Source organism: Xyrauchen texanus, chromosome 23 (assembly GCF_025860055.1).
Source record: "Xyrauchen texanus isolate HMW12.3.18 chromosome 23, RBS_HiC_50CHRs, whole genome shotgun sequence".
Classification (NCBI taxonomy): domain Eukaryota; kingdom Metazoa; phylum Chordata; class Actinopteri; order Cypriniformes; family Catostomidae; genus Xyrauchen; species Xyrauchen texanus.
In genome coordinates, this window is record NC_068298.1 from 9950170 (window position 1) to 10073801 (window position 123632).

At 36.8% G+C, this 123632-nt stretch overlaps 8 protein-coding genes across 24 annotated transcripts; 3 read left to right on the top strand and 5 right to left on the bottom strand.

The window, feature by feature from the left end:
- Nucleotides 1-1443: 1443 nt before the first annotated feature.
- LOC127663533 (syntaxin-3-like) lies at nt 1444-24061 on the bottom strand. 10 transcript variants are annotated; one of them, XM_052088885.1, is made up of 11 exons: nt 23675-24061; nt 14956-15030; nt 14753-14852; nt 14042-14116; nt 13796-13866; nt 13604-13712; nt 12639-12712; nt 10708-10842; nt 9435-9545; nt 8270-8366; nt 6958-7106 (listed from the first exon to the last, which is right to left on the bottom strand). In XM_052088885.1, the coding sequence occupies exons 1-10, from the start codon at nt 23702-23704 to the stop codon at nt 8280-8282; spliced, it is 867 nt and encodes a 288-aa protein (XP_051944845.1). In that variant the 5' UTR covers nt 23705-24061; the 3' UTR covers nt 6958-7106; nt 8270-8279. The 10 variants fall into 10 exon arrangements, 6 of the variants coding, with proteins under 6 accessions (XP_051944849.1, XP_051944846.1, XP_051944845.1 ...); XR_007967267.1 differs by lacking the exon at nt 8270-8366 and adding an exon at nt 10444-10543 and having other exon boundaries at nt 7069-7106; XR_007967266.1 differs by lacking the exon at nt 6958-7106 and adding an exon at nt 10444-10543.
- A 6551-nt stretch (nt 24062-30612) lies between these two features.
- On the bottom strand, nt 30613-35689 carry LOC127617033 (GTP-binding nuclear protein Ran). Of its 2 annotated transcripts, none has more exons than XM_052088897.1 (7): nt 35504-35655; nt 34790-34852; nt 31983-32067; nt 31718-31843; nt 31416-31603; nt 31093-31263; nt 30613-30977 (listed from the first exon to the last, which is right to left on the bottom strand). In XM_052088897.1, exons 2-7 carry the CDS (start codon nt 34820-34822, stop codon nt 30933-30935), a joined length of 648 nt encoding a protein of 215 aa, XP_051944857.1. In that variant the 5' UTR covers nt 34823-34852; nt 35504-35655; the 3' UTR covers nt 30613-30932. The 2 variants fall into 2 exon arrangements, with proteins under 2 accessions (XP_051944857.1, XP_051944856.1); XM_052088896.1 differs by having other exon boundaries at nt 30614-30977; nt 35613-35689.
- Nucleotides 35690-37066: 1377 nt separating this feature from the next.
- On the top strand, nt 37067-48862 carry LOC127663389 (uncharacterized). The gene is made up of 10 exons (XM_052154953.1): nt 37067-37106; nt 37434-37546; nt 40249-40345; nt 40552-40659; nt 40755-40861; nt 41052-41166; nt 41927-41992; nt 42298-42487; nt 44972-45132; nt 45216-48862. Exons 2-10 carry the CDS (start codon nt 37434-37436, stop codon nt 48849-48851), a joined length of 4593 nt encoding a protein of 1530 aa, XP_052010913.1. The 5' UTR covers nt 37067-37106; the 3' UTR covers nt 48852-48862.
- A 209-nt stretch (nt 48863-49071) lies between these two features.
- LOC127663392 (cell cycle checkpoint control protein RAD9A-like) lies at nt 49072-53110 on the bottom strand. 7 transcript variants are annotated; one of them, XM_052154962.1, is made up of 5 exons: nt 52832-53110; nt 52514-52576; nt 49608-51614; nt 49316-49526; nt 49072-49223 (listed from the first exon to the last, which is right to left on the bottom strand). In XM_052154962.1, exons 3-5 carry the CDS (start codon nt 49727-49729, stop codon nt 49116-49118), a joined length of 441 nt encoding a protein of 146 aa, XP_052010922.1. In that variant the 5' UTR covers nt 49730-51614; nt 52514-52576; nt 52832-53110; the 3' UTR covers nt 49072-49115. The 7 variants fall into 7 exon arrangements, with proteins under 7 accessions (XP_052010922.1, XP_052010920.1, XP_052010923.1 ...); XM_052154960.1 differs by having other exon boundaries at nt 52688-53110; XM_052154963.1 differs by lacking the exon at nt 52514-52576.
- Nucleotides 53111-54335: 1225 nt separating this feature from the next.
- Nucleotides 54336-63487, top strand: LOC127663391 (uncharacterized). The gene is made up of 5 exons (XM_052154955.1): nt 54336-55441; nt 57596-57732; nt 57984-58536; nt 59857-60093; nt 61863-63487. Exons 1-5 carry the CDS (start codon nt 54641-54643, stop codon nt 62049-62051), a joined length of 1917 nt encoding a protein of 638 aa, XP_052010915.1. The 5' UTR covers nt 54336-54640; the 3' UTR covers nt 62052-63487.
- On the bottom strand, nt 63347-70137 carry LOC127663269 (P2X purinoceptor 3-like). Its single transcript, XM_052154782.1, has 12 exons — nt 70004-70137; nt 69253-69388; nt 69095-69166; nt 68928-68997; nt 68759-68849; nt 66897-66974; nt 66578-66719; nt 64085-64221; nt 63905-64002; nt 63763-63824; nt 63554-63631; nt 63347-63430 (listed from the first exon to the last, which is right to left on the bottom strand). Exons 1-12 carry the CDS (start codon nt 70135-70137, stop codon nt 63347-63349), a joined length of 1182 nt encoding a protein of 393 aa, XP_052010742.1.
- A 5740-nt stretch (nt 70138-75877) lies between these two features.
- On the bottom strand, nt 75878-89153 carry LOC127663390 (FACT complex subunit SSRP1-like). The gene is made up of 18 exons (XM_052154954.1): nt 89024-89153; nt 88572-88627; nt 87890-88075; nt 86969-87074; nt 85480-85673; nt 85223-85323; nt 83577-83706; nt 83122-83225; nt 82865-82993; nt 80676-80897; nt 80447-80519; nt 79999-80128; nt 79836-79881; nt 78834-78969; nt 77612-77779; nt 76819-76913; nt 76572-76731; nt 75878-76323 (listed from the first exon to the last, which is right to left on the bottom strand). The coding sequence occupies exons 2-18, from the start codon at nt 88623-88625 to the stop codon at nt 76243-76245; spliced, it is 2115 nt and encodes a 704-aa protein (XP_052010914.1). The 5' UTR covers nt 88626-88627; nt 89024-89153; the 3' UTR covers nt 75878-76242.
- Nucleotides 89154-91081: 1928 nt separating this feature from the next.
- LOC127617240 (uncharacterized) lies at nt 91082-104927 on the top strand. Its single transcript, XM_052089179.1, has 3 exons — nt 91082-91399; nt 100603-100763; nt 101957-104927. The coding sequence occupies exons 1-3, from the start codon at nt 91384-91386 to the stop codon at nt 102950-102952; spliced, it is 1173 nt and encodes a 390-aa protein (XP_051945139.1). The 5' UTR covers nt 91082-91383; the 3' UTR covers nt 102953-104927.
- Nucleotides 104928-123632: the final 18705 nt, after the last annotated feature.

Consider the following 123632-nt stretch of genomic DNA (forward strand, 5'->3'; position numbering starts at 1 on the left):
AAAAAACCATGGGTGTTCACTGCTGTTTTTAATAATTGTCCAGAATTTGAGATCCTTGTTTGAGAAATAAACACCATTACTGTGAGTGCTGATGTGCAGTTGTGGTTGTGCGATAGGTGGTGCTGGTCTTCAGATTCAGGCATAGAAGAGCGTCTGTGTAGGGGTCTGTCTGGTTAAAGGAGCACTCAGTAATTCTAATCCAATACACTTTTTGGCAGATTCTGCAAATATCTCCTCACAGGCTGCTAGCTGTCCGTTCTGTGGGTGGGCTGAAAAAAAAATCTAATATTTGTACACAACGCTGGCTCTATAAATGGGACAAAAACAAAGTAGAACAGACCGATCCATGCAACACTACTCCAGCCAATCAGCAACAGGGGGCAGTTCTTGCATGTGCACAGGATGGGGGGGTGGGGGCAGAGCGAGAGGGAAATTCATTAGAAGAGCGATGGCAAATCTGGCTGATGCAAACTTCAAGGAGGAAAAATAGCTGAGAAAGAGACCAAGAGGTAAAAGGTCAGATGAATATAAACTAAAAAAGAAGGATTATGATAAGTCGAGGGTTAGGGGAAAATTATGTACTGTATTCTAGAGTGAAACAATAATAGAAAAATGTATATTTGCTATATATATATATATCCATGAAGATTTTACACAATCTCTTGAATTTTCTAGCTGTGGCAGGCAAAAATGTACAATTTCCTAATATTTCCATGATTTCCATTTGCGAACCCTAAATGTTTAAAAGAATAATTCACCCAAAAAAAATGAAAATTCTCTCATCATTTACTCACCCTCATGCCATCCCAGATGTGTATGACTTTTTTCTTATGCAGGACACAAAGATTTTTAGAAAAATATCTCAGCACTGTTGGTCCATGCATTGCAAGTCAACAGGGTCCAAAACTTTGAAGCTCAAAAAGTACATAAAGGCATCACAAAAGTAATCCATATAACGACTCCAGTGGTTAAATCCATGTAATCAGAAGCTATATGATAAGTGTGGTTGAGAAACAGATAAATATTTAAGTCCTTTTTTCTATGAAACTCCACTTTCAAACAGCCCTCTTAAGTGCGCTTCTCTCCTAAGCATTCTTCTTTGTGCATATCGCCACCTACTGGACAGGGAGGAGAATTTATAGTAAACAAGGAGTTAGAACCTTAATATTGATCTGTTTCTCACCCACACCTATCATATCGCTTCTGAAGACATGGATTTAACCACTGGAGTCGTATGGATTACTTTTATGCTGCCTTTACATCCTTGTTTGTGCTTCAAAGTTTTGGACTAGACATCTGGGATGGCATGAGGGTGAGTATATAATGAGAGAATTTTCATTTTGGGTGAATTATCCCTTTAATATCATGATTAAAAAAAACTTTAAAAAAAAAAAAAAAAGCTACATGTAAATACTACATACTGTATTTCACTTGAATGCTTACCATTAAGAAAAGAAGCTGTAAAGGTAAGAAAAGGCAACAATCCCCAGAATTACACAGCAAAGCATGATCATCATTTTCTTCTACAGAGAGAAAGAGGGAATAATGGAGAGAGTGGTGATATAAATATCAAGAAAGAGCAGGAAATAGTTAGAGACTGCACATGGGGAAAAGACAGAAATACAGTACATACAAGTATATGTAAATGTTAGTGGGCCAACCATTTCTATTATTTTATTATCACTTGTGATTAATTTCTCATGCAGCACATCTAAGGCAATCATGCATAACTCCTTCAAACTGACAAAAGAGGGAAAGAGGAATAAAACAAAGCAAAAGTCTGGGTTTAAGGGCTGTGTGTGTGTGTGTGTTTCTGTGTTTAAGACAAAGAGGACTCACTTACCATCGGTACCGCACATGGTCAAGAATTCAGATTCTACATGTTTGGCTGTCGTAACGTTTGTCATTGACTAAAAATGCAAACCTAACAAGAAGTTCTACTGTTAGTTGTTCCTCACAACATAATTCAGATTTACAAGTAGAGAAACGTACAGATTCCAAGACTGCTGAAATTATCTCAGTGTGACAATATTTTTAACTCACACCGTGCAGGTATCGGACAGTTTCAGACCAAACAAGTTATAAGTGCTTATGTAAGAATTGTCAACACCTGGGCCTACTGTCTTAAACTACCCTCACATTAAACAGTTTCTTTGTGTACAGGGTAAATAATGAAATGTCATCCAGAAAAGATGGCAAAAGCAAAATGCCAGAGTTAAAGATTCAGCCCTTCGTCATTTCCAAAACACCCATTCATGATTCTCAGAAAACAGTGTCATTTGTGTGATGAGTGTCTACATGACTTAGTATATGATTAACAGGATAATGAAAAGTTCAGTATCCAATCAAAATTACTATATTATTACAGTGTCCTTCAAATGATTTGCTGTTCACTCTGTTTAGTGTCTAAAGCAAATAAACTTTAAAAAAACATCTTGCAATGTGCATTTCCCCTTTCATCAACATTTTATTTAAATGATTTATATAGTATAAAAAATCTAATTCTAACATAATTTGGCTTTTATTGCAATTTAAATATATATAGTGGTGGCCAAAAATATTGGCACCCTTGGTAAATATGAGAAAAGAAGGATGTGAAAAATATACCCTTATTGTTTATCCTTTTGTTCTTTCATTCAAAATATTCACAAAAATCTATTCTTAAATAGATATCAAACAATACCAAACACAACACAAGTTTTATCACAAAACAAATATTTTTTGTCAAATATACAGGTGAAACTCGAAAAATTAGAATATCGTGCAAAAGTTCATTAATTTCAGTAATTCAACTTAAAAGGTGAAACTAATATATTATATAGACTCATTACAAGCAAAGTAAGATATTTCAAGCCTTTATTTGATATAATTTTGATGATTATGGCTTACAGCTTATGAAAACCCCAAATTCAGAATCTCAGAAAATTAGAATATTGTGAAAAGGTTCAGTATTGTAGGCTCAAAGTGTCACACTCTAATCAGCTAAACACCTGCAAAGGGTTCCTGAGCCTTTAAATGGTCTCTCAGTCTGGTTCAGTTGAATTCACAATCATGGGGAAGACTGCTGACCTGACAGTTGTGCAGAAAACCATCATTGACACCCTCCACAAGGAGGGAAAGCCTCAAAAGGTAATTGCAAAAGAAGTTGGATGTTCTCAAAGTGCTGTATCAAAGCACATTAATAGAAAGTTAAGTGGAAGGGAAAAGTGTGGAAGAAAAAGGTGCACAAGCAGCAGGGATGACCGTAGCCTGGAGAGGATTGTCAGGAAAAGGCCATTCAAATGTGTGGGGAGCTTCACAAGGAGTGGACTGAGGCTGTAGTTACTGCATCAAGAGCCACCACACACAGACGGGTCCTGGACATGGGCTTCAAATGTCAAATGTCTTACCTGGGCTAAAGAAAAAAAGAACTGGTCTGTTGCTCAGTGGTCCAAAGTCCTCTTTTCTGATGAGAGCAAATTTTGCATCTCATTTGGAAACCAAGGTCCCAGAGTCTGGAGGAAGGATGGAGAGGCACACAATCCAAGATGCTTGAAGTCCAGTGTGAAGTTTCCACAGTCTGTGTTGGTTTGGGGAGCCATGTCATCGGCTGGTGTTGGTCCACTGTGCTTTATTAAGTCCAGAGTCAACGCAGCCGTCTGCGGGACATTTTAGAGCACTTCATGCTTCCTTCAGCAGACAAGCTTTATGGAGATGCTGACTTCATTTTCCAGCAGGACTTGGCACCTGCCCACACTGCCAAAAGTACCAAAACCTGGTTCAATGACCATGGTATTACTGTGCTTGATTGGCCAGCAAACTCGCCTGACCTGAACCCCATAGAGAATCTATGGGGCATTGCTAAGAGAAAGATGAGAGACATGAGACCAAACAATGCAGAAGAGCTGAAGGCCGCTATTGAAGCATCTTGGTCTTCCATAACACCTCAGCAGTGCCACAGGCTGATAGCATCCATGCCACGCCGCATTGAGGCAGTAATTAATGCAAAAGGGGCCCAAACCAAGTACTGAGTACATATGCATGATTATACTTTTCAGAGGGCCGACATTTCTGTATTTAAAATCCTTTTTTTTTTTATTGATTTCATGTAATATTCTAATTTTCTGAGATTCTGAATTTGGGGTTTTCATAAGCTGTAAGCCATAATCATAAAAATTATATCAAATAAAGGCTTGAAATATCTTACTTTGCTTGTAATGAGTCTATATAATATATTAGTTTCACCTTTTAAGTTGAATTACTGAAATTAATGAACTTTTGCACGATATTCTAATTTTTCGAGTTTCACCTGTATGTGTAGGACAATTATTGACCCTTTTATTCAATACTGTTTGCAACCTCCCTTTGCCAAGATAACTGCTCTGAGTCTTCTCCTATAATGACTAATGAGGTTGGCGATCCTTCAAATTCAGAGGTCCATGCTGATGGACTCTCCTCTTCAGTTCACCTCGCAGGTTTTCTATTGGGTTCTGGTCAGGGAACTGGGATGGCCATGGTAGAACCTTCATTTTAGGACAGTTAACAATTTTTGTGTTGATTTTGATGTGTGTCTTGGATCATTGTCCTGCTGGAATATCCAACCACAGCCCATTTTAAGCTTTCTGGAAGAGGCAAAAGAAAATTTTTTTTTATCTGTTGGTGTTTGATACAGACCATGATGCCATGTATCCAAACAATATGTCCAGGACCTCTGGCATAAAAACAGCCCCACAACATTAAAGATCCACCAACATATTTAACCATGGGCATGAGGTACTTTTCCATATGGCTACCTCTCTTTGTGGCTAACTCATCTCTGGTGTTTATTGCCAAAAAGCTATATTTTTGTTTTGTCGGACCATAGAACCTGGTCCCATTTGAAGTTCCAGAAGTGTCTGGCTAACTGAAGATTATTGAGTTTGTTGTTGAATGAGAGCCCTAACAAATAACTTGTTGTGAAGTAGGAGATGTCTGACTGTAGTTTTGGAGACCTTCTGACCCCAAGACCCAACTAATTCCTTCAATTCTCCAGCTGTGAACCTTGGATAATTTTTGGCTACTCAAACCATCCTCCTCCCCGTGCGTGGAAACAATATAGACACGTCCTCTTTCAGGCTGATTCGTAACATTGCCAGATGATTGGCACTTCTTAATTATTGCCATGATTGTGGAAATGGGTATTTTCAATGCTTTAGCTATATTCTTATAGCCACATCACATTTTGTGAAGCTCAACATCCTTTCGCCGCACATCATAACTTTATTGTTTGGTTTTACCCATTGTGATGAATGACTAAGAGAATTTGGCCTGTGTGTTACCTTATATTTATTCCCATGTGAAACAGGAAGTCGTGGCTGAACAATTTCATGTTCCTTGTCACCTAGGTGCACTAAAATTTTTAAATATGAATGGGAATATACTTCAGATATATTTTACTCATAATAATTTCTAGGGGTGGCAATTATTGTGGCAAATGTGTTTTGGAGAAAAATATTTAATTATGAGATTTTTACAGCCTTCTTTGCTCATATTTACCAAGGGTGCCAATATTTTTGCCCACAAATGTAAAATGTGTATTTTAGTTGAAAATCCTTTATGTATTTTATGAGAAACTGCAAAATTTGTTTTCATACCTTCATGTTTTTCCCTGTTATGCTTTGACATTTTCCCTTTTTGGTTTGATCTTTATGACATCATATTTAAAGGAGTGACACATTATTTGTTTGACCACATAGTGTTAAGTTTCTCTTACAGTCTTTATCAGTATTTGATTCCAATTTGATTTACACTTAGGCTCATCAAGCTTAATAGGTTCATGTTTTGCAAGAGGTGGGTCATGAGTCGTTCCTGTATATTTTTTCAAATATGTGCAATATGTGTTTTATTGCAAGGCATGCTGATACTGAGCGATACTGCGAAAATTTTGTCAGTTAGCAAATTCAAAATATAAGCATGCTATTATGGGGTTGAAATAATGTTGTATTTTAGGGGTAGTAACGACAAATAACTGTTGGTATTCGCAAGGCTGGAACCACATATTTAGTATTAGGGGTAATGGCTAAAAATGGCCTTTGAAAAACTTTACTGTGTGACAAGGAGGGTGTGGCCGGGCGTCCATCGTTACTGCCTAGCCATGCCCTCCTCCTTGTCACATACTGTAAATTAACAACCAATCTGAATATGTGCCGGATGAGTCCCCCTATGGTGGTACCCAATGTCTACGATGATTACGACCCCAATAAAAAAGAAATGGTCATTCTAAAAACAAAACAAAAAAATATTTTAGCACAAATGGCACCATAGCTAAGAATAGCGATCCATCCATCCATCCATTCATCCATCCATCTCCCTTATATTTAAAACATACTTACAAAATATAAAATTGTATTTATTAATTTGCTTCAATCTGGTTTTCACATACAGTGCTTAATCACATTAAAAAAACCTAAATCCATCATTACTCTGAAATCAGTCTCAAGTCTTCCATTCTGGATGACCCATCAATGCTTAGTTTACTCCATTCGGTTCATTTCACAGGGTCTCAGAATCATCAGTATCTCTGAGCTCTTTTGATCAAAAACTGTTCAGTATAGCTCAACTTGTAGATGTTGCCATGTGTCTTAAGAACCTACTGTACATTACAAAAAACAAACAAAAACAATAAAACGCTAAGGCATGAAATATTTCCCTTTGCAAATCTTCAGTTGTAAAAAAATACATTTAATCCCTTATTCTGTGCTCATTCATGTGTCTGTTTATTTAAAATGTTCCCTTCAAACGCCCTTTCTGGCATGTAGTACAAGTTCCTTAAATATTCCCGTAACATCCTTAGAAAAAAACAGTAGCCGTTTCCTTAACCATCACTAAGGTTCCAATAGAGCGGTTTCCCATTGGTTTATGCTTATGAGGGGAGGAGCCACAGTGGATGGGCTGGAGCATTTGTCGTCTTCTTGATTCCAAGGAAAAAGAGGGAGGATGCCAAAGACAGAGGAAGATGAGTTTGTGTGTAGTCACAGAGGAGATGGAGTGCTGATGGAGAGGTTATTATCTTATATAACCTGTGTGATGATGATAATGATGATGATGACGAGTACAATGACACCAATCACACCCAGTATTATCGTCTTCTGCAAGAGGCAAAACAGAACAAGGGTTTAAAGAAAATCTCCCTTAGGAAAGAAAAATCCATCATCATCCACTCACCGCCATGTTGTTCCAAACCTGTATGGTTTGTTTTCTTCACATTTTCAGTGAATAAGACTTAAATTGTGGACACAAAGCTATCTAATGGCTTCGGAAGACTTAGCATGTAGCATATGAGTAGCATGAATTATAATGGAATTTTTATGGGTCCTTTTTGTCCTATTGTGGATCTTGACAGCCACAAGCCCTTGTTTACTTTCAATGGCAAAGTAGCCTGTAAATATCAAAATAATTAGCTAAATATCTTCTTTTGTGTTCCATGAAAGAAAACAAATCATACAGGTTTGGAGCGAGTGTTAATTATTTAGAATTTTAATTTGTGGGTGAATTATTCTTGTAAAGGGGTCATGACATGAGAAGTTAAATTTTCCTTGATCTGTTGACATATTAGAGGACTTTGTACTACAAAAATGTATTTCAAGTTTCAGAACTCAAAACTTCCTCTTCACTGCAAAATGAGCATTTGTTGAAACCAAGCTGCCAAAATGCCTTGTTCTCTACTTCCTACACATTGTGATGTCACACTGTGGTAGACATTTGCATCTGACCACCTCCACAACAACACACATCAAGGCCTATTTTACCTTATCACCTCCGTATCACCCCCCAGATTTGTTAAGCGGTGATATGGCAATGAGAGAGCAGGTCAGTCAAGAGCAGAGAGCCAATCACAACAGTGGGCGTTTACTATCAAGACTTAAAGGAGCAGTAGCACCAAAACTGAATGTTTCTGACAAGAGGGTCAGAATGAGGGTGGGAAATGATCATGTTTTACCAATCAATACATGACTGTTTTTTAAATAATAAAAAAGGCATGTCATGACCCCTTTAACCCAAGCCCTTTACCATTAGAACAAACAGAGAAACAGAGCCCGACAGAACTATTTAAGCCTGAAAGAAAGCAGAGAACATATAAATGAAAGCTACAACTGAACCACTAGATAAAAATAACAAAACGGAAATCCCAAATCCCAACCAAAACCAGGTTTTGCATCCGAGAAGATATACCGGAGAGCTAAACCAAAAGCCCTGCATAATAAACACTCAGTTCCCGAACCATGCACACTTTCTTCTGAAATGTACTCACCAGAGACTCCTTAAGTTTTTAGACCTACAGATAAACCCACTATCAAAGCAATAATAGCCAAAATCACCAAAACCACAGACACTATAATAATTGTTTTCTGTGAAGAAACACACATAAACACAGTTGTTAGTATCTACTATACATCATCTACATTTCACTGACAAATATATAACCTACTCAGAGAGAAAAACAAAAGACACAAGCCTAGTGCAAGAAAATATTTTTCATGTAAAATCTCCATCTTTCAAAACTATACATGACATTGCATTTCTGGAATAGATTTACTTGTTCTAGAAAAGTAGTGCTGAATATTTGAAAAGATAGAAAGAAAGAAAGAAAGAAAGAAAGAAAGAAAGAAAGAAAGAAAGAAAGAAAGAAAGAAATACAACACTATCATCAAAATTATGTTCATCAGGCGTTCATAAAAGTTATCAAGAAATGAGATTTCCAACCCAGGTCACTTCTGACTTGGATGGATTTGGCATTTGAAATTGACTGGATAAATATTATTTGATATTGTTTTTATTTTGGGAAGCTCGGGCCTAATGGTTAGAGCACATGCTTTGACACAGTGTCAGGGTGCTCATGTGGCTACAGTGGTTTGAATCCAACTCGCACCATTACCCATTCCATCATTTCCTGTACTTTTTCTACTATATGTATCATTACAAGAGGCAAAAGGCCAAATATGAATAAAACAATCTTGTGAGACAATATTATGGAGGCTGGCTGTCGAAAACTCAAAAATATCAGGGATTAGTAATAATGACTATGTTTGTTTGAGTGTAAGCATGCCACTGTGTGATGTCATCAGGTTTGGACAGTAAAGGGAGAGGCTGTAGGAATGGGTTGGGGCATAGGGGTGTGGCCTAACATTTATCATGAACTCACACGCCGGGCTTCTTGTTGATATTTAGCTGCCTTTTTAGTGTCAGCTACCGCCCGCTCCACAAAACCCACAGATTGGTCCATGTTGCTCTCAATCCTCTCAATTATACCACCCTAAAAATGGGTTTTTGGGTGAAGTATGATAGAATAGAGAGAGAAAGAGAGTGAAAGAAGAGAGAGAGAGAGAGAGGCAGGTAGGAGAGGGGAAAAAAGAAACAGCAGAAGCCAGAGACAGTGTTATTATGATATCAGATTGAATGACTTGAGAGGTCCATACCTTCCGGGCTTTGCTCTGATACCTGACTGCTTTCGTGGTTTCAGTCTTAGCTGCTTCAATGTGATCAACTGCTTTGCCCACATTCACCTCAATGTTATCAACCATGTTCCCCTGAAACAAACAAACATGCAAGTCCTAGATGAGTAAAAGCCTTTTAAACTCAAACAATGAAAATGCAGAAATATAAATCTCTACAAAATAAATTTACATGTACACCCAAGCACATCGTCTACACACACATATACACAGAATTCAGATGCTCTATAGAACAGAGCATCGCTTAAAAAGGAGTTTAAAATAGAAATACAACAATCTTACCTCTCAGTTTTTCCCCATAGCAAGCAGTTTTTGAGCAAAATAATGGTGGATTGGTCAATAATGTATAGTGTAATCATTCAGGTGGAATTATTTATCAGGTCATGTGATCATTTTAGCTCTGTTCAGAAACCTAAAGAGCTGCCACGCTGTCGTCTACTTAGGGAGCTATCCTAACTGAACTAGAACCTCATGAGACTTATTTGAATGCTCTTCGTGGGATGCAGCTACATGAGTCTCCATATGGGAAGTGCACCAGAGACTCAATGTGGGCTAACAGTTCCAAAGGTATCTGATGTTAGCATGTTGCTAAGCTAACAAACTAATACTTTAAAACAAGATAGCCCTCTTATTATATGATTACAATTATCCTTTTGCTAGACCCTGCCAACCATCTTAAATGAAAATGACTACTGAATTAAAGTCAATTTTGCTGCATAGTTTTGTTTGGAACAACCACGCTTTGGGAGCATACTTAAAACGTTGCCTAATGATGTTTAAAACATAGCATAGGTAAGCAGCTCACTAGGTTTTGAAACAGAGTTATTACATTTTATTTCTTCTAGATAAAATTTGAAATGGAGTGGGAGTAGTTGGTGACCAAATAATGCAAATTAATGGAAAAAAATGAGGCAGAGAGGGAGATGAAAAGGTCAGAGAGGGAAAACTATCTGGTACATTACAGAGCACTCACATATGAAAACCAGGGCCTGATAGGAAGCCACTCCGACAACTTGCACATGGTTTAGGAACCAAGGGCCAATAGAATGAGTTTGAACAAAGAGGAAAGGTGGCTATGGGCCAAAGATAAAAGAGAGGCAGAGAAAGAGAAGAAAAGACAGAAAGACAATGAAGGGGAAAAGTTAGAAAACACCGACAGCATGAAAGCATTGCTGGAACTTTAAAGGATGGAGTAAATATTGACAAACAGATGAGTGTGATGGAAGGTGGAGTGTACCTGGCTCTCCACCAGCATGGCGATGTCCACAAACATGTCATGCAGTTCCTTTATGCTGCTCTCCAGACGGACAATGTCTTTGTGACGCGCTTCAATCTCACTCAACGCTTGTTTAGAGATCCCTGAATCCACAATCTACAACAAAAAACTACATGTTTATGATAACTACCAATATGCAGGATGGTTCTTTCATATTCAGTATTGATTTGGGGACATCAACACACTGATGTGTATTGCTCCAATAAGGTATGACAGATATGTTCATAAGTTTCTGGTGTGGCGTCCAAGTCAGATCTCAAATCTCTTTTGCAAACAGTTTTCTACTTAGATGCATGTTAGTTTTACAAGCCTTGTTTCAGAACAATTAAATAAATCTACTCTACAGGGGTCATCATCTCACAGTCTTTTTTTGTCAAAACAATTCATGCTGAAATGTGCTGCACAAAATGCTGAGGTTGGACTAAAAAGATCAAGCGGCAGCTTTGTTTCCATAAATGGCCCTTTATGGACGAAGAAGGATGTTTTCAGTTCTGAAACCTACTGTACATTATGTTTACATGGCACATTGAGCACTTTTATTTCATTAAAAAAGGAAGTATATTTTTTTAATGATTTCCTTGTTTATATATCATATTCTGTGGATTTCCTTGTTGTATATCAGGTATTTGAATCGAAACCTGATTCAACAAAAAACACTTTTTTAGGTAGGTAAAGATAGGTTGGCAAAGGTAAAGACACTATGCAAAGTGTCATTTACTGGGGGCACTCATTATAAAGACAATTAGGTAACACCTTCCAAAATGGTTATATTCATTAATATTAGTTAACTATATTATTTAACATGAACTATCAATAAGAAGTACTTTTAAAACACTTCATAAATCTTAATTAACATTAATTTACATTAAAGGTTGTATATGTTAACATAGTTCATGTATTATAAACTAACAATGAACAATAGAATATTTAGTAATGAACATAAACCAAGATTAATTGTGTAAAAATATTGTGCATTGTTAGTTCATGATACCTAATAGATTTACTAATGTTTACAAATTGAACCTAATTCTAACATGTCACCGAAATTATGATGGTTTTGCTTTTGATTGGCCATAGATGTCATGATGTATCCTGTACTTGTCCGGTCATGAATATCTTTATTAAAACTGCTTTGGAGTTCATTCTCAAAGGAAAGTGTATCAACAGACATATGAACAGTGTAGCTATATACTGAGAAAGTATTTCTCCCTGGAAATCTACTGCCTTCTCGAAACTCAATGACGTCTCCAGTCTGAATGTCAAGTCAAATATTAAGTGAACCTTAGACTTACACTCACCGGCCACTTTATTTGGAACTCTATGGTCTTAATAAAGTGCCCGACATGGTCTTCTGCTGGTCTAACCAATGATCCGCATCAAGGTTCGATATGTTGTGCATTCTGAGATGCTTTTCAACTACAAATGTACTGAGTGGTTATCTGAGTTACTGTAGCCTTTCTGTCATCTCAAACCAGTCTGACCGTTCTCCATTGACCTCTCTCATCAACAAGGCATTGCCATCCGCAGAACTGCTGCTCACAGGATGTTTTTTGTTTTTGGCACCATTCAGAGTAAACTCAAAAGAAAGATCAGCAGTTACAGAAATACTCCAACCAGCCTGTCTGGACCAACAATCATGCCATGCCAAGTCATGCCAAATTCTGATGGTTGATGTGAACATTAACTGGAGCTCCTGACCTGTATCTGCATGACTTTATGGATTGCACTGCTGCCACATGACTGGCTGATTAAATAATCACATGAATAAGTAGGTGTACAGGTGTTCCTAATAAAGTGCTCGGTGAGTGTAAGTTTCTATGTATGGCTTAGGATACTGTGGCAACACACACACACACACACACACACACACACCACACAGACAGACACATTACCCCTGCTGTGAAAACGGCAGTGTTCCCCCCCTCCAGCATCTCCTCAAGCTCTTCATCAGTTGTGGTTTTACCAGCTAGAGAGAGAAGCAGAAAAAAACTGAGTCAAATACAGAAAAGGGGAATAGTACAGCGACTGTTTAACACACTTCAACCACAAGCCTGAGAAAGAAACGTGTTACTCTGCACACTGTGGGAGGCTGGCACATTGTGTTGCATGAATTAAGTGAATTAAGAGAAATTAATAAAGAATGTCTTTTAAATTTCAATTCAATTCATGAATTGAGATAGTAAAAATGATGCTGAATCGCACTTTGAATTTATATTTAAGGAACTAGAAATTTCAAAGAAATTAATATATAGGTTTAACCACTGCAAGAGTCGTTTCTAATAATACACACTACAGTACAGTGTATTTCAAGAAACATATATTAATAATAATAATTATCAATATATGACATTTATTTATATGTTTTCATAATTTATACATTATTTAATAAATTATTAATATGTACTTACATATAATATTTTCTTATATTTCATAAAATAATAATAAATAATGTAATACCATTTGATATTTATTTATTTTTTTTCAAATTTCAGAATTGAAATTTATAGAAAAGACTATGGTAAAAGAACATATTTCCCAGAACGCTCTATCTTACCTAAAAATCGTCAAAATTGAGCTAATCAACTTCTACATACAGTATCAGGAAGTGAATAAAGATAATTAGTCAAGAATGAATGACGTACTTCTGCTTTGTCATTTATCCACAACAAACGGTTGTGTTAGACTAATAAAATTCCTCTGTTGTGACAGTGTTGAATAAATATAATTCATCTTCCTGTCATTCCAATTTCAATTCCATTTCATCCTGTAGGGTGAGGCCAATTGAATTCAAATTCCAGCTTATGAATTTCAATGCCAGAAGTGAGTGTGCTGGTGTGTATATTTATCAGACACTCACTGATCTCTAATTGTCTCTGAATGCGACCTTTGCTCTTCTCTCTGAAGTCCACCTGAGCTTCATTGTATTTGGTCATCACATCAACAAACCTCCTTGAAAGAACAGAATGCTGGCGGGGAAAACATGAGGTCAGAGTTAATAGAGCTTATAAGTGTGTGTGCGTGTAAGTGACCAGCTTGGATGTTGACTCACCTGTGATTTGCGTATTCTCATGTCAGCTGATACTCTTTCCATTTCTACAGTCTCAAGATTTCTTTCAATGGCTACAAGTACACAATGTAAACATTGCTTTAATAAAGGTGGATATAGCAGATACGTAAATCACACCATTTTGGGACAGCAGTATTTGAACAGCAATAAACACTTCTTTGTGTCCTATTTTACTGACATACATTCAGAAAACCACAAAAGCAGCTAAGTATGAGAAAGGAAACTTACTCTTCAGTTTGTTACGAGCACTGTTGGCCATTTTCTTGATTTCATTAGTTAGTGCCTCCAAATCATCCTGTGTTTCTGTTAATGGAGAAGAAAACAGAAGCTGAGAAAATGTATAACAGTGAATAAAGGAAGAAGAGATTGTGTACACTGTTTTGTATGTTAAAGTCAACATGAAATGGCATTCACAACCCATTTCAATATAACTCTTTTTTCAACTGTACATCTTTGCCATTGCAGACTCTAGGCACGATCATGATTTCAAGCTTGATTACACTTCCTAGTACTATTACAAGTCCTAGATTGCTTTAGGAATCAAGCTTAAAATCATGACCTCCAAAGAAACTGCTTATGTCAAGATTTATAGGGAATTCTTTTTTTACATTTTGGACCGTTCTCAATCAAAATCAATTGGATCGCTTCAGAAGACATGGATTAAACCACTTGAGTCTTATGGATTACCTTTCTGCTGCCTAAAATGAACATTCTGGTTTCAATACATGTTAAGCTCAATCTGCAGCACTTGTGGCATATTTTTGATTGTGGCAATACTCTCAGCATGTCAACTCAGCATGTCCGTTACTCAGCCCATACTCTGGTATTAGAGTTAGACCAGTCAGTGAAAATTAATTAAAATGGGTTACACTATGTGCAATATGCCCACAATTAGTGTAAAGTTGCATGTGTGTGTGTGTGTATGTGTGTGTGTCTTACTCTGGTCTGATGTTGGGGCAGACAGAATAACTGAGTAAAGTTTCTTTACTTCAGCCACATTCTCATCAATCTTATCAAGGCTGTTCCTAATGTCTTCAATCTGAAACAAAGAAACAAAGTCACTGAACATGCACAAACACCAAAATGACACATTCATTCAGATGTATTGACACAAACACATTGTAATATATTATAGGGCGTGCCTGGGTGAAGAACTCGTCCATGAAAGCAGGGTTGTCCACAGCAATTTCGACATCTTCATCATCGTGATCGAGTGTCTGCAAGACACAATGAAAAATGTGCTGTATATCAGAAATTGATTTGTAGACCAGATGTAAGTAGAGGAACCCTGAAGAGCAACAAACAGGGGCTGTGACGTTATTAATGTGATGTAGTATATTGACTACTTCATTTTGAATGAAAAATTTTATAATAAGGTTGTAAAGACATTTAAAACCTTGTGATTACGCAATGTCATGGTAAATCTCTAAAACAGTTTGAATTAAACGGTAAGTTCCGGTTTTTGTTTTTGTAACTGATACATTGACTGGTTACAGAGCTGCGAATTACTGTCTTCCTCTTCCAGCTACAGAACTGGCTGGCCTCTGCTGACAAGGCAGAATGTAAGCTGCCCTGAAAAGGTTGTAAATACTGGTGTATTTACAGACTGTCAAATTAGGTTTGTCTTATAAAGCATGTATGGTCCTATTAAGTGGATCTATCCGAGGTGTTTAATTGGAAATGTTACAAATGCCAACCTGGCTTGCACAGCATGAATAGTGGCAAGCACACATAGAGGTTTGCCCTGTGATGTTTTATAAGGTGCATGTGATGACCAGTGGCCTGTTTCCACTTTCAGTAATAGTTTTACGGTTAAATGATGGATAATTGACGCACTAGCACTCAAACACATAAACACTCTATCATAAAGCATAGCTTTGCGCGTGACAGCTTTATAACTCAAATTTGAGATGGGAGATACAACGGTTGAAGTCAAGGATTTCACTAGAGTCATCAGACTTGCGGTTATGTCACACTCACTCTCACACACACACACTGCACTGCACTGGAGTGCCAGATACACACAAACACAAAACCACTAACATACAGGTCCTTCTCAAAAAATTAGCATATTGTGATAAAGTTAATTATTTTCCATAATGTAATGATAAAAATTAAACTTTCATATATTTTAGATTCATTGCACACCAACTGAAATATTTCAGGTCTTTTATTGTTTTAATACTGATGATTTTGGCATACAGCTCATGAAAACCCAAAATTCCTATCTCAAAAAATTAGCATACTTCATCCGACCAATAAAAGAAGTGTTTTTAATACAAAAAAAGTCAACCTTCAAATAATTATGTTCAGTTATGCACTCAATACTTGGTCGGGAATCCTTTTGCAGAAATGACTGCTTCAATGCGGCGTGGGATGGAGGCAATCAGCCTGTGGCACTGCTGAGGTGTTATGGAGGCCCAGGATGCTTCGATAGCGGCCTTAAGCGCATCCAGAATGTTGGGTCTTGCGTCTCTCAACTTTCTCTTCACAATATCCCACAGATTCTCTATGGGGTTCAGGTCAGGAGAGTTGGCAGGCCAATTGAGCACAGTAATACCATGGTCAGTAAACCATTTACCAGTGGTTTTGGCATTGTGAGCAGGTGCCAGGTCAAGCTGAAAAATGAAATCTTCATCTCCATAAAGCTTTTCAGCAGATGGAAGCATGAAGTGCTCCAAAATCTCCTGATAGCTAGCTGCATTGACCCTGCCCTTGATAAAACACAGTGGACCAACACCAGCAGCTGACATGGCACCCCAGACCATCACTGACTGTGGGTACTTGACACTGGACTTCAGGCATTTTGGCATTTCCTTCTCCCCAGTCTTCCTCCAGACTCTGGCACCTTGATTTCCCAATGACATGCAAAATTTGCTTTCATCCGAAAAAATTACTTTGGACCACTGAGCAACAGTCCAGTGCTGCTTCTCTGTAGCCCAGGTCAGGCGCTTCTGCCGCTGTTTCTGGTGCCTGTGCACAGTGGCTCTGGATGTTTCTACTCCAGACTCAGTCCACTGCTTCCGCAGGTCCCCTAAGGTCTGGAATCGGTCCTTCTCCACAATCTTCCTCAGGGTCCGGTCACCTCTTCTCGTTGTGCAGCGTTTTTTGACACACTTTTTCCTTCCCATAGACTTCCCACTGAGGTGCCTTGATACAGCACTCTGGGAACAGCCTATTTGTTCAGAAATTTCTTTCTGTGTCTTACCCTCTTGCTTGAGGGTGTCAATGATGGCCTTCTGGACAGCAGTCAGGTCGGCAGTCTTACCCATGAGTGCGGTTTTGAGTAATGAAACAGGCTGGGAGTTTTTAAAAGCCTCAGGAATCTTTTGCAGGTGTTTAGAGTTAATTAGTTGATTCAGATGATTAGGTTAATAGCTCGTTTAGAGACCCTTTTCATGATATGCTAATTTTTTGAGATAGGAATTTTGGGTTTTCATGAGCTGTATGCCAAAATCATCAGTATTAAAACAATAAAAGAAATATACTGAAGAAATATAAAGAAATATTCATTGCACACCAATACTGAAATATTTCAGTTGGTGTGCAATGAATCTAAAATATATGAAAGTTTAATTTGTATCAATACATTATGGAAAATAATGAACTTTATCACAATATGCTAATTTTTTGAGAAGGACCTGTACATAAACACACTTTTATCACTGTGAAACTCTATATAAAGGCTGAGGGCAAAGCATTTTCTGTCATTCAGCATTTCTAAGGAATCAAACTACACATTAAACCCTGTGAATATTTTTTTACCATGGTAACCATAGTTTCTGCCACAATGCCATATTTACTACAGTTAAATGTGTCATGTTTAATGTATTTGTTTTGATGACAGTTTTACTGTAGTAACAACAAGAACTTTTTTAAATTTCTGAAGAAAATGTAAGTGGTGCTTGGCCATGCATAAGTTAACTTCGCAATGCTAGGGTGTTGTTGGTGGTTGCAAGGGCATTTCTATGCAGTGCTACTGTTCTGAGTGGTTGTATGCATACTGTAGATATACACACATAGAAGCCTAATTTGGCTGGTTTGGATACATCAACCGTGGTGCCATCTTGGAACAGTCAACAAGGAGAGCTGTTTAAATGCAAATGAATGGAGAAGGCTGCTGCATAAACTGCTTTTGTGAGGGAAAAAGTTCATCATGTAATGAATTGACTGACTTGATGCTAATATTCAGTATGTTTGCCATGATATGTTTATTTTTAGAGGACTTTATTTGCAGTTTGCTAGTAATGATGGTATTTTGGTGGAATGTATTGCCATTGGCTATCATGGTAAATGTTTGAAAGGGACAGTCAGCTAAGGAAGATAACATGAATTGAGGCAGCATAGAGTAATCAAGCAAATTTTCTTTGAATGACAAAGGTTGAACTGTTCCTGGCAAAATGTAATATTACCCATCCAGCTAACAAAGAGTTCTGCTCTCTTTTCAAGTTTATTTGAAGACTTAACAATGTGTTGCCAACTCAACAGGTTTTTTGTGAATGTCAAAGGCACTCACACACATATGCAGTGCACTGTAAAAGCTGTGAGCTGAGGTTAGGAGATAAGCCTACAAGAGACTTCCAGCTAAGTTAGGAAACATGAGTTCGAGAGAGAGAGAGAGAGAGAGAGAGAGAGTGTGAGTGTGTTTGTGTGTGTGTGTGTTTCTCTCACACTGAGCATAAATCTAGTGAATCCATGTTAATGGATAGACCATTCGTGAGCTCAGAGGTTGTAAATCAATGGTTTCTACTTCTTTTGAAGCCATACGTCTAAATTATTTCAACCTTATTATATAAAAAGCGTGTTTAATAGCAGAATATTATGCACAGTGAATGACAGAATCTAGTCAGTCTCCCTACCCTCTCAAAGTACTTATATGTTTGTATATAACTGAATATTTGGCAATACAATTTTGATATATTATTCCATACTTCCATATCATAACTTCAAATAAATAGTTTCATATTTTTCCATAACTGTGAATTACAATGCTTCATGGTAAAGCATTGAGTATGCAGTGTTGTACCTTTAAAAAGGATTTTAAAAAAAGAAAATAATAGAATACACACAATATAAACATTCATATCAAAACAGTATTAATAATAAAAAAAGATACAAAAGTAAAATTAATAATTTCAATCATTTTCTGAAGTAGCATGCTTTAAGGTTGGTTTTAAAAATACTAATAGTCGGTGCTGCCTCTCTAAAATCAAAAGGTAGCAAGTTCTGCAATTTTGGAGCATAAGAACAAACAAATCCTGTCCCACATAGATCGAAAACAAGTCTGTGGGACAGCTGAGAGACAGGATTTGGAGAAGCAGAGATCTTGTTTTGTGGAACAAAGAATAAAAAGGCTCAGACAGATAATGAACTGGAAAATGAATGGGGAAAATACTTAAGGAACCAAGAACCAAGACTGTAAAATCATTGTTCAATATCATGTGCTTCATCTCGTGTACATTTCAATTAAAAGTGCACAGGTCATGGAGAGCAAAGTGCGTGTTGTCTTAAACCAATGACAACATTGCATGTACATTCATCAAAATTCATTAGACAATAAACACTCATTAAATACCTTAAGACGTCACATGCATGCCTCTACTCTTATTACATGATACACAACAAGGATAACAATCAACCAACTGCTATTTGTTTGTTTACTTACAAAAAACCTGCTTTCAGATGCATACTTGTGTTCCTAAAATATGTAAGTTGTTAGAACGTCAGAATAGTAAGTAAGCCAAAAGTACATTTTTGGTTGTTTTTCAGCATTATATAATTGAAAAATAATATTTTTTACAATGTTGAAAGTTACAGCTCTTAGATATCTACACTGTTTTTCAATGTATAGCTAAATTGAAATGTCTTTTGATTGAATAAGTAAGAGCCATAATGGATGACAAATGTGTTTTAAATGGTGAAAAAAGGTCCTGAAAATCAATTACAATTAATTTTGACACTAGTGATGGTAGTACATTGTTAAAGGGATAGTTCACCCACAACTGAAAATTCTCTCATCATTTACACACCCTCATGCCATCCCATATGTGTATGACTTTCTTTCTTCAGCAGAACACAAACAAAGATTTTTAGAAGAATATCTCAGCTCTGTAGGTCCTCACAATATAGGTGAATGGTGATCAGACCTTTGTAGCTCCAAAAATCACATTAAATAAACAGATGTAATCCATATGACTCTTTAAATCCATGTCTTCTGAAGTGATATAATAGGTGTGGGTAAGAAACAGATACAAATGTAAGTCCCTTTTTTACTCTAAATCTCCATTTTCACTTTTACATCTGCAAGTCACATGTGGTGCCTGTTTAATTTCACTTTCCCACATGAAAGTTAAAGTTAAAGTGAGATTTAGGGTAAAAAAGGGACTTAAATATTATTTTGTTTTTCACACACACACCTATTACATAGATATAGTTATGGATTTAAGCACTATGGTCTTATGGATTACTTTTATGTTTCCGTTGTGTGATTTTTGGAGCAACAAAGGTCTAATCACCATTAACTTACATTCTATGGACCTACAGAGCTGAGATACTTTTGTAAAGTCTCTTTGTGTTCTGCTGAAGAAGAAAGTCACACACATCTGGGATGGCATAAAGGTGAGTAAATGATGAGAGAACTACTAAGAAAACTTTGATGTTGTTACCATAATCATAGTAACTGGAATGGTTATCATGGTTCATATTTGTAACAGGAGTTCCCAGAAAGAGTAAAAAAAAAATGTTTTTCAATTGTCACACTCACACAGAGTTCCTTCTCAGCTGTTCCATGTCCCACAGTTCCTTTAGCGCTCCAAGAAGAGCACTGTGTGTGTGTGTGTGTTTGTGCTTACACTATAATATTCTATATACACAGAAAAAGTGTAGAACAGCAGCCACACCAAGTTAAACAACACAGAGGATACAGAGAGAGAGATATAAATAACTCATTTATTTGAGGGACTCAAACAGAAATGTATTTCTCTTAAAAGGATTTCATACACTGAATTGGGTCACATGCAGATATGTTCCAAGCAACTATTATTAGTGTTTGTAGAGGCAGGCATCACTTTTCCTATTGCTTACACTAAGGGTTTTGGATTTGAACAAAGTCCTCACCCTAAGTATTTAACTTCATTGTATAACTCATCCATTTGTGCTGCGGACATAAAAATTAGATTTTTCAACTAGCACACAAATAAATAGCTGAAAAAGTTCCATAGGCTTACATTAAAGGCAGGACTGAACCATATAGGGACCAGAACATCATAAACTGGGGTTTCCATCTACATATCTTTTTGTGCAATTGGGAATATCGCATAAAAACTGCTGAATGGAAACACCAAGATGCAAATACAATTTCCAAAATGCGCATAAAAAAATATGAGGATTACAAGAAGTACATAAAAATAATGTGACTAAATAATTTATTTAGAACTGGACAAGCCGGGGGACCAATAATTGCATCTGAAATGTTGCTCTGGTCATCCTGAAATAATGGGTATCCTGAAAAGCCAAAGCCAGCAAAGAGTTCACAACTCGAATGGAAACATAGCTGCAGAGTCTTGGGGTGGGCTCTTTTGACTTGGACCAGCAAGCAACCCCCAAGCAACCACCCCAGAACATCATAGCAACCACCTAGCAATACCCTAACGATCACCCAGAACACCCCAACATTGTGGTGACCCAGGAAGCTTTGTACAGGAAAGCATTTTTCACAATTTCTTCAGAAAATTAAAAAAATCTAGTCTTATTTCTGTTACTCTAAATTAACGAAGATTAAAGGGGCACGCAGAGGACACAGAAACCGAGCTAGCAACAGCGATTTTTTTGTATGCAAAACAGCACGGAAACACGACTCTGACAAATGTAAATAAGGTTCAGTCATGAACACACACGCTCCCAAGTTCCTCTTACCAACCCATAGTTGCCTGCCAGGGTGCCTCAGGTGACAGTGTCAACAAAGGAAATATTTGACTGGGACAGTCATCACCACAGCAACAAATACTCACCACTGACCCTGCCCATATGAGCTGACACCCTTGAAAACATACCTGAATAAACTGTCGGAGACTTAAAATGGCACACCCGTTATCTCATCCGTCACCCACTAACCTTAAAGTACTGTGGCAGTCCCATGATACAGTGGGGTTATCTGATGATAATTTTATAGTCTTTTGATATATACTCATGAACCATTGTATTTACTTGGTACTACAAGGTACTTCAAAGAATACCATGGTAGTGCCATTGTACATGTCCAAAACACATGGTAGTGGTACTTTTTTGGTACTCTTAAGTTACAAAATTAATGGCATACTCAAGTCTACTTTGATCTGTTTTCTTAATAAGCTTTTGTATTTGAAGAATACCATGTTACTTCCATGGAACATGTCCAAAAATCATGGTCATACCCTGGTGCTTTTTGTTCGTGTAGCTAGAGAATGAATGGCAAAGTCCACTTTGATCTGTTATGAAGTTACTATTAACATTAAAGTACCATGGTGTGTTTTACAGTGTAGTTACAGCATGACTAGCAAAATCTACCAGTACTTTAAAGGAATATTTCAGGTTCAATACAAGTTAAGCTTAATCGAGCGCATTTGATGCATAATGTTGATTTTCATAAAAAAAAGTACATTTCAATTAGTCTCTCCTTTTCTTCAAAAAAGCAAAAGTCTTGTATACAGTGAGACACTTACAATGGAAGTAAATGGGGCAAGTCTTTGGAGGATTTAAAGGCAGAAATGTGAGGCTCATAATTTTATAAAAGCACTATTTTGAGCTGTAAAATTGTTTAAATCACTGTTTACCAGGATTACAGGGTTTACGGTGTTATGACATCACTGCAACAAACTTGTAAAATTGGATATAAATTCACACAGAAATGCTTAGCAAGTGATTTTATCACACTAAAATCATGTTAACACAGATATTGTTTACGTCTTGTGGCTATTCTTTTGAAACAGTATGTAGGCCATTTATGGATTGGCCCCATTCACATCCACTGTAAGTGCCTCAATGTAACCTAGATTTGTGTTTTGTTTAGTTTTTTAATTGAAATGACTTTTTTGTGGTAATCAACATTATGCCACAAATGCTATCGATTGAGCTTAACTTTTATTGAACCCCGAATATTTCTGTAATCTATCTTATCAATATTAATTTGTATTCCAAGGTACTTCAGAGAATACTCTGGTAATACCATTGTACATTTCCAAGAAAAAAAGCATAGTGGTACCATGGTAGTTTTTTGATAGTGTATCAATAGGAAAATCTAGCAAATTTGGTCTCCTTCAGTCTACATTTGAGTCGTCAGCATACACAGTATGTTGTCACATGATGTGAGATATAGATCAACATCCTCCTCATCCTCTCACCCCCATCCCCCAACTGTCTAGGGGCTTGTGGCCCTAGTCAGGTGACCACATCAGCTGTGCACTCCCCTCTTCACTCCTCAAGAGGTGATACCATATCTAATATAACACTGTTGGATATTCATTATCAGACTCTTGCTATTTTAACTTTACCAGTAGACTATTATTATTCACATTGGGTATAACTCTAATAGTTGTGAGCAGAAGTGTTAGGTGTAAAAGTTACAAGTGTGTTTTTGTTAGATAAACTCTATTACGTGCTGTCATTCCCATACACCTCGACTTCACTCTGGGTTGAATACACGCTCATTCAAGATCGAACGCGTCTTGCGTTAAAAAAAAAGAAATAAAATAGAGCTTGACTCAGCGCGACGAACAGAACGGAACGCAGGAGGCGTCTAAAACGACGAGGAACAATCGAAAAACACATTCTGTGTGAACGGCCCCTTAAGCGTTTACAAAACAAGAAATATAACCCCACACTTACCGCCTTTAGTTGTTCCAATCGGTCCTTCATCTTAAAATATGTTTGATGACACTATCTAACAATAAAATAAATTATAATATGAAGAAAAAAAAACTCGTTGAATTATGGATTGTTCTGTAAAAGTATCAAGCCCGGCTGGGCAGCGGATCCCACAGTCGTGGGGTCTGAATGTGCTCTCACAAACTTTAAGATCCACGATTTCCTGCTCGAACGAGACCTGTTATTCCCCGAATGGTCCATGCAATATGGCTGCCAGTAGTTTTTTTTCTCTCCCCTAAATCTATCCGCTCAGAGGATTAAAACTACAGTTGTGTTTATTCTGTTTAATCTGTCTTCCTCTCTCTCTTCTCGTTATAATCGGTCTGAAAAGTGCTGTTCCCACACGCGTGCGTACTCTCTCTCTCTCTCTCTCTCTCTCTCTGAGCTACCCACCGTCACGCCCTAGGTGTGTGACTGGCACATAATTTATTCGTTTGAACTTAATAATAACTTTTTTTTAAAGTTACCTGTTGAACTTGCATTGTAACAATCACCTAAGTAATCTGGGTTGGGGAGTAACGGGATAAATGTAACGGCATTACGTATTTAAAATACTAAATATAAGTAACTGTGTTCCACTAGTTACAATTTAAATCATTGGTAATTAGAATACAGTCAAAAAGTATTTTGATTACTGAAGAGATTACTTTGCATTTTATTGTCATTTGTTTCATTTAATATTTAGGAAAAATACATATAAATAATGTGATCCAAAGTGCATTTGATCAGCGGTGAAACACTTTCTTATGATGATTCATACGAGCAGACAGAGAAGTAAGTTTGAAGTAAGTTTAGAGCAGAAGAAATAGAAATAAACCTTGTGTAAATTGTCAGCTTTATGCTAAGTTAAAATGCTATTTCTAGCCATTTTACATGCACATGTTACCAGGCACGATCATATTTTTTTATCAAGAAAATTCACGATGAAAAAATCTACCAGTGCTGAAGAAGTAATCCAAAGTATTTAGAATACGACTTTGAGTAATCTAACAGAATACATTATAAATGACATTTTACAGCATGTATTCTGTAATCTGTAGTGGAATATTTTTTAAAAGTAACCCTCCCAACCCTGTAAATAATATATATATATATATATATATATATATATATATATATATATATATATATCAGTACTGTGCAAAAGTTTTAGGCACTTGTGAAAAATGTTGCATAGTGAGGATGTCTTCAAAAATAATGACATAAATAGTTTACATTTCTCACTTAATGTCATATAAAGTGCCAGTAAACATAAAAAAAAAATCAATATTTGGTTTGACCACCTTTGCCTTTAAAATAGCACCAATTCTCCTAGGTCAAGGTCAAGGTCAATTTATTTATATAGCACATTTAAGAACACTAATGTATACCAAAGTGCTGTATGCAAATGAAACAATACCAGGGCACAGAGGAATAAAAGACTAATTTGAAAAATAACGCAAAACAAGAAATTACCCATATAGTCTACAATAAACATTCATGTAAAAGCCAAGGAATACAGATACGTCTTCAGGCGTGATATAAAAACAGGAATGGAGGGGTCAGACCTAACGTCCAGAGGTTTTGCAAAAGGATGAACATTTGAAGACAGTGTGTCTAGGCTCCTAGTAATATCAGAGACAGCACCAGGAAAACCAAACACAACAACCTCAGTTTTGCTCTCATTTAATTGGAGAAAGTTTTTTGAACTCCAGCATTTAATGTCCTCAAAGCATTTTATAAGCACAGAGCAAGAGTAATCAGAACTAAGAGGAATATATAGCTGAGTATCATCGGCATAGCAATGATATGAAATATTATATTTCTTCATGATAGAACCCAAAGGGAGCATATACAGAGAAAATAGAATGGGTCCCAAGAGGGACCCCTGGGGTACCCCACAAGTTAACAATGCAGAAGAAGAGGACGAATTTTCAATCGTATCCCTCACAGTCCTGAGAGGTATGATGTAAACCAATCTAAAGCAGTGTCCAACCTCATCCCTTAAACGTTTAAGAAGGATAGCGTGGTCAACCGAATCGAATGCTGCACTGAGATCAAGTAACATTAGAACTGCAGATTTACCGGAATCCAGAGTGAGCAACAAATCGTTTGACACCTTGAGAAGTGTAGACTCAGTGCTATGTTGCGATCTAAAACCTGATTGAAATGTATCTAAAATATTGTTACCTGAGACAAATAGGGAAAGCTGATTAATGACAATTTTCTCCAAGATTTTTGATAAAAAAAGGCAGTTTAGATATGGGTCTGAAATTTTTAAGATCAGTCATATTTAAATTAGGCTTCTTGAGAAATGGCCTGATCACTGCCTGCTTAAGGCATAACGGAACACAGCCACTGTTCAATGAGCTATTGAAAATGGCCAATACACTATAGTCAATAGTATCCAGCACTTCTCTAAAGAGCCGGGTGGGAATAACATCAACCGAAGAGGTGGTCGCCTTAATCTGTTGCACTATATCCATAAGATCTGTGAGGGATATTGGTTCGAACTGATCAAACAGAGCAGAGCAGGTGACTTGTTCAGAGAGATCAAAACTACCAATGGTCATACTAGGTACACCTGGATACAGTTTTTCTTGGTGTTGGCAGATAGGATGTTCCAAGCTTACTGGAGAATTTGTCACAGTTCTTCTATCTATTTAGGCTGTTTAAATTGCTTCTGTTTCTTCATGTAATTTCAGACTGACACATTGTTCAGTGGGGGCAATCCCATCTCAGAGCACTCTATTCTAATATTTTTTATTTGCAAAAGTGATGTTTGGGAGTCTAACATTTATATTTCCTATTGACACACTAAAGCTAAAGATATAAATAACCATCTTAAGACAAATGCTTTTGTGAAACATATTATGTGACTAAGACTTTTGCACAGTACTGTATGTATATACATATTATGAGAGCATTTTCATTTTTGGGTGAAATAACCCTTCCAGAATTAAAGATAAAATAAACCTACCAATAAAAGTTGGTTGTTTTGTTTTTAACATTATTGTCTGAATAATAGGCTATTATCAATATTAATATTAGTACACACAGCTTAGAGGAAACATTGCTAGTAACTATTTATTAGATATTTTTGTACTTACTATTGTTACTGTCAACAAATAGCTAATTTGCCAATAATCCTATGGTGCTCTGTGGTTCAGATATCACCTGCTTCTGATTGCTGTTGTTAATGATTTCTTTTCCAGTTGTAATAGTACCTGTGCAATATATGTTAGTGATTGTATTCTTTAGACACTACCAATCAAATGAAGTCTTTTGGATAAAAACCTGTGCTTTTGTAACTCACACAGATCAATGAATATAGCCCACTTCACCACACATGAAGCACGAGAGCTGATATTCATTAACCCTCACTCCTCTATGAACACTAAGCAGATAAGGAAGCAGCGTAATGATACAACAGGTCTGTGTGCAAGTCGAGAGAGAGAGAGAGAGAGAGAGAGAGGAGAGAGAGAGAGAGAGAGAATTGTCCTTGAGACGAGTTATGATTCTTATCGCCAGTTAAGTCGCGCGAAATGTGACGGGTCTAAAACAAAAACGACACACAAGATTGAACTCCAGCGCGAGAAAAACTGAGCAAAATGTTTTAAGAGAATGACACTGGGGTTTGTGTAACACTGACCGAAGCACTTCCTCTATGGCAAGCCGATTTAACTTTTATTCATTTCCAGGATATGAATTCTTAATATCAACAATTCAATTTTCACTAGTTAAAATGATAGTTATTGATATCAGGAATTCGATATCTACTAGTAACAATGGAAATTTTTGATATCAGAAATTAAATTTCCACAAGTAGCTAATTCTTGATATCAACAATTACATTTTTACTAGTTAAATGCTTATTCTAGATATCAAGAATTGTATTTCAACTAGTAAAAACTATAATTCTTGATATCTGTAATTGTATTTTCACTAGTGAAATGTCACCATAGGCTGCCATTCAAAATCAATTGTTGATATCAAGAATTGATTTCTTACTAGTTATAATTCGAATACACATATCAGCTTTGTATTTATATCATTTTTGATATCAATAATTACATTGTTACTAGTAAAAATGTGAATTCTTGATATCAAGAATTACGTGGTTACTAGTAAAAATTTATATTCTAGATATCAACAATTGAATTGCTACTAGTAAAAATTTTAATTTTTGATATCTGAAAATGGATTTCTGATATCAATATAATTTCAGATATCTAAAATGGCTTTCTTACTAGTAACAATCACATTCATGATATCAGAAAGGAACATTGTCACTAGTGAAAATGGAATTATTGAGATCAAAAATGAACATTGTTACTAGTAGCAGTTCAATTGTTGATATCAAGAATAGACATTTCAACTAGTGACAATTGAATTCTTGATATCAAAAATAAAGGTTTTTACTAGTAAGAATTGTATTTCTGATATGTGAAATTGGAATTTCAACAAGTAAGAAATCAATTCTTGATATCAACAATTGATTTTGAATGGCAGCCTATGGTGACATTTCACTAGTGAAAATACAATTACAGATATCAAGAATTATAGTTTTTACTAGTTGAAATACAATTCTTGATATCTAGAATGAGCATTTAACTAGTAAAAATGTAATTGTTGATATCAAGAATTAGCATTGTTACTAGTGGAAATTTAATTTCTGATATCAAAAACTGCCATTGATACTAGTAGATATCGAATTCCTGATATCAACAATTATCATTTTAACTAGTGAAAACTGAATTATTGATATCAAGAATTCATATGCTGGAAATGAATAAAAGTTAAAACGGCTTGCCATACTTCCTCCCATAGTAATGTAATATGAGATAAATGACTATGCTCTGCCCTCTGGCGACTGCAATTCAGTGCAAGTCAGAGGGAATTGCTTTTTGTCTGAAATGGTGAGAAAATGTCAGTTATCAAATTACTAAATATCTATCTACAGTTGAAGTCTGGAGTCTTACGTTTACATAAACCTTAGCCAAATACATTTAAACTCAGTTTTTCACAAGTCCTCACATTTAATCGTAGAAAATATTCCCTGTTTTAGGTCATTTAGGTTCTCTACTTTATTTTAAGAATGTGAAATGTCAGAATTATAGTAGAGAGAATTATTTATTTCAGATTTTATATCTTTCACTACATTCTCAGTGGGTCAGAAGTGCACCAGATGCTGCCACCCCATGCTTCATGGTTGGGATGGTGTTCTTCAGCTTGCAATCCTCACCCTTTTTCCTTCAATCATAAAGATGGTCATTATGGCCAAACAGTTAAATTTGTTTCATCAGACCAGAGGAAATTTCTCTTAAAGATATTTGTCCCCATGTGCACTTGCAAACTGTATTCTGGCTTTTTAATGGTGGGTTTTGAGCAGTGGCTTCTTCCTTGCTGAACAGCCTTTCAGGTTATATCGATATACGACTCATTTTACTGTGGATATAGATACTTGTTTACATGTTTCCTCCAGCATCTTCACAACGTCCTTTGCTGTTGTTCTGGGAATGATTTGCACTTTTCACACCAAACTACATTCATCTCAAGGAGAGAGAATGCATCTCCTTCCTGAGCAGTATAATGGCTGCATTGTCCCATGGTGTTTATACTTGTTATTGTTTGTACAGATGAACGTGGTACCTTCAGGTGTTTGGAAATTGCTCCCAAGGATGAATCAGACTTGTGGAGGACAACAAACTTTTTTCTGAGGTCATGGCTGATTTCTTTGGTTTCCCCATGACGTCAATCAAAGAAGCACTGAGTTTGAAGGTAGGCCTTAAAATACATCCACAGTTACACCTCCAATTCAGTACACATCCTATCAGAAAGTAATTGTCTTATGGCTTGACATAATGTTCTGGAAATTTCCAAGCTGCTTAAAGGCACAGTTAACTTAGTGTATGTAATCTTCTGACCCACTGAAATTGTGATATAAAAAGTGAAACAATCGGTCTAAACATTTGTTGGAAAAATTAATGGTGTCATACACAAAGTAGATGTCCTAAACAACTTGAAAAAACTATTGTTTGCTAATATTAAATATGTGGAGTGGTTAAGTAAGTTTTAATGACCTACACCTAAGTGTATGTAAACTTCTGACTTCAACTGCTGTGTGTATATATATATATAGAATATCGTTAATTTAATAATAATTCTATCACCCTCATGCCATCCCAGATGTGTATGACTTTCATCTGCTAAACACAATTTGTAGAAGAATATTTCATATTTCTAATAATTCTCACCCCTACCTGCACACATGGATTTAACTACTGGAGCCATGTGGATTACTTTTATGCTCCCATTGTGCATTTCTGAGCTTCAAAATGTTGGCACCCATTCACTTGCATTGTATAGACCTAGAGAGCCAAAATATTCTTCTACAAATCTTAATTTGTGTTCTAAAGTCAGATACGTCTAGGAAGCCAAGAGGTTGAGCAAATCATGAGATTTTTTTTGTTGGTGAGCTAATTAAACACATCTGACTAAAAACAAATACTACAATTAATCATGCCCCCTGATGCTTACATATATTCAGTTATTAAAGTACAGATTTTCCTACCATACTAGCAATTCAAGCTTAAGTAGATGTGTTTGTACAAGCTGCGTTATTTTTTTTCATTCTGATAGTTGAATCTAGTGGTTAAATTCTTGTATTTAAGCAATTTTGTAGGTATTACTATAGGTGTAGATGAGAAACAAAAAAGCCCTTTTTACTATAACCATCCACCTTTGACTAATTTTGGGTGAACAATTCCTTTTAGTTTAAAATCGAGGGAAAGGATTAACAATAGAAACCCTAGTGGTAAAACAATCATTTATGAGTAGCCAACCACAAAGCTTGAAATCATTTAACCAAATAGCACTATTACATTTATTCAAGGTGCATATAGGGAAGAAAAAGGCTGAGCAAAGCTTGTTATATTGACAATGTTTTATTCCAAGAATTTCTCTAAGTGCTTAAAGCCTTACATAGAGAAGTAAGCATTGGGACACTCAACCTGATCTCACACCTTTGAGTGAGAGTCAAAGTGTAGGCATGAATGTGTCTGGTGGCAATAGTTATCATGTCTACAATGAAATTAACCACACAACTTTACTCAAATTCAAAAACACAAAACTGAAAAATAAAAATATTCTGTTGGAGTTTACAGTAAAAGGGGTAGGGGAGTAACTATCACCAGGAAACCCCAGTGACATTAACATAAGGAGGTCAGAGGCTAACAGGTTAAAGGTCATCATCTTCATCTGGGAGAGCTGTTTCTGATGCCACCTAGAAGAGGAAAAACCAAGTCAGCACAGATGCAATAGCAGCAATTGAGAACAGTTAAACAATAGCACTATGTATGGAATCTCTGACTGTGTGCATATATAGACAATGCACTTACTTTCAAGTCGTGCTCATACTGTGCAGCAAGCGTCGGGTCCATAGCAATTTCAGGTGGGGCAAGGGCAGGCATCTCAACAAACTCCAGGTTTGGATCACCAATCAGCTTCCGGGCAAGCCACAGGAAGGGCTTCTCAAAGTTATAATTACTCTTTGCAGAGATGTCATAGTACTGAGAAAGAGGATAAGACCAATAGAAATGTCACAACACTAGAGCATAATGGGTGATATAAGTGCAAATCTAAGCAACAGATGAAATGCTATTTGGTTTTTGGAAAATGTTTCTTCACTGTTGAATTAACTATGAATTTAATTATAACGTACCTGTAAATTCTTCTTACGATGGAACACAATGCTCTTTGCTTTCACCTTCCTGTCCTTGATGTCCACTTTATTACCACAAAGCACAATAGGAATGTTCTCGCACACACGCACCAAGTCACGATGCCAGTTGGGCACATTTTTATAGGTCACTCGAGAAGTTACATCAAACATGATGATTGCACACTGAGCTAGAGAGAGAGACAAATGTCACACTACTGCAGTAAGAAGAGACCAACTGAAGAATATGCACATTTAGGCCCACAAGTGTATAAACGAAAAAAAAAAAAAAAAAAACAGCATACCCTGAATGTAGTATCCATCTCTCAGGCCTCCAAACTTCTCCTGTCCAGCGGTGTCCCATACGTTATATTTGATGGCACCTCTGTTGGTGTGGAAGACCAGTGGATGTACCTCAACTCCAAGTGTGGCTAAGAAAGAAAAACATTTTCAAAAGGTGCTTTGTGATAGTTGTGGTGACTGTTGCACCAAAGCCACACATTCCTTGTACCAATTTGGCATCAAAAAAATGCTCAATCATTCTAAGCAAGGCTGCAAAATAAAACTTACCAACATATTTCTTTTCAAACTCTCCAGTCAAGTGTCTCTTTACAAAAGTTGTTTTCCCCGTACCTCCATCTCCTACCAGAACCAGCTGTGGATAGATAGGACAGCTTGCATGAGTGTATAAATACTTGACAATGACTTTATCAAATAACCAGTATTATTGTGGTAATAGTAGTTAATCCAAAAATTATCATCTTTTTCGCTCTCCTTTATGCCATCTCAAACTCATTTGACTTTATTTTGCGGATCACAAAGATTTTTAAGGATATATAAAGCGTTTGTCTCTTTATATATATAAAGTCAAGGGAGTCCAAAATTTCCAAGTTCAAAAAGGACAAAGCTTGAAAGTATTCATTCAGTATGACATCTGTATACTGCTCAGTAAACTTAGTAAATGAGAATTTTCATTTTTGGGTGAACCATCTCATTAACATGACAAGCAATGTAATGTAGCGTGACATTATTTATACTTCTTGTCTACATTCATCTTAATATTGTAATGTATTCCATAGTTTACCATAGATGCCATAATACAGCAAAAAGGCATCTCAAATGGTGAACAAAATAAATCATGACCAGGTACTAAAGATACAAGGGTCATTCCATGAAATTGGTGCCTTTTACATCCCTAAGAAATAATCAGACATAGAATGACTACATCAACAAATAAATTTGTGATTTAAAAACATAGTACTATGTATACTTTCATCAATATTACATTAAATTAAAATCAATTAAATATTATTTTAAATAATTACAATTGCACTTATTCTGATAAGGGTACGGTTTTTGGCCTGTCCCTCACTATGATTGTTCTCTTTCAGCAGGACTTTTAATTTGCAAATATAAGGCAAAATTATTAAAAAAATAAAAATTCATATTTGCATATTGCTCCAAGTAGTCTCATTGTTAAGCAATGTTTTGGCATAAGTATACATTATTTGTATAAAATATAATTAAATTTATCTGTGTAAATAAATTTAATTGTGAGAAACCACGCCCCCAATTCTTCCCCATATCCATGATGCTCTTTGCAACCATCCAGGGTTTAATTGACAGAGCCATGGGCTGCCTTGCCAAAACAGATTGGCTAAAATTCGCTGGATTGACACTACCAGACCCACAATTTTTACTCTGAGCTAGAAAAAGAGGACATGTCTGTGAAAAAAAAAAAAAGAAAAAAAAAGACATATGGTCACCCTAAATATGGACGTCCTTGACCAGCCCACAAGTTTAAAAATATTAAGCTAAACATGAAGGTAACATCAGTAAATCCACACCATTACGCTTCTTTTTGATAAAGTCCAAAAGCCTGCAGTGCTTTTTTTTCTTGAGGTTTCATTTTCCCTCCAGAGTGCCACAAGCTGCCTCTCTCTAGTAACGGGAGGGTGTGAACTTCAAACAAAATGTAGCAATATTATTGCGAGTAGCCTACGTTCTTCGAAGACCTGTGAGACAGGCTGCGTCATTAAGATTATTGCATATGTATACAGAAATATTTTTGTTGTTGTTGAGCTGCACCCAAACTTTGTGTTGTCTACATTTAAAATTACAATCAGGCCTGAAGCCCTGGAAAAATGACCTGGCGATGCCAATGGTAGTATGCTATTAACCCTTTCCCCGCCAAACACGGAATTTTCCGTGTTTTATGAAAAAACGCTTCCCCGCTAAACACGGAATTTTCCGGGTTTCCGTGTTTTAGGTGTTATATGGTAAGGAAGACCCCTGCGCATGTTTTGAAAGAGTACGCAACTCTTTGATCAAAGAAACAGACTGCGATCGTCTCAAACATGAAGAAGTGGAGTATTGAGAAGCTCAAAACATCAGACATAAACATGCCTTTTTCTCAGCTTTTTGTCTAAAATGTTGTTTTTTGACAAAACCTACCTCTGTTCAAGTCGCAATAAAAAAAGAACAAATGAAGATAAAATAAAATCTTTTTTTTGCCTAAAAGCAGAGGCCCAGATCTTTATTTTGATATATAGCATCTTCATATATTCATGGAAGAAAATATTCTGCGGGCCATTAAATTTAGCGAAAATCGTCCAAAACCCTGGCGGAGGCTGGCAACTTTTTAAAAAAAAACGCTGGCGGGGAAAGAGTTAAATGCAGCAGAAAAACAAAAGGCGATATTAAGCAGAAGCAGAAATGGAGGAGAGACAGAGCATTTGTGTGGCTGTTCTCAGTCTATTATGAATTACTATTCTTAGTTTGTTTTAATTGCTACAAAATATAATGTTTACATTTTAAGTTTTGAAATTTGTTCTCTCCTTCAAATGTAAAAACAAGGTTGTTCACTTTGATATGCAATGTGAATTTTTAGTACATATACCAAGGCTTGTGTCTGTAACCGGGATGATAAAAATGTCAACTCATGAGGTAGGCAAAGTGTCATAAAATAAGAAATTACATTAGCCCGAGTTGGCAATACAATTTCTTGTCATTTTAAGCGGTCTTCATTTCATGGATAAAATAATAATAAAGCTTATTTTATATTTTCATTTTTCAAAGTTAAAATGGCACCGATTTTGTGGAATGACCAACAAATATTCTCCATTTACATGTAAATGCTAAGCTAAAATGAGGAAATAAAGTTAATATCCTTGTAGTTTTATTAAATACCCGTTAACAATAATGGCCACATAATGTTGCCATGTATTGTCAATGAAAACAATTAACTTGTATAACCAGGAAAGTCTGTTTGATCGCTTCCAAACAACTCAGTAGGCAAATTCCTTGTACAAAACAAATCTGTATATGCTTGCTGACTTAAAACAGTATACTCTCAAATTTGAGACAGTGACTCTTACCTTAAACTGAACTTGTGGCTCGTTCTCTGCCATTGCTGTGTTTGTCTTTGTGCTGCAGTCACTCTGCGGGAAGAGATGGCGGGATGGTTAGTAACAATCACATAAAGGCCGCACCACTTCCTAATAACGGCCGTGTTTAAAACACCCATCTGAAAACGTTACATTTCACCAACACAAACACTAAAAAGAGCATATAAACCTCTGAACAAAGAGTTGTTCGTGAATGAAAGACTATAGAGTCCAAATAAAAAGGATGCGCGCGAACACTCGCCTCGTGCTTCCGAAAGAATCTTCAACTTTATCAAAACACTAATAAGACGAGAGTGATGGCAGCAGTAAGAAGTGTCGTCACAATTATACAGCGCGCCAATTATGATGTCGCGTGCCCACCTTTCCAGTTTAGACTGGAACATACCCTGTTCAGAACTCAAAGCTAGCTCGCGCTAACAGGCTCAACTGATGTAAACCATCACAAGGCCTCAAACAGGCCTAATCGCGTGTAAATCAATGGATCAAATAACAGGCTGGGAGAAATCACGAAAAAACACAGGAAGTACACCGAGAGTGTAACAATGAGAGAGGGTTTTCCCGCGACCACCGCGAGCCAGCCCGCTCACAAGCATTCCAACTCTCGATGGCGCTGCGACAGAGCCATGCCATGTTGAAAATATTCATAATAACACATCGACTCTAAATAAAGCATGCTTAACTTACAACTTCAGCAGTATATAACAGTTTTAAGATGGGTTTCAACCCCGATGAAAGAATATATCTCTGTACAGTGAGTTTTGGAAAGTGATGTGCAGACTCGCTGCGTACACACCGGTGTTGAACTGAAAGAGGAAAAGAGCAAATGGCTGCGCCCGCGCGGGACTCAGCATGTGTCACATAAGTGCTTCCGCCCCTACCACGTGACCAACAGAGCGCCACGCGGGAAGTGCGCCACGTGTGGCAGTATGTCACAATTTACCGTTTGGTATGAAATATTACCGGCACAGGTATGAAATATTTCTACCCTTTTCTTTTTTTGTATTTTCTTTTCAATCATTATTAATTATTAGATTTATTAGTTTCAAACTATGAAAAATTTGCCATTACATTGTTAATGAAATATTACAAGCAATTTAAACACAAGCAGTACAAATGCATACTAAAAGTAAGAAATAAAAAGGCACGACGAACATGTATAACATTAATTTAACAATGGCACCGTTTTTGTGGCTTTAAAAAAATAAAATAAAAAAAGTTTAGTTTCAAAATAAAACAAAGTATGTTTGGAAATGAGCAAAATTGGGATTTAAATCACTTCACTTACTCTGTTGAATATATTTCCTAATTAAAAAACAAACAAACATACAAATAAGGGATATAAATCTTTCTTTTTTAAATTTTATATTAATTTGAGTAAAGCGGTGTGGTGTGTAAAATGTCATCCAAAACCATATTGTTTAAGCTTTAAAATGTCTGTTTAGTTGTACATGTATTTGTGTGACCTTTTATATTAATTGAGAGATAACATGTATAAAAATCCATGTCACACTGCACATAGATGAACTGAAAAGTGAATGGTGAAAAACTAGGAAAAGTGTGACCAGTTATAGCACCTAAAATATATACTTTCCCATACACATACAGTACGTTTCAATTAACCAAAAAAATATTGATGTAGAAAATAATATATCATGTTTGAGTCTTTTTTACTCTGAGTTCCTCATGATTGGTTAATGGTTAAGTAATGATTAAGTAATGATTATCAAGATTTTCATAATAAAAGATGATCTGGACACACACACACACATATACGCACGCACCACGCACGCATACACGCACACACACACACACACACACACACACACACACACACACACACACACACACAGGTTTGTTTCACTATATAAATGAGGACATCTCAAAAACTTCAATTGATTCATAGCAGGCTAATTATATTTTCTATCCCCTTAAACCTAACCCTCACAGAAACCTGTGCACATCAGTAGATTTAAAGCTAAACAATATTTATCCGATTTATGGGCCTATTTTACTAGTGAAGACCACCTAAAATGTCTTCATTAGTGGGTTTTCAACAAGTTTCACTATATTAGTGAGGACATTTTCAAAAGTTTGGCACTCCCAAATATAGTGAAACACACACACACACACACACACACACACACACACACACACACACACACACACACACACACACACACACACACACACACACACACACACACACACAAGCTGAACAGAGGAAGTCATTTTCTCAGTTGTCGTCCCTCCCATCAAAGGACAACTGCACCTTTCAGTTAGTGTGAAGGTAACTTTTGCTGTATTGATCTCACAATTTATGACGTTTTATTTTTTATATATCTGATAAATATATAATGCTAAATCTGTGATTAATGTGTATTTGCACACAGGTTTGGGGCCAGCTCATTGTCAATTTGATACATTCTACACATTCGCTTATTGTGTCATGTAAAACACTAGCCCAAATTGTCTATTAAAATGTAATTGTTTGCTGTATTGAAATGAGAAGGATGTAAAAGTCTAATTTATTTACCAACATGTTTATGGATGTTCGTAAATAAACGTTACATCATGCTTAAAGATGTATCTCTTTTTTCTCATACACATACTGTAGATGTCTGATAAAACAGACCATAGTGAGGATGAAGAAAGGAAATCTGTGTTGGGAGTCACAGTTGTAGAGACCAATCGTTTTGGATTCATTCTAGGGAATGGCGAAATTGACAGGTCAGTGTCCAGTCATTCACATCGTTTGTCACACTGTATGTGCTCAAGAGTTAGTTTGGAAGTTGTAATCAGTGTTTGTGACACTCTTTGTGTCCTGTAAGCATTAGTTGAACTGATTTGTTTGACCATCTGTTGTCAGAAAATCTTTATAAGACATATCGGACCACATTATGTGATCTATTAATTTGTAATTCAGATATCTGCAGTATACTCTCAAGGATACATAACTGTTACCTTCCATACCTTTTACTTAAATTTTTTTAGTCTCAACATCCTGTCCTGTTACCATAGTGATATCTGGGCTGTCACAGTGTGGTTTCCTGTTTTCTGCATGTTTGCCTCTTATGACACCCATGCATTGCACTCATATGGAGACTCTTTTAATGAAAGCAAGTTAGGAAGTAGTGTAGAGGTGTGTGATTTTCTGCTTCTTTGGAAAATATGAATGTCACTGACAGTTACCATCACTTTGCACTAACTACTATAGTAGCAATAATATACTGTAGTGCAGGGTCAGAAATTAAGGGGGGGCGGAGATTCCACAAAAAATGACAAAAATGACCCCCAAATTCAAAATGTGGGGTCAAAAAATGCCCTCCTAATCATTTATTTTCTTTTTTGTAACATCTGATATAGTTCTTTATATTCTATTATAGTCCTAATTATGCATATCATGGCATAATATATGTATTGATTTAATTCTTATTGTACTGTAAGAGGTCATTTATTATCCATTTCTATAATACTTAGTGTAATTTGCATTACTGCATAATTTAAATTAGAGTATTTGACAGGGACAGTTTATTTTAAATGGCTAGAAAAAATATGCCCTCATAAAGGAAAAATGCCCCTGAAAATCAAATCCAGGGGGCAAATATTGCTCCTTATTCTAAAAGGTACTTTCTGACACTACAGTAGTATGCAACAGTATTATGGCTACCCGGAGGAGCATTTTAGTTCTCAGAAGTTGCTACTTCAGAGCTCAGGAGACTCAATGGACGTCTCAGTTTTGTTTCATTGAAGGATCAACTTTTTCTTAGATGGTTCTCCTACAATTACTTTAGAGAAATAATATTGACAAATGAGATGATTGTTGACATACAGTAAGAAGAGTATATATATATATATATATATATATATATATATATATATATATATATATATATATATATATATATAAGTGAATGAAAAGTAGAGTAGGGTATAACAGGGCTAAACACTCAATGGGGTAAAAGGCTTCATTGACTTTATTTTCTCACAAAATGCTAAAAAGCAACAAAAACTACCACAGCACTTTCTTAAAAACCTGTTTTTCACTATACACTGTAAAATGTTCTTATTCCATGAGATCATTGCGTGTGGTGTCTATAGGTTGAATTTGAGGCAATTTGATCTAACTTTAGTTATTTTTTAAAATGTTGCAAATTTACGTCGCTATTGTAAATCCCTGAAATTAACATTTCCTTTGAAACAAAATACATATTTATCATTTTCAGTTTTGTTTGAGGCCATTAACTCAATAAGTGGAACTCAACTGAAATTTTTGAAATTTTTCAAAATAATATATAATTTTTTTGTCCTTGATACATTTTGTGACCAGAAAAAGCCAGATTTCCTTATATACAGCATTTGAGATATTGTGATGAGTTTTATCATGCAATTGCAGACTTTGGTATATTGGCAGATCTGAGCACATTTAAAGATGTTGTTGAAACCTCTTTTAAAATGCTAGAGAAGACATGAAAGTCTCCAATTTCTTTCCATTTAATCTTATCAATGTCTAACTGAAACTCAAATGAAATATTAAAAAGTTCTCATTTGTAATTTTGTCTTTCCTTTATGAGTAAATAAAGTAATGTGGTATTGCTGGTTGTGTTGTTGACAGTGATGGTCCCTGTCCTGAGTCAATATTTGGGGTAAAAAGCCCCCCTGTTGCAGGGGCTAAAGGGGGAATAGATCTGTTATGAACATTTTTCAAAGTGGGCTCACATTGACTCATCCAATCATAATAGAGATTAGATTGTTTATTGATTGTTTATATACTTGAGATGTAATAAATTGCCAACTGTATTTGAAGTTAACAGGAAATGGTTGAGTTTTTTCTTAAGTAGTTATTTTGAGTTCAAAAAAGCATCTTGCTGTCTCAAAATTGTTTGCATTAGTTGACAAATTGTGCCCTATAACTATTGCCCCTATATCTACACGATGTCACTTTAAACCCCCTAGGGGCCTTTTACCCCAAGTGAGGGAGCCTTTTACCCCAAGTGTTGGGCAAAAGACTCCCTCACCACCTTTTTTAACTGAATTTTAATCGAAACAACCTTCTGTTGTTATTTCTTTTCACACAAATCATGTTGCTCCATCAATTTTTCAAAATAATATATAATGTTTTTGTCCTTGATACATTTTGTGACCAGAAAAAGCCAGATTTCCTTATATACAGCATTTGAGATATTGTGATGAGTTTTATCATGCAATTGCAGACTTTGGTATATTGGCAGATCTGAGCACATTTAAAGATGTTGTTGAAACCTCTTTTAAAATGCTAGAGAAGACATGAAAGTCTCCAATTTCTTTCCATTTAATCTTATCAATGTCTAACTGAAACTCAAATGAAATATTAAAAAGTTCTCATTTGTAATTTTGTCTTTCCTTTATGAGTAAATAAAGTAATGTGGTATTGCTGGTTGTGTTGTTGACAGTGATGGTCCCTGTCCTGAGTTAGTGAGACATCGAGAGACGAAATGGCTCAGCCTCATAAAACAATGGGAGCAGGTGATGGAGAAAAAAAGCAGCAAGGTGTGTACTTGCATGTAAAATTGCATATTGCTTTGCATTTGGGGCAAAGTAATTGTTTTAGAAATGTCTATTATATAAATGCTCATTATTGAATCTCTTCATTTTTTGTTTTCCAGAAGGCCAGAGGAGATTATATATACGTAATATTTATATGCTGAATCTGAAAGAATTGGGGAACATTACTCATCTCTCTTCTTATGTTTTAGGTCAAAAGTCAATGCCAGAAGGGCATCCCAGCATCGGTTAGGGCTAAGTGCTGGCCACTGCTCTGTGGTGCTATGGAAAGAATGAAGAAAAATGAAAAACTGTATGAAGTAAGTGAATAACAATAGGCTATTGCAGCATGCTTTTTTTTGTTTTTATTTTTTTTAACATTCTTACATTATGTGCTGTGTCCCTTCTGTTTTAGCGTCTAGTTGAAGCTCCAGATCAGCAAGGATGGACTGACATAATCAAAAGGGACACGGACAGACAATTTCCCTTCCATGAGATGTTCCAGTCCAAAGATGGCCATGGGTACCCGAAGCTCTTCTTTCTTTTAGAGATCCTGTTTTGGTCTTTCCTCCTCTCTTTGCAGTGAGATTTGACATTAAACAGAATAATTTGTGTAGTTGCTGAATACAATAAGCTTTGTAACATTATAATTCAAGAATACATTACAAAGCTGCATATACTGATAACTGTCTCATCTGTTTTTGATGCACAGTCAAAAGGACCTGCTGCAGGTTTTAAAAGCATACACGCAGTACCGACCAGAAGAGGGCTACTGTCAGGCACAGGGTCCAGTAGCAGCTGTACTCCTGATGAACATGCCCGCTGAGGTACCTGTCAATAATAATGACTAAAGTAAATAGATCCATTATACACAGGTTAAACAACTGAATAATTCCCCAAAACGTGGGTGTGATTTTTCATGGATCTACCTCATTGTTGGTCTTGGAACAATATTCTTATCAACCAATCAAATTTAAGGGTTAGGGTTGGAGCTTGAACAACATTCTTAGGAACCTATCATTTCCATTTGATTTCAGGGTTAGTTAATGGTTAGGAATAGGGTAAGGACTGTGTTTGAAATGATGTTGATACAGGAACCCATCCTTATTGGCAAAGTCATGGTCAATGCATCTTAACATATTGTTTAATGCACAATGTACACAGAATACTACCTGCTTTTTTGCAAGTAGTTTTACACAAATGTGAAACCACATGCATTGTGTAATGATAAACATTTAAAACAGTAGTATGTTATATTGTTGTCGTGTGAGCTCTTGGTCATGGCATCCAGTTAACTTGGCTTTTTAAATGAAATTTAGCAAAAAATGTCTTTACTCTTGGCAGTCTGATCAAGTAATGAAAATGGTAAAATCACAACCAGTAACACTACAAGTTAATTTGTCACACACTGGAAATACAAATCCAAGCTGAGCACAATGCATTGTTGAATATAAGAAGTTTTCTGTGTATTATACGTTCAGAAAAATTGCAAAGAGTACATAGTATACATGTTGGAATAATAAGAGTACAATGGAAGTATGATATTCTGAATATAGCCTAATGCTGGATATTTATTATCTATTTTAGGAGGCATTCTGGTGTTTGGTGCAGATTTGTGAACTCTACCTTCCTGGCTACTACAGCCCTCTACTGGTAGGGCATCTTCACTATATTCATGGAAAAGATTGCTAAAGCTGAAGTGTGTAATTTCTATGCCACCAAATGGCACTGCAAAAATAAACATTGTTTTCAAACAGCATTTATGAAAAACTCCTCCACAATTTTTATAGTGCCACAGATATAATGTGTACAGTTATTGAGGAAATCAACATACAAATGGCTTACTAATAGCTATCTCTGCAAAATAAGCTAGGATAACAGAAAGTATTTACTCACTTTACTTGCCTTAAAGTGCAAATAAAAAAGTCAAATCACCCTCTGATTTTATTTATTTTTAGGAAGGTGTTCTATTCGATGCTGCAGTTCTCTCAAGTGTATTAAAAAAACTGTGTCCAGCTGCACACAAACACCTACAGAATCAGGGGGTGGAGCCTCTCATGTTTGCCACTGATTGGTTGATGTGTCTATACAGCCGCCACTTACCTTTCAACACTTTGCTCAGAGTCTGGGATCTCTTCTTCTGCTACGGTGAGTCTTAAATTATATGTATTTGCAAGCTTTAAAGGTGCACTAATTATTTTCTTTGGTATGTTTCATCGGATGATTTGAAAGTGGACTCATTATACTGACACCTGTCCATGCAGATACAGTATCACACACAATATTTAACTTAACACCATGTAGAAATATTTACAGGTGTATTAGTCACCTGTGAGTTTCCCACTTGTAAATATGACATTGCTAGGTCATTTATGCACTCGGAACTAATAATTCTTATATACAAATCCACTTGAAGGCTCCATTAGTCGACGATATTCACTATATTTTACTTGACGCAAAAGAAAACAAGGCTGCGAAGGATAGAATTGCAGTTCAGTAGGCTGTATGGTCTTATTGTCTTAGCTCACACCTAATTTTCTTAACCACTGTTAAAAATAATAATCGGTCAGAAATAATAATTCTATCATCATTTACCTACCCTTATGTCATTTTAAACTCATATGACTGTCTTCTGTGGAATACAGAGTTATTTTAAAGAGAATGTAAATTCTCTCATTACTCACCCTCATGATGTCTCATGTGTGCATGAATTTCTTTCTTCACCAGAATACATTTGAAGAAAATGTAAGTAGTGAATGGAGATTTCTCTTTTGAAGCTCCAAAAATCACAGTAAGCCTAAACGTCATCGATACGACTCCAGCGGTTAATGTCTTCTAAAGCGACATAATTACATTTGGTGTGAAAAAAGATCAATATTTAAGTACTTTTTAACTATATACTATATTAGAGTCCAAGAAGCGGTCTCTCGTGTGATGTATTTGCATCGCCATGATACAGACGTAATCTCACATTCTCCTCTCAGTTGAGACATCCAGGATGAGCACGCAAATGCACCATTGTGAGTAAAAGATCTAAACCAAAACTAATGAACCTTCTGTAGTGTTCCTCCTTCTCACTTGTAAACAGAGCTGTCCTTCTGCTGTGACGCACTTGTATCAGTTCTCTCGCCTTTCAAATGCCAATGCAATTATGTCACACGCATAACACTGCAAAATGGAAACATGATTTAGAGTTTTAAAAAACTAGTTAAATATTTTTTTTTTGCACCAAAAGTGATTGTATTGCTTTAGAAGACATTAGTTTAAAAGCTGGTGTCGTATGGATGATGTTATGCTGACTGTCTGTAATTTTTGGAGCGTCAAAAGAGAAATATCCATTCACTTGCATTTTAAGGACCTACTGAGTTAAGATTTTGACTATTTTTCTTCAAATGTGTTCTGGTGAAGAAAGAAAGTCATGCACACCTGGGTTATCATGAGGGTGAGTAAATCATGTGAGAATTTTCATTTTTGGGTGAACTATCCCTTTAATGGAAATGTGATGTCTGTTTGTCCATACAATGTAAGTGAATGGTGAAAAAAAAAAAAAAAAAACACTCCAAAAAAGGCAGGTTGAATTAATTTGTAACAATTTTACAATAAGGGTCCATTTGTTAACATTAGTAAGTGCATTAGGTGTCATGAACAAACAATTAACAATATATTTGTTACATCATTTATTAATCTTTGTTAATGTTAGCTAAAAATATAATTGTTCATTTTTAGTTCATATAGTGCATTAAACTAATGTATGTAATGAGAACAGACCAACATGTAACTACATTTTCACTTATACATCTTGCCATTGCAGTCTCTAGGCATGATTATGATTTCAAGCTTGATTACACTTCCTAGTGCTTGACACTTACTCAGAGTGCTAGGAAGTGATGAAGTTTGAAATCATGACCGGCAAGGAGACTTATGATGCCACGATTTAAAGTGGAAATGGAGTTAAATTTTGGTCTGTTCTCATCCCAAATCAATTGGATCACTTCAGGGGACATGGATTAAACCACTGGAGTCTTCTTGATTGTTTTGATCCTGTTGTTATGTCCTTTGTGGAAATTTAAAATCTGGTCTCCATTCACTTACATTGTATGGATAGACATTGTATGTATACATTAAAATATATTTATGTGCGTTTCAAGGAAGAAAGAAAATCATATGATTTTAAGACAACATAAGGAGAGTAAATTATTCAATTATAATTTTTATATTGAAAGTAAACAAGATTTTGTCCAATGAATAATTTACACTATGGTACAAAAGAGTAAAACCAATTGAATGCACTATAATTCAATTCCCCACAGCCTAGTTATCATTCATGCCTTAAATATGTTTCTATATCTACCCTTATAAAGGTTCATGGGCACACACACACACAGTTACTTAAAAATAAATAAACAGGTAAATTAAAAGATGAATTATGTAGAATTTGGCAGAGAATGGGATCTCAAAACAGTGGCCTCAATGAGGGGATTGCCCATCATTTGGAGTATAAAATATTTTAGGCCTCTGATATGAATGATGCACAATTCAAATAACTAATTTCTAAAGGTGTTTAACTTTAGTATACCTTTAAGACTCCCCTTGACAAGTCTTAGCAGTGACAAAAGCTTGTGTGTATTGCAGGTGTGCGCGTTTTGTTCCAGGTTGCTGTGGTACTGGTGCGCCGTTGTCTCGGACAGGGACGACTGCGAAAAGAGTGTGAAGGACAGATGGAAACTTTGGAGCGACTGCGAGGTGTTAAAGAGCGTGTCCAACATGATCAGGCTGACACCTTCATTCATGAGGTACAATCATTGCTTGTGTATTTCAACTAATCTGAATATGCTTTGCCATATTTCTTCACTCAAAACCACTGTTGCACCTACAGGTGTGTTCTGTGCCCCTTTCCTTGGCAGACCTGCAAAAACAAACAGAGAAAGAGACGGAGAAGTGGAAAGTAGAAAGACCGGACTCGACTTTTGACCTGCGAGGGCGCTGTCATGGATACCGAATGGCATGGGAGAGAGGGCAGGAGAACCAAACAGAAAATGAGAAGGACCGGCAAAGGTGGAACCTGAGTCTTCCTCTAATGCGATCACATTCCTCTCTCACTCCCTCCATTTTGCAAAAGAAATGGAGAAAGAGGAGTAGTCGGACTGAGACGGAGGAGTGGGATGGAGGAGGAAGAACATTCTCCCAAGGTTTAATTGAAGAGAGTGATGATGGTGACATGAGGCGAAGGAGTGTATGTGGTGTCATTGGGGAGCAGAAGCCAAAGCAAGACAGGCTAGTACATGAACTCTATACACACAAACAAAAAGATCACAGGACACATACAACTATATCGCCACAAAAACCAAAGGGGCTGCTGGTGGACTCTTCCAGCATTGAGTCTGATGTTTTTGAGGACGGGCATAAAGACACAATTTGCAGGTCACAGTTACAGAGCGTTACAGAGAGAGATTCTGTTGCACAGGGGGACACATTTCATACAGATACTGGCCATCGCAAGGAAGAAACAGAAGTATCTTTAAACCAACACAATGACACTTCAGACACAGAACAATGTAATTGTGATGATAAAGAAAGGATTGCTGCAGGTATGGTGGAGGAGGATATACAGATACATGAACATCATGTACAAAATGTAGAAAAAGAGACATGTCAAGTTATACAGAATACAGAGGATAAGACACATCAAAATGAACAGAATGTGGAAATTAAGATAACTTCAGAGTCATGTGAAGAGTGCATACAAACAAATTATGATCCACGGGAAGAGTACATGCAGACTGACACTGGTAAACAGGAAGAGCAAATAGAGTCAGACAGCATAATTCAGGAAGACATAACACAAAAAGGGGACTGTAAATGCGAAGGAGCAGAAACAGATACTTTGCAAAAAGTCACAATACCAGAAGACAACCAGCAAGATGAGGAAAATATTCCAAATCTGGAAAATATCACAGAGAAAGAAGTACAGACACCAGTTGTCCAAGAAGACCAGAGGTCTCACACATCCAGAGAAGAACAATATGAAGAACAAACCACTGGTGAAAACCATACCGTAGGTAAGGAGGAAGCAGGATTTCAGCATGAAGTGGTCAGTGATGGAGATATCCTTGAAAAGAGAGAGAAAGGGAAGGAGGAAGAAAGAAAAGTGAGCAACAGTGATGATCATATTGGTGAAAAAGAGACACTGCAAACATCTGAAGTACTACCATCATCTTCTTTAGAAACCAAAGAAACAGCAATTGAGCATCCAGACATATCAGTCTCTCCTCATGGCTTGGCTGATCCTGTACATCAATCCCAATCCAGTGTCCCAGAGCAAAATTACATAGATACTACTGTTATATTTAGTGACTCCGACCATAGTCCAGTGGATTCCAAAAAGGTGGAAGTTATATTAGGATATGGCAACACAGAACAGAGTGAAGTGTGTGCTTCTGGTGAGACTAACTTCCATGAAACTTGGGAGGATGTAGCAGTGGCATCTAAAAACTCTAAGGATATAAACCTGAATGCTGCTCCTGCTGCTATGTGTGGTAACATAAAAAACAGCGAGATTAACACAGAACACTGTGGAGTAAATAAAACAGCTGGATCTGAAAATATAATGTGTTGTGAAATGTATCCTTCTGAAAAATCAAGCAACCTTGGCCACAATGAAGAGGATGATACCTGTAGATCTGGTGAAATGGACAGCAACGAAATGCATGTTGAAATGGGATCTGGTGACGAAGAGAGCAAAAAGTTGCAGGATGCAACTGGATCTGCCAACACAGAGTGCATTCATATTAGAACTGGATCTGGTAACCATGAAAGTAAATTAGAGGATTCCTTTGTTGGATCTGGAAAACCAGAGTTTAAAGACGTGCATGCTGGTGTTGGATATGGCAACCCAGAGAATGATACTGTGGAGTCTGCTGGTGGATCTGGCAACCCAGAATGTAAATTCATGCATTTTATGACTGTATCTAGCAACCCTGAAAGCAATGCAGTGCATGCTGGAACTGGCAACCCAGAGTGTAAAGAAGTGCATGCTGATGTTGGATATGGCAACCCAGAGTGTATTCAGATTACAACTGAATCTGGTATCCATGAGAGCAATGTTGTGGATTCTGTTGTTGGATCTGTCAACCCAGAGAATGATATTGTGGAGTCTGTTGATGGATCTGGCAACCCGGAGTGTAAATTCATGCATGTTATGACTGAATATAGCAACTCAGAAAGCAACGCAGTGCATGTTGGAACTGGCAACCCAGAGTGTAAAGAAGTGCATGGTGATGTTGGATATGGCAACCCAGAGTGTATTCAGATTACAACTGAATCTGGTATCCATGAGAGCAATGTTGTGGATTCTGTTGTTGGATCTGTCAACCCAGAGAATGATATTGTGGAGTCTGTTGATGGATCTGGCAACCAGGATTGTAAATTCAAGCATGTTATGACTGAATATAGCAACTCAGAAAGCAATGCAGAGCATGTTGGAACTGGCAACCCAGAGTGTAAAGAAGTGCATGCTGATGTTGGATATGGCAACCCAGAGTGTATTCAGATTACAACTGAATGTGGTATTCATGAGAGCAATGTTGTGGATTCTGTTGTTGGATCTGCCAACCCAGAGAATGATACTGTGGAGTCTGCTAATGGATCTGGAAACCCCGAGTGTAAATTCATGGATGTTATGACTGAATCTAGCAACCCAGAAAGCAATGAAGTGCATGTTGGAACTGGATCTAGCAACACTGCATGTAAAGAAGTGCAGTTCGTGATAGGATTTGGCAACCCTGAAAACAAAGATGTACATGTCGGTGTTGGATATGGCAACTCAGAGGGTATTCTGATTTCAAATGCATCTGATAACGAAGGCCCTGTAGTGGATTCTGCTGTTAGATCTGGCAACCCAGAGTGCAACATGGTGGACACTGCTGATGGATCTGGCAACCCTCTGCATAACATTGCATGTGCAATAACAGACAAAAGCCAGGATGTGGATTCCACCTCTTCAAAAACAACTTCCAAATCTTCAACGCCAAGGTCATCCTATCCCACAATCCTCTCTGAGGACACATTCAGAGTGCCAAAGCAGACTCTCACATCGAAGGAAGACAGCACACAAGAGACACACACTCTGCCCATCTCAGGCTCGCCGACAAAGACAGGTGCTCACAAGTGTCTTGGTCTCTTCCGCCGTCTCCGGGGGGAGACCAATAAAATCCCCATCCCCAAAATCCTCATTCAAGACTTTAGCGAGAAAGAGGAAAAGTTGACAGCAAAAGAGCGGAGACAGAGGAAAAGAGAGAGGGAGAGGAAGGAATGTAAGAAGGACAGAAAGAAACAAGAAAAGGAGATGGAAAAGGACACCGAAAAGGAGAGGAAAAAGCCTCAGACAAGAGGGAAGAGCTTCCAGGTGCTCAACAGGAAGTGTGGCAACAAAGACATGTCCTCTGAAGACAGGGACTCACAGACATTTCGCCATAGGAGTAATTCTGCCCCTTTTTCTGACAGTAATATTTGAGACAAAGATCAAATATTCATATTTAGCAGTGAGAGTGAAATGGTTTAATATGAATTCTGTGCAATGATTAGACATGGCTTGTTATTTTCACTGCTTTGGTATAAAACCATTATTATTTTAATTGAAACAAAAATCAGGAGACATGTTTAAATGTATGTAAAAGGTCTTAGTGAAGTTGTATGTGGTTTCTTTCCACGTTGCTCACTTTGACAGTTCTTTCTGATTATAGGCACTAGTTTGATGAAGGGATGTTGTTTGTTCTGTCTAATGTTCATCATCACTGTCACTTGCGAGCACTTTCTGGCTGTGTACCATCTGATTGGTCAGCTGAGAGGAAGTGGGCAGAACTGAACTGAAGAAAAGGGAACAAAACTGAAAGAGAAAACAAGGACTAAATATTAGTGAGATCTGCTGGTTAGATTTTATATTTTTAAGTTACTTATTCATTTAAATGATTAATGTACCTTTTTATTTGGAGGTCTATTTTTAAGTGCTTCCTCCTGCACTTCATCCTCCTCTTCTTCTTCACTGGATGGGTGCTTTCTGTTATTGGTGGTACGAGGTAGGAAGGTGGGTGCATGTGATGGCCCAGGAAGTTCACTGGTCTCCAAGGCGATGAGAAATGTGTCCATGTCATCAGACATGAAGTCATCTGGTGGTTGCTTGGTCTCAGGACTAATGGAATAAATGTATTAAAGTACCAAATATAGGTTATTATTATAACAAATTTCATATTTCATTTTTGTACAACTTTACCATTTTGGGTTGCTGTTGACATGGTTCTTCAGATGAGAGTCCTCCGAAAGTGTAGCGAGGACAAAATTAGCCTCCAGAACACTGTCAGACACACTCAGGATAACTAGACTTAAAACAGACATAACAGGCACACACGGATTAGATTACTCAATGGCATCATTTTAAAACAAATATATTCAATTCAATAAATCAACATGGACTGGTTCACAAGAATACTAATATATACAGGTGCATCGTTTTTTTTCAGTAATTTAATTCAAAAGGTGGAACCTTCATCTATTCTAGATTCGTTATACATTTATTTTGTTATACATTTACCTTTTTTGGTTTAATCTTGAATATTACAGTTTACAGTTCATGGAAATCAAAAATCCAGTGTCTCAAAATATTAGAATAAAGAATATATAATACAGAAATGTCAAAATTTTGAAAAGTATGTTAATTTATGCACTCAATCTTTTTGCACAAATTACTGGAAATAATTATTGCTCAGTGGTCCAAAGTCATATTTTCAGATGAAAGTCAATTTTGCATTTCGTTTGAAAATCAAGGTCCCAGTGTCTGGAGGAAGAGTGGAGATGCACAGAATCCAAGTTGCTTGAAGTCCAGTGTGAAGTTTCCACAGTCAGTAATGATTTGGGGTGCATCATCTGCTGGTGTTGGTCCACTGTGTTTTCTTAAGTCGAGAGTCAATGCAGCAGTCTACCAGGAGATTTAAGAGCACTTCATGCTTCCTTCAGCAGACAAGCTTTATGGAGATGCTGATTTCCTTTTCCAGCAGGACTTGGCACCTGCCCACAGTGCCAAAACTACTAGTAACTGGTTTGCTGACCATGGTATTACTGTGCTTGATTGGCCAGCCAACTCGCCTGACCTGAAACCTATAGAAAATCTATGTGGTATTTTAAAGAGGAAAATGAGAGACACCAGACCCAACAATACAGATGAGCTGAAGGCCGCTATCAGAGCAACCTGGTCTTCCATAACACCTCAGCAGTGCCACAGGCTGATTGCCTCCATGCCACGCAACATTGATGCAGTAATCCCTGCAAACTGAGCCCCGACCAAGCATCGAGTGCATCAATTAACATACTTTTCAGAAGGTCAGCATTTCTGTATTATAAATTCTTTATTCTAATATTTTGAGATACTGTGTCCATTGTGTCCTTGAGCAAGGCACTTAACTCCAGGTTGCTCCGGGGGGATTGTCCCTGTAATAAGTGCACTGTAAGTCGCTTTGGATAAAAGCGTCCAAAGCGACAATATTATTTTATTATATTGACAGCAATGGTTTTTAACCATAAGAAATAAAAACAAAACTGCATTTCCATAACCTATAGCTTGCTCACCGGAGGTTGTGAGGCCATATTCCCTGTAAAGCTTCTTTGGAACATTATTTATTGTAACTCATTTAAATTTAATTGAAAACATTTCTCTTCAGGTTTATACAAGTATTTCTGGGTTATATTAACATAGTCTAATGAAGAAAATAAGATAATAAATAGATTCATTGCAAACTTAATAAAAAGTAAATATTATTTAGAGATAATATTTTAGATATATTAATCAATTCATTTGGCTTTAGTACAATGATGATATAAAAACAATTATTTAATTTAGTTTTTATATGGTCATGCATACTATTTTTCTGACAGTAAAATTGGGTCTTTATAAATTACACAAAACTATGAAGCTGCCTTTATATTTTAAGAAGAGGTCCCCTCAGAAAGGTAGCGTCATATATTTGGGGGTTCTTGGCATCAAAAAGTCTGGCCTAGAATATTCTTTATCACCTGGGTGGACATAGTCATTATATTTTAAGAGTTTTATTTTGCTTGGCTGCAGTGCAAAAAACAAACAAAAAAACAACAACATTATGCCTCTTATTTTAAAGCTGTTAGGTTTCATGATAATCCGTCCTGTATGCGTCACGGCAGAAGTGAAGCTCCACTCCTCACCTGTCGAGTCAACCTGCTGGTTACGAGTGGTTTAAAAGGAAATAACCATCTGAAAATGAAAAAAGTAGATATATACACAAGCATGAGAACTTCACAGAACATCTTCAGTATATCTGATATCAACATGCAGGAACACAGATGACAAGCACACACAGCTGAAGCTCCTTTCATACCGGTAATACACTAAAATAACTAACAATTTCACTCGAAATGCTGTGTTTGTGCTTAGATTAACTTTCAGCTGCATCTGGGAGAAACAGGTTGACGGTTTTATACGTTTTCTTTGTCTTTTCAGACAAATTACAGTGCTTAAATGTCATGCAGTAACACACTGACATAATGATTGATGTATGTCATCATGAAATCTTTGAATTTGAACACAAATGGTCACAGGAGACTCATTTAAGTGACCAGGTATAAACCTAAACGATGTGTCTCGCCTGACCACATGTACCAAGTATCATCGAGTCATCCCGAGTTCCCCCACTTACCACATTGACTCTGCACCCCTGCAAAACATGTCACATTATAGAAGTGAACTGCTGTGAATGCCATTTCATATTGTGTTTCATCCATTTTTTTAATGTTTTTTTCCCTCCCCAATTCGACTCTCAGTTGCCTCCGCGTCAGAGGCCGTCAATCGGTGCATCTTATCACGTGGCTTGTTGAGCATGTTACCGTGGAGACGTTGCGGCGTGTGGAGGCCCATGCTATTCTCCGCAGCAACCATGCACAACTCAACACGTGCCCCACCGAGAATCACACATTATAGCGATCATGAGGAGGTTACCCGATGTGATTCTACCCTCCCTAGCAACCGGCCAATTTGGTTGCTTAGGAGACCTGGCTGAATTCGAACTTGCGACTCCAGGGGTGGTAGCCAGCATCAATACTCACAAAGATACCACAATTTCATGAATAGACACAGGAAACCTACACAATACATACCCCATCCTCCAGTGGACAGCTCCTCTCCGATCCTTGACAGGGAATGTATGGCTTTTGCTAAAACTATAATAAATATTAGTGCGGTTACTAACCAGTAAGTCAATTTACGTCATTATAACTTTTATATAAGACTTTATAGACGTTACACATGGCACACATATAGGAGATGCTCACACAAGACGCGTTCTTCACATTGATTTGACGGCCGTTACGTTTCGCGCCATCAGCGTTGCGTTTTAAAACGCGTCATCCTGCGTTCTGTTCCATTCCGCTGAACGGAAGAGCAGGTCCGCTGTGAAGAATTTGTTCAGTTCTTACCTTTTACGTTTCCTCCAGCCGCAACACAATCCATACTGTTTGTCCACAGTTTTCCATTTGATTAAGTGTACTTAAATTATTTTTAATTTAATCACGAATCAAAGCACAGACCACATGATGTTATAACGCAACAAACTGATCGTAGAGAGAAGTTCAGCAACTTTCAGTGACTTAAAGAGTTGGTGTCTGTTATTCCATACAAAAAAAGCACATCATTCAGACTACGGTGAACATATTAATAATAATTAGCAAGTGTGCATCTGTTTACTTCGAATCCAACAAGAGTCGCGTCTTTTCTGCTCTAGCCAATCAACGTGAAGTATTTTAGACAGTCAGTGGTTGCGTCATAATAAAGCGCTCCATGCGTACTTGTTGAACTCTAGCATACAGAGTGTGGAAACTCTCTGTTTTAATACTAAAATGAGCTTCTCCAGAGACATTTTAAAGAGAATACGATACGAAATTAATAGTTTATGTTACAATTTATCATATTATACAAAAAAATAATCAAAATATGAAATAAACACCTATTTTATAATAGACTAAGGTACTTGATAAATAGATTTTTCAGAATAATAATGGTTATTAGTTTCATTATTCTACGTCATAAATGTGGTATCTGACATAATTTAGATTTTACAACCCTTATGCAAATTTACCATTATATTCAGGGTTTAATTGTGCTATTTGCGGTCAGAGACCATATCCACAGGCAAAACATTTGATGGCCCCTTATTACCACGGTTAGATCAAAAATAATTATGACAACAACAAACTATGGAATTTCCTAAGAGAAACTAGCTGCTTAAGAACATTTAGAAACTAACCAGTAGTGTAATCTGGGCATATGCCTACCTATCTCCCACACCTATTAACTGAAATACATATTTAACATCAAGTTACCATACCATGGTTCTTAGTAGAGTAGCCTACTGTACACCATACCAGCAAGAAACTTACTCTGATATACATTTTTTAAGTTTATGTATAGGACTATATTTACAGGTTAGGTCTTTCATAAATTCACAGTATGCTCACCTCTTCAGACACTACAACACCACTGACTATAACTACCACTTCCATGAGTTTAATTGGATTGATGTTGATCCCCCGCCAGATTAACTCCCCTAATTGATTATTTAATATACAAAATATCTACCAAAATTACTACTACCAGTAGTATTTTTCAAATAAACTACAATTAATTTTCATAAGAGGACTGCTGTTTGTTACTGCTTTAAATGATTGGATGACTAAAATTACTGCACTTTTTTTTAGCAAAAATAAATAATTCAAATAAACAGGTTTTCGTGAATTTTAAGACACATGGTCTCATCTAGGCAGCAGCTGGAGAGAAGGAATGACAAAGTTGAAAGAGGTGTCATCCAGACACACTTGTCTTACCTGTTAATCTGGGTGTTGGACACACCTTTTTCTCTTTCTATTTTTTTATAAAACTCCTTCCTTCGACAACATTTCAGAAATTGACAAAAGATCAAATAATACTGAGAGCTTACAAGAGAGATGGAAATACAGGTTAAATGACAATTTTTCCGGAAATGAGCGACAACTGGACCTGACCACAGATTTCTGATGGAAATAAATACTCATAGTTTTGATTGCAGCTCTACCTGTAACTGGCTTGGGTGAAACTTGAACATCAAGAGTGAACGTGCTTGTATGTGTGCATGTATCTCTGGTATGTAATTCAGTCTTTGTCAGTGTTGCATGATTGCCTGTGTCTATGTGAGTGTATATGTTTATGTGAGTACAGGTCATGTAACATAGTCTTTCTTCAGTTGAGTGTCAATGGCAGAGAACCCTGTCTCAGACAATCAAACCTTGCTGGAATCTATGCTTCAAAGATTATGGCTAAACACTCAAATAAACATTAGCTCACACGCTGATGTACAAACATGCAGTTCGCCTGTTGAGTATAACGCTGAAACAGTGGAGGATTCATCCAAAGGAACATCTTTACAGTTTGGATTTTCCTCCAGCAACAAAGAGCAAAACAGACACTCCTCCATTCGGAATAAGTTGGAGAATCCATGGACTCAGCAATCAGCACATTTTGGGGGTATGCAGGCCCCTTTTGGTAATCAACCTCCCAAAAGGATCAAGATAATCTCTTCTAAACCTAAACGTTCACCATTAATTTGGGGAGAACACAATGACTTTACAACCGAAAAGAGTAATGATGCCATTTCTGGTGTTGGAGAAGAAGAGATGCCCAGACACAAGAAGTGGAAACAATTTTCTCTGGAAGGGGAGACTAAAGGTGTCTCAAGTGTGCCACCTTTATACAAAACAGAGCCCTACCAAAACTCCCTTGAACTTTTAGCCCCGACATCAGCAACATCAACTTTAGTGTTGGATAAACCAGAGGTCAAGGGTCAAAGGGGCATATGTAAATGGGATGTTGGGAAGGACAAAAGTGAAGGTACCAACATTTTTGAGGAATCAGGGAAAACTACAAAGACAAGTAAGAAGTGGGGGGAGGCTAAAAGATGGGCCCAGAAGGTAAAGGAGAGATGGAGAGAAAGACATAGAAACACAGAGACCAGACAAAGAGATGATGAGAAAAGACAAGTACAGAATGTAGTACAAGTAAGTATTTTCACTTTTCAGGTTGATACAGTCATACATAATAAACACTACTGTAGCAACTGTCAAAGCCACATATAATTAGTGGTGCTTGCTTGCTAAGGGAAAAATGACTGTTAGTGTTGCTCATACTGAGGGTTTGGCTGAACAAACCCTTTATCCTAAGTATTAAACTTCTACATTAAACTCATATACACAGTTTGTGCTACATACATAAATAATAGCTCCATTTGTGCTGCTTTTTAAAGAGAGGTGTGCTATTGCTTTTTTAAGTGATTGGGCTCCCAGAGATTTATATTGAAGGAGGGACCAGACTCATATCTGAGGGACTGAAATATCACAGAGACTTGGGTGGTGGGCTCTTTTGACTTGAGCCAGTAAGCAACCACCTAGCAATCATCCAGAACACCCTAGCAATTACCATGCAACCATATAGCAATGTGCTAGAAAACACTCAGAACTTCATAGCAACTGTCGGACTTTCAGTTTCATCATACCACGTTGGTGGAATGACCTTCCCAACTCAATCCGTGAAGCTGACTCACTCTCTATCTTCAAAAAACGGCTAAAACACATTACATTACTTTTACACAAGAAAGCACTTAACCAGTCACAAAAAAAAAAAAAAAAAAAAAAAAATTACAATTCTTGTTGCACTTAAATCTGTTTTGAATACTATTCTGATGATAGTGAAACTTTGTAGCATGGCACTTTTCGTACCACTGTCTCCTTAAGATGATTTGCTTATGTTTTCCTCTTTTGTAAGTCGCTTTGGATAAAAGTGTCTGCCAAATGAATAAATGTAAATGTAAACTGCATAGCAAGCCCTTGCCAACCACACTAGCATTGTGGCAGTGAGATCTGTAAGCACATTTTTCACACTTATCAACCACCCTGAACACCCAATGACCTACCAACTACATATCAATGTGCTAAAACACTCAGAACACTATAGTATCTGAATAGCAATTTTGGAGTGAGTTTTGCAAGTTAGTTTTGCCACCCAGCAACCACCCAGAACACCCAAGCAACAACCTAGCAACTACATAGTAATATGCTAAAAAAAATAAACACTCAGAACACAATAGTAACTGAATAACAACCCCTTGATAACCACCCTAGCATTGTGGAAGTGAGTTTTTCCGGTTCAATCTGAGAGGAGTCTGGCAATCTGGCTAAAAACACTCAACATCTTAGCAACTGCCTAGCAACCCCTTGGCAAACATCTTAGCATTGTGACAATGAGTTTTTCAAGCTCGATTTGCAATCTAACAACCACCCAGATCACCCTTGCAAAGAATTTATAGATATAAGTTACATTTTTTTTAATGCATGATTTCCTGTAAAAGTTCAAGTTCAAGTTCCCATGACATGTGTTCTAATGTCTTACATTTTGTCAATAAAAAATTCAAGAAACATTTCTCTTGTCTCAGGGGTTGCATCTGGATAGCCCACAGGGGCAGGGTTCAAAATGGAATCAATTGTATTAAAAATGACATTTTTAGCAATTAATTCAGAGAAGTAGTTCGATTTTGCAGTATACAAATACAATTACTAGACTTGACCTGGCAACCACATAGCAATGTGCTAAAACACCCAACACCTTAGCAACTGCTTAGCAACACCTTGGCAACTAATTAGCATTGTGAAAATGAGTTTTGCAAGATTGATTTGACACATAGCAACCACCCAGTACACCTAAGCAACAACCTATCAACCACATAGCAATATGCTAAAAAATATTCAGAACAGAACAGTAACTACCTAACAACCCATGGCAACCACACTAGCATTGTGGCAATGAGTTTTGCTTTAAAAACACTCAGAACACCATGGAACTGCACAGCAACCTCATGGCAACCACTTTAGCATTGTGGCAGTGAGTTTTGCAAACTCGATTTGCCATCTAACAACCACCCAGAACACCCATGCAATGACCTGGCAATCACATAGCAATGTGCTAAAAGCACTTAACAAAATAGTAATTGTATTGCAACCCCTTGCCAACCACTCTATCATTGTGGGAGAGGACTGTTACTAAGATGCGATACCCCCCCTTTGTAATCTTTGTCTCTTTGTATCTAGTATTTGATTAAAAAATATGTCTCTTTCTGTAATGCTTTTATAAAATCATGTATCCTCATGTCTTTTATTCAGAGTAATCTTGCTCCAATATCGGTTCCTACTGGTGTGAACAACACAACTACAGCAGTCACTGAGGATCCAGATATTCACAATGAACCTAACATCACAGGATTGGATGAATCCGCCCTCTGTTCTTTCAGCCACATAAGGTAACCTCATTGTATTAGACATAGTCATCATACCACAGGTGTGAGCCATGAGAACATAGTAATCACTTTCTCTCTCAAGTAAAACAGCAGCTACCTCCATGAGAAAGAATGTGGACAACATGGTTTTGAAATTAAAATGCTCAACAAGTACATTTGGGTGTGGTATTTGGGTGTCCATATACTTTGGTATTATAGTGTATATAAAAATGTAATTCATAAACATTTTCCCATTCTTTCATCCTCTCTGGCAGTGAAAATAATTTCTCCTTTGTCACTTCTAATTTGATCTTCAATGGAACGGAGTGGGCTCAGTATAACTTCAGCAAACAGGAGGACCCATCACAGGATTCATCAAGTAATATTGCCCAATCATGTATAGCAGAATGGAATGGCAAAAGGAATCAATCAGCTCAACCAGAAATGTTGCTCCCTGAGAGCTTTACACAAAACCCGGCCTTCAATATGCATGTTTACGACGAAATGGAGATTTCTGGAGACAGTTTTCTTCCTTCAGATGCTCATGATCTCACTGCAAATCAATCACAAATGTATGATTTATTTACAAACCAGTTACAAACCACCAATCAGAGCTTCAACAAGTCTCAAAACAGTGAGCAAACAAGTGAACAATCACAGTTTTCTCACCAACCCTCATACGAATCAACGGCAAATGAGCGTAGTGTTCCGCATTTGATAAGTATTCAACAAAGTCGGTCCCAACCACAAGTGTACAACCCCAGCCATAACCAGCCCCAAGGTGGGAAAGAAGATTTCATCCCTATTTTGGACTTGTCATATGTTAAGGTATGAATTAAAGTTGTAAGAAACAAACGGGATTTATATTGTTATTAGTAATCAGCACTTTCCACCATCATTCTGACCCTCTGTCAGAAATACTTTGTTTGGTGCTGCTTCTCCTTTAAGACTTGATAGTAAACGCCCACTGTTATGATTGGTTCTCTGCTTCTGACTCACTCTTTGCCATCTCACTGCTCACCGCTACTGGGCAGAGCTATGGCAGTGAAAAGTTAAAGTATAGGTAGTTTTGGCAGCTTGGTTTCAACAAATGCTCTTTTTGCAGTGAGGAGGAAGTTTTGAGTTCTGAAACTTATAATGCATTTTTCTAGTACAACGACCTCTTATGTGTCAAGAGATCAAGGAATATAATTCCTCAAGTCATGACTCCTTTAATAAAAATAGTATAATAGATGGATCATTTAACCTGTCTGTAAAAATGAGTAATGTGCCAGTTAATTTTTTCAGGCTCCATGAATTACTCTGTGTAACTCCTGAGTATGTTTTGGTAATTAAATAAAAAAGATTTTTAGTGGCACTTACGAAAGAAAGCATCACTGTATTAATTGCTCATACTTTTTTTTTTTTTTTTAACAGTTAGCAACACTCTTGCAACCACCTAGAACACATTGAGTTTTGCATGGGCAAACACCACTCACATTTTCTTAATATGTACAGCTGTAAATTATAGTTTATTAATTATTAATATGAAGGTACCATGCATGCTATTTATAGTTTTTCTCCCGTTTTCTCCCCAATTTTGAATGCCCAATTCCTAAGTCCTTGTGGTGGCGTAGTGACTAACCTCAATAGGTGGCGAATGATGAATCTCAGTTGCTTCCGCTTCTAACACCGTCAAACCACGCATCTTATCACTTGGATTGTTGAGCGCGTTACCGCGGCGACCTAGCGCGTGTGGAGGCTTCACAATATTTTCCGCGGCATCCACGCACAACTCACCACGCACCCCACCGAGAGCAAGAACCACATTATAGCAACCACAAGGAGGTTACCCCATGTGATTCTACCCTCCCTAGCAACCAAGCCAATTTGGTTGCTTAGGAGACCTGGCTGGAGTCATTCAGCACGCCCTGGATCGAACTCACGACTCCAGGGTTGGAAGTCAGCACCTTTACTTGCTGAGCTACCCAGGCCCCGTTTCAGCCCGTTTCAGCCCAACTATGTTTGCATTTTAAGTAACAGTGGGTGTGTGAAAATATAACATGATAAATATTATATTCAATTTCTTTATTTAATAGTAACTAATTTGTTTATCATTCTTATTTTGTAATCTTTCCTTTGCATTATTGCTTTCTTTCCATCTCTCAGCCAATAAACAGTTCCTCTATAACATCACACATATCGCTGGGTCGTAAAAGAGAGCACTGGACTAAAAGAAGAAATCCATTTGATGCCACAAGTCAAGACATGAAGGACGAGGACCACACAAACTCTTTTATGGCCACCTACTCTTCAAACTCCACCCACAGCAACTCACCCAAGACTTCTCTCCAGAACTCTGAAGATTCAGATTTTTCCAAAACTATGGAGACAGTGGTTAAAAAGGTATGGTGTTACTGTAATTTTCTTCAAATAAGTCAATTTTTATCAGCTCATATTTATGAAGATTAAAGCATAATTTTGACACCAAAAAACACAATCTGGTTAAAATACTGCCGATTGAACCCCTTGGATTTGGCTCTTTGAAGCTGAAACAATGTGGATTTGTTACCTCATAGCTACACGTTAGTGTTATTGTTTGGAGGTGGTTGTTGTTTAATGCTTTTATTAAATTGTAGACTGGGTGGTGCTGAATTATAAGCACTTGTCATGTGAGGTCACAGACAACAGATATTTTAAAACAAAAACCTTCTATGATGTGAGTCACTAAAATTCCCTTCCTACGCTGACAGATACAACATTCTGTAATTAACATTAAACAAGAACCTGCACTGCTAGAGAAAAAGTGTCAAGAAATAACACAAGTCGTCTCAGTGATGTGCACAGACCTTAGCAGAGACGGGGGTGGAAAGATAAAAAAGCCATGAGTAGTAATTGAATGAGTAGTATTTATAAATACTTAACTAATTTCTTTGCTTTCTGAGTATTTAACCATTTTCCTGTACATACAGTATATATTGTACATAACTTTATCAAAGACTTCTTTATCCCAAATAATAGCCTATTCTGTTATATTTCTCACAAAATCACCATGGTATTACACTTGTATATTTGTTTGTTTTCAGACATGGTCTGTGATAACCCCATGTTTATGACATGTGTCATAGTAAAACCATGGTATTTTTTAAAGTACCTTGGAGTACCATGACAGTATCATGAACATGATCAATCATTCAGTACCATGGCATTACCCTGGTAACGTGGTGCATGGTGCAAAGGCACGATGAGAAAGTGTGAGGCGATCGACTGTGTTCCACGAATGCTAGGGTCCTTGAATAACATATAACATGCGAGTAAGGGCAGCCGGTGGAGTTTCTGGTGCCCCCCTATAATGGTGCCCCCCTAGGGTGTTGGTGACCTATGTGTAATATGCGTATAGTGAGCTGCGGTACTGTGGAAGCCTAATGGTATTTTCTGAAAGCCATTAGTCTAATGGCATATTAGTTTAAACAAAACCAAACTGGCTTTGGCTGAACCTGACCTGAGTTTATGTCAATATTCTATAAAAGATTTAATTAAATTGAATTTTTATCACTGAAAGCACCTTTGACCGAACCCATTATAAATAATAAATCTGTCTACACTAGTGGTACGCGATGTCAGAAATGCGGTAGCAATCAAGAATTATTATTTTGATGAACTAACAACACAATTCACAAAAAGACTTTTTATCTGACCTGTTACTCATCTGAGGTAACGGCACTTCGATGTTCCGGGCCGAATTTAAAACTGTATATATATATATTTTATATACACACGCATGCACACACACACAAACACACACAATTATTATACACATGATATTATATATATATATATAATGACCTTGCTTTGCTGGGCCCCCTGGTGGCTCGGGGGCCCTAAGTGGCCATTTATACTGCTTATAGCTAGAAACTGCACTGCTGCTATCTAGATGTCTGTATCAGCATCAGCTATTGAAAGCCCCTGAATGGTTTACCAGTGACACTGTTGTTTTGATAGTGTGCATAATACATGGACATAAAAGTTGTGAATTAAGGTACTAAATTATAACAAAGGTTTTTAATTCACATATCTATCATACAAATAGATATGTATTCAGCATGAATAAACTGAAATCATATATATGTTCACAATTAAAATAGATAATGCCATTGTTTATTTTCTTCTTCCAGAGGAGAATGGAAGATCCTCGTTGTGTTCGATTCGCTGAAGAGGTGGTCATCTTTCCACCTAGCTTCATCTCTGAGGATGACAATGATTGTTTAGAAGATGATTGTCCAGTGGAATCTACTCCCCGCTCCTCTTTTCCTAAGTGGATTAGGTCTTTAAAACCCAAACCGACTAGAAAACACAAATTTTAACTTCCTTCTGGATGGGGCTGAATGACCGAGGCAAGAAGTGGGCATGGCACATATTAGCAGGGCAAATAAAACTGCACTAGCGGTCTGAGTAGATTATTGTTCATTATGAAAATATACTCTCCTACAGAGCTACTACACCTGATAGGAAAACTGCCATATCTGAATGTGAGGGTGTGTGATAGAGCTGTAATGTGGTTTGTCAGCTGCGTACAATGGCATTCTAACATTTTTAGTCAAATCAGTTTTATTTACATAGCACTTTTGTTCTTACAATACAGTGTACATACAGTTTCAAAGCAGATTAATTCAAACAGTGACTTAATACCTATAGTGAGCAAGCCAAAGGCGACTGTGGCAAGGAAAAACACTGATGTTTAGGTAGAAGATGAAGAAAAACATTGGGAGGAACCAGACTCAACTGGGGGAGCCCATCCTCCTCTAGCATTGCATGCATTACTTAAATGCACATATGCCAAATAACTAGATACATAACATGTGAAATACTTATGACTTAATGTGTTGCTGTGTGGTGAGTGTACTGGTGCACTATGGCTGCAGTTGCATCATCCTGGTGGATGCTTCACACTAGTGGTGGTGGAGGAGAGTATAAATGACACTGTGTAAAGCACTTTGAGAGTAGTGTCAGAAAAAAGCGCTATATAAATGTAACATTCATTCATTCATTCACATTCATGTTAATGTATGAAAACAGTGAATACATTGTAAAAATAATGATTAATTAAAAAAATTTTTTTTTAATTAATTTATAAGCCTGTCCTAAAGTTACTGGAGTGATGCAAGCTGTGGTCAGTAATAGTCCCTCGCTGTATGGCTAGTATGGGCTTTACCTTAACAGTTTCAAGCCAGTTTTATGGGGGGGGGGGGTTATCAAGAGTGCATTTAGCTTTTGTGAAGTAGGAGGACATACTCAAATGTTATCAATGTTTTTTGTTATGTGAAAAGAAAAGAAAATTTATGTTGAAGAGAATGGTTCTAATGACAATGACATCATCTGTTACTTAATTATTCATTATCCATTAATAATTTAGTTAATAATTATGTATTGTTTACCTAGTTTACACTTAATTCATTATTGTTTATGTGCATGTGTGTTTTTAGGATTTGGAGTTGATTGAACACTATCAGTATCATTAACAAATACAGCCCTAAGTTTTGACAGATTTTAAACACAGATTATGGCTGAAAAATCAGATATTTTATACAATAACATGAACAAATGGTTGACGTCTTGTGTCACTCACTCCTGGTGTCCAATAGAAAAGGTCCCTGAGACATTAAAGTTCTTTCCCATCGCTTTTGTTGGCATTTGGCTGCCCTGGTAGAGTCATTTGTTCACTGACTGTCTCAATGCTTGATACCTATCAGTGTAGAGGAGAGAAAGATAAGGCATTATTATTCCAGATACTTGCTCTTTACCTCTGCATATACTTACATGAGTAATCTAGAGTCAGATAAACATTAAGAACTGGAACATGTGGTACCTCCTCAAATTTCTTTGCTTTGTATTGTTCCGCCCCTTGAAGGAAGTTGAGAAGGATGATATCACAGAACACCGTTGCCTGTAAAAATACATGCCAGTCAGATTATGCATAACAAAAGCATGGATGGATGGATAGGACTACAGTGACAACGGACGGACGGACGGACAGACAGACAGACAGACAGATAGATAGATAGATAGATATCTTACCAGTCCCACTGAAGTGAACGCTGCCACAAGATTAATCAGAAATGGCACAGCACTAAACTTTCCTGCCTAAAAAGATAAGAAAAGTTAGCACATGCGTAATATGTTCAATAGAATCTATACACAAGTCACTCACACACACTACTCACATTCCCAGACACGATTATCTCAAAGCGGATGGCATAGGCTTTGTGAAGTGTTCGATACTCAGTCCCATCTGGCGACTTGAAATATTTAGCAAACCTGGAAGAATAAAAAGAAAAAACGTCCAGTAACAGACAGAATGCAGAATGAATTGAATTAAGAGTATGTGTAAGTGAGCTACCTGAAGTTATATCCTTTGGATACACTGCTGTGCTGAAACACAGCGTCCAAGCGTGTGAATGTGTATTGGGGTTTGCACATGTCCAAAGAACGGTCCAGATCACACTTCCAGCCTATGTGAATTCCAATCTCTCCTCCCTGACAAACACATACACATATGTTTATAGCAAAGACAGCCTAATCAAAACCAGCTGACAACCAGACCAATGACCAATAAAGCCAATCCAATACCATAACTCAAAATGTGTTACAGATTTTAGAGTAGGTCTATCTATAATGCTTTTTCAGATTTCTGTTCATTTCAAGGCCTACTGTGCAATGCAACTATGTTACGCAATTTGAGTCTGTTGGTTTGTCCAAAATTATAACATGCAAATCTAATTTGTGTAATTAGATTTACATCTAATTTGTTGCCCAAATCAGTAGGAAAATTGTGGACTCGGCAAACCTGTCATAGACTTCTATTTTTTTTTATGATTATAATTACTTAAGACTGAACCTGCCGCTTTTAACCCTCTGGGGTCGACAGAGGGTTTTATCACACAAACATGAAACATATGTCTAAAGAAAGCTTAAAATGTCTACTTTAAAATAAAACAATTCAAATTTAAAACAAATATTCTCCTGCAATGTAATCTGTATGAAACAAAGCGATGTACAGTTTTTACTGGCTTAGCTCATTACAGCTAATGTGATCACTCCCACCAGCAGAGCGCGCTATTCATACATTAATGTGCTGAGACCTTAATATGGAAATGGTAAACGCCCACACTGTGCCTTAAAAACAAAGTTTATTCACTTTTCTGCACTTTTGGAAGATGCACAACACACAAGCGAGGAAACTCCTGGATAGTGACGAAGAGTTACAATTTTCCTCAGAAGAAGAGTGGGACTCCGATGAACATTTGTATTTTGAAGATAGACTTGATCAAGCCGAGGATACAATTTAGGACGAGTAAGTCATTTAGTTTTCATTAATTGACATGCTATTTTATATAAACATGTACATATTTTACTAGTGGGACTGTTTCCAAACTTGCCAGCCAGGATTCAGAGTAGTGAAATTTGAATAAGCAGGTTTTAGTTACATTTAAATGCTGTTTCGGCTAAAGCAGGTATTTAAATTGTATGCTGTATGATATAAATATGATATGTAATATGATCTAAAAACAATATGAATGTTTAGATTATATTTTAACTAGTGTTTATGCTGCCTCATTATCATCAACGAAGCTTGTGCTTGTAAATATGTGTTCAGGTTAAATGAGTAAAATGCACTTTAAATATGCCCATATTAGAAAATCAGCATATTATAATGATTTCTGAAGGATCATGTGACACTGAAGACTGCAGTAATGATGCTGAAAATTCAGCTTTGATCACAAATTGCATTTTACAATATATTCAAATAGAAAACTGTCCTTTTAAATTGTAAAAATAGTTCAAAATATCACTGTTTTTACTGTATTTTGGATCAAATAAATGCAGTCTTGTTGAGCAGAAGAGACTTCTTTTAAATGGTAGTGTAGGTGTAAAATTAAGTAAAGTCTTTAAGTAAAGAAAATGTATAGTCTGATTACTTCTTTTAACTTAAAACTTGATTTTGATCATTAAGTCTCCTCACATTCATTCTCTTTCTGTCACATTCCTCAGTGATAGGCCCAGGGGAGGGGTATTTTGTCTTCTCAGGTGTGAATTACAATCAATATTCATGATACTTCACGCCTCCTCACATATTACCTATCAACACTAAAAGTGTCTTACAAAAGTTAAATTACTATATTGTTTTGTATGAATGCATGATCAGGATGATTTTTACATAATTTTGTAGCAAAAACTCTAGGCTACAAGATACAGTTCTCAAAAGTCTTGTGGACAAATGTTGAGTATGTGTTATTTGGCCTTATTTCAATGACTTAAAAACTTAAATGACTTCAGTGAATGACTTCAAAAACCATGCATAAACGTTATTTTCTCAAAAATACAAACATGTACACACATGTTACTCATATATTATTGTAGCCCAGTTTGTGCTGAATACAGTGTTATCAGACTTTAGCCATTAATGTGTTTTTAAGCAACTGAAAAAAGCACATATGTCAAGGCATGTCAAATCTTCTCCAGGGCCCAAAACACCCTCAGACCCCAGAGGGTTTTAAAATTGAAAAAATAAAAATATGTTATTTATTTTAAACATTATAATCATAATTAAGAATAATCAAGTTTAGCTTAAATACATGCCTCAAATGAGCAAATCCCCAAAGCAAACCAACACGAGTACAAAGAGTAATTATGTATTTTGCCTAAAGAAAAGACTATATTAAAACATGTCAATCAATACATATTAACTTTTGCTCTAACAAAACTGGACCAGTCATCTGAGAGATATAATGGATAGATTCAGGACACAGAGCACTGAATGAATACCTATCATCTCTCTGGTCAAATGAAAACAGGATGTTTGATGAGAGTAAAAGCAGAGTTGTGGACTCACTTTGCTGGCAATTTTGCTGAGATTTTGATTCATGAGTTTCAAGAGATCTCCCACTTTAAAGATTGGACAGAATGGATGGAGAATTGGATCATGATTACAGTGTGTAATGTACGACTTGTTTAAGTCGGAAGGGAAATTGCCCCTGTGAGGGTGAGAGAGAAAGAACAGAGGACATCAATCATTTTAGTCAAATTCTCTTTGGCTGTTGAAATTTCTCAGATTTAAAAAGGAACTGTAATGTTTATAAAGTGAAATCATATAAAAATGGTTTCTCACAACAATATAGTTTTAGATTTTTGTGCAGAAGTCAGAAACTCACCTGGTGACATTAAATAGAGGGAAGCGAATGCTGTTCTTGACGAAGATGGTAAAGTTCTCGACCCCCTCCATTACAGACCTGACAGTGAGCAGATAAGTCTCATAAAACAAAGAGTTCACCCAAAAATAAAAATTCTGTCATCATTTACTCAGCTTCATGTTTTTTCAAGGATGCATGACTTTCAGGCAGAATTTCATTTAATTTTATTTTCCTTGCAATGAAGTGTGACTGAGGCTAGCATTTTGCCTGACATCTCCTTTTGTGTTTCATGAAAGAAAGAAAGTTATACAGGATTAGAGCAGAGGCGTTTCCAGCATTGAAGGACATCCGGGGCTTAGCCCAGACAGTTATATTTCCACACTAGAAACCACTTCTCTGTAGTCCAAATCTGGTGAGAGGGTATTCTTTGAGTTTTGCTCTGGCTGGGCCTGTTTCTACAGTTCCTAAATCTTCCACTCTAGTACTATCCTCAACATCCTCTCTCCTCCCTGAATCATCTGTGATGCAAAAGAACAGATACAGCACATAACTTATTGCAAATCAGCTTCAAACAACTAATTCATCAAGTGCTACATATGTCAAATTGTGGACCAATACCAGGGAAGAGCAGATCAGTGGGATTGCCCTAAGATCTATCATGATTCTTGAATTTTCATGTACATTACCATAAAGTCATCACAAAAGAGTTATATTATAGTGAGTAAAGTGAGGTAAAAAAATATTGAATATAAATAATATTTATTTTTTGACATAAATAGTCAAAATGATGTATAAGATCCTAAGTTAAAGCAATACATGAATGACTTTAGTCTAAGTTCATTGACACACCATTGAATCGAACATTAATTCTCCATGTTCATCTGTCAAAATCCTTTCATTAGGATCATTGGGATAAATAATGTTTCACTTTGAACTTTCTCTAAAGAAAAGTGACTTATTAATTGTTACCAGTTTCCATGCCTGATTCTAGCACAGCTGCTGCTGCTGCTCCTCAGTCTGTTGCTCATCTTTGCTACACTCTACAAAACCATTTAATCAAATCAAAGTGTATATTTCCTACAAACTAATATCACAAAACAAGTCACACTTACATTTTATGTTAATGCTTATTGGTTATCCTTAGCGAAAACAACACCTGTTAAACAAGAACAATATACTCCGAACGGGGCTCGAACCGCGGTTTCCGGCGTGAGAGGCGAATGCGTTAATCAGAAGCTACCAAATGGTGTCAATATATACAAGGAGGTTAGAGGCTACAACTCTTGAGGTTTAGCCTACTGTGGGTGAAAGCCAGCTAGATGATGATCTTCAGACTTTAAGGACAAAAACAAATGTGAATTCTTACCCACTGACTTCTTTCGGAAAAATCCCCAAAGCCTCATTTGCTTAATTTTTGCTGTCTTTCCTGCTAACTGCCATTAACACGCCACTAAGTAACGTTAGTTGATGTCAACGACTGTGCAAGCTCCTCCCCTACCTGCTGCATATTCAACAGAGAGGAAGAAACAGAGTCGCCCATAGGCTACCGACAGCAAAGGAATTTATTCTATAGGCTAGATTATGCCTATGTCTATTTTTACAGGCTGTATGCAGTATGTGCAAAGCCAAAGCACAATGAAATAATGCAACTTATGATTTCGGAGGTTTACATAGGCTTTTGTCCGGTTTCATATTTGTCAGTCAACTTTTCAAAATACATTCGGGGCTGAAGCCCCGGCAAAATCGGCTGCCGCCACCTCTGGATTAGAGAAACATAAGAGTGAGTAAATGACAGAATTTTCATTTTTGGGTGAACTATTTCTTTAATATAAACATTGGATACATTTCAAAAGGCAGCAGGTTTATTCATGTATGTTTCTTACACATTAACTTTATCGTTTTCTGCAGGGCACCAGCCTTGAATTTCACACTGTCCTTGATCATTTTTTATTAAACATGTGCCTGTTACAATACCTGTGGAGAAAAAGGAGAGACATACAGTATCTGAAGAAACTTTTGAAAGAAAGAAAGATAGAAAGAAAAAGAACCCACCATTCCCTAAATGTGAGCCAGTTATATTCATACAGTCAGCATCAGAAGTGCATTTAAATGTACCATCAGTCTAACAAAGGGGAAGAGAAATAGGAGAAAGAAAGAGTGTGTTAAAACAAATTAAATGGGGTATTTGATTACCAAGTCTTTTCAGGTTTGAGTCTGACCTGGGGGCATCGTCCTTGCGTCTGATTGTCTGTGATGATCAATTTGGTGATGATGGAGAATGCTGAAGAGCCCTGACAGAGGGACAGAGATCGATAAGCCTATTATATAATTGCAGATTGCAGTGCAGATTTCAGATTTTCAATGTAAATTTGCTGACCTGTGGTGGAGCTACATAGTCTGCCACATCCATCACACGATTGAGATAGCTGCCAAAGCCCTTCACTTTAGTCATGACCGCAGACTCAATTCCTGTATCCCGAGCCTGATAAGCCTTTTCATGCAGAAACACCCAACTGAAAATACAGTAGGCCTACACTGCATAAATTAGTACATGTACCATCTTACACCCAATTTTGAAAATAAATAAAAACATGTATAAGTTCAAAACATTTATATTTCCTGGAAATTTCCATACATTTATATTTCCAAAACTTAACAAAATATTTATATATATATATATATATATATATATATATATATATATATATATATATAAAAGATCAATTTTAATGATTTCTTTAATCAGTGTCATTGATTAATTGATGTACAACAGATTTGCAAAATAAATAAATACACATAAAAGTTCAAATCATTCATGCTTAACTCAACAAAATAAATTTTATTTTTTTAATAATATTTTAAAATTTTTACAAGAGTTGTAATACAATGATTTCAATGCAGGGCTTTCACCATTAAAATATCTAATGAAATGAATGGAAAGAAAACGTATTTAGAAGGGAAAAGTTATTTTAATAAAAGGTATTTTAATATAATGGTGAAAGTGCTGCATTCAAATCATTGTATTAATACTCTTGTCATTTTTTTACAAGCTCTTAAAAACAAAACTCTGATTCAATTACCCGAAATTAGTAATTAAATGATCACATATATCAGTTTACAATTCTTACCAGATGAAGTACTGAATAATTAGCAGCTGGACGACACGGTTGATGATTCCAACAGACCAGCTCTTCACCACTACTGATTTGGTTGTTTCATAGACAAAGAAATCTGTGAAAACCCGCAATACTATGGAAGCCATTGTAGATGTGTATGTTATGTGACTGCCAAGTGTAAGATGAAGAAAATACTTGGGCCAGAAGAAAAGTCAAGGAGGCAGGAAAAACCACTGTGAACCAGACAATTTTGCATCTGCTGAATTTTGGATCCCATCTCTTTCTTTTACTTAGTGAACGGAAAACAACTTTTGGCCACATTTTTCCCGCCCCTTTTTATTTGCATGCCTCTCCCTCTATCTGTCCCCCAGGGGCCACACACACTCCATCTCCTTGATAGCCTGCTCATTTGCTCATCTCTTTTCAGCTTAATATGAGAAAAAATGACTTAATATCTTCCATTAATAGAATCACATTATCTTTTGATTTTTGACACATTATAAATGTTGATTAATGAAAGCTCTGTAGGCATGCAAAAATCAAATCACTTTATTGCCACACTACCATGTACACAAATACAACAGTAGGTGAAAGTCTTGTGTGCAGTTCCGAATAACAGCATTACCAATTACAATAAACAACATATTTACACAACACAATTTACATAACAAATGTACACATACTTACACAACACAATAATAATATACAATGTACAGTAAACAATACACACAATATAGAATACACATACAATAAAAAATAAGGGTAAGGGTATATCAAAAATATATATACAGTAGTTGTATTGTGGAGAATATATTTGACAGTCCAGTGTGAGATAAAAGATTAATAAAGTGCAGTGCTGATTATTGATCATGAGAGATCTAGTGTTCAAAAGTCTGATTGCTTGGGGGAAGAAGCTGTCATGTAGTCGGCTGGTGCGGGTTCTGATGATGTGATACTGAATGCCTGATGGTAGCAGTGAGAGCAGCACATGACACGGGTGGCTGGAGTCTCTGATGATCCTCCGAGCTTTTTTCATATATTGCCTGGTATACGTATATGTCCTGGAGGGAGGGAAGCTCAAAGGAGCACATGCTGTCATTTTTGTAAAAAAACAACAACGAGTGGGTTAAATATGAAATACGTATATTCACAAATTAACATTCGCATGTTTTTGGTTTTGGTAGATTTTGTATCATCAAGTGAAGATCCGATTTCCTCATCACTAAAGTGGGCCCTTTATGTTTGTGGTCAGTTACATTGTAACCTCATCTCCATCTGCTGCAGGAAAGCTTTCAGAGAGCCATCTTTGTGTAAATGCAACTTCCCATAATTGACAGTGGCCAGAAACATGAACACGGCTAAGAACATTGATAATCCTGACTCTTACACATGGCATAAAATGGATTAGGCAAAGAGGTAGTACAATGACACCCATGGGACAAAACAAGAGTTTCAGAGAGCGAGAGGAAGAGGCCAAGAGGACGGGATCATTTAAAAAAAAAAAAAGTAGAAAAAAAAATCTCATAATCTCTTAATTAATTTATATTTATTACAAATATTTAAACTTTTTTAATACATCTTTCATTAACATATTAAGCTACTATTACGATTAGAAATATAATATTAATAATAATACCAAATGTATTAATAATAATATATTAATTATTAAACTAAAATAAATACATATAATTTAAACAGTTTATTCAAATATTAGTAAAACTAATTATTATTGTAATTATTACGAGAAATATAATATTATATTAATAATAATAATAAAGGGTATTTCACTTTACAGTAAGCTTCCATTTGTTAACAACATTAGTTAACATGAACTAACAATTAACAATACTTTTATAGTATTTGTTAATCTTAGTTACATTTCATTAAAACATTTACTAATACATTTTTTAAATCAAAAGTTGTATTAGTTAACATTAGTTAATGCACTTTGAACTAATATTAATACATTCTGTAAAAATATATTGTTAATAGTTTGTTCATAATACCTAATGCATTAACTAATGTTAACAAATGGAAATGTATTGTTACCTAATACAGTATAATCATATTAAATTAAATTAAAATAGTATTTTATTACATAGATAAAATAACAAAGAATCTGACATTATTTAAAAATGTTCACTGTTCCGTTAAATAGAAAAACATATTCCATCTTATTCCAATATTCCTCTTTCCTATTCCTGATTTTAAAAAGTAGAAATGATTTAAAAATCTTATTTTGTAATAAACATTGATTACATTTTAATATGTTTGTATAAATATTTTAATACAAAATAATAATACAAAATAAATAACATTCAGTGACATTAATTTATACATTTTCACTTTACCATCAAGTAGAACAAAAAAGCTCCATCCTTCTCTCTTATTCCTTTATCAAATTAAAAACCACATGCTTTTCAACTTCTTTGTGCTTTAGACCAGACACTTTCATCATGATGGTTTAATGCTATATTAAAAGCCACAAACTCACTCTCTAGGCCATTAGTGGTCCTTCATATCCCCGATGGAGTGTATTTACCAGGATCTCAGAGCTAACAAAACCATTTTGCTGGAACTAGGCACGAAAAGCTGATTGCCAGGTATACATGGTTACGCAGTAGACATTTTAGGTTTAACAGACACTTTCATCTTGGTTGCCATAGGAAAGATGCTTTGGACAATGCCTCAGGGGTCACTTACATAGGCTCATTATGAACATGGTGGTGCAGTAAACAGCTTAATGACCCTGGATTAGTCAAACAGATTTGGCGCCAAACCTAATTCTTTGAGGGAGACAGACCAGCAGATGGTTGTTAGACACACCTTAAGTTAAGAAACCCCTTAGTGACAACATCCTTGCAATTATAACTAAGTTTGCTTAACTTCAGGTTTTAACCAAACTACCATAGTAACATAGCATCAATGAATATTTCTCTGAATACACTCAAGACTATTCTCCAAGGAATATTCCTCATTAAACTTAAGTTAAGCTCTATAATATATATATATATATATATATATATATATATATATATATATATATATATATATATCAGGGCTGTCGATTTAATGCGTTAATTCAATTTGATTAATTTGATTAAAATGAACACGTTAAATAATTAACGCAATTAATCGCAATGCCCCCAGACAATAATAAGGAAGATTCCTGAGAAATGCAAGCTTGTAGTACCACCTGTTTACTCCAGAGGGCAGTAAATGAGACTTCAGCTGTTTATTCAGTGAACAAAACAACCCTTCAGTAGGCAGCACAACACAAACATGCGTTACGCTCTTCCGTTCCAAGACAGTTAAAGACTGGAAAAACATAGCCTGGTCTGATGAATCTTGATTTCTGCTGAGGTACACAGATGGTATGCCCACTGCAGCCTCAGCATTCTGTTCTTAGTTTCGATGCATGTAGTGCATTCTGAGATGCTATTCTGCTCACTACAATTGTACAAAGCGGTTATCTGCGTTACCGTAGTAGCCTTTCTGTCAGCTCAAACCAGTCTGGCCATTCTCTGTTGACCTCTCTCATCAACACCGGTTGGCTCAAGACTGGTTGCCCACTGAAGCTAAGCAGGGTTGAGCCAGGTCAATACCTGGATGGAAAACTAAGGTTGCTGCTGGAAGAGGTATTAGGGAGGTCAGCAGGAGGTGCTCACCCTGCGCTCTGTGTGGGTCCTATGCCCCAGTATTGTATAGGGACACTATACTGTAAAAAAAGTTCCGCCCTTCGGATGAGATGTTAGACCGAGATCCTGACTCTCGGTAGTCATTAAAAATCCTTAAGCGTTTCTTGTAAAGAGTAGGGGTGTAACCCTGGTGTCCTGGCTAAATTCCCCCCATTGACCCTTCTCAGTCATGGCCTCCTAATAATCCCCATCCAATAATTGGCTCTATAACTCTACTCTCTCCTCTCCAACAATAGCTGGTGTGTGCTGAATGTACTGGCTCACTATGGTTGCCATCGCATCATCAAGGTGGATGCTGCACAGTGGTGGTGGTTGTTGAGGAGAGTCCCCAGTTCACTATGTAAAGCACTTGGACTGTATAGTGTCAGAAAAGCACTATATAAATGTAACGTTCAACAAGACGTTTCTGTCCACAGAACTGCCACTCACTGGATGTTTTTTGGCACCATTCTGAATAAATTCTAGAGACTGTTGTGCATGAATATCCCAGGAGATCAGCTGTTACAGAAATACTCAAGCCAACCCATCTGGTACCAACAATCATGCCACATTAGATCACATTTTTTCCTCATTCTGATGGTTGATATGATCATTAACTGAAGCTCCTAGCCTGTATCTGCAACTTTCTATTAATTGCATTGTACTGCTGCCAGACAATTGGCTAATTAGATAACCGTATGAATTAGTAGGTGTACATGTGTATCTAATAAAGTGTGTGTACATATAGAGTGTGTGTGTGTGTATATATATATATATATATATATATATATATATATATATATATTATATACAGTGCTGTGCAAAAGTTTTAGACACTTGTGAAAATAATTCAAAGTGAGGATTTCTTAAAAAATAACGACAAATAGTTTTCATTTATCACTTATTGTCATACAAAGTCCAGTAAACAGAAAAAAAGAGCTAAATCAATATTTGGTGTGACCACATTTGCCTTCAAAACAGCACTAATTCCAACAGACCAGGTACACTTGGACACTATTTTTCTTGGTTGTTTGCTGATAGGATGTTCCAAGCTTCTTGGAGAATTCACCTCAGCTCTTTTATCTATTTAGGGTGTCTCTTCTTATAATCCCAGACTGACTCAATTCAGTGGGGGGCTCTGTGGGCACCATGCCATCTGTTGCAGGGCTCCCTGTTCTTCTATTCTATTTGCAAAAGTAATGTTTGAGAGAATAACATGTATTTTTCCTATTGACACACTAAAGCTGAAGATATAAATAACCATTTTAAGATAAATGTTTTTGTGAAACATCTTATGCGCTTAATACTTTTGCACAGTACTGTGTGTGTGCGCATATATATATATATATATATATATATTGCACATACAGTATATGAGTTTTGTTACAAAAAAAAAAAAACATGCTTTGTACAATAGAAGTCTATGGGACAAGCACACAACAGTTGCCCCATTATTTTCTGTGGTAATTGACAATATGCCACAGATGTAATCAATATAGCTTAACTTGTATTTAATGTAGAATATTCCTTGAATCATGCCTTCCATGAATGCTGGTACTTCACTTTCCCACCCAGTTTACCAATATGCAAAGTGTCTTTGCTTGTATATATCACAGTGCCAATTACTGATGGTCTGATCTCACACACACACACACACACACACACACACACACACACATTTGTTTCACTATATAACTGAGGACATTTCATAGACTTCCATTGATTTCATAGAAGGCTAATGATATTATCTATCCCCTAACATACCCCTAAGCCTATCCTTCACAGAAACATGTGCACATCAGTAGATTTAAAGCTGAACAATATTTGGCTGATTTGAGCCTTTAATAGTAGTGAGGACCACCTAAAATGTCCTCACTAGTGGGTTGTCAACCAGGTTTACTATATTAGTGAGGACTTTTTCATAAATTTGGCACTCACAAATATAATGAAACCTGTATACACACACATTTTACATACATTTTTTTTAAACTGAGCTAATAAAAGTTTAAACCTAACCCTCATGCAGAGCTCATAGCATTTTTAAATTTAAATAAGACATTATTATTTATATTAAGCTATTTTCCATGTTGGGACTGTTGGCTGATACCCAACCATGTGGGCAAAATCTGACCCCCCCCCCCCCCAAACACACACAGACGGAATGAATCACTCATTTAATTTTTATTTCAAAACAGTGATTAACAATTGGATAAATTAAAAAGTACAAAATTTGTGTTGTCAAAACAACGAAGACATTTAATGAACTGCAGTTTCTCTATATTGAAAAATTAAAAAAAGAGGGAACCCCCCTCTATCCAGACTTCCCTGAATTTTGTCTGTTTCTATCAAACCTGGAAAAAGTATCAGAGAGCTTTGCAGATGTTGCTCCTAAGAGATGTGGACTTATTGTTACCAGTCTATTTCTGAGTTTGAATGAAAAAGATTGGAACAGGTGTAAAAATGTGCTTGGGATGTACATTAAGAGGAAGTAGGAGGTCTTGGTCCAAGTAACCATCATACATTTGTTTGTGTAACCTGAGATGTTGTGGAACTGTCTATGCTGTCAGTGTGATATCAGTCAGACCCTGACTCCTCCTCTGAGCTGGGAGGTGTGGAAGCAGCTTCCTCTTCCTCATCATCATCATCATCAGATGCCTGAGAGAAACAATGGTTTAAGTTAAGGGGATAGTTCACCAAAAATCATTTAGTAATGTCATTCCAAACCCATATGGCTGACTTAAATATTCCATTAAATTATATAAATCTAAATAACTCCTAAAGAGATGATCAGTCATAGAATTTCCAGAGAGAATCCATGCCTTGAAAATACTCATTCTCTTCTGGGTTTTGGAACAATGAACTAAACAGCGCTACAAATCCAAGAGCAATCGAGTGTCACACACCTTGCGTTTTCTGCCTTTGCCGTGGTCAGATTCAGACGAGCTCTCCTCACTGGAGATGAACTCTTTACTCTTAAAGCTGTCGTTGCCGATTTCCTTTTTCTCATTTTCTCCTCCACCCTTCTTCTTACCTTCCACCTTCCCTCCTTTCTTTTTCTTCTCTCTGGGCAAAACACAAGGAGATAACAATTAAGACTCAATTGAGTGCATGTTCGAGAGGAAGATTCAGTGTGTTGATGCGGTTTCTCACTTAGTAACAGTGGACGCTCCTCCTCCGCTCTCTTTGTACTCTTTCATGGCTTTCTCATATTGTTTCTTGGCCTCTTGTGCCTTTCTGTCCCACTGCTGTGAGACAGACAAGAAATATTTTTAAATAAACATGTAATTTTACTTGATAAAACATCATAGCATTGAGAGTATATGCCAGAACTATTAGTCTGCAGCACAATAGTACAAACCACAGACAAATATCATGTGGCTGATAAATGTATTCAGTGGTAGAGTCACTCTGCAATTGCAGGATAGGCAAAAAAAAGAAAAAAAAAAGAAACCATGCATAAAATATTTAACTTGCCACATGCACGAAGATTGCAAATTGCCAAAAAACAAAAGAACTCTGCCCTCCCGTGAACTAGTATAAGAGGACTGGATGAAAGTGTAGATTTATAGTTGAAAAGGACTTAAATATTGATCTGTTTCTCTCTTACACCTATCATAAATCTTCTGAAGATATAGATGTAACTACTGGAGTCTTATGGATTACTTTCAAGCTGCCTTAATGTCCTTTTTGGAGCTTCAAAATATTGGACCCTGTTGACTTGCATTGTATGTACCAAGAGAGCCGATATATATATATATATATATATATATATAGCAGAAGAAATACAAACATACACATCTGAGATGGCATGCGGGTGAGTAAATGATGACGACATTTTAGGATTTTGGGTGAACTATTCCTTTAAGAAGCAATTTATAATTAGGCTTTTTAAGATTTTCAGGTTATTGGGGTGTGTGTGATTTGAGACTTGTGTGCAGCAGACCTCTTTCTGGTCACTGCCTAGTTGTTTCCACATCTCTCCAGCCTTCTTGGAGATCTCAGTAACCGATATTCCAGGATGCTCCTTCTTGATGCGCTCTCGGTTGCCATTGAGCCACAGCATGTAAGAGCTCATCGGCCTCTTAGGAGCACCAGCGTCCTTTACCTTCTTCTGTTTAATGCAGAGAGAGGAAGAGAGGTTAAATACAGTGTAGCAGAGTAAATTTGACAGAGTTAGTGTGATTTATTTTTTTAAACAGGCAAAAACAAACTCATTAGCATGGTGGACACATTAAAGCATGTCTGAATTGTAGGACAATGTTGTTTTTGGTATCTACAAATTCAAGTATAGAACTGAAACCTAAGGGTTACAGAAACTAGCAAATTTAAAAATTACTTCAGTATTTAGGATATTTCATCCTACTTTTATGGTGTTTTCTTTTTTTTTTGCACCTTTTTGAAGCTTTACAGCCCAACGCTTTCATTATATAGACTGTTTCATGATGGTATTCATTGGTTTAGGAAGTGACGTCTTTGTTCTTAGAACATTTCAGTTAGTTATCACACACATTCAAAACAACAGCGGGAGGTGCTTCATTCAGAGACAAATCATGATTGTCATACAACAACATTAAAATTTGGACCATGTTATTTAGTGGCTGGATGCTGCCTGGATCTGATACAATTCAAGTGTTTAGATTTCCAAAAAAGAAACCACAAATGGATGGCTGGGATGCAGCAGTGAAGCGGGACAGCTAGTAGATATACACTGGCGGCCAAATGTTTGGAATAATGTACAGATTTTGCAATTTCGGAAGGAAATTGGTACTTTAATTCACCAAAGTAGCATTCAACAGATAGTATAGTCAGGGCATTACTGATGTAAGGGATGCACATCACTATTTGGGAAAAGTAATTTTTGATCAAATCTAGACAGGCCCCATTTCCAGCAGCCATCACTCAGAATATTTCTTTACGGGCTCTAAAAGTTAAAAGTGACATTATTGATCACTCCCATAATAATGAACAAAATTCTGAAACTTGCAGTGTTAACAGCTTTGTTAATTATTATGGGACAGACCAAATATTCCTGACCTTTCCCAAATAAGTCATAAGTATTTCAACTACAATATGTTTCCATTGCCTCTCATGTATACGTTGAGTTTACCTCATAATATAAGAGATTTTAATGATATTACAGATATTAATGCATATAAGGTAAAGACCTCTTTCCGTGGTTTCCTCTCTTTCTTCTCCTTGACCACTTTCTTGGGCTTTTTTTCAGGTTTCTTCTTCTTGCCTTCATCCTCACTGTCTCCATCTTCCGCCTCACTATCACTCTCTGAGGCATTGCTGTCAAACCTGCACAGAGACATAATACCATCAGACACAGTTCTCAAACTTTTTAACAAATCAATTTCCATGACTTCACCATTCATGTGTGACTGATCACTGGATAACAAGAAATAATTCTGATTCACTAATAAATCATTCAGACTGATTTGTGAACCGTTCGATCTATTCAATGACCAGAAATCATTTTTATTCACAAAGATTCATTTATTAATCATTAAGACAGATTTGTGATTGGTTAAATTGATTACTTCGAAAAAGTCATTCTGATTCAACAATGATTCACTAATGAATCATTCAGATTGATTTGTGAAATAGTAAACCTAACTCAATGAAAATAAATCGTGATTCAGTAATGAATGATTCGCTCAAATCGAACATTACTATGACTTGCGAACAAGTTTCTCCATACAAGAGCAAATCTATCTGATAAAACCAGAGGATGACAAGAAAAATGTTTATTTGCTATAGAAATTTCTAGTGCTGGGTATTGATAGATTTCCCAATTTGATTTCACAAGCTCTCGATTCAATTTGATTCAATATTGATTTATATGGGTATATTTCAGTTATAATATCTCTTTTCCTTACATATAAAAGAAAATATCCCAGCTAATTATACAGGGCACCTTCTAAAAAGATACATTACGAAAATATTAATTTGACACATTTTTATTAAAAAACTAATTTTAAGTTTTCCATTGATTTGTTTAACATGCGCTAAAACCGGTACCGTCTCTTTAACAAACCCGAGCATCTGTAGATGAGCCCATGTTAATGAGAGAGACTCGAACAGCTTTCTCTCAAATGTGCTATGCATGATTAGATTTAAATGTTGATTTTTTTTTTGTTCAACACCTGATCAATAAGACTTACTCTTCTGCAACTTCATCCTCCTCTTCTCCAGGGTTGAAAGACTCATCTACAGAAAAACAGAAATAAATATTGGCATCAAACGTAACTCCAAAAGCTCTGGAGTATTCCTTGAGATTAATATACAGTTTGCGTCATGTTTTATAGTTAAACTAGCGTCAGTTACCGCTATCTCCCTCCGATTCGTCGCTGCCATCTCCCTCTTCTCTGATCTTGCCTTCCAGTTTCATTCTCTCCAGGTAAGCATCATGCTGGTCTTCATCAGAGTCACTGTAGCCATCTGCACCATTCATGCCCTACAACACACAGTTCAATAAATGAAAAACTTCAACTTAACACATGTCACTATATGCTGCTGCAGTCCACAGTAAGTTAATGTAGTCAAAACGTCACCATCAGGAGAACTTACTGCAAATATAAACACTCACAGTCTGCACCACAGAATTAGAGGGTCAAAATCACTTCCTTCTTATTCCCACGAGTGCAATCCCATCAGCAAAATGTATTGTTTATGTAGTTATCGAATTCCACACCAATGTGTGTAAATTTGGTGTGCAAGTAGTAATAGTTAATTACTTAATAAGTATTAAAGAAGTGGAAACAACAATAATTACCTCTTTAAATCCTCTGTTCTTGATGTTCAGTTTCTTGGCATTGACAAAGTCAAAGAGTTTTCCATATTCCTCCCTACATAAGAAAGAAGAGAGAGCAGATAATACAGCAGATGTCCCTCTACTTCACATCATGTCCTAACCAGGCATGTTTAACCTGTGGCAGTGTTTCCCCCATCCTAGTTCCCCCATACTCTGCACATTTTGTATTGGGGATTGTGGTTAATGTTACCTCTCAATGTTGCTGAAGGTGTACTGGTTTTTCTGCTTGGTCTCTATTTCAAAGTCAAAGGAGCGGGTGGTGGTGGTTCCTCGAGCAAAGTTGACGCAGGAGATCTCCTCAAAGCGCAGGTGAATCGGAGGCTTGTGCAAGTAGATAAAGCCCCTCTCCAGAGGATACAACAGCCCTGAGCTCGCCTTATATGCACAGGTGATACACTGCGATCCCGAGTGACTACACACAAAGAGAGAAAGACTATTATTTGATTTAGATCCAAAAGGAAGTCATTTTGATGAGTCAAACTAAATGTATTACGACCAAATTTCATCTTGTGACAAAAAGTGTAATGAGAAGTTTGAAATAAAGTGGATTTTGTCAAAACCGATGGAAAAGGCAGATATCCAATTAATAGACTGGTAGTTTTTATACACACACACACACACACACATATATACATATGTATGTGTGTGTATAATATATATATATTTTCATAAACCAATCAGACACAACATTAAAACCACTTAGCTAATATTGTGTAGGTCCCCCTTGTGCCGCCAAAACGCCACCAACCAGAGATGCTATTCTTCTCACCACAATTGTACAGAGCGGTTTATCTGAGTTACCATTGTAACTGCCCCTCACTGGATGTTTTTTGTTTTTGGCACCATTTGGAGTAAATTCTAGAGACTGTTGTACATGAACATCCCAGGAGATCAGTTACAGAAATACTAAAACTAGCCCATCTGGTACCAACAATTATCCATGCGATTATCTAATCATCCAATCGTGTGGCAGTGGTGCATAAAATCATGCAGATACGGGTCAGGAGCTTCAGTTGATGTTCACATCAACCATCAGAATGTGGAAAAAATGTGATCTCCGTGATTTGGTCCAAGGCATGATTGCTGGTGCCAGATGGGCTGGTTTGAGTATTTCTGTTACTGCTGATCTCCTGGGATTTTCACACACAACAGTCTCTATAATTTACACAGAATGGTGCCAAAAACATCCAGTGAGTGGCAGTTCTGCGGAGGGATATGCCTTGTTGAGAGAGGTCAACAGAGAATGGCCAGACAGGTTCAAACTGACAAAGTCTATGGTAACTCAGATTACTGCACAGTACATATGTGGTGAGAAGAGTAGCATCTCAAAATGCTATTCTGAGATGTGGGTTGGAGCTGCTTTTGTGGCAAGAGGGGGACAATATTAGGCAGGTGGTTTTTAATGTTGTGCTGATCGAGTAATTATATGTATATATATATATATATATATATATATATATATATATATATATATATATACATATACATATATATACACACATATATATATATATACACATATATATATATACACACACACACACACACACCAATCAGCACAACATTAAAACCACTTGCCTAATATTATGTAGGTCCCTCGTGCCACCAAAAAGCTAAACTGTCAAGGCGCAGACTCCACAAGACCTCTGAAGGTGTCCTGTGGTATCTGACACAAAGATGTTAGCAGCAGATACTTAAAATCCTGCAAGTTGCGAGGTAGGGCCTCCATGGATCGGACTTGTTGGTTCAGCACACCTGTTCTGACAGCTTTCTACCAAGGCCAGCATTAAGTTTTTCAGCAATTTGTGTTACAGTGGCTCTTCTGTGGGATCGGACCAGACGGGCTAGCCTTTACTCCCTGCATGCATCAGTGAGCCTTGGGCACACATGACCCTGTCACCAGTTCACTGGTTGTCCTTCCTTGGACCACTTTTGGTAGTTACAAACCACTGCATACCGGGAACACCCCATAAGACCAGCCGTTTTGAAGATGCTCTGACCCGGTCGTCTAGCCATCATAATTTGGCCCTTGTCAAAGTTGCTCAGATCCTTATGCTTACCGATTTTTCCTGCTTCCAACACATACAATTCAAGAACTGACTGTTCACTTGCTGCCAAACATATCCCACCCCTTGACAGGTGCCATTGTAAAGAGATAAATCAATGTTATTCACTTCTCTGTTATTCAATTCATGTTGTGGCTGATCGGTGTATATATGTGTATATATATATATATATATATATATATATATACACACACATACACATCCACTGTATATATCAAAATATAGACATTGATTAATCAATTAATCAGTAAAAATTATATATCGGTCTACCTTATCGTATAACCTTATAAAAAGGAGTATTTGTGCATGTTACCCATGGAAGTTTCCAGGTACGGTGATCTTCCTGTTGACCGAAGCTTTCATGACCCTGCTGACAACCTCATAGAGTGGACCAGACATGTTCTTACTGAGCTTCCCTTCAAAACGCTTCTCCACCTCATCCCTAAAAACAATGAAAGACAGACAGAACAGACTGTTAACATTTACCAGCTAGAGAAAAACTAAACTAAAGTTTTTCCTAATTAGAGAAAAGTGCATTCGAAAGACTATAAAGCATCCAAGTTCACTCACTCGCTCATGTTGAGAGTGAGGCTGACATCTTCATCTTTGGAGAAGAGGAGAATGAGGAAATGGTAACGTGTCTGACCCTGTTTAATCGGTGGGTCTAGACTGATCTGGAAGTGGCAAACAGATGATTTAACTCTCTTTAAAACTGTGAAAGCTGAGCCCTGAGTAACACCGAGAATACAACCAGTGATTTTGCATTTAACCAGCAGGGAGCAGCAACACCAATAATTTAATGTGAATATAATTTTAATGCTTCAGTGATGTCACATGGAGTTAAAATACCCTTAACAATGCTCTCTTTGTTGTAAGGTTGCTGATGATGTGATCAATTTATTAAGCATGATTCTGATAGCTGTGAGAACACACAATTTTCTACATTTAAAAATACAGATTGTATTTGGTAGTTTTTTTTTATAAACACACACACACACACACACACACACACACACACAACTCACCACAAAGAACATCTGCCTCTGGTCCTTGTGTGGCAGCAGGAAAAGGCGCAGTACGGTGGTGTAGGGGATCTTATAGTCAAACGTTTTACCATGCAGGTGCAAAAACGTGGGGTAGATACGAATATCATACCTGAAAGACAAACACTAGCTCAAGCCAAAATTGACAATACTAAAGCTGAGGTCAAATCAGTCATGTTGCATCTCCTGAAGACACACAGAAAATAAAGACAGGGCTCCAGACTGTGACAAACATTTTAAATCTAGCGGGCATTAATGACGCATGTACTTGAGTGATATCTGGCTGTCAAATTTCATCCAGTGATGAAGCATCAATTGTATACATACTTTTTTTCAGTACACGGCAATAAGAAGCTGTACACTAATCTGATCTGCTAACAAATGTGATAAATAAAATGACTAATATTTAAGAGTTCAATGAATCTTCAACCACTGCAAAGAATCCTCATAATCACCCAGAAAACTTAGCACGAGTGTCACCTGTCCTACTCAACCCGCCCTGAGCGGGATTCAAACCGGCGATCAGCATGGGAGTCAGACACGTAGGCAAGGAGGCTAGAAAAGCCATGGCCCAAGCCCCGGTCGCTAGTGCATCTCTCAAGGCCAGGAGAGTGAAGTTATACAAACTGCACAGCAATCACGTACCAGCTGGCTACTGTTACACCCACCCCCTAAACCTCACTCCCATCCCACTCTGAGCGGGATTCGAACCGGTGATCCCCGGCATGGGAATTGGACGAGCTAGCAAGGAGCCTATAAAAGCCATGGCCCACTGTTGCTAGTACATCTCTTAAAGGAATAGTTCACCCAAAAACTTGCCGATAATTTACTCACCCTCAGGCCAAGATGTATTAGAGTTTCTTTCTTCATCAAAACAGAATTTAAAATTTTTAGGATTTCTTTTCAGGCCTCCTTTAAACAATGCAAGTGAATGTACTACATTATTTTGATGGTCTAAAATGCATAATAAAATGCATCAAAATAATCCACAAGACTCCAGTTGACAAATACATTTCTTCAGAATCCAAGCGACTTATTATTTACAAATATGTTTACGAGAAAAACTTGAACAGACAACAGACCAGCAAATTTTCATTTTTGGGTGAACTATTCATTTAAGGACAGGAGAGTGAGGTTTTACACTGCACACCGACTTACCAGCTGGCTAACATTACACGAGCATGGATGTCAGTGCATCTGAAGAATTGTCAACTACATTTAACTACAAATTCAGCAAATTGCAGACTACAGTAACAATGTGGCTCCCAAATGTTGAGTATTTTGAAAATTACGAGTACGAGCATTGTATGAGTATCTTATTAGTAGGAATGTCTACCAAGTAATTTCTTTTTATTTTAGAGCCCTAAACATTCAATTTGTCAACTGCTTGGTTGTGCTCCACGATATATTTTTGTCAATATGACATATAGTAATTTAAATATAGTTTTATCCACTGATCAACTGCTGTGCTAACAAAAAAGAGAGTCTTTTGTTATGTAAAACATGCTTTAATATCATGTAATGTAGTTACTTTGACTCGTTTAGCAATATTATTTATATGTCCACTTGTGTATTGTGGTATAAAAGAAGCGAAGCCAAAGTTTTTTGTTTGCATTTTATAAGTGTACCTTCCTCTTGGCGTAAGGCACTGAAGTTCTTTAAAGATACACACAGCATCTCCGGTGGCTTGGATTACATCTGCCTTTGACAGAATATTCTGAGCAAATGCCTATGAGAGAATGCGAGAGAGATTTTCAGTATCAGCACAGGTTCGTGTTCACACACACACACACACACACACACACACACACACACACACACACACACACACACACACACACACACACACACACACACACACACACACACACACACACACACACACCTCCACAGGGTCTGAGCCATCATCTCCAGTGTTGGGTGGGACATAGAAGCGGACCTCCATGAGCGACACCTCCGCATCATCGTTCTGATGAAACTCCACTGTCACCTCATTCTTTGCAGTTGCACACTGGGAAACGCTAGCCAGTGGGATCTCAAAGGCAGGATTGTCACTCACCTCGAATGACATCAGCGGCCCTGAGTGCAAACATTTAAGGAATGCCAAATTTCTCAATGACCATGTACAATCGGTCAATATCCACTTTTTTACTTTTTGTAAAATGCAAGCTTGGACATTTATTGCGAATAGGGCTGGGTATAGAGTTCGATACATTTTAGGCACTGACCGAATTGCCTCTAAACAATCGAGTATCAAAAAATGTCTTGTCGTTCGGTACCAAATTTTGATACCTAAGGATTTAATCTAGTCAACGTCAGCAATAAGCATGTAGCATGTTAGATGTGCCCAAATCTAAAAGTGCCGGTGATTGGCTGTGTTTGGGCATCAAGGAAAAACGCTAGTTTACGCTGGTTACATGGCTCACACGTGAGGCTGTTGTGTGTATGCATCCCAACCCCCTTAGATGTAAAAGATGTGGAAAAGATCAAAAGCGTGGCTACATTTCACCAGGCTCGATGCCAACAGCGCGCAATGCAATATTTGCGACAAGATAATTGCTGCCAAGACCATCAACATGACAAATCTGATAAAGCACTTGACAGTGCACAGTATAAACTTAAGAGCAGAAAGTTTCTCTGACTGCAAGAAGACCGAGCTGGTGCAGTCATCCTCTCAGTGTCCTGCCACAGAGCTTCCTTCAAAACTACTGATGAATGCAGCGGCGCTATGACTTGGGACATTGACAGGTAAGGTTCATGTTTAGCAAACAAACCAAATCGGCTAACTTGTGTATTTGTTAAATTAACGTTTCTGTGTGCGGCGACATAGTCCTATAAACTGGGACCTACGTAACGTTAGATATTGTTTGGATGTATGGCTATATATAGTTAGCTAAATCAATGTTAAAAATGCTTTAAGTTGACAGTAACTGATCAAGTTTAACGTACATTAAACTAGTTATTTTGTTAAATAGTACTTATCCTTAGGGTTGGCTGAATTAACAGTTTAGCTTTCTTGTTTTTTTTTCCCCTCTTCACATTAATGTTATAGCCTCTGCCCCTGCCAACCCTGGCATGAGGAGGCCAGAAGGCTCAGGAGATGAGACTTTGAGTCTGTAAAAAAGTCAACAAACTGAAAAAAATAAAACCAAAGTTTTTTGATGTAATGTTTGTTATCTTGTTAAAACGGATTTCATAAAATTGGTATCGAAAAAAGTATCATTTAGGAACCGGTATCGACATTTTTGGAACGATACCCAGCCCTATTTGCAAATGCTCAAAAAAAAGGTGGATGGTGCTTGCCCATGCAAAACTCAATTTGTGAAGGTCTTCAGTGGCAGCATGTGCAGACTACACTGAACTTTTACATTTACCTGTGAATTTGGCTGTGCCCCAATTCCTGCCTTTCACACACATGTCCTTCTCAGTCAACTCGACCTTGAAATTTGCTTTAAAAAATGCAGAAATCTTCTCAAAATCCTTCGGGGGAGCGGAGAGACAAGCAAAAAAGGAAGGAGACGTAGACAGAAAGAGAAGAAAGAAGAGGTAAACAGAATTAATTCTTCACTTCCCCTGACTCTCTCTCATCCAGGACTGAGTTCATTAATAAAGCGAATTGGCAGTACAGCACGACCCTCTGGGACAGCGGAGGTGTGTGTAATCCAGCCAGAGGCTGATACGGAGCGCGTTCAATCAGTCTGTTTATTTATCCAGTGCTCCACAATGGCTTCCACATGTCACTCTACCAGGTGTGAGTGTCCATCTGTGCACTAATGAGTTTGGTGCCAAGTTACTGAATCCCTCACAGTCATTTTAAGATTATACAAACCAGTAACCCCCCCCCACACTCCTCTGATCCTTAAAACGTTTCCTTTTCCATAATGTAAAGAAAAAAACGATAACACTGGTTTACAGTTAGCCGTAAGCAACATATATAAATATAGAGTGGACAATATATGCACACATCAGCTTTGTCTATGTTACATGTTACAGACTCTTCCGGATTTGCGGAACAGTGCCTAATAATAAACACTCCACACAATGACATCATACAAACACACACATACACACATGTACTGAGCAAATCCATTACTTGAGGCAATTGATTAACCCCTGGAGAAAGGCATTCCTGTAACATCTTAAATTACACATACAGTATATACAAACATGCATGCACACACATTGCATTGCCAGTTCTTTCTTTTTCACCAAATAGCCATGTCTTTGTGTAGAACACTTTTCATGGATATGCAAGTCTTGATTGGTCAGAATAACAATATCATCAACACACTCACTGTGTCTTTGAAGCCATCATATTTGTAGATGTGTCCAGTGCTGGTAGCCAGTTTGATTCCATGACCCAGGCAGACTCGCCGCCACTGGGCCACAGAGAGTTCAGGGGCTGGAATACTGTCCACCTTCCCGGTCTTACTACTTTTATAGACCACAGACTGCTTGCTGAACCTCAGCCGGCCATCATTCTGAGAAAAAATAAAACAGAAACACATGGTGATCATTTATGGTATGGTATTTCTGTGTTGTGCTGGAACATTCTGCATAGTTGCAACTTGCATGTATTAAGAATATTTTTCTTTGTTTTCTACAATAGGAATAAATGCTGTTTACTCTATAAATACAAAACTCAAAACCCAACAGCCTTCTGAATAAGTATAATAGGAATTGAGTGTGTGAAATGCTCCATTGAATGTTCCACGTTCAATACAACTTGTTTTACATGTTTAATTTAAAGGGATAGTTTCTCCCCACACCAAAACAAAAAAACACAAAACATTTTTAACCACTGGAGTCATATGGATTACTTTTATGTTGCCTTTTATGTGCTTTCGGAGCTTCAAAGTTCTGGCCACCAATCACTTGCACTGTATTTGGGGGGGGGGGGATTATCTCTTTACAACAACAGTACACTGAGATATACAGTGGTCATAATATAATGTAATGTGTGTTTGTGTCACTCACCCACGATCCCTTCACCTCTTGATAAATCTCATTAAACTCAAGAGTGTCTCCCATTCCTGGAAAATAAAACACAATTACAGAAATACAGCAACTTTTGTTAACAGTCGAGCTACAATTCCTAAAGAGTTTTTGTTTTCAAACATACTTCTTGAACATTCACATAATATGTATTATCGGTGATAATCGTCAGAATTATCGTTCCAGAAAGAAAACATATTCATTAGTCATATTTGTGTCTGCGTGTCTAAAACCTAGTGTGCTCCCTACAAAGACAGCGTTTTTGGAAATCATAGCATTTTCGAGTGCGTTCGAGGCTGCCTATCTTAGTAGGCATCACACTAGATTTTGAGACACAACCACTGTTCTCGCGCCGTACATGTGGAGCAGAGATTCCTTTTACCGGCTTGATTTAAACTCTTCAGTCAGTGACATAAACGGTTTTTATCACTTACTTTGGGTGAATACTGGCTTTACAAATGCGCAATCGTAGTTCCCGGCGTTGGAGATATTTTATAAAACAAACAAACAGATGATAAAGTGACCAAGTGCCTCTATTCTCCAGTTTCCCGCGTTAAACCTCCGGGTTCTAAACGCAGTCACCCGGAAGAACTTCTGAAAGGTCACGCGTTTCCATGACTACGCGCTGATGCTACGTTTCATTCATCTCGGAAATTCGGATTTTCCAATTTCCTACTGGAAAAAGTGAAATGGAACGCCACTTGAAGTCGTAATTACAACTTGGAAAATCGTGCGGAAATTTTAAACCCCGATTTCACCGAGATGCAGGTGCGTGACGTCACACAACCAAGTCTGCACCCAGAAAGTTGTACAAAATAAGTGATAAACATTCACTTGCATTAAGTAATATCGTTAAATTACAAAGTAACTATATTACATTATATTAAAGCGGGTTCAACAAACATAACAAAAGACTCTCTTTATTGTTAGCACCGCAGTTGATCAGTGGATAAAACAATATTTAATTTACTCAAAATGAATATGTCCTCAACCTAGACTCAAGCACCACTCTTCACCATGATGGTAAAACTAACATAAGAGAGATTCTTCTAAATCTCAATATAACAGTACATTAAACACAACATAATATCTCAGCTCTGTAGGTCCATACAATGTAAGTGAATATGACTAGAAATTTGAAGCTCTAAAAAGTACATAAAGGCAACATAAAAGTAATCCAAAGTAATCCAAAGTCATACACATCTGGGATTTCATTAGGGTGAGTAAATGATGAGAGAAATTTCATTTTTGGGTGAACTATTCCTTTCATTTTTAACATATACCCTCCCGGTGGAGTCCCATGCAAAGCATACTGGGAACTAGATATCCTCTGCCAAGTTTCAGTTAATCAACCAAAATGTATTAATGTTGTCCCAATGCACATGGATTGAGTAAATCTGACAAGACATTTTTTTAATCGACTCAACTAATTTAAGTTTCCTTGATTACATGAATATTAGAGGATTGAGTGTACCTGCTGATTATATACCACCATACATAAACGTTATATATGTTAATAAAATAACATGTATAAAATGACCATTCATATATTTAAGCATAAACGCACATATTCAAATTCCATTAGTATTTGGGTAAATATATGTTTCATATATGTACAAGTAGGTGACTTTTTTTTTTTACACAAGTGAAAACTATATATGAATATTTATTCAATGCCATGTATCAGATTTCTGTATGTCTGCTATAATATTGTTTTACATAAACGCATTCAGTTAAGATAAAGCTTTTATCAGTGGGCTTAATTCATTCTTACTTAAGTGGAACACCAGGGGGCGTCAGACTCACGGACCATCAAATGTAACTCCAAGCGACAGCAAAATCACATCAGTTAAACATCACAAGCGAAGAGCAGACAGACGGGTTGTTTAGGGTTAGGCAATAGTCAAAGTGTTAATCCGTTCCTGCTCTTTTAAAATCATATTTTGAAACGATCCTCTCGTCACCGCTCTTACACACTTCCGAAATAACCCACGCACGTGTTAAATATACAGTACAAGCGCTTTGAGTGGTGTGTGAGGGCGAAAGATCTGAATAATCTCACTGTCAATAAAGGTAATACCAGAGGCATGAGACATATTTGACAAACACGAGACTTGGTCACAATATCCACCAATCTCCAAACACTGTCCCTTACAAGAATTCTCAACGAATTATCCAATGCTAAATTATAATTGAGTCACTGAACCTGAAAGGAAAAGGCTGTTTGGTGAGTAAATAAATACACCAATTATGAAATAGCTGTCAAATGTGTAATTCCCCCCAGCTTTGTGGTTTTAGAGTCTCGTGGCAGGGTCAGTTGCCTTCACTTTTGAAAAGATCAATCAACAGTGAATCACTGAGGAGAGAATGAGAGGAGGAGGAGGAATAGAGAGAGGGATTGTAAGGAGAAAAGGAGGACAGAACTTTCTCTCAGGCATGTGTATAAAATCACTTCACATCGTCAGTTAGTTTCATCCACAGTCGCGCAGAGCGTCAGAATTCACCTGGATACCGGAGCGCGCGCACGGGCCACTCAGCAGCTGTCAATCACTGCAGACGCTCAGAGATTAATTACACAGGACAGACATTTTTTCGTGGATGTTTCGCCTGTTTGTATTGCTCCAGGCTTAAGTGCACTAATACAAGTTTGGGGAAAAAGTTCCGGGAGAGTTGCCTAAAGCACCGGACAGCGCAGGACACTAACGGGGCTCCCTGTATTTGATCTAAAATTGTTTCATAATCTCATAAATAGCTGACTGATCGACACGGAAACGGCTGATTTGGTCCAGTTAAAATGAATCACTGGAAAGGTAAGTGATGAGCAACTTTGGTTTTTCTCAGAGCGGAGTGAATTATTATTATTTTACTTATTATTATTATTATTATTGTTGAATACATAATTAATCATAATTAAATTAATAATACATTTATTAATTTATGTATTTATTTATTAAATGCCTATAATATAGCCTAAATTAAAAATAATAAAACAATTATTATGTTGAAAATTAAGTTATACAAACATTTATTCTATATACATGCTCATAAATCTTTATATTTGAGATAGCACCAATTATTTGCTACTTACTGCATTTTAATCTTCTAAGGTAAATGTTAGATGAAATTTCGTTTGTCAGGACACATGAATGAGAAAATATGGAGATTAAATTCGTAGTTAGTTCATGACGTAAAACTGTTTCAAACGGTTTTTAAAATCTATTAAAGTTTTATTCACTGAAAATGTATTAGTTTGAAAGGCCTGGTTGGATGAAAGAGCAGCAAGTTCTTGAATTTTGTTAAAGTTGTCATTAATTATATTAACACAACAATTAAATTGCTACCAAATGCGGTTCAGTTCCTCTTATCAGCCTTTATTAAACTATTTAAGATATGCCATTGACACGAGACTGAACATTGAGGTTGTGTATTTAGACTGATTGGTATCTTTATTAAACCTATATTACACTTTATAAAATTAGTGTTTTAAAATGACCAGTGAAAACTTTAGCTTATCCCATTTCTTTACTAATACATAAACTAATGAATTAACTTTCAAGATAGTTTCTGATAATGGCCCTTCTTGAAAATGGATTATTGAGATTATGATATAGAGAATGAATTGTTCGAATAACTAATGAGTACGTTTTTCTTTTCTTTTTTAAATTGAACAAATGTTAGGTGTACTTGAAATTTTCACTCAATAAAATAACTTTATTCATCAAGACAATTGTTCCAACAAAATAAAAGCAGGAAACATCTCTTTCTCTCTCTCTCTCTCTCTCTCTCTCTCTCTCTCTCTCTCTCTCTCTCTCTCACACACACACACACACACACACACACACACACACACACACACACACACACACACACACACACACACACACACACACGCACTAATAGTGGTTATGCTTCTATTCTTGTTCTCAAGTGCATTAAGGCAAGGTGTGTGGTTGGCAAGTTCACCCCTGTCTTGTTAACCGACACTGATATGAGAAAGTACATGATTCATGTTAGTCAGGGTATAAACACAAGCCAACCTACACACATACATACCACCTGTCTTTCGGGACCCATGTCTGTGAAAAGGAGGAAGAGTGTGTGACGAACTGATGCGATTTACGCCTGAACAAAGCAGCAGAACAGTCTGTCACGCTCACACACACACACACATACATTTTCCTTATTCTCCGTTACAGTTTAGATTGTCCCACATGCATGCTGCTCCACATACATATACACATGCATCTATCATTCCAGTCATACACAGACCAAACTGCCAAATTCACTCAAACTCATGCAGATGGTTTCAGAAGAATAAAACCCAACCCATTAGCATGTCACAGTGCCCCGTGCGTTTGCATTTTAATCCATGCAAAGATCGGAAGAAGACAGTCTGGGAAAGACAGTTGGTTTTGGGAGGAAAGGGGGAAAGAGCCTGAAGAGAAGAGAGAGCGTGTATAATAGAGGTAGAAGGATGAGGAGGTTTAGGAAGTTAGAGATGGACAAAGAGATGGAGGGAAGGAAAGAGGGTTAACGCAGCCCAGATTCCCTCTAAAAAGAAAAAGAGAAGGAGAGAGCACAGGGGAATGATATAAAATGAGCCGGTCACGGTTTGAACAGTTACACATGCTGTTTACATTTTTCCCAAATTAACATGGCCCCTTACTCCACCAAGCCCCTGTCTCTTTCTTTCTTTCTTTCTTTCTTTCTTTCTTTCTTTCTTTCTTTCTTTTCTTTCTTTCTTTCTTTCTGTTATGCAGTTCCACATTTTATCATTCAGATAGTTCGATCAGATGGTTGCTCTTTATTTTGATTTTATTTATTTACTAGAGAGGGCCCTTAAATGAGAAACTTGAGTAAAAGAGATGGGAAGAAATGGCAAGGGGGAAGGGAGGAGATAATTAAAAAAAGCAAGAGGGGGAAAAAAAGAAAGGTAATTATAGTGGTAGAGGAGCCTTGTGGAGGAACAGAGATATGGTGATTTTGTTAGAGAGCAATTGGACAGAAGAAACAAAAAAACATGAGAAAAAATGAGCAGAGATGGAGAACAAGGAAGAAAAGATTGGTTGTAAATGCAGGTTTTATTGTCAGTCCTTCTTTGTTCTGAAGGTCCTTGGCAAAGACGACAATGTTTCAGGCCAACTTCCATCAATTTAAATTTCAAACTAAATATCCTCAGGGAGGTTGAGTATGCCCCCTCGTAGAGATCACAGAGGGCAAGTGTGTGGATGAGTGAGTGAAACACAGAATTAATGAGTGTGTGTGATGGTGAGTTGGTGTAATGTATTTTGAATTGCAACATATATCATCCATGAACATGTTAACATGCATGTGAAGATGTTGGTGGATGCATTTATATTCCAACATCATTGCGAGTGCCCTTTAAAGGGATGGTTAACAAAACAAACAAAAAACATAATTTACTCACTCTCATGTTGTTCCAAACACCTGTGACTTTCTTTATTCCGTTGAACACAATATGAGAGGTTAGGCAGAATGTTAGTCTCAGTCATCATTCAATTTCATTACCATGATGACAGAAAATGATGACAGAAGTTTTATTTCTGGGTGATCTATCCCTTTAATATTGGACATCTATAATTTATCTTGCATGATACTCAATAGTGCAACACGAACGTGAACATTTTAGTTGATGCATTAATATTCAAACATCCATCCCTTCATGTTAGCATGTGCGCACGCACATGCATCTAGTCGGTAAAGGAATGCACATTTGATTGAGTGCAGACTGCACATAAATCTCTACTTTAACTGTACACAGACCCACAACATGACCCTGAACCCCCTGTGCATAGAACTGACCGGCCCATCATATGGGCAATAGAAATTTATATGAAGTGATAGGAGGGAACATGTTTTATGATATTGCACCATAATGTCGAATTCTTGGTATTGTTGACTGGAGCCTGCGAGACTCGTCTGTTTAGTGTTAACACACCAGCAACAAATCAGTCAGAGAATGAAAGGCAAGAGGCTACGTGTGGATATGTGTGTGTAAGAGAGCGAGTCAGACACAGAGAAAGACAGCACTTATGGGATCTGATATACCGATTTAACATCATAACATTGCTGCCAGCTGTAGAGTCAAGCAAAGACTTGGGCACACATATACGCATATACACACACTAACCCTTCCTAATGAAACCCATTGTTTTTCAATAAAGTTGTGGGGGATATGTTGAAGGGGTTATGTAAATATGCCAGAGCTCTGTTTTTAGAGGCTGTTGTGCTTTCATCCAAACCATAAGACAAAACTGTGTTCTCCAAGTGATTCATGATACTTGTCTACTAATACGACAAAAACATAAAATTTCTCTAATCGATGCACTGACCAACAGAGAGTTCTTCAGTGAATTCTAATTCACCCAAAACTCGATCTTTGTTGCCCGTTTTATTGTCTGCCAAGAGAAAACTCTTCGTCTGATCAGAAGTAAAAAAAAAAAAAGTAATTACATACTTCTCCTCAATGAGGTATCATTCATGTCTGTAGCACAAACGGTAACCAAGGACGAGTTGTTCACCATAATTAAATACTTTGAATGAGGAGTTTGTTCAAATACCTAACCGTAATTGTGAATGATTGTAATAGAGAGTCTTGCCTTAGCAAAATATTGCTGTTGCATGAGGTGACTTGAAAGAAATAACACAGATGTCTTTAAAGGAATATTCTGGGCTTAATACAAGTTAAGCTCTGGGTTACAGTGAGTCACTTAGAATGGAAGTGAATGGGGGCCAATTTTTAAACGTTAAAATACTCACTGTTTCAAAAGTATGGCCACAAGACATAAACAATATGCGTGTAAACATGATTTTACTGTGATAACCTTTTCTGTGTAAAGTTATAGCCAATTTTACAACTTCATTGCCATGATGTTGTAATGTCAACAAACCATAAAACCCCCTAAAATTACTGTAAAAATATTAATTTAAACAACTTTACAGCTAAAAAAATACATGAGTTTTAACAGAAGTATTAATGCCAGTGCTTTTATCAAATTTAAACCCTCAAAAAATTGGCCCCATTCACTTCCATTGTAATTACCTCATTGTAATTTGATTTTTTAGAGAAAATGAGGGATGGGTCAAAATTAATTTGTGTGGTAATCAACATTATGCAGTAAATGCTGTCAATTGAGCTTAACTTGTATTAAACACGGAATATTCCTTTAAAGGCAGAAATGTTAAGCTTATAATTGTATAAAAGCACACATTCATTCTTCTGTAAAAAATTGTATATTATTTGAGCTGTAAAGTTAAAATTATTGTTTTTATGGTCATTTTTTTTTAATGGTTTATGTCAATACGTTGTCATGGCAACAAAGTTTAAAATTAGATATAACTTTACTCAGATAAGTGATTTTATCATACAGAAATCATTTAAACAGGGCATATTGTTTATGTTGAATATAGTCTAGTGGCTGCAATTTTGAAACACACTTTAATGTTCACAGATTGTCCCATATTCACTTCCATTTTAAGTGCCTCACTGTTACCAATAAATATATATATATATATATATATATATATATATATATATATATATATATATATATATATATATATATATATATATATATATATACACATGTTTGTTTTGGGTCGAAATGAATTTTTGTGGTGATCAACATTGTGTCAATTGAGCTTAACTTGTATTGAACCCAGAACATTTCTTTAAGTCTCCTACTTCTTAGATTTGATGACCCGAGTAATCTGACATGTCTGAGTTTCAGACGAGACCTCAACAATTACTCACTCTGTGCTTAAATTTACCAAGTTCCCAAAGTCAAAGATCAAATTTCTTTCAAGGCTTAGTCATTTGTGCTTAACTATCCACATTAATTTGTATAATCATGTACTCATACTTTCCCGTGGGTCAAAAATTGCCTTATTGGCTTAAATGTTTTATTTAACCTAAGGAATATGAAGAGAAAGGCTGATACTTAATTGAAATATAACACCATTGACTTCCTTGAGCTCTAAAAGAGCAACCTTTGAGAAATACAATTCCTCTTCTATTTTTAACCAGCTGTTTGTTGAGCATAATTTATTAAGGGATAAAAAAATGTAAGTGGTTATAAGAGATTATCCATTTTTTGTGGTTGTTACTATGATACAAATATACACAGAAATGTTATTTAATGAGAATCTGAACATTTCCCTCGAGATGCACTGCTGAACGTTTCCACTCCCTGCCGCTAAGCTAACAGAAAGATTTTGATAATTATTCTGACCTCGGGTTGGGGTAAAGGTGTGTCTGTGTGATTTTATTTTGCTGAAGGAGTGTGTCAATGTTTCAGGTAGCATTTTAGAAGTTCTGCTGAGAGTATTTCATGAGAATTCTTCCCGCTTAAAGGAGAATGAGTGAATTAGAGGAGAAAGAACAGGAGAAAAAAAAGAAAAAACAGAGTTGAAAAGAAAAACTGGCAGGGCTAATCGAGGTTAATAAGCTGTTGTTATTTTGGCCGGGGGCATGGAGGAGATAAACCACTTAAAACGAAGGGGAGCGAAAAGAGGCGTGTGTGAGAAGATTAAAAACAACTTGGAAAACTTGACAGGGAGACAATGTTTGCCAGCGAGAAAACGTGTGATGAGAATGAAAAGGCGGGAGGGAAAAAAGGACAGAGAAAAGTTAGACGGACAGGAGGAGGATGGAGGGTTCAAGAAGAGGAGACAAACAGATAAAAATAAGAAAGGGGAGGAAGTGCACATATTTCACACCTGTTGAAAACACAATGCCTCCAACAAGTAATTACACATCTCTGCCATGTACTTCTGAATGCTTGACACAAGAAAAAGAGAGAAAAAGGCATTGGGTGGGATGTGTTTGTGCCGGAGGACATCCTGAGGACACACACAGACAAATAGGCATAGACCTATACTATAATGAGAGTACTATGTGACCCTCAGAAGTTCGAAGGTTCATGCTCATTTGACATAATTATCCCAGTGTGACTTTTGAAGACATGGGTCTAAAAGGGCCCCTAGATGGGCCCCTTTACACACACACACACACACACACACACACACACACACTCATAAAATTCAAAATATTATACAATAATCTGGCTATGTACAGGCACGTACACTTAATCCAAAAGGAAAACTACATATACACACCACACAAACTCTGAATGATAATAAAAAACTCTTCCAAGATGCAGAAGACCACACACACCAACACCCATCAGAGCTTATATTTGCTAAAATATGCAATGGTATTGTGTAAAGTGGTATTTAATTTAAAGAAAAACATCGGAAGCAGTTTTTAAATGCCAAAACAATATATATAACGTTCAAAATTATGACAAAAAGTATTTTGACACTTTCTGGTTGTAAAACATTATTTTAAAATGTCCATTATGTGATGAAATACACCTGTCTGTGTGAACTTGAGGAGAAATGACTTCCTACATCAACTAAAAATGATCATGGAAATAGTTGGGTAAAAGAAATGGCAAAAGGAAGGTGAGGAAAGAGAAATTAGTTCAGCATTATTTGTTTGCAGATGCCAATTGATGCTAAATGTTAAAATGTTTAGATTTTTATTTTTAAATTCCAATGACATTCATAAACTTTTAAGTGACGTAGTGTCCAAAATATTTTTGGGGCAAGTGTATTTAAATGGATTGTTATCATAAATGTTGCTTATTTTATTCTTTAAATGCATTAAAAGTAATATATAAATATATATATATACAATTCCTATATACATATATATATATATATATATATATATATATATATATATATATATATATATATATATATATATATGTATGTATGTTTGTATATATATATATGTATGTATGTTTGTATATATATATATATATGCATGTATGTATGTACATACAGTACTGTGCAAAGGTTTTAGGCACTTGTGAAAAATGTCACATAGTAAGGATGTCTTCAAAAATTATGACATAAATAGTTTTCATTTATCACTTAATGTCATACAAAGTCCAGTAAACATAAAAAAGCCAAATAATATTTGGTGTGACCACCTTTGCCTTTAAAACAGCCCCAATTCTCCCAGGTACACCTGGACACAGTTCTTGGTTGTTTGCTGATAGGATGTTCCAAGCTTCTTGGAGAAGTCACCACAGATCTTCTATCTATTTAGGGTGTCTCAATTGCTTCTGTCTCGTTTTGTAATCTCAGACTGACTCGTTGTTCAGTGGGGGGTTCAGTGGGGACAATGCCATCTCTTGCAGAGAACTATGGAATAACATATTTGGAACTATGGGAATTATGTTGTGATAAAACAAAATCCAAACTAAATATAAAAAAAAACACAAAATTGTGTTATATTTTAGCATCTTCAAAGTTGTCACCCTTCTTGAGGTATCACCCTGGGATGCTTTTTAAACAGTTTTGAAGTAGTTCCCATCTATGTTGGGCACTTATTGGCTGCATTTCTTTATTATTTGGTCCAAGTCATCAATTTCAAAAACGTTTTTTATTTTATTTTTTTATAATGAAATAATTTAATTTGGTGGCACAATTATATTTTTGTCTACAAAACTAATTTCAAACATTTATGCATACAAAAGATTTTTAAGATCATGAGAAACATTTTTGCTTCAAAACTTTTGACTGGTAGTGTGTGTATATATATATATATATATATATATATATATATATATATATATATATATATACTGTACATACATATACAAATCTTTTTTAACTCTCTGTGACCATCTATTCAGTATGTGCACGAAAACATCTAAAAATAATTTTCTTCTAGAAATCCTCTTTCTTTTCAATTAACTTTGTGCTTGTAGCTGGTAGCAAAAACATTGCCAAACACAACCTCATGAAATTGTCATCTAATGAAAGCTTTAACATATAACCGACAGCATAATCTTTGATTAACTCAAAAGAATTACAACTAAACCTTCCATATTAAAAAAATTCTCAAAAATGATTCACCATAATCTCTGTGAGCTCTTATAAACTAATCCTTTTTTTCTGGGCCTCACAACAGACAGATTGCCAAGATTCTCTCCGCTTGGTGTTGTCCCTGAAGCAATATTTCATTTATTTGAAACTGAAATTTCTTTATTTGTGTAAGTTGAAAAAATTAAACAATTATTAAAGCATGTCACAGAATTGAAAGGCAAAAAGGCAGGCTGCACCAAAACAAGCGAGTTATAAAAGAATGTGGCTTACATTGTCAATTGTGCATGTACAAAATATCTTGTCTTGTATGCTTAATAGAGTGCAACAGCCGGGTTTCGGAAGTAAAAATCCCTTTCACTTTCGCCATAGATTATTTGATTTTTAACAATAGCTTAAAAACCTTTAAAGGCTGACATACTGTGAGCACCGAGGTTCTTAATTTATGGTATTTGCTTCTGAAGAAGCCATCAGTCCACTTAATTTAACTTCATTTTTAATAAAATCGTGTTTAATAGCATAATTTCTGGTGAAGAACTACACTGCCCGTGATCCAGCAGAGAACGATCCAATCGCATCAAACAAAGCTCACCAACAGAGCTCAGCAGCAACTACCCACGCATGACGCATCATGAAAAACACAATCGAATCGGTCTACTTGCACTCTCAAACGACATTATTATTCATATACATCAATATTTTGCAATGAAATTTAAATATATCGTTTCTATGCTTAAAATCTAAAACTTTTTTTCCCGGGCTAAAAGGTGACGTGTAAGGTCACTTATTTTCCTTCATCAGGGCTAGGTAATAAATGCTTTTAAGCAAAAAACAATCAACACACATCAATTTCTTTTTCACCCCATTATTGTAAACACTTTTATCATTCTTATCGGCTTATCCAATGTACTCAAGTGTTGTGCATAACTGTTTATGTTTTGACATAAGAGAATAACCCTTTGATTTCAATTTATTTTTTTCTTATTTTATGTATTTTTTTGCAGTTGTCGGATTTTTCAAAGAAGCTGATTTTTAGAAGTTACCATATTGGTGTGCAAGCATGAAAACACATTAATTATTTTTTCCCTTTCAGTCCTTGAAGTTTCCCTGATACTGTTATTGGCCGTTGCAGCTGGGTGTGGCCAGGTGCTGGACCGCTCACTCAGTCTGTCCAATGAGAGGAGTTCTATTGAGAGAACATACGAGCTAACCAAATACCTGGACCACCAGCTGAAAGAAATCAGAGACACTTACGTAAGTTGTACTGTAGATAGTTTGTGTGTGCACATATGTGGGTGTGTATTAGCATGTGTGTGTGGGTGTTTATGTTTATAAATGTTTTCCTGTGGATGCTCTTCCCCCTTAATCTCTCTTTTCTGCTGCAACCAGCTGTATAGTGACATCTTCATAGTGACATGTTTTAATTAGTCGTTGCTACTATCTTCTACTTTGCCTTACTTTTTAAGGTAAAGGTGTATAAAGACCATAAAATGGTTTGATGGCGGTTTTCTTTCCTGTGTTGTTAATCTGTTTTCTATTGAAACAGTTTAAATTTATTTTTAAAGAGCTGACCTTTTATTTTGAATAGCCAAAATTATTATTTTACATCACAGCCTGGAAAAGTCAGACAAAGACACATCAGTTACCCATGATTTGAATAAAAAGTGGTTACCCGGAATTGTAATCTCAAGGATAGTTTTTTATGTATCTAACCCATTAAAATAACTGTGTGTGTGTGTGTGTGTGTGTGTGTGTGTGTCTGTGTGTGTGCATTTGCTTTTCTCTAAATAGCTTAAAAACAATGTTTTATTGAAAATGTAAAAATGCAGAAAGTTTTTTGTGATGGTTAGGTTTAGGGTTTGTGTTAGGTTTAGGGGATAGAATCTATAGTTCCTACAGTATAAAAATCATTATGTCTAAGGAAAATCCTCATAATGATAGGTAGACCAACGTGTGTGTGTGTGTGTGTGTAACCTAATTTGTCAGGTTGATTTAGTCAGATTAAATAACATTTTTGACTTGAATAAAACCTGTTACATAGGTGTTACCATTGGTACCAAATTTTTTACAATGTAGTCTGATGCAGGTGGTATTCATAATTTAGGCAGAGGGGACATTTCTCATTCTTGACAGCATTTTCTTGGGCCTAAATTTGAATGCACCCCTGCAAACAAGATGAGTCATCAAAACATTTAGTCTATTTTTCAAGAAGAGAAGACTGCAAGGCTTAAATGGATAGTATATCTGCAAAAAGTGTATTTTGCCATTGTCTAGGAGTACACTAATATATAGCCTAAAAGCCTGGAATAAAAACCACAAAACTATAATTTTATGAGGTCTTTAAGTATCTTGGTCTTATCAAAATAAGAGGATGTCTAAAATCGGAAGGTATCTTAAATCATTTTAATTGCTTCCTAATGTTTCCTGTTCTCATCTCTGGTCCTCAGCTGTCGTATCTTGGACCTCCGTTCAATGATCCCGGCTTCTCCCCTCCACGTCCTAATAGCTCCTCTTTATCCGTGCCCAGTGCAGCTACACGGGTGGACTTATGGCGTGGGCTGGAGAATGGTGCCCGTCTGGCACAGAACCAGCGTGCGTACAGCATTCTTCTCTGTGCTGTGAGGGAGCTGGCACGCTCCACCTTGTGCCCGTACCTCCAGAGCTCCCTACTCCATTTCTGCTCCGGACTCAGTGGGTTACTCGGCTCAATATCAGGGCTGATGAATGCCCTGGGCTACACCTCACCTCCCTATGGCAATTTACTAATGTCCCCAGGATATGCCACGCCTGCTCAAGGATACACCCCACCCCTGTTGTCTCAGTATCAGGGAGTGGACGAGAACAGCCCCGCCCCTCTACGGAGTCACATGCCTCGAAACCAAGGTGTTTTGGGTGTAAGAGAGGGAACGAGTCACGCGGACAATAAGCGAGACAGAGAGAGGGAGAGGGGGAGGAGAGGAAGGAGAAGAGAAGGAGAGAGCTGGGTAGCCAAAGAGGAGGGCGAGCAGGAAGAGGGAATGGAGAGATGGGGAAAGAGGAGAAGATTACTAAGTGTTGAAGAGGAGACTTCAACAAAACTGAACTACAACAATAATATCAATAACAACAATATGAACAGCACAATTCTCAAATTTGGATATGGTGATGGAGAAATTAACCAGAAGCAGCCTGTACTCTTTACCTCGCTATCTCTCCATCCTCGTCGCTCTATGCGCTCTGTATCGTCCTCTCATCCCGGTCTCTCTCCGCTCTCCCTCGTCTATCAGTACGGAGGGTCGGCAGAGGTTCACACATTGCTGGCGGCCCCAATGCTCTCGTCTCACCCAGCCCCTAACGACTTCTCACGGAAGGTGGAGGGATTCTGGGTGCTGCGAGAACTGCAGAGCTGGCTGTGGAGGTCAGCCAAAGACTTCACCCGACTGAAGAGACGACTACGTGTTTGAAAAAACAAAACAAAGGCTTTGTTCCAAAACCTTGTCAGCTGCCTTGCTGTCCACTGCCTACACACACAGCTGCCTTTTATAGCCAGGTTCACACTGTGGGATTTTAATGCCACAATGTTGAGTCTGAGACAAATTTTGGGATCATAGAAAACATTAGCATGACATTAGCATGTTGACACTGACAATTGACATTAGCATGTTGCTAAGCTAACAACACAATGCTCTAAGAAGCAAACAAATGCCCAGCACACACAAATACTAGGTGCACTTGTAATTTGTTTTAATTAGAATGTTTTAATAGTTTGCACATTTCAAAAGGTTTCTTATTAAAAATGATCAGTAATGAATAAGATTCTGATTATATTTATATTCAACATTTTCACTGGACTTGTTGCATTCAGGGATTTCTACATAAAGAATATATGTGATGATGTCCCAGATTTAGCAGAAACTAGGCAGCTCGCATAATTAAACTTTCACCCCAAAATGAAAATTCTGTAATTATTTACTCAACCTCATGTCTTTCGATCTATGGAACATAATAGGAGACGTGATCAGTGTTAAACTTGTCAACGAAATTACTGACCAAAATGTTTGTTCACGAAGGGCTTTTTGATTTCGTCATCAATAACCAAGGCAAACTGGGTCTAATAAAACAAGCCCCAAAAAACGTGAGTGTATTCTGGAAATAATTACCAAAAACGCTAAATAAGTTGACATGGCAACACTAGTTATACACTAGTCAGAATGCATAACTAGCACTGTGAGTATGCTGTTCCCGTAAATACACGCTACACATAATGCAATATCCTAAACTGTCAAAAAATATAATATTCTCTAAAGCATGACGAATTCACAACATAGAAACTTCTAAAAAGTATAGGCCTATCTGTATTTATTAATTCAGGAGCTCAGGTTTTCAGGACAGTTTTCTCATGATATGTTAAATATCTTTAAAATGTTTGATATGTTTAAATAAATGTTTGTACATTTATTTAAAGGAATATTCTGTGTTCAGTACAAGTTAAACTCAATCGACAGCATTTTGTGGCATAATGTTGATACCACAAAAAATTATTTTAACTTTTTTCTTAGAGAAAAGCAAATATTGCTATTGAGAGGCACTTGCACAAGTAAATAGGGTCCATTTTATAAAAAAGATTTTAAGGCAGAAATATGAAGCTTATAATTTTATAAAAGCATTTAAATGAATTCGTCTGTTAAAACTCATATATTATTTGAGTGGTGCTGTTCGTCAGTAAATCGTCATTTACTGGGAATACAGCATTACGTCGTCAAGGCAACAAAGTTGTACAATTGGATATAACTTTACACAGAAAAGGTTAGTAAGCAATTTTATCACACTAAAATCATGTTAACACACATATTGTTTACGCTCATGTGGCTATACTTTTGAAAAAGTGAGTATGGATTGGCTCCATTCTCTTCCAGAATTTATTTTAGATTTTTTCAATTTCGAATTTCAATGCGCTCTAAGTCCTTGTGTTGGCGTAGTGACTTGCCTCAATCCAGGTGGTGGAGGATGAATCTCAGTTGCCTCTGCATCTGAGACCGTCAATCCCTACATCTTATCACGTGACTTGTTGAGCACGTTACCACGGAGACCTAGTGCGTGTGGAGGCTTCATGCTATTCTCCGCAGCATCCACGCACAACTCACCATGCGCCCCACCGAGAGCAATTATGGCTACCACGAGGAGGCTAACCCAACGTGACTCTACCCACCCTAGCAACCAGGCCAATTGGTTGCTTAGGAAGCCTGGCTGGAGTCACTCAGCACACCCTGGATTCAAACTTGCGACTCCAGATGTGGCAGTCAGCATCTTTTCTTGCTGAGCTACGCAGTCCCCCGAATTTTGCCTTTTTTAAAGAGACGGAGGGACTAGTAGATATTAATTATTGTGGCAATCAACATTATGTAACAAATGCTGTTGAATGAGCTTAACTTGCATTGAACCCAGAATATTACTTTAAGTTTGGTCAGTTAAAGTTTGATATATGTTTTTGACATTTTGCCCATTATCGTCAACTAAACTGTTATCAACTAAAATTATATGCCAATTTAGACAGAGTAAAAGTCACTAAAATGAATGAATATCACGTGATGAAATATTGACTAAATTTAAAGGACATTTTCAGCAAAAGACAAATTTATGACTGAAATAAAAAACTGTAAAAAAGAAAAAAATCAACACTGGATTTTAAGCAGAATGACAGCCTCAGTCACCATTCATTTCCAATGTATTGAAATATATGCAATGAAACTGAGCAGAGAGCAAGGCAGACCCTACCATTCTGTCAAACATCTCCTTTTGTGTTCCATGGTTTTGAACAACATGAGAGTGAATTTGTGGGTGAACTATGCCTTTAATGATATCTTTTGGGACAGTGTTTTATGCCAGAAGTGGGCCTAGGATGCCTTAAAATGCTGTCTTTGGAGGCAGTTCAATAGGTTTTGGAACAGAGAAAAAATGTGTAAGAGAAACAGACTGCTTCATGCTCTATGGATGGAGATCTATGGACTTTCGATGGTCACACGCTTTGCACTAAATCACCAAACAAAAGGGATGGCCAGGAGACGGGAATTACGTCAGAGACAAAGGAAAAATGTGCTCATTAAGAGCGAGACATGATTCAGCAGAAGGAAAGTGAATCATGTTTGGAGTCATGCCGTATAGTGAAAGGGCAAATGGGGAAAAGTGGAGGAAGTGTGGCATCACCAAAGACACAATGGAGAGTTTTTGCTGCCTCAGAAACTGACTCAGTAATGCCTCATTGGCATTCACTGTTCATTATCCACACACACACACCTATGCAATTTTGGATGTTCAGGCAGCATGTGAGGAGAAATAATGGAAAACATTTGCCAAAAAGTGCCATGGAGTTACCATGTTTTTATGGACAGGATGCCATGGTAATACTATTGTTTATGGTCATGTTTACAGAATAGTGCCATGGTGTACACTGTAAATATGGTGATCATTCAGAACCATGTTATATATCAAAATACCATGGTATTATCATGTATTTGGACATTTTACCATAATATATAAATACCATAGTGCTATATGAAAATACCATGGTTAATACAACGATTTATTAATATCAAAGTACTATGGTATTACCATCTGATCTCCAACTCATGACTTTATGTCGAGACATAATGTCATGGGGAGGGCGTATAAATAGTGTTTGTGTACAGTATGTACTGTAATGTCTGTATATGTTTGTGAATATGTAGTTTTATGTCTGTTATATTTATTTAATGTTATTTATTTCTTTGGGGTTTGACTGTATGATGTCATGTAGTTCTTGAGCACAAAAGACCTTTACTGGCTACACCGCGCATGTGTGTGTGTGTGGGTGTGTGTGTGTGTGTACACTCTCACCCCTTGAGGAAAAACCAGAGGGACTGGGAGGATAGCGCAAGTTTTATTCGTCTGTCTGAGCGAAATTTATGACCACTCCGTCCTTTCATCTAATCCCACATCCTCTCATCCCTCTCTTTCCCTTTATCTCTCTCTCACGCCTCTCCTCTTCCCTGGCGCTCACCTACACACACACAAACACACGCACACACATGTGCAAACAACAGTCGTTAACAGTACTATACAGGACACAAACAAAATGTCAAATTTAACAAAACACAGACATAAACATCACGGCACAAACAGATTATATTTTAGGGGAACGAACGTTCCATTGCTTAATGTCTCTTTCCTTCAGGCTATGTTTGGTGTAAAATTAAAGGATCAATGAGAATCTCTTTCCCTTTGAGCAACACACCTGCAGTCGAGTTATCAACCACACCCACACACATTTGCAAACACATACACTCACATTCACACAAAAGGGTGTGACACGTTCTTTATGTGCAATTATCAAAAATTACGGGAAAAGATGAGTTTGGAGAGGGGGAATGGACTCACACGCGGTCACACACACTCACACACACATGGCCAAAGACTCAATGCGTAATGCAGAGTCCAGTCAGCTTCGGCCCCCTAAATGGATGACCACACATCGCCAACAAAGGCTGCATTGTACACTTGTGAGTGTATTATCACGTGTGGCTCCCTTGAATCATTGCAAGTGTTTTTGTGTGTGTAAGTACTTGCCTGGTTTGGGGACACATTTTACCCCAGAAAAAAAACTTCCTTAAGGAAATTTGGGGATGTCCTTATTGGAATAACAATTAATAAATGAAGTAATGATGGTTTTTACTCAAAAATGCAGACTTTCTTTTTGGAATAGGGTTAGGTCTAATGCAGTGGTTCCCAAACTGGGTGCGGCCACATCTCTTCTCTGTTCAATATTTTGACTGCCTCCGATGTTAAAACTACAGAGTACAGACTCAGTTTGACAGGTCTGCTTCTCAGACAAACTCAGACTGTATTGTATTAGTATTAATGTATATCTGATAATCACACAGTAAAGATAATGTCAATCATTTAAGTACTTTTTAATGTTTTTGAATGTTTATTTACTGATGTTACTGAAAATCCTAAAGCTCTGTTTACTCTGTTATCTACAGTATTTCTTGCTCTTGAATAATTACTTTGAAAGCTTGAAGCAATGTTTACTTAAGAAATAATTCAAGGGTAGCTACATTGTTTTAATGTATTTTGTTAATATTAATATTAAAGGAGTAGTTCACCCAAAAATTAAAATTCTCTCATTTACTCATCCTCTTTCCACCCCAGATTTGCATGAATTTCTCTCTTCTGCAGAACACAAACAAATATTTTTAGAAGAAGATCTCTCTTCTGTCGGCCCATACAATGTTTCTGTTTGTACATTTGAAGCTCCACAAAGCACATAAAGTCAGCATAAAAGTAATCCATACAACTCCAGTTGTATTATCCATGTCTTCCGAAGTGATACAATAGGTGTGGGTGTGAAACAGATCAATATTTAAGTCTTTTTTTTACTACATATTCTCCTCCCTGCCAAGTGGTGATATGCATGAAGAAAAACAAAAAGAAGAATGTGAAAGTGGACATTTATAGTATAAAAGGACTTGAATGTTGATCTGTTTCTCACCCACACCTATCATATCACTTCTGAAGACATGAATTTCACCACTTAATTACTTTCATGCTGCCTTCATGTGCTTTTTGGAGCTTCGAAGTTCACTTGCGTTGAATGGACCTACACAGTTGTGATGTTCTTCAAAAAATCTTAATTTGAGTTTTGCAGAAGAAAGAAAGTCATACACATCAAGTATGGCATGAGGGTGAGTAAATGATGAGAGATCTGTATTTTTTTTTTTTTTTTTTTTTTGTGAACTACCCCTTTAAATATTTAAAAGCGTTTTAGTAGGTCACCATATTTTTCAGTGCTTGTGGTGCCATGGAGGAAAAAAAACACTTTTAAAGGGAACCATTGTCCTTATGATTATTTTTTACAAGACAGCTAAGTGTGTGTGTGTGTGTGTGTGTGTGTGTGTTTGTGTGTGTGTGTGGGGTGGGGGGTTGTCGTATCATGACTTTTGTAGGTTACAAACTGGTAATTACATGGGTATTATGCTATAAATGTGATTTATGAGTGTGCCCATAATTCAAAGCGCTTAAAAAACATACTTAAACAAACGTGTGTGTGTGTGTGTGTGTGTGTGTGTGTGTGTGTGTGTGTGTGTGTCTATGAGGTGTCCTCACTAATACAGTAAAACAAACGTGTGTGTGTGTGTGTGTGTGTGCGTGTTGGTACTTCAGATAGATTCTGTTTATGTATCACTGCGACCGTAAAGTAGTTTTATTTGTTTAAAAGGCCCATTTCCGAAACCTCTCATCTCGTGCCATTGCGTCTCGCCGGGTCTTTTTGCCATATGTGCAGCAGAGTGCAATTCTTCCCCTGCCAATCACGCATTAAATCACGCGCCTGTCATCAGCTCATCAGCACCGGTCTATTTAGTGAGTCTTTATCGCTCCCTTTTTTCCAAATCTTTTTCACCTTCTCCTGCTGCTCTTCGTCACTGTCTTTTCCCATTTTTCCTATCCCGTCTTCTTCCAGCACCCCCTCTTTCACCGTCTCGAGCCCTTATCACCTGCAGCTCATAAAAACTTCTGTTTTTTCTCTTCCAGAGTGCGCAGCTGCCTGGGGAGTTACTGCATTTCTGATTCTCTCTCTCTCTTTCTGTCACTGCCTCCTCAATTCTTCTATTTTTGCTTGTCTTTCCCTCGCCCAACCCTTCATATTACCTCACGGCACCCACCTCCAGCGCCCCCGAACCCGCCGTACCGTGCGATGGAATGCACGCCGATTCTTTGGCTGCGGGGCTGGGCTGACTCTCCCAAACGATCCGTGCAGGTGAAACATCGGGCACCGGGTGACTGATTTATTGTCTAATTAATTGATCCGCCCAGATAAGAGTTGGCAACCACAGTCACCGCGCATTTATGTACGTGAGTGATGACTTAACCCTCAAGGAAAAACAGACTTTAATGTACCGTGGCGTGTTTTAGTGTTATCCAACATGTTTTCAAAAAAGATAGTTTTGGATTGCCTACAGAGAGTTTTTGTAGGCGTATACAGTAGCTGTGTGTGTGTGTGTGTGTACATGTTTATACTACATTTGTTGGGGCCTAATGTCCACACAGGGACAGTAAAACCTGAGATCACCTACCTTGTGGGGCCCAATCAGTGTTCCTATGAGGAAAATGGCTTATTAAACATATTAAACTATGTTTTTTTGAAAATCAAAAAATGCAAAAAGATTTCTGAGAGTGTTAGGGTTAGGGGATATAAATTATGGTTAGATCTGTATAAAATCCATAATATGCATGGAAGTCTATGGAGAGCCCCTACAATGATATAAAACATAAAGTGAAGTGAGTGACCAATAAAGGCTTTTGGTCAATGATGATAGGCTACTACTGATATCTAGAGACCAATAGTCTGGTTCTGTAAGTAAAAATCCAATTTTTTTTGTTTTCCATAAAGGGATTGATTTTTAATGATAACTTATAAACCTTTAAAGACCTACCATGCGTTCAGTGGTTGTAAAGGGATAGGATACTCCTGTTGAAGTCAACAGCACTTCATTTTTAAACAACCGTGTTTAACTTCAGAATTCCTGGTAAAGACCACTACCCGTAAATCCTGATGAGAAAGATCCACCAATGAATGAATGGCGGCTGACGAGCTGATGGCAAACGAGCTCAGCAGCGACCGCCCACTCTCATGATTGTCCCTTTCAAGGCAAGTCTGTTCAAACGGCGGCCATCTTTGGAATGCTCCCTTGCAGGCTGGGCAGCTATTTTTGATGTAAACATAAGGGTTGCCAATCATCCTGTATAATAGGGAATCGTCCCGTGTTTAAGAGAACAAAAATTTCATATTGAATCCATACAGGACGACATTTTTCTCGTATTTTGGTGCCTCTGACTGACAGAATATGAGCGTGATATGAGCGCGAAGCGACCATCTGTGTTTCGCAACTGCTTTTGGGTCCTTATAACGTATAACGTGTGAGTAAGGGCAGCCGATGGACTTTCTGCTACCCTCCTAGGGTAAGATGGTGCCCCCCTAGGGAGTTGGTGACCTACGCAGACTGCGTAGTCTGCTTATAGGGAGCGGCGGTACTGCATGCACCTATTCATGAAATGACATTGCATTGCATACTGTATGTCAGCGCTTGTTCTGAAAGAGAGAGAGAGAGAGACTCTCTCTTGGGTGAGAAAAACTGCAGCACTTTTAATACAAAAATACAGTGCATATGTACTTTTAATGCTTCATGTGATTTTCTTACATTCCATTGTGATAAACACTAAACTGCCAAAACTAAGACACTGTGATCTAAAGAGAAATAACCTACACTATTTCATGTTAAGTGTTTTCTCTACCGTAAAAACCCATTATAATACATGGTTGCTTAATACAGACTTGTACTAAGACAGTGGTTATGAAAGGCCAAATGTATGTTTTAATGATATACTGTTACATTATACATTATAGTACATTAGACATATAGTGTTTTCAAACTGATGAGCCAAATATTAAATGGAAAGCACATTTTGTTGAGTGTTAAAAATGGAAAAGGCTGTTGTGGGAGGTGTGGCGCATAAGCTTTTGATAAGATAATATTTTATTATTCGTCTCTGACACTTCTAGATCTAGGCATTGCCTCCACAGAATTATTAATTCCTTTTCAAAGTTCTCAATTGGTCTAAATCCGAAGATTTGATTATAATCATAGAACATATTTTAAATCAGCAGTAATAAATTATAACGTTAGTATCATAAATTGTGCTTCATTAGCTCAGACAAAGCTATAAAATTAGATTTTTCAGGCGGATTCATCAAATGCGCATGTGCGTTCTTGAGTTGACTGACAGGCGATGTCTGCATCTAAAAGGTGATTGGCTATTTTACCTGTAAGGCGGGACTTCCTTTTCTATCCGTTGGGCTTTTCAATTTCTCCCAGTGGTCCGTCTCTGCTAAACTGTCTCTGGCATGATGCACGGTGAATGACACCGTTAAGTCGGTCTCACAATGGGAAAGGCATTATCGAGTAATTTTGTAGTCAAGAACTCTAATCCATAAAATAACGAGAAACTGCTTAGTTGTAAATTAAAATGTAAGTGAAAAATATCAGATATGACAGGTCCGTAACATCCAACTGTTATATATCTAAAAATATTAAAAGTGTAGATTGACTGTAATTTACCTACTTTATCTTGTAGCTTGGGTAGCTACATTTTCAAAGTTTTATATCACTTTTATTTATTATCATAAGTAGTATTATAGGAAATATTAAGAGTGGAGACATGGGAAAAAGTATGGATCACCAGCATGACAAAGCATTTTCACACCATCATAACTACAGCAACACGTGAGCAGGGACGGACTGGGGCTAAAAAACAGCCCTGGACTTTCTCCCAAATAGGCCCATCATCCGGCCATTCACCACTAGGTTTTTAGGCTTTTGCTGAGGGTGGTTAGCAAAAAATTGTTCCAGGCTGTGACTATCTGACTTGGGCCGTTTGAAATGTTGTGCTGTAGAGCATCCTGGGACATTCTGGCACTTCCCTGCACTCTCCCTGTCATCTTTTGTACTGCAACTATCTTCAACCTGAATAAACAAATGAATTTAAAGATAGCTTATTAGCCAGCTGAAGATTGAACCCCTACTGATTCGCTAAGATAGGGATAAAGACAAGCTATTTTAATGTGTCCTGCTACTGGCACTTACCAGGACCTCTTGCTGATGTGAAGTTAACTCTGCTGTCTGTCCCTCATCATGACCAGGCTGTGGATGCTCAGGCTCAGCTTCCACTTGCTGGTCCTCTAATGTTACACTCTGGCTAAGCAATGCAGTGCTGCTGGCAGTTGCACAGCAACCAAAAAGCTCTGTGAGCTTTTTACATTTTGCTGCATCAGTCTCGAGAAACTTGGCCCTCTTTTCTTTTACTTTTTCCCATCCACCTTTCTCCTTACGTTTTCTGCTAGCCATTCTGCCGGCGATTTAACCCTTTCACATAAATGTAAAATATTCTGGCTGACTGTTATTTAGACCGTTATTTACTTTATGGTTTCCATGGTGACGCGTCATTGCTTGTCACGTGACACACCGCAGCCACAACAGCACTGAATGAATGATGATATGCTTTATGCCGTTTTTCCTTTTTTATTAAAAATATTCACACATTTGTTAGCATGTTAGCATGAAATATCTGATATTCAGATTGTCAAATAAATGCAAGTGGGTGAGTTTTGTTGTCTAAACACCTTTATAACGATCGCGTTAGTTGAGCTGTGAGCGATGGGCGCCGTCATAGTGCCACAGTTCAGAGAATCGGATCTGTTGGATTTAGGCTACAACACGTTAATTCATCCACTTCTCCCAAAATACATGAAAGTAAGTGACCGGTGAACTGGGAGAAGAATAGAGTAAACTTTAAAGTTACTTTCACAATGTGTATCTGATTGATATGAATAAAACGTGTCTAATTATTATGGAAAGGAATATTATTGCCGTTTCCATAGACATCAGTGTGTATTTTACAAACTCTGTGTCTCTCTAAATGTATTGTATTGTTTGTTTAGTACCTACGTATGTGAAATGAAATTATATGTCTGAAACCTAAAACCTAAAAGAAACATTATGTGGTTGAAAACACTGAAAACTAAGTTGTGATATGACAGCGCTGAGCGCGTCCGTCTCTGGCTCAGCGCCAGCCAACGCGCGAAAGCACATTTAATATTAGCAGCTAATCACGGTGCACTGACCGTTCTAATCACACTGGTGTGTGTGTGTGTGTGTGTGTGTGTGTGTGATCGTACGTGCGAAAGGGTTAATTTCGTCCTGGCTGCAGCTCATGTACAAAACTGTACATTTTTCTAAACTGACCTGCTTCCATTACAAATCTGACTGCGGCCGGGGACGAATCACAAACTGGCTAGTAGCATATAAGTGATCGTATTAGTGTCCCTACTGTTGGCTGTTCATATTGCTTTATTATACTTTTTTTTGTGCCGACGGACGGCCCTCGGTTGGACGGCCGTTCTGGACTTTTCCCGAACGCACAGATTGTCAGTCCGTCCCTGCACGTGAGTGTGCGGTATGTCGTACACTTCTTTGTTTCCACCAGACTATTGAAGTGCAAACAGTCACTCTGTTTTACATTCTCTAACCCACTAAACGTCTAACCTGTTAACCAGTTCAACGTCTCTGCCCCATCGCAAAAAATTATAATATGCCTGCCTTCATTTGAGCAACAGTTGACCCCTAAGAACTTTGCTGTGGCTGTCTTGAGCTTGGTCTCAGCAATGGTGGGCGGAGTTAGTGTAAAAAGCCTTTGCCAACAGGATGGGCTATTTGCACTTAGCTAAATTTCTCGCTCTGTCCACCATCTTGGATTATTTTTTTCACTGAGCTTGCCTCAATGCATTCTGTGATTGCCTTCTCTATGAAATATACATGCAAATATTTTGAACTTTGCTAAAAGGAGTTGTCTTAAAAAGCAGCATTATGTTGCTGCCCACCTTTTGGAACAGCATTCGCATCAGGAGTACACTTGTGATGCCTCAAAATGCTGCTCGCTAGGTTTTGAACAATGGGATACAACATAACCTAATGTGAGGTCTGAAATACATGTTGGCAGTTTTTCAATTGCAAGATAGGAGTACAAGTTTGTTTGAGTGAGTGAGAGAGTTAGGTGATCGTATTGGACTGAGCCAGGGAAGATGAACTTCATTGAACTGAGAAGGACACACATGGATCAGCTTCATGAACATATAGAAAGCATCTGTGTGTGTCTTTGAGGGGTAAATAAAAAGCTTTTAGTGTCAGAGATGGAAGGACAGAGATTACAAACCTCCCACACTGTCTTACTAATATGGCGTGCACACAAAAGCACACACACGCATGTATCCGATCTGATCTCTCTTTTCACACATACATGGCTGGGCCTATTTTAAGAGGCTTTTAAAAGTACCAAGAATCTTCAACATAAACTAATGAACAGCAACAGTTCTTTAAAATCCGGATGAGCGCTTGATGTTCTTCCATTCCGTTCTGCTTCTCTTCGCTCTCTCTCTTTCATTTCACTCTGTTGTTTCTCTGTGACCCAAACACAAGCTGACAGGTGAAGAATGGCTTTCTCACGCTGTGAGAGAGTGAGCGAGTGTTCACGCATCCAGCTCGACTCAGCAGAGGAGTTCGAGAGCAGAGCGCATGCCCTCGAGAGATTCCACTTTAACTGCAATTAAATTTGGTTGGCAAAGTGCCACTGTTGGTCTTTGAAGCTTGCATCTATAACAGGAGTTCAACAAGAATGAAATCTTGTACTTCGTTCCAAAAATGAAAATTCTGTCATCATTTACATACTTTCATGTTGTTCCAAACTTTCATGACTTTTATCCTTCTTCCCTGCGCTGTTTTGGTTTAAATCTCATTTGTACTTGCGCACAATAACATTAGCACATTAAGACATATCAATCCAGGTTTGTCATCTATAATCCAAAATGGCATTTTGGTTCTTGCATGTTTGGTATCCGATGGCAATGCAATGTTCTTAAATATGCGGAATCATGAATAATGACTTACTGTAAATTTTGGTCTCCTTCTCATACAAAGCTATTGTATGGCTTTAGAACACTTGGAATATGGCGTAAAAGTCACATGGACTACTTTTATGCTGCTTTTTTGTCCTTTTTGAAGCTTATCATTCCCTGTGGTCACTATTTGCTTTTGCAAATGGTGTATGGACTGCAGAAGCATACAAATTCATCAGTATTTCTCCTTTAGTGTTACATGGAAGAAAGTCATATGGGTTTGGAACAACATGAGAATAATTAAATAATGGAAGATTTTCATTTTGGGTGACCTTTTCCTTTAAGATGATTTATATGGGGAAATTCCCATTTTTTTTTCGGTGTATTTCCAATCTAATAGCTCTAAGTTTTTGCAGTCACATCTTCATTTCTGAAGGTTTTAGTAGCCTAGATGCTTCTGAATAGATGAAATGCAGTTTTCTGTGGTGACACCTGAAATGTGATTTATTTAGAATTTGCACAGAAAGATCTTGCCTAACACTCCCATTGTGTTTGGCCATTGAATTCAGTGAAGTGTAAGGAGAATGTTTACGTTCCATTCATTGAGAACTGTCAAGGTGGAAACATGTTGAAAAGATGAAAGTCTGTGGAGCCTATTGCTTGAGCAATACTGTTAAGAATCACACACCTGTTTTTGAACCTAAGGGAATTGCACAGACACACACATGCGTAGGGTTTGGGGAAGCAATTGGGGTGAAATTACAGACATGTGTGGACTCTAAGGGTAAGAAGTCTGACACGGGACCACAAACTTTGATGATCTTACAGGTACAAGTTAAGCTACTGAAACAGTGAATGTATGCATACAACTGTAAAATCAACTTTGAAAACAAATGTTTACATGTGCTTAAATATGTGGGCCCCAGAGCTTATACAAGACCCCCTCAACAGGGCCCTGTGACTATGAGGGCCTGCAGCCCTTTTACTGTATACCCTTTTGCCTTCCAATTTCTAATGACATTTTTTGAGCAATTCTGTAACCTTATAACGCTGTGTGTATCATATTTGAGCCACGACTTTCTAAAGCCTCTATATCATCATCATGAGATGTCTACTGTCTCCTGGTAAAAGTTTTCATTCTGTACTGGAAGTAGAAGACCTTGTTATATAATTTTCCATAATAGCTACCAACATATTTTGATGCACTCGTTTTTTTTATGTGAAAGTTTTGGTGATTTTTATAACAATAACATTTATTCTGTTACTGATATTTCAAAATGAGTATTAATTGAATTCAAGCTAAATTTGCTTAAAATGTATTTATTCTATAGAAAATATAGGTTTAAAAATGTATATGGGCTTTTCGATGGAAGAATAATAATGTTAGCCAAGCTGTAAGTGTTGTTCAAAACTGATTTACCCAAAATAATGACCAAATGACCATTATTTTTGAGCACCACACCTTTCAACCATTTAAAGCTCTCACAATGGAGGGTAAAGTATTTGAAGGAAATAGGGTGAAGAGATGACCACTTCTGAATGGAACGCACCACATGATTCAGATGAGCTAGGAAAGATATAGCAGCGCAAGCCAGAACTGCCTGAACTCTTTGCCGAATTTCACCAAACCCTTGTAGGAGCCTACTGTATTTGTTCAATTCAATAATATTTGAAGTGTTTGATGAAGTTAAAATGTTTCATAATTTATTATGGACCCCGTAAATATATGCATTTTGTATGCATATTGAGTTTACATTATGTATAACAAAAGTTAAAATGGTAACGTCTCTTTAAGAACAGTGGCTGTTCAGCAAACATGTTTGGGTTGAATGGTTTCTTTACCACAACCACTGTGTGTTTGAATTAATCTTACTGTAAATACCAGAACAGGCATTAAAAGAGACATAAATCAATGAAAATAGATTGCGAAGATCACAACTTTAAAAGAAAATTGGCCCTGGGGCCCTTGCATAATTCTTCACTGTCTTCAGAGAGAGAACTATTGGGAATAATAAGATAAATTATTATCATAACATGAAATTAAAATAGTAATGTTTGCCTGTTCTACCTCACTTATCTTGTCCTTCTTGACTTTATCCAATCATTTAAATCATAAGTCATGATTCTATTAAATGTTTAATTTATTAATTTGTCGAATTTTGTAATTAAATATTAAACAAAGTAGCCTAAATGTTGTTATTCCATTTTATTTCATGAATATGTATATTTTACATTCATGTTATTTTTCCAAGTTTATTGCAGGAAATTAATAACATCACATAAATCAAGGTTTTAAACTATAGACATGCCAATTATTGTAAGAGTGTTTAAAAAATTATATAGACTATATACTGTGTGTGTATGTATATATATATATATATATATATATATATATATATATATATATATATATATATAAGCACATATAATATTTAGTTTGACCTCCTGATACAGACAAAGAATGTTTAAGGTTAACCACCTCTTTTAAATTATACTTAGTTGTATTTTAAGAGTTTCAAGCACTGTTTTGTACCGTATTAATGGAAAGTGCCTTTATGGTTTAAAAAATAGTTTTTGTTGTTGTAATATATGGTTTCTAAACCTAAACGTTTTTGTGATGTCACAATCCATCAATCTAGTGTCATAAATGGCCGAATTCTGCAGATTAAATTCTGTCTCAAAAGGTAGATTAGCAAATAATATTATTTGACTAAAGGGACTGTTATATTGTCAAAGTTCATTGCTGATCTGCTCTAAATAAGCTTTTTATGGCACCAGTGCTGAAGCTGTATTTGAAAAGTACTTCCTGTCAAGAGCAATTACATAATCAGCATAAAACAGAGCGGCGTATAGTTTACAAGTCTATAGATGTCGAAGGGTTTGTTGAGTTTACAGAGTCTACAGAGGGAGAAATTGGTCTCGTTTTGCTCAATTTAACAGAGCAATGGAGGATGTGTGAACAGTTTAGGAGAGCTAACTGTATAAATGACAATGCTATTGTTATTGATCCTCAGGATGGGTGCGGGAGCGGATTTTAATAACACCATTTCAGACATTTAAGACACCTTTTGTTGTTTTACAGTTTAACCCTATCCTACGCTTTCCCCCTCACTTTATTCTCTCCTCTTCCACTGTCATCCATCATCCATGTCGCTAGAGGTCACAAACCGTCTATCAGTCTACCACCTTATACGTCACCTCTTCCCCTCTATTGTGTTATAAATCAATTGATTTGACTCAACTCAGCTGATCTCTCAAATTATGGTCTGTTAATTTATATACTGTAGAAACCTGTTTAGTATACATTGCAAATGTCCAGAGATGAGCACAATGTTTTTACGTTCTTTTTAATTGTTTGACCTTCATTTGATTTGTCCAGCAAGGAAACGGTGTGATTTGAACTCTAAAATCTCTCCAAAATAACCCCATCTGTAAGAATACACAATTATCTTCTCAACAATAACACAAATCTGCACATAGATGTAAAACATTCTGTATGTATATATGGATATAACAAATAACATGGTAACTCTTTAGAGTAAGGTTCCATTCGTTAACAGTAAATGTATTATGAACAAACAATGAACAATATATTTTTACAGCATTTTTTAATCTTTGTTAATGTTAGTTAATTCAAATACAGTTGTTCATTGTTAGTTTGATTTTAAAAACGTATTAGTATATGTTGAAATTAATATTAACTAGATTAATATATGCTGTAAAAGTATTGTTCATTTTTAGTTCATGTTAACTAATGTTACTTACTAATGTTAACAAATGGAACCTTATTGCAAAGTGTTACCGATAAATACATGTCCTTGAATATCAAGATTTTAGTTAATTATATATATATATGAATTAAATATATATAATATATAATGTATAAATATATAGTGTATATATATTTATAAATATATATATAAAATGCACATATATATATGTGTGTGTGTGTGTATTGTATATATGGATAAATACTGTATGTACTGTGTATATATTTAATTTTCACACACATAAATATATATGAATTAAATATGTATGTAATATAAAATGTGTGTGTGTGTATTGTATATATGGATAAATACTGTATGTACTGTGTATATATTTAATTATAGTCTAGCAGTCCCTGCAGAGTGGCAAATTTACATAAATGAACATATATATATATATATATATATATATATATATATATATATATATATATATATATATATATATATATATATATATATACACACACATTTAAAAAACTCCTTGTAGGCATATGAGATCATTAAAACGGTATAATAATTTTAATAAATGTTAAAAATGTTGTGTAAATAGGCCTATTTTTAGATTGAGTATAGCTTGTCACACTATTGAACAATACGATCTCTGCTTTAAATGTCATATCAACTACCCAAATATTTTTTATTTCATATTTTGATATAAAAATATATTAAAATTAAAAATATACTTCATTCATGATGTATTTACCCAAATAATAAGAATAAATTAATTGAACAACAAACAATAAGAACTGAACGCTAATATAAAGTTAAGTGTTCTGGTGCCACCAAGTGGACAAAAAAACAGCTGTTTGACTCCAAACAAGGTAGCCACCCGGGCCCCCAATAGCCAATGAGAGCAGCCAGGAGCCCCACAGTCGCCCCCTCACAGATCCTCTGAAGAAATAATAATAAACTCAAGTCCTGTGTTTCAGCCTTGGAAGTGGAGTCCGTCTTTTACTGAAGTTTTACAATGAAACTCAAGCTCAGCCAAACTCCAACCGTTGCCTGGGGATGAAAATTAAAACCACATGAGAGAGAAGGAGAGCAAACGGTAGAGAGAGAGAGATGTCTGTTTATATGTTCATACTGATTGCAGTCTGGTCATCATTAAGAACAGAGAAATTGAGGAATGATAATAAGGTCTAATTTGAGAGGAATTTAAATCTCATCAAAGCACTTGAGACTGTTTGTGAGGAGATGAGCCGTTGTCAGAACATATTTGTAAGTCATAACATTATTTGCATAAGTGGTGGGGTGTCATTCCTTTCAAATCTCCAATTTAATTTAATTTGATGAAGGAAGTTTGCTTGTTTGTTTCCTGAGCTGTATTTGTGCCAAGGATTTTTGTGCTGGCTTGTTCAGTGTAAGACATAACATGTGATCTTTAGTAAGCATCGTTATTGCAAGGAAAATGCATGTCAGCTTCTTCCAATTTTCAAGCCTGTTTGTGATGTCATCTGCTTTTAAACTGTTTTTAACAATTCAGATGCGAGAATCCACAATTGTACACAAATACTCTCAAATGACACTTAGTGAATATCACACATGTTGTTATTAACTATTTGTTCATTTAATGTATTATTGTAAAAAACTGAAAATATTGTTATTATTTTCACATTTAAATACTGCATCTGCAGTGGTGTCCATCTTATTTTGATATTTTCTGACGAAAATGTGAATTGAAAAGTTTGTGCAAAAAGGTGCACCAAAAAACTAAAATGAGGGCAGATTGTACCTACTGTTGTATTGAAAGTTTTATAGACGTATTTATTTGCAAACATAAAATGTTAAAGTTGTCTAGCATATTACAATACATCTACACAAAGGCATCCAGGATACAGCTTGCTTCAAAATAATTCTGTGATTTTGCACAATGTTTGCCAGATGTCCAGGTGTATCATTCTCTTAAATCTTTAACAAATGTTATTCAACATCATCACAAGTAAATAAACCATTAATTAGAATAGCAAAACACAGGTGTATCTTCCCTAAGTGTGTCTGCAATACACCAAGTTGAATTTTTGTTACTCTACGTGAGAGGTCAATATCCTGATTTCTTCACTGTGCAATGACAGATGTAAAATTGTGCCCAATTTAAGTCAGTCAAGCAATACAATTATTTTCACCTCATTTCACCTAATTATATTTACGTATGTTTAAAAACTGTTTATTTCACTGATTTTGTACAAGGTCTTGCATATAGAGGAAGCTCCCCACTGGATTCTGTTTACAGTTTTGAGACCACAATCCTAATCTGTATCTTTGACCCTTTGAACCTTCTGCATATGTTTGGATTATTGGATTACACAAGCACTGAATTTGAACTGATTCACTAATTCATTCATTGATTTTAATTGTGCACAGGGGTGCTAATCAAGTCCCATTGTTACAGAGGGCATTACTAATGTATAGATCTGAAATCTATTTTTGAGGATATTTATCAGTACTGTTAGTGTTTGCTAATGATGATTGGATCATTTTAATACAAAGCTCAATTAATTTGAGCAGAGCTAAAGTTGACTTTTTCAGCTTTCAAAGCAAAATTGCTTTTGAAGTGGACTCCATCAATATGGATAAGACTTTAGAGGACGCAGGTTTCTGTTTGGATTACAGGCTGGTGTGTGTGATCAGGAAACAGCTGATTAGTCTCAGGAAGGTGTCAAGTTCAGCCACAGATGTTATGTTTATTAAATACACTACACATCCATGGCACTTTGATAGATGTTTCAGAAAATCTATTCAAAAGAATTGATACGAAATCATGTAAAAACGAGATCACACACACAAAATGAACACCGCTACATCTTTAATAATACAGAATTTCAAATCCAAATGAGCTCTGACAGTTTTTCCTCTGTGCCTTATTAATAATGATTTAGTAATCATTACCAAGATAAAGCATAATTAAATGAATTAAGGTTAAGGAAATGTCTTTGGTTGCTTCTTTAAAAAAAAAAGAAAAATAAATGCTTTACTTGTCATCGCTTATTTACACCACCAAATCATTCCACTCCAACACACAGAAGAAAACCTTCCATTCATTCAGCATCAGGAGCTGTTCTACAATCCACCACCAGAAGCCACTGCTTAATAGCTCAATATTGACAGTCTGTCTCCATGGTTACTGGCACAACTGTTCTTGGTTAACCATTGATTAGACATAGACTGTTTACATCAGTAGTTGCTTTGCATGCTTCCTGGTTGGAATCCTGAATTATTTCCTTGTCCTAATTTTCTATAGGTAAATCAAGCCTGTAACATGTTCTTCTTATTTACCTTGTATGCTTGGAATAATATATGACTTGAGAGTTGCAATTTTGGACTGATTAATTCATTAACAAATCTTGGTTTTCTGTTTAATTTACAACATTAAAAAAATTTAAATCAATTTTTATACAAAATGTTAGCATTCCTGAAATGTCACTTGCCTCTAGGTCTCTCCAGCAAGTAAAATGAATTCACAGCTATAGTGGAACATTGAAGGATGTGAATCTTGAATTTATACAATTACAATTTCATATTAAACAATGAACTTTTTCTTGTGACCTGAAATGTGTGGGTTGGTGATTAGATGCATTATTGAGAAATGGGCAATGCCATATCAATTAGATTTAAAATAAATCACCAAATAAATAGTTTGAGAGTTTTTAAGGATAATAACTATATATAAGCATATTTTTATGTCGTTCATTTGATAGATTAAAATACCTTTCACACTAACCTTGACAATGGTAACTGTAATAAAACTGTGATAAATTGATTGTATCCACTAAATAACTCACAAAAACTAAGTTCATGCACACAAGATGTGTTATTTATTTATTAATGAGCTACATTTTATTTCTTTTCTTTTGGAACATGAAAAGGGAGGTCTAAAATGACTGTAAACACTATTATCAAGACAGGCTATTAAAAGAAAATTCATTTTAGCTCCCGTACGTAACAATAATCTTTTACCCCCTTCTCTTATGGACTCTGCATTTACTGTCTGGGATAGAAAGGCTTTATAATGTTTTGGAGAAAATGGCATCCAATATAAATTATTTCAATGTCTTGTGTACACATTGCTGAGACTGAGATGCTGAGGACTGCAGGTAATCTGCCCCCTACCCTCTCGATTATACTGTATAGATATTATCTTTGTGTAATTAACATAGGTATGCACAGTACATATGTAATTCTATGTTTGTGTCTTAACTATCTTTAAAGGATAACTTATTTATTTAATAATGTCAAGCAAAGAGAGAAGCCATATATAACCCATAATGTGGGTTATATATGTATTGTATGTGCATTTATATATTAACCTTCTTATTCTGAGGTAGATTAATTCCAGCCATAAACAGGACTTGTTATACTATACTATTGCATAATGTGCGGCCAGACAGAGATGGGTAAGATGGGAGGGAGGTTGAGGGTTTGGGATGTGTATTATAAGCATATCATTTCTTGCTTAATCTCTGTCCTTCATGCATTCAAATATTTTACTAAAAATACCATGAAAAAAAAATCCAAATTTTTATCAACTTTTATTTTCTTTCAAAAATTATGGAAAAATATTAAAAGCTGAAATTAAAAAATAATAGACATTTTATATATATATAGTCATAGATAGATAGATAGATAGATAGATAGATAGATAGATAGATAGATTGTACAACTTCGTTGCCATGACGATGTAATGTCAACAAAAACAGAAGAATTAATGTAAGTGCTTTTATAAAATCATAAGCTTCACATTTCTGCCTTTAAACCCTCTAAAAATTGGCCTCATTCACTTACACTGTTAGTGCCACACTGTAACCTCGATTTTTGCTGTTTTTCCCCCGATTTTTTCCCCCCTCGAAATTATTCTTTGTGGTAATCAACATTATGCCACAAACTTGTATTGAACCC

Coding starts and splice junctions, on each gene's coding strand:
- LOC127663533 (XM_052155153.1), bottom strand. CDS start 23,704: ATGAAGGACCGATTGGAACAACTAAAGGCG. Junction 15,031..23,674: donor GATTGGAACAACTAAAGGCG/GTAAGTGTGGGG, acceptor TGTGTCTTGCAG/ACACTCGATCACGATGATGA. Junction 14,117..14,752: donor TGCCCCAACATCAGACCAGA/GTAAGACACACA, acceptor CTCCATTAACAG/AAACACAGGATGATTTGGAG.
- LOC127617033 (XM_052088897.1), bottom strand. CDS start 34,822: ATGGCAGAGAACGAGCCACAAGTTCAGTTTAAG. Junction 32,068..34,789: donor AGCCACAAGTTCAGTTTAAG/GTAAGAGTCACT, acceptor ATCTATCCACAG/CTGGTTCTGGTAGGAGATGG. Junction 31,844..31,982: donor GTTTGAAAAGAAATATGTTG/GTAAGTTTTATT, acceptor TTTCTTTCTTAG/CCACACTTGGAGTTGAGGTA.
- LOC127663389 (XM_052154953.1), top strand. CDS start 37,434: ATGTCTGATAAAACAGACCATAGTGAGGATGAAGAAAGGAAATCTGTG. Junction 40,660..40,754: donor AAAATGAAAAACTGTATGAA/GTAAGTGAATAA, acceptor CTTCTGTTTTAG/CGTCTAGTTGAAGCTCCAGA. Junction 41,167..41,926: donor TGATGAACATGCCCGCTGAG/GTACCTGTCAAT, acceptor TATCTATTTTAG/GAGGCATTCTGGTGTTTGGT.
- LOC127663392 (XM_052154963.1), bottom strand. CDS start 49,729: ATGTCTGTTTTAAGTCTAGTTATCCTGAGTGTGTCTGACAGTGTTCTG. Junction 49,527..49,607: donor GTCAACAGCAACCCAAAATG/GTAAAGTTGTAC, acceptor TTATTCCATTAG/TCCTGAGACCAAGCAACCAC. Junction 49,224..49,315: donor ATAGACCTCCAAATAAAAAG/GTACATTAATCA, acceptor TTTCTCTTTCAG/TTTTGTTCCCTTTTCTTCAG.
- LOC127663391 (XM_052154955.1), top strand. CDS start 54,641: ATGGCAGAGAACCCTGTCTCAGACAATCAAACCTTGCTGGAATCTATG. Junction 55,442..57,595: donor AAGTACAGAATGTAGTACAA/GTAAGTATTTTC, acceptor TCTTTTATTCAG/AGTAATCTTGCTCCAATATC. Junction 57,733..57,983: donor TGTTCTTTCAGCCACATAAG/GTAACCTCATTG, acceptor CCTCTCTGGCAG/TGAAAATAATTTCTCCTTTG.
- LOC127663269 (XM_052154782.1), bottom strand. CDS start 70,137: ATGGCTTCCATAGTATTGCGGGTTTTCACAGATTTCTTTGTCTATGAA. Junction 68,850..68,927: donor TGGCTCACATTTAGGGAATG/GTGGGTTCTTTT, acceptor TTTTCTCCACAG/GTATTGTAACAGGCACATGT. Junction 66,975..68,758: donor GAAAACGATAAAGTTAATGT/GTAAGAAACATA, acceptor GCTCACTGTCAG/GTCTGTAATGGAGGGGGTCG.
- LOC127663390 (XM_052154954.1), bottom strand. CDS start 88,625: ATGGGAGACACTCTTGAGTTTAATGAGATTTATCAAGAGGTGAAGGGA. Junction 80,520..80,675: donor ACCTTCAGCAACATTGAGAG/GTAACATTAACC, acceptor TTTCTTATGTAG/GGAGGAATATGGAAAACTCT. Junction 76,324..76,571: donor GCAAAGGCAGAAAACGCAAG/GTGTGTGACACT, acceptor TGTTTCTCTCAG/GCATCTGATGATGATGATGA.
- LOC127617240 (XM_052089179.1), top strand. Junction 100,764..101,956: donor AAGAAATCAGAGACACTTAC/GTAAGTTGTACT, acceptor TCTGGTCCTCAG/CTGTCGTATCTTGGACCTCC.